This window comes from Fistularia commersonii, chromosome 16, assembly GCF_037954325.1.
Source record: "Fistularia commersonii isolate RoL2024-O1a breed Wild chromosome 16, RoL_Fcom_v1.0, whole genome shotgun sequence".
Classification (NCBI taxonomy): Eukaryota; Metazoa; Chordata; class Actinopteri; order Syngnathiformes; family Fistulariidae; genus Fistularia; species Fistularia commersonii.
In genome coordinates, this window is record NC_141299.1 from 7669297 (window position 1) to 7788442 (window position 119146).

At 38.1% G+C, this 119146-nt stretch overlaps 6 protein-coding genes and 1 long non-coding RNA gene across 8 annotated transcripts; 4 read left to right on the top strand and 3 right to left on the bottom strand.

Moving 5' to 3' along the window:
• Nucleotides 1–2165: 2165 nt before the first annotated feature.
• Nucleotides 2166–48473, bottom strand: polrmt (polymerase (RNA) mitochondrial (DNA directed)). The gene is made up of 21 exons (XM_086162295.1): nucleotides 48299–48473; nucleotides 47576–47674; nucleotides 46182–47023; nucleotides 44744–44877; nucleotides 37024–37210; nucleotides 33691–33840; nucleotides 31415–31582; nucleotides 30916–31086; nucleotides 29120–29359; nucleotides 26616–27401; nucleotides 26207–26329; nucleotides 24219–24341; nucleotides 22473–22652; nucleotides 21932–22018; nucleotides 20287–20400; nucleotides 11885–11937; nucleotides 8952–9050; nucleotides 8070–8142; nucleotides 6198–6289; nucleotides 4797–4870; nucleotides 2166–3001 (listed from the first exon to the last, which is right to left on the bottom strand). The coding sequence occupies exons 1-21, from the start codon at nucleotides 48438–48440 to the stop codon at nucleotides 2952–2954; spliced, it is 3987 nt and encodes a 1328-aa protein (XP_086018421.1). The 5' UTR covers nucleotides 48441–48473; the 3' UTR covers nucleotides 2166–2951.
• A 7840-nt stretch (nucleotides 48474–56313) lies between these two features.
• fgf22 (fibroblast growth factor 22) lies at nucleotides 56314–81931 on the top strand. Its single transcript, XM_086161543.1, has 3 exons — nucleotides 56314–57430; nucleotides 78492–78595; nucleotides 80590–81931. Exons 1-3 carry the CDS (start codon nucleotides 57058–57060, stop codon nucleotides 80782–80784), a joined length of 672 nt encoding a protein of 223 aa, XP_086017669.1. The 5' UTR covers nucleotides 56314–57057; the 3' UTR covers nucleotides 80785–81931.
• A 2901-nt stretch (nucleotides 81932–84832) lies between these two features.
• On the bottom strand, nucleotides 84833–90971 carry LOC147225762 (uncharacterized). The gene is made up of 3 exons (XR_015107267.1): nucleotides 90956–90971; nucleotides 85565–85683; nucleotides 84833–84980 (listed from the first exon to the last, which is right to left on the bottom strand). It is a non-coding gene; the product is annotated as an uncharacterized LOC147225762 (long non-coding RNA).
• A 118-nt stretch (nucleotides 90972–91089) lies between these two features.
• On the top strand, nucleotides 91090–93190 carry LOC147225763 (serine protease 57-like). The gene is made up of 5 exons (XM_086161557.1): nucleotides 91090–91171; nucleotides 91302–91455; nucleotides 92029–92158; nucleotides 92383–92637; nucleotides 92810–93190. The coding sequence occupies exons 1-5, from the start codon at nucleotides 91132–91134 to the stop codon at nucleotides 92960–92962; spliced, it is 732 nt and encodes a 243-aa protein (XP_086017683.1). The 5' UTR covers nucleotides 91090–91131; the 3' UTR covers nucleotides 92963–93190.
• A 1125-nt stretch (nucleotides 93191–94315) lies between these two features.
• Nucleotides 94316–102621, top strand: LOC147225764 (spindlin-1-like). The gene is made up of 5 exons (XM_086161635.1): nucleotides 94316–94433; nucleotides 95113–95154; nucleotides 96131–96378; nucleotides 96495–96728; nucleotides 100067–102621. The coding sequence occupies exons 2-5, from the start codon at nucleotides 95135–95137 to the stop codon at nucleotides 100270–100272; spliced, it is 708 nt and encodes a 235-aa protein (XP_086017761.1). The 5' UTR covers nucleotides 94316–94433; nucleotides 95113–95134; the 3' UTR covers nucleotides 100273–102621.
• Nucleotides 101883–105246, bottom strand: micos13 (mitochondrial contact site and cristae organizing system subunit 13). Its single transcript, XM_086161636.1, has 4 exons — nucleotides 105090–105246; nucleotides 104498–104654; nucleotides 104012–104069; nucleotides 101883–103693 (listed from the first exon to the last, which is right to left on the bottom strand). The coding sequence occupies exons 1-4, from the start codon at nucleotides 105116–105118 to the stop codon at nucleotides 103596–103598; spliced, it is 342 nt and encodes a 113-aa protein (XP_086017762.1). The 5' UTR covers nucleotides 105119–105246; the 3' UTR covers nucleotides 101883–103595.
• Nucleotides 105247–105292: 46 nt separating this feature from the next.
• Nucleotides 105293–110863, top strand: hsd11b1la (hydroxysteroid (11-beta) dehydrogenase 1-like a). Of its 2 annotated transcripts, XM_086161633.1 has the most exons (7): nucleotides 105293–105384; nucleotides 105633–105765; nucleotides 107729–107859; nucleotides 107992–108195; nucleotides 109558–109651; nucleotides 109815–109980; nucleotides 110125–110863. In XM_086161633.1, the coding sequence occupies exons 2-7, from the start codon at nucleotides 105681–105683 to the stop codon at nucleotides 110306–110308; spliced, it is 864 nt and encodes a 287-aa protein (XP_086017759.1). In that variant the 5' UTR covers nucleotides 105293–105384; nucleotides 105633–105680; the 3' UTR covers nucleotides 110309–110863. The 2 variants fall into 2 exon arrangements, with proteins under 2 accessions (XP_086017759.1, XP_086017760.1); XM_086161634.1 differs by lacking the exon at nucleotides 105293–105384 and having other exon boundaries at nucleotides 105413–105765.
• The last annotated feature ends 8283 nt before the right edge of the window (nucleotides 110864–119146 follow it).

Sequence of the window (119146 nt, forward strand, 5' to 3'; positions counted from 1 at the left end):
CTTTTAAAAGGCACGATCTTCTGTCAAGCGGAAAAAAAATCATGAGTGCTTGAAGGGGAAGTGGCCCATTAAAAAACATAAGTCTGCATTCTATTTGCGCTTAAGACGCGCTGGATTGATGACATTGTGAAATGTAAACAATTTCTTTCCTTCCACACTCCTGGCTCCATCACTCTCCCATCAGCTTCCCCTCAAGTTAATCATGAAAAACATGCATGAATCTCTAGAGAGTTCTCATAATGGAAGCTCAGAGTATTTTCTCCTGAAAGTTGCTCCATTACCACCGGGCCGTCCTTAGCAGCTGCCTGATTTGACAGCAGACGTCCTTGGAGTCACCCCAATACAAGCCTGGACAGACCCATCAAACTGCAGGGGGACTTTAATTTGCTGTAAGGACATCTTCAGTATCCTGTATGCTCTCTAGGGCCAAAGTCGCCCCTACTTCACCCCAGCACAAACTAAAAAATTAAAAACACACACTCGGACTTAAAAACAGGAATGGCAAATGATCTTGCCTCATATAGAGCTTCAATCACTTTATAGTATGTGCAAACCAGACCATCATGAGCAACTGGAGCTGGTGGTCGTCATTGTGTTGTCTAGAGTCACTTAGGCACACTGACAGGAGGAGCTGGGGATCTTTCTATCGGACGGATAGGAAGCTCTACCATCAGAGCCACAGCCGCACCCAAGTGCAAACCCTGCCCATCCATCTGAGCACTGGTACATATTATTTTGATACCATATTTAGTGACGGCAGTATTTGAAAGTGAATTTTACTCTCACTGTGACTATTGATTCAATCGGACTCTTCTTGCGGTCCATCCAACAGAGAACTCAGATCTGGTAAAGAGCCATTTTCTCAGTCAGCTGTGAGTATGAAGCTGTGAAATGTGATATGATATGCAAGTATATGAGAACCTGAGGCTACTCCTCAAATGAGAGATACCTCTTGGCAGCCAGTGTTAGATGGGTGATGGCAAGTAAAGGTTAAACCTATCTGGGCATTTACTGATTTGAAATTAAAAACATTTAAAGTTAATGCAAAATATACATAAAAAATAATATATTATTCATAAAAGGCACAATCTGCATGTAAATGTACTAGAACATGTGAACAGAATGGGTGGCTTCAAACTGTATTGTAAATGCTTTAGTGAAGTGACTGTTGACTCTAGCTTAGTCAAGTCATGAAGTACCCATGTGATTTTCTTTAATCAATTTTGGCAAATGTGCCAAAATATTTACCTTCCAAACCTGAAAGATGCAGTAACTGCACACAAATAATTTCACCAATTTATAATAAAATACTGACATGATGCAAATTCTGGGAAAAATGGAACCTTGTGTTTTTTTTTGAGTACTTGCGAAGTCTAAAAATTATTGTTTTCAGAATAATGTTGGGATTTGATCAGACCCCTCTGGGGCTGTCAGGGGCACCCTATGGGAGAGTTGATAAAATGATAAATATCCGTCTTATGTCCATCAGTCATATTCAACCAATTAAATTAGGTCTTTAAAAATATCAAGATACAGTCAAGGAAACCAAAATGACCATCTGAAAACAAAAATACTGGTTATAGGTTTACAGATATTATGCAACTGTGATTTGTGATTTTGAAAGATATTATCTTTGAGGAAGAACGCATTTTCTAAAATATCATGCTATGTCACTTGACACAAAAACCCAAATACAGGTAAAATAATGATTGATGTATGGTGTAATCAGCATAACCACTCAAAATCATGTCAGTTTCACATCATGAAATATAAAAAGCCTCACTAAGTACACATGTCAATGAAAATATCAAAACCTATAGTGAGCAGTGCACCATTCAACCCTGTGTGAAGATTGTTTGCATTTTTTTAGTCTGTCACTCAGCAAGTCTGTTTGGCTAAGCCTATATTTGTCTTTGAACATCAACAACCCCCTTTGTCTAGATCTTCTGTAATGTCTCCACTGAAGATCAGATAGCACAATTGCTATTTTTAATTCTTGATGCAGCACTGGCCCAGAAAGAGAAGGAATCCGAGTCAAGCCTTTGTTGCATATCTATGAGGAGGAGTTAATCTCAAGTTTCACAATAGGATTAAACTAAACTAAATATTAGACATGGGCATCAAGAGTAACACCTATTTTTTGAGACATCAAATGAAAAGCACTGTCCATTAAAAAAAACAAAATATTTATTTCAGTGCAGTTTTTAAATGCTTAGTCATTCAGGGGGATACATGACACAATGATGTTTAAAAACACCATGACTCAATACTACATATGGATCCCCATGGAAATAAAATGCTTCACTTGCTCTCAAATGTCCTTTAACAAGGTTCTTGGGTGAATCTTTTTAAAGCTGGAATGATCAAGCATTGTATCAGAGAGGATCCCACCTCTGGAAATTGATGTGATCATACAATCAATGATTAGAGGGTGTAGAAGCAGGGCAGGTCAGCGTCACAGCAGGAGAAAGCACACCTGACTGCATGCCTGCCCACACACACACACACACACACACACACACACACACACACACACACACACACACACACACACACACACCATCACCACCAATCAGTAGAATCACACTTAACTGGTAGAATGCTTTTACTTTCCAATTGAGCAGCAAAAGTGTTGCTAGCTGATGTTGATTCCAACAGTCATTAGCATACACACACCTCCAAAAATATTGTCCTGTTCGTTACAAGAGGTACTTTCTCCCGATTTCCCCATCTTTGTCTTGTATGAGTGCTCCTCTCCCAAACATGTGGCCTGTGATCAGGTGGCTTCACAATCTGTGGATTCTGCAACTCCAGGCAGCCTGTGGACCAGGAAGCTGATCAATAAGCTCAGGTCTGAGAGAAACAGTCGGATGAGGCGTGGCCCGCAGCTTCCCTGCTGCTCTCTGTCAAGTCCACTCATCTTCCTCCAGTGGCTCGTTTACACCAGCATTTCAACTGAAGAAATAAGTGGAGTCTTTCACCTGCTGGAGATCGAAATCCCCTGGAGATGTAAGAAGCAAAGGGTCAGAGCAGATTTAAACCTCTAAAGAGTAGGTGCATGTACTTCCACTTTAACAGTCCCCTTGAAATAATCATCTCATTCTTACATCATAAAAATAATTTCATCCATGAATAAGAGTCAATTTTCTGAAGCACTGCAGATTTAAACTCAAATTGGAGTAAGGGCTATTTTCATCTGTGGGTTTTAAGTACTATTTATGGATTTAAAAGTATAACCAGGTACAGGATGTTGTGCTAAAAATAGATTATAGTTTCTAAACTTGTCAAATGAGAAGCAGGGCAGTGACTGGCTTCTCAAAATTTTCTGTAAAAGACTAAGCTGACTGATGGAAAGGGCTATGGAAGTGTCTTGAAACATCAACATTACATATAAATAGGCTTAATTATAAATGGGTTTGTTTTTTATGAGGAAAGAGGGAAAAAGAACCGTAAGACAGAAGACATAAGGACAGCCAGTCCAAAATGTGTAGTTCTCATGGATTACATTTGTTTTAGTTTCTACTATCATTTATATCATTATAATTATATTTAAAACAATCTTTCATACCAAAAATCTGACTATCCAAAGTATTTTTGAAAAAAGGCTAGGAAATTGGCCTTCCCAGAAGGGTTGAAGCTGTTATAGCTTCAAAGGGTGGACTGACGTCATATTGAACCCAATGGATAAGGGTTGGGATGTCACTTAATTTCATATGCGCGTCAAGGCAGGTGAGCAAATATTTTTGGACATATAGTATATAACTTCGTTCACCCCTTGTGAATTTGAATACAATTCCACAAAAAAGGACAGGCTGTGTCACGCTGCGCTACAGCTGCTCTTGAAATACTGGAAATGAAAGTTATTCGATGTTCTCTCCAGCCACTTCCCCTGTGCTGCTACGGTCATAGACGAAACTAATTCAGCTGATCCCCCCCAGGATTACACCCGGTAGAGCTCGACCCTTAATAAGTTCAATATCCTTCACAATGAAGATTATAATGGATTTTGGTTCAGATTCTGTGAGTCAGGTATCGAGCAATGAATACAGTGGAAATTCAAACACACACACACACGCGCACACACGCACACGCACGCACGCACACACACTGCACACACACACACACACATACACACACGCCTATCTCAAGGAGCATACCTGACTTGCCACATAAGCTGATTATTGAGGGGAGGGACACAATTAACAGTAATCAATTTATACAACCCATCTGTTTGTGCCAAGCAGATACAGAGTGTACAGATGGAGCAAAGAGTTATGTAACAACAAAGCTTCCATCCACCGACAGAGATTCTGCCTGTGTGCTGTCATTCTGCAAAACAAAATACGACAAAACAAAAAAAACAAAAAAACACTAGCCTCTATTATGAAAACTAGAGAATACAGATCAAGTGGGCAGATAATAATTCAACAGACATGGCTAAAAATGAATCTTTACCCCAAACTCAAGAGGGTTTTCTCTTTGAATCAATGACCAATTGTCTTTTCCTCGCCTAAAAATGTATGACGAGTTGACCAACTGGACAAAACAATAAATGGGGAAACATTGCGTAATTACTGCATCCAAATTGCCCAAGTGATACATGAGGACATCTCAGAAGTACTCCAAGTACAGAATAAAGTTTGAGGAAAATATTGGGGCTAACCCCTAACAAGGCTTTAGGACATTCAAGTCTTCTTCAGTCCAATTAGCAGGAAAGAAACAAAACCCTGTGAGCTTAGTTGCCTCAAACAGTTCATCACAATCAGTGAGATCAGATGTTAGGACACCAAACTCACCTGTATGGGGCACCTTGGCCAGGAGCAGCATCAGCCTCCTGTACTCCTGGTACTTCTTGTTCCTGGCATCGACCCTGCCAAACGATGAAAATAAATTTATGGCTTGAGTGACTCCAGTAATATGGTTTGGGAAAAAAGCTACCTCATCTTTCCATTTGATCCAAAATCCTAGGCTAAGCTATTTAAATGCCTGCAGGGAGACCAAGGGCCAGTCCACAAAGTCCTAAAATTTATAATCAGCACTAAATCAAAAATTAGTGCTTCTAACTGTGAACATTAATATTACATTTTCCTTATTTTACTATATTACAACAGATAAGGCGCCTCTGCCATGTAAAATAGGATCAAGAAGGAGACTTCCATCAGTACACAATTTATGGAGAATTTACCCAAATATCACCCATGACTTGTATAAAATCTGCCAAAAATTACCAGAAAACTACCAAAAATCAGCAAGCAATATCCTTGAAAAAAAGAAGAAATACATGTACCCTTTCCTTTACTCTTCACATTTTTAGACTACAAGCAATTTGTAGACTAATACAGCCATTGAAGTGGAAGCATTTGCATGGAACAAACAGTTAAAAACTGCCCCAGACTCATCTACCCTTTCATAAAATAGTTGGGTTACCCTGCACAGGGTCCATTTTATAACAACTGCCATATTGTTTGGCTGAGAACCACTGAGATTCAGACTTTAAATACATCTGGATTTTCATAGCATTCCTGAAGGTCACTGTGTTCATTTTGAAAGGGCTGTCAAAGGAATGCCCTCTTGGGAAAAAAAAGAAAGTTATACTGTATGAGAAGCCGAGTACACGACAATCAGCAACTTTTACAGTTGCTTACAAGCAATGTCAAATACAGTATAAGGGGCAGCATGTATCTGAGTAGACAGCAAAATCCAATGATTAAAAATATTTTTAATAAAACCAAGTGGTAATAAGGACTATCATTGCACTTTAGTTTTGATTTACCCCAGTGTCCACGAGTGAATTAAGAGAAATCGTCCCTGTTTTCTCCTTCCTAACTTGCAGGTGCAGTTGCAAAATGAGAAGGAGGCAAAGAGGGCAAGTGCTGCTACAAGTCAAAAGCTGTAGCAAAGGTGTCCAATTATTCCCAAGAAAAACAGAGATGGATGATGAGTGAGACCCTGCCTGAGGCCAGATAGGAGCATGTCGGAAGAGAGAAAAAAAAAATTAAAAAAAAAAAAAAAATTATATCTATATCTATCTATATCACTGACACAGGGGCATGGAAAAACTGGCCAAAAATAATCCCCAACATTCTAAAACCTCGTATTCCAGTGTTATGGTACAATGTGTGTTGAGGTGGGAGTCACATGTCCTGTGTGTGGTATCATAAAAGAATAAAAAAGATTATACAGATGGTTTAACTCACGGCAGCCGGTTGCAGTATTTCTGTAGAAGGAAGTTGGACAATTCTTGAAGGATTGGCTGGCTGTGTAGGGCCACAAATTGTTCCCGACAGACCTGGCATGATGAGAGAACAAGCCTTGAGAAATCGAATTGCTCTTTAACCAGACAAAAGGCAGAAGAGAAGGGAAATCTGGCGAAAGGGGCAACAAGAGAAAGATCAGATATCTGCCTTTGCTTAAAATCAGACACATTTGGCCTTTACCAGATCTTAAACCCCACTCACTTAGCTGTTGGAATGGGCAATATATTGACATAAAGTACATTATATTTGGTAATGTCTCAAGGCCATTGTGTGTCTTGTTTTTTTATATCTGAAATTATGAAACATGGTTTATACCCAGCTGATCACAACAGTAAAAATTTCATGAGAATAAATGTAATCAAGAACTTAGCAATTAGTTGCCTTTGCCTTTTCCAACAGGTGATGTTTCATAACCAAGCAGATAATCATGTTAAACACTGAAAACATGTTAAACATGTCGATTTTTTCCAATGCCCCAGTCTTCTGTCGACCCCCCCCACTGAAATATAAATACATGATAGAATATCAGGATTAGATATGAGAGAATAGATAGTCACAGCTCTATTCAAATGTATTGCCCTTTTCAGTTGCAACTTCTGTCCTAAAATGACCTCTTCTCATCTTTTAATCTTTTGTTGATACTAAATGAAACCGAGAGGCTAACAGAATATGAACATCCAAAGGGTCACTCGCCTGTTACCTCAATCAGGTGTTTCTGTCAAAGAATCAGTGATGCATTGATCAAATACATATCACTTTTTCTGAGAAACATGCCTGGAAGTTTTATCAACTTCACTTTTTTCACCCTCCCCAATTTTTGTTTTTAAATAGAATGACTGAAAGTCACTCTTGATCTCAGAAGTTCTCAGATTGCTTTATTTATTGCATGAATGCTCATCTTCTGTCACTTTGGAACATTCTACACCAGCAACCTGTCCATAGAGCCCAGCCTCTCATCCTGTGAATAGCGGGAGATGCTCCATTCCCTTATCACCCTGAAAAGGGCTGACAGTTCAGAAAAATGAATGGATCAAACAAAAGATCAGTTACTATTAAAAGAGGCCAACTTCATATGCTTGGGTGTTGACTAATGTATTAATGTCGTTCCTCGGGTACTATGTTCAATTACCTGTGTAATGAGGAGGATGCACACTCACACATCAGGAGTCGGACAGTAAGCAAGAGGATAATGATAATGATAATGAAATGGAACTGCACCATTAGTTGTGACTCCTATGAGGTTGAGCGAAAACATAAACTCTGACTATGCTCTGACTCCACAGTTACAGAAAATTGGGGCTTTCTGGCAGTTTCAGCCATTTTATTCAACAATGGATCTCAGTTTGGGTCTGTTGACATGATAATACCACCAGACAGTGGCAGACAGTTATTTTTTCACCACACCAGGCCTAATGGTGTTATCTGGAGTAAGACTGCTGGAGAAAGATGGCCATTTCTAAAGCAGTCAGATGGCTTGTACTTGCATCGCAAAGCAGATTTTCCCGCCTTGAAAGACGCATTCACCAGAGATGAGAAATTGTTTTCATTACTAGTGCTAGCAGGAGAAAAACAGAAACAAGCTAATTTCTCAGTACTTGCAAACATGTTTGATAACTGTTTCCAAAGACGTGTGAACGTGAAAAAAAAGCATATCGGCAAGAACAAATGACATGATAGATCTTTTGGATCAATCAAAACTGCAAAAAAGCATTAAATCCCTATTGATAAATGATCAGACGGGATTGACAGGATTGTGAGATTTGCAGAAGAATTTTGAGAGAGAAATAAGGCAGCTGTACGGAATCAGAATACCTTGTTCATAGTATCCACGGTGAGGGCATGGGTCCAGAAACAGTCATGAACTGAGACAAATGTCAGGCCATAACTGGGAGGAAAGAGGAAAGCTCATGTATAGTGATTAAAAGCAAAAGCAAAATTAAAAGAAAAAGAAAGAAAAAAATGAGACATTAACAAGACAAATGGATAGGTTTATATGACAAATATCTTTGACCAGATTCGCTGAAACCATTGCTACACCATCTGTGAAGCTATTATAATCATATATTAATATCCCCACCTGTAACATAAGTTCACATGACAAGGCGTATCCACTGAAACCCATTTGAAGTGACAACTAATTTGAGATTTCAAGGCAGTTTTTAAGATGAGCTAAAACATGTTTATAAAAAGGGATTTTGATCCAGAACTCCTACACATTAGAAATTGGCACATCAAGCAAAATTGGGTTTTATTCTGTCTCACAGAGCCAGACATGGATCCTCATTTCCTCGTTCATTCAGTCCCTATCAAAGCTTACATCGAAGCATATCAATTAGTAACAGTTTACCGCTAGAATATTAAATTGAACTATCCTTTTATTATTCAGACAGTCTAAAGTAAAGCCTTCAAGAATATCAGTCATGACTATGAACAGCAGTGTCTTTCTATCCATTCGAATGTTAAAAGTGTCAGCCACTTACAAGAGAATTTTTACAAGTCCTTCTTTGCAGTGGAACTCCTTTTCTAAATAGTTAACTGACTTCATGGTTGGAGTTAACTCCTCTATTTCTTATTTAATTACGTACACTTACATGCTTTCCCCAAGACTTTTCTCAATTTTGAGATATTTATCTTTCAGAAAGAAAATGAACAGCTGTTAGAAGGCTGAAATATGATTTCAGTTTCCAGTCATACCTATAGCAGTGGAGAGCAGTCAGCATCATGTGCGTGGAGTCCAGGGAGTGAATGAAGTTTGGTGGGAAGGCATTCTTCTGTTTAACTGTGTCTGGCCTCCTATCAGGGAAAAGAGGGAAGTACATAAATAAAACAGATTTCTTTCCACTATCCTTTCATGATTTGTGATATGATAGGATACCTCGGCCACACCTATTTTCCACGTCTTAAGTACCATCATCATGATCTATTCAAGGAGATAGTTTGACATTTCACAAATACTTTCTTTCTTTAACATCTCTTCATTTCAAAAAACATTCAGATGATGTAAATGCCCGATAGATGGTTGGAAAACAATGCAGCGCATATGATAAAATTTATGTGGCTCAGTTTGAAGAGTGAGCGTCCCTGAAATTGAAAGGCTGGCAGTTTGATTGCTGGCTCCTCCTGTCTGCATGCGAAGTGTGCTTGGACACAGAACCTCAAGTTGCTCCTAATGGTCTGGTTAGCGCCTTGCATGGCAGTTCTGGAGCCAACGATGTGTAATTATGTGTGTGTGAATGGATGAACGCAATCGAGTGTGAAGGGCTTTGAAACCACAAGTTGTGAAAGTGCTATGTAAGGTGAGACTATTATTCTGTTGCTATTGGAGCACTTTGACACAGTGTTTGAATTACACAAAGGAGACATACTTCAAGATGCTTATAGCAGGATATTATTACTTTCCAACAGAATCTGGAATTCTGTATTAAATCTGTGTCAATTAAAATTATTATACTTATATTTACTATAAAGATATGGTATATATACCTGCCTTAAAAGTGTACAAGTGACTTGACTGAGAAAATATGCAATGACTGTGCTGGATAACCATTTCTCCCACCTCCCTGTTAATTTTGTTGTACCTGGCTGGATGGCAGACGTTTCATATTAAGAAACTGCTTTGATATGGAGTCTGTTGACACTGCCTTGAAGATACCTTCATTAATTCAAGATATTTAATCAACTATAGCTAATGAAAACAACAACCTTTAACATTGACTGTGGTAAGTCACTGTTTGGATTTGTTTATATATTTAATTCAGTCAAATTAAATTTTATATGAAGATCAATGCTTTGGTGGGGGTGCAGATATGACATTTATATGATTATTAAGTACCAAACCTTCAACTGCGCTTCAACTGCACTTTGTAAATATATTTAAGAGTTATCATAAATATTCAGATGTTGTATTTTGAGTTATCCCTCATCATCTCCTGAGTGTAAATTGCTGATCAGATTCACATTACTTCCAACCATTCTTGAACCAATTTATTGCCCAATGTCAAGTCTGTAGAGTCTGGTAAGAACTGAAGGAGTTCCATATGCAATTCGTTCTTCCATAGCATATTCAACACCAAATTTTCTTGTTGAACTGATTGTTTTGCTATGGGATGTCAATACTCTGTTTTATTTTCACACTAAACTATACACAAGTACTGATTATAACAAAAACAAACACATAACTTTTACTAAATGCACAGTGGTAAAAGCAACATCAAGCTTCTTCCGCTTTTGAAATTTACCCATATCCCCGACAGAGTCTACCCTTCATATACCCTGAGCTGCCAAAGGCATGAATGCTTATCTAAGGGAAATGAAGGCAGAGGGAAGAGGACAGAAGCCACAGCTATAACACGGTTATACAGGCACACTGTCATGATTCCTTTCTGTCAGCCTTTTCTTTATCATGCTTCATATTTTATTTTTGGAAGGGAAGTATTAGACTTTCATTTGACATGTTTTGGGACTTGTAAACACCAAATAACGTTCTGAAAAATATTTGCCAAACACGGCTGTCTGCAGTGGGAGCAGGCAATCTGTCTTTTTTTCCTTCTTCTCGTATGTCAATATACATATTAATTCTGGCCAAGACTTTTCAGGTTGTCTATGGGTCAGAGTAAAATTCTTGTTGGCTGTTAATTGGAACAAAAGGTAGCAGAACATCATTATCATCAGTGATCATGCTAATTGTGTCTCTGAATGTCAGTGTGTGAAGCCCTGCTGGGACCTCTGACAGGGAGTTTCAGGCCAAACGCTTCCCCTATCTCCTCCAACGTCCTCTGCAACCTTCCTTTGGCTCAGGTTTCAGTTTATACAATGCTCTCTGCCGTGTACAGTTAATGTCATACTGGGGGTTGAGGGGTCTTCGCTGTCTCTGCCTCTGATACTTTGACTCCATCTTCTCACAACTAGTTTTTAATGCTGTCTCACATTCAACCTCTTGTCGTCTTTCACTCACATCTATAATTCTTTTTTCTAAGACAGCAACACTCATGAAAAAATTAAGATGATACATACCATTGAAGGATACGATATATCTCAGACATTTTGGTGCTCAAATTATTTATCATTTATATTGCAACTTTATTGGCCAGGCAATGTATAACTTCTTTGGACCATTATCTTTCCTGTTCAAACTCTTACAACTCAGTGCAAAGCTACCATTTTCAAATGAGTTTCCAAATTCATAACCAGCTTTTCTGGCTTTCTGACCAAGTTTCCAAGTTTGAAGTTGGCAACAAAGCAAAGTTTCAGTGGAGACACTGCTTCTGTGGAGTTGACGTTAAAAGAAATGTAAGCTAATTGCTTCATGACAGCTGTGCTTTCTAGTCTCATTCATGCCTGGAAGCCAAAAGAATGTGTTCAAGTGGTGTCAAATTACATTAAAACCAGAAAAGCAAACACAGAACACATTGATTAGCAAAAAAATGTGGTGCAATCAAATTTTCTCTCCTCAATTACTGCCTGTTGACATGGTTTCAAGTCAGTTACAGCATGCAAATTTTAGCGAAAAGCATCAATGAACATTTTGTGAGAATAATGAGGTAACGTGCGCTGCAGTGTAGAACACCAATGAGTGCAGAGAGGGTGACAAAGATTTCATACAGTAATAATAGGTGGCAGAGACTTACTCTTTGGTGTCATGGCTGATCTGGAGGTTGATGTGTTGCATGGTACTCTTCAGCTGGACAGACACAACAAAGAGAGCTGTGTAACTGATCTTATTCTAAGAACACTTTGAACACTTTTATATAGATAGTTACATGAGGCCAAGACAAAACTCTTAGCTAAAGCCTGTCTACTTTCACCGCCCATTCAAGATGTTTTATTCTGAGGCCCCAGTGCCCTTTGACCAGTATGTACTAATAGGGTTATCCTTGAGTCTGAATGGATTTAAAGAAATCCATTGAGAACTTTCCTAAGATTTTAGAGAGCTCCTTGAGAAAAACTCACCAAAAATGTTTAACTGACTTCATTCGTATTCAAACAAGTTGGGTTTTGATGTTTCAGGTTTTCAACAGGCCAAAACAAAGACAGACAAGTAATTAACAACCAAGAGAGCTATAAAGTTCTCAATCCCTCCACCTTTACATTGTTACTTGCAAATCTTGAAAACTACAAAACGATAAGTTTGGCACACAGCAGTTTTATTCATTCTTTCTTGTCTCTCAGGGTTGAAGTTTGAGCGCATAGATGTTCTTTGAAATCAAGGCCTTTCTGAAATCTGTTCCTTAAACCTCTCACTCTTTTTTGTGTTTTCAATGACCTGAAAAACTGGAAACAAGTCGTAAAAGAGAAACAGGTTTTCACTTCTATACTTATATAATATTAGGAGGGAATGAAAAGGTAAAGGCTTAACTCTTTTTTGTGTTTTCAATGACCTGAAAAACTGGAAACAAGTCGTAAAAGAGAAACAGGTTTTCACTTCTATAATTATATAATATTAGGAAGGAATGAAAAGGTAAAGGCTTATTTGAGGGTATCAAGACTCCTAGATGCAACGTCAACATCAGGTGGCACTTTCTGTAATTTATCTGATGAAATATTGACGACTGGACGTCAGGAACTGACGAACAGGAAACAATAACTATGGACTTTAAGACATCAAAGTGACAAGTGTTAATGTGAATTAATGTAGGAGCAAAGGATTTCCGTCTTCATGTTCCTCATTTTGGAGGTCACGGTTGAAATAATAACAAAAACCCTAACTACGAGAAATAAATTAACTGATAGAGACCCAGAGTGCATCATCATGCATCATGGACCTGTGAGGAATTAGTTCAGCATATCCTTCTTTACACACGGTCTCTGCTTCCAAACGGACAACAGGTTTGATGACACGTTTTCTGGTTCATCATTCTTGAATGCTTTAGCCACCCTGTGTAGAACAATGTTGGTTTGAGAAAGAATGCATTCATCCATTAAATATATATTAATTCCTGTGCACACTGAAAGGAGGAAATGGGCCAAGAAGCATAACTGGAGGTGTCAAAATATTTTGAAATCTGATCTCTCCTGATACTAAAAAGCACTGGAAACTGAAAAACTGAAAATAATTGAGACTAATGATTTTCCTTTTTGTTATATCAGAATTATAGCATGTGTTTTATAACAAAATCCATGTGAGACAGCACTGTTTCGATTTTTCTCGGTTGAATAGATTTTTGCTGTAAATATCTTAACTTATTTTAAGCTGAGGCTATGTGTACTACATGCAAAAGAATTCTTTCTTGTTTATTAAGGAAACTGCTGACTTAATCACAAAACTCTAGCATCATTTAAAAAAAGAAAATAAAGAAAAAACACACTATAATGGCATTGGATAAATACCTGCTTTTGATCTGCTGCTTTTCTTATCCAATTATTTTTCTTCTTTCTGGGACCAAAACAACTGCCTTTTTGCATTACAGAAAGGACCAAGCACTCTAATCTCCTGAACCTTGAAGGTCTGTCCAGTTTGCTGTGCCAAGCCATCTGCGGCAGTGCAGTTCTCCCCTGACCCTTGGAACAATGCCACGGTGGGGCCGACAGCTAATATCACAAAGGGGTTATCAGTGGCAGCAAGTAGCCACCTCATTGATGGTGTGAGTTCATTGCACTGGAGTGTTTACCTTCAATTCGGCCTTCATACTGTATCCGAGAGAAGATACATTTTTCTTGACTTTTTGGATGGTTGGACTGTGGGCCAAGAATCATTGAATTAGGTGTTCCTTCTACATGACCTTTCACGGGTCAATGGTCCACTTAAATACAATTTATTCATGTTTATTATTATTGCTAGAAATATACTTCTCTTCTTCAACTTGTACAAAAAACTCAAGAAAACAGTTTCATTTTTTGTTTACTTTTAGCTTGATTATGAGGAATGGTGTCATTAATGGGCTGAATTCACAGACTATTGGTTTACTTTTGGTTGGTGGGAGTCTCTGTGGTTAGAACTGTGGCATTCATTATGGGCATTTGTCTTTATTTCTTATACCTTTAATAGCACTTTGCCTCTGCAGCAGCACAGGTAGAAGTGCTGTTGACATCAGACTGGGTCTCATTGATCAATTTTAAGATTCAAAGATTCAAGATTCAAGGTGTTGACTGTCATATGTATAATTTAATGACAGCGTCACTCAAGGTTACCAATGAATTGATGGGTGAGCAGAATGGAAAACCCAATTTGTTTCTTTCAATGCTGTGAACTCATTGCCCTTGGAGGTCCTGTTGGAATGTGTCCCAAAATTTTTGACCATACAAACATCCTTTGCATCTAAACCAGTGCTTCTCACTTATTTTCGGTAACACCCCCCCGAGGAAGAAGAAAACATTTTGCGCCTTCCCACTGTACTCTGCAATTCTTACTACTATCATATGTCTATATAACTGTAATATGAACACCTCTGCCCAACATTGTATCCTTATTAACATTAAAGAAAATAAAAAGAGTTAAATATATATCAATCGCTGCAATCCAGCAGCAATCGCTGGCTGATATATATTTGGTTGAAGTTTCTTTCACAACGCGGGATGATGGTTGGAAATATTTGGCACGTTCTCTTTAAAAAAAGCTTAAGCGGCTTATCTGCATAATAGGGATGTAACGTCTTTAAGTAATGCCTTAATTTATTTGGCTTCATGCAGTCCGCTGCCAACATTTTTAGAAACTGTAAACACATCCATCTTTCCTCATCCACCACTGTAGTCACAGTGAGGCCGAGCGCTACATATGCTTCGTCATATTTCCTCATCTTAGCTTTCAGGTGACTTTCGTTTGTCTCATTATCTCTGTTCATCATCACCTTTCTTATCATCCCTGTTAAATATTTTTATAGGGTGTCTTGAGGGTTTGTTCACTGCACTTCGTTTATCCTGCTTTGTGTTGTTTGTGTGTGTGTGTGCTCGGTGCAAAAAAAAAACCTACACCATAGAGCTAATACTACAGCATAAGCATGCTCCCCAGGGTCACACGCGCCCCTCCTGCAGGGGAGGGGGGGGGGGGGGGGGGGGAGTACTATTTGAGGAGCAATGATCTCAACGTAACATGATCAGTTACAAAGAAGAAGAACCACATAAAGGTGATGGTGACATAAATGGAGGTTACCTTTGGTGTAATAGACTGCCCCACTGGAAATTAGGTCATGACTGAACCTTCCAATACATTCATTATAATGCAAGAATGGGTGATCTGTGTACAAGACCTGACTTAAACCCTGCAGCTACATAATGGATGTTGTCTGAATAGAATGCTGGAGTCTAAATCATCTGAGAAAGTAGACAAATCCAATGGTCATTGCAAACCATATGTAGGGCAAAATGCCAGGAGGGGAGTCTCCCAATATTCTTCAATATTTCTACTATGATGCATGTCTTTAGTACTGAGGGTCACCTAGTCATTTACCTTCCCTCTCATGCTGAAGATAGATTAATATATGTGTAATCACACGCACACACACGCACACACAAACATACCACATACAAGTGCACATATAGACGAACATGCGTGCAAACATGCAAGGCACCCCTGAGCCATATTCCCACTGACCTTTTCTGTACATTCTTTTGACAAAACTCTACTTTCTATTTCTGAAGGGTGTCCTTGAAACTCAAACTGCATTATTTATTTCATCCTAAAATGCCACAAAATTAAGCAAGATCAACGGGACATTATGTTCCCCTTCTATTCCAATACAGAAGGAGGCAGGGAGGGTATTCCATCAACATTTCGAGATTCATAGCTCTTCAGGATTAAAATGAAAACCAGACTCATTCAACTTTGCTGCAATCCTACTTTCCGTTTACACAGAGCAAACCAGACAAAATAGTTCATCCTTTGAGTAAGGCAGCAACATGGGCTGAAAGTGGGCTAGATAAAGTATGGGGGATTTTTATTAGAAAAATACATATTTAATTCTTTGAACATATTGCTTTTAAATTAGACCATTTAGCAGTATACTTTTTTTAGTTAACTGAAATAAAGAAATGTCAAGAAATTGTAGCTGAACGAGGAAAAAGGAGGTCTCCCAATTCCGGCTTTTAACCTGGCTTCCTAATGAATTTAAATATAAAGGTGAAAAAATGCTATCTCACCGGCTCAGGGGAGTGAAAGCTGCAACCAAAAGCCTGAGGGGGATAGCAACCATGGAATCATATTTGATGTGTGGAATTTACACTTATTATGAATTAAAACCTTGAAAAAGGTCTGTTTACATACTGCTGATCAGTATCCAAAATGGAAACCTAAATCTTTGACAATAAAGAATGACAAGTCTTCTAGGGTCTAAATTTACTTTGCTATAGTTTAGGGTTTTTTTGTAGGAAAAAAAAAGTGAATGTTTCCTGTAACTGTCCCTGGCAATCACAATTTACCATAAAATACCACAAATAACCTTTCCAAATCTCTCAAAATAGAGGACATCAGATCACAGACCAGTTGTCACACTATAAACTCATAAATCCATTCAATCCAGCTGATGACTCCCTTGCGTCGCCATTAGCTCAATGTGAGATTTCACTGTAACCTTGCCTGGGAAGGGGAATGAAAAATAAACAAGGAATCTGAGCCAGAGTGACCTCTGATCCGATTAGTATCTCCAAATCCTGTTAGTCAGCTTCACTGATGTATGTTCATCCTCCATTCAGCTACTCCATCCTAGTCTAATTTCCTCACCTCCCATGGAAAATACTCAATTACGCAAGTTGACATTTGTACTAAACCCTGTGCACACACACTGCAAAGAGTATTACACAAACATAAAAAGGAACAGATATGCACTTACAAACAGACATGACTGTAAAATGCTATTTTTCCAATGCTTATTCATTTTCTTACTAGGCATCATGCCTCAATGTGCAATTCTATCTGGTGTCTAATTACTAATGATCCCCAGAAATACTGCGGCCTTGGATTTAAGAGGTAGAGAGGAGACTCTGAGATTGAATTTAATCTATCCATGTCTGGAAAAGGTGACCTTTCTGCAACTTAGTTTCATTTTTGTCACCAATGATGCAACTGGATTAGAGAATTATTGCAGGTGGGGTGAACAAAATCATCTGTAAAACCTAAGCTAATCCATAAAGTCAACGCTTCATTCCTGCATTTATTGATATTGGGGAACTTGAAATAAAGGGATGTTAATCAGCCTCCTTGTCCCTGTTGGACATACAAAAACACAGATCAAATCAAATCAAGGGAATGCACCCTACTATACTGACAACAAAGGATGCAGCCTCTGGGAAAAAGTATCTGCCAGCCTTATTCTCTGACACATACTTATGAGGTGTCCTTCTCCTATAAACAAACCATTTGATTGTTGTCATAAGAGCAGCCACAGCGTCCACCAGCCTTTGGCTGACTGTGCCATCTGCTTTATGTAAAACCTTGAGAATTTCAAGGAATTGGATGAATTTTATATTATCAAACACAAAAAAAACAACATTGCAATCTTTACCCAAAAAAAATCCCAAATTAATTTTATTTGTGTAACTTTCTCCCACTCTCTAGTAAATTAACTGAATAATTTTCAAAGTCATGGAAAAAAAATAATAAGGAATATTTCGGAATCCACACAAATGAGAAAAAAGGAGGAAATCACGAATAAAACAAAACGGAAATTACATGAACTTTACTGAAAAGTTACATTAAAACTGGCAAAAATTAGGAAAATATATTAAAATGAGCTGAAAAGAATCAGGAAATTTAGAGTGAAACCATATTTAATCCTCCATCATCTATTAGAATATTTAATCAAAGGTAACATCTCATACATTACTGTTAATGGGAATATGAGGTCTGAGGACTGTATATATTGAATATTAGACAATTGGATTAATTGTTTAGCCTGACGTTCTTCTATTACATCATGATGGTATAGATGTAAGTTACATGAAGAATACCTGGTACTTGTAAATACACTCACAGGACTGTTATTCACAGAGGTGCCAGCACACAGACATTTATCTCTCAGAGGCACCACTATTAGGATCTCCATAGTGACAACTATCCAACAACTCTGGTTATGTTGTTAAGCTACATTACAGTGATGGCACTCAGGGCAATCACAATACACTATCAGTGAGGCACTCCTACACTAAACCTATCAAATCTGGAAAGTCTAACTCAGACATGCCATCCATGTGGTACCCAGCGCTTGAAGTTACAAGACAGCATGTGGTAAGAGGACGCGATTATAACCCTTGAATCAAGATGATAAAACAGAAAAAGGTCGGTAACAGGAAGTTGAAATTGTGGAAAAAAATGCAGAATTTGGAAGTGAACTATTATGAAAATATATCAGAGGGTTTCTTGGTGGACAATCCAAACTCCCAATAATCCATGATTATCATTATGCCAACACTTTTTGCATACATCCGACAGCTAGAATATCGATCCATCAATTATCCATGCCCACATATCCCTTTACAAAGTTAATGGGGGCCTTGAGATTATCCTGAGTCATAACCACTTGAAGCAGAATATATTGTACGCTTTACCCTTGGTATCATGGTAACACAGGGTTTTTATGAAAGATGCAGTCGAAACATCTTTGAAAAACCTCAAAGCAAGAAAGTGCATCAAGTCAAGAACAAGACAGGTTCAAATATATATCAAACAGGAAAGATCAAACCCCATGCTAATTAATTTTTGGACTGTAGATGTCAGAAGTTTAATTAAATCAGGCAAATTTTATATGATTATTGCCAAGGAACAATGAGCGAGGCAACATTTATGGTCTGGCTGTGTTAAGACAACAGCCTGCTCATGTTTGATAAAAACACTGCATTCTATAAAGCATTTGGGCATATTAGTAGTTGTTACCATCAGTGCTTACAATGTATGCTTTGTTGTTCATACTTAGAAGACAGTTGGACATCCATGATTTCAACCTACTAAATATTTTGCAGCCAGCTGGCCTCCCACATACATTATCAGCTTCGTCTACTACCGGTTCCGTGAAAGCGAAAATTACATAGTGAAAGCAATGAACTGATTGTCTGGCTAAACAGAATGATTGAATGTAGGAGATTAAGGAGGAACTATATGCTATAAAGCAAGTTGACATGTTGACATCATAAAGTGATATGATCATTACTGGTTTAAGGAAGGCTTGAATTACACTTTTTAATAGCCCACTGAATACATCTGAACACACATTTTCACACATTCATTCTTATAGCAAAGACATATATATAGGGACTTGATGTCTTGGTAATTGAACAGTCAGTTGGGCTAGTCAGACACAATTGATTGGCAGCAGGACAAGAATACATGACATCATTAAATGTTATACCATATCAAATTACATGGTTTAAAAGAGTTTAACAAAAATCTGCAAACAGATAGAACTCAATCTGAGCTCTCTTATTAACAAGTATGGAATCCACTTATAATAGTAGATGTACATTCAAGTATGTTCATAAAAATTGCATCTTTGGGGACAAATAAAGTTTTTTTAATTGAAGTGAATTGTTTGGAATCATACACACTTATATGAGCACATAACTCAGAAAGCAGTTAAATGTGCAAAGGAAAAGATAAATAATAATTATCTTTCAATACAAATGTTATTGAAGTATAGATCTTAAAATAACTGTGGACTAAAAGTATTTTGCTTAGCTCCATTTTAAAATCTGGCCTTCATTTTGATTTGAACTACACATATGTAGAGTTTTGTGAATAACTTTTGTACAGCTGTGAGAATATTGCAGTGAAGGTTTGACATAAACTTGCGACTCAAATTTCAGTGGCTGTCTTACAGGAAAAAAAATGGCATTCCAAAAATCTAAATGGAAAATATGTGTGTAATGCAACAATTAAAAAATGAAAACAAGCTCAACATTGGAAAAATACGGTGCACACCTGAGAGACAAAACTAACGACACAAATTGCGATAAGTGTCATATTTCTAAAAATGATACTGTATAAATGAGTGAAGCTTTGTAAAAGCTTTGCAGTGTAACAAGTGATGACAAGACGAATCACAGCGACTGTGATTATAGGGATCTGACATATATGTTGGAGAGCCATTTGCATTTTTAAGCATCTTACCACTTGGGTACGTGTTCGGTGGTAGGGCTGAATTATGGGTAAACCCAAAGGTGTCACCCACTCCACTGTGTGGCCAGCCTTGGAGATGAGCCTGGCGCTTTCTGTCAGCCAATCCTGCATAAGAAATATGCAAGTTAAGGTGAAGTGAGAGTAAATGCAACACTGAGCAGTTTTGTTAGAAAAATAGTTAAATCACTATTATTACATACATGGGCAGTGTTCCAGCTAAGCTGCGTGTATGCACAACCCTGCTGCACAACAGTGCTCCAGGGTTCTCCGCACACAACAAATATATGCTGCACACAAAATAAAATCCAAGCTAAACTCTAAACAAAATAAATATGTTTATATTACAGTTCAGCTTTGTTGTGTGCGGAAAACGTTGGAGCAGTGCGCGATTGCGCAAATGCGCAGCTTAGAGGGAACAGTGCACATGGGTCTTCGATTGAAAAAAATGCATTTTTCTCCATTTGTCACATTCAGTTGTACATACAGCACATGAGAAATTTGACTGCCACATTTAACCCATCATGGATGAACCATAAGCAGATGGTAGCCTCACAGTGCAAGGGGGGCAGTTAAGGTTTCAGTGTCCTGCTCAACAACCCTTCAACAGGCTAGGAGGCGCGTGGGAATCGAACCGGGAATGTTTGGTTCCAACAACTCCAGGAAGCAGCTTCGCCTAATGTTGCTCCCTTGCTACAATCACTAGTGTTCTTATCTCTGTCTTTTTCCATGAGCCATCAAATTAAGATAGCTTAAAAGCAAATAGACAGGAGTGTGGGATGAACAAGCTTGATAGTTCTACAGATGGACTGAGACAGGCAGGGGGAGAATAAGTAGGAGAAAGATAATGGTTGCATAGATTGACAAGGACAGATGGTATGGTTGTAGAAATATTTGAGAAATGCGTAAAGAGCAAAAGATAGGAATGACAAGCTATCTCACTCACACTTGATGTTGATGCAACAAGCGAGTGGTTTTGACCTATTTCAGTGCAGCAGGTACACGATGTGCACAAATATGCAAAAACAGAATTATTGGGTCGGAACCAAGAATTAATGGGAAATTTCTCGTCCAAGACTGGGCTGTTTTCACATATTCTCCGACGGACAAACATCAGGAGAGGTAGTGGTTCTAGCTTAGCAGACTTCCCTCTGCTTGTGAAGACAAAGTACAATCCCCTGCCAGGTGCAATTCTTAAATCTATTAATAGAGTCTACTTGATGAATGGGTGCTGCCAAAAGAATGATCCTGAAGTCGACTAGTCATCATTACGGATAAAGTATATTCTTCTTAAGGCAATAAGTCATACATCTAGTTTACTCTTTGAATAGCTTATCATATGCAGTATGTAAGTATTTAAATCTGAATTTAAGTAGCTGTCTCAAGTATATTACCAATTTCTTTTTCTGGTTCTCTGATGTTTTAAAACATTTGCCTTTTTATTCAAGTGGATATGAAGCAGTAACCTCTACAGTCAACAACCATAGCTGTCAAAGGTCTAAAAATGCAGAAGTACCATTAATTCAAAGAAACCTTGCTCTAAAGTCTAGTATTTTAACATTGTGGCTATAGTATTTTCATGTAAAGGATATGACCCCTCAGTATACATTTGTACATGTCTTGAGTATAATAACCTCACCTGGATTTCTCTGGTCCCTGTAAACATTTCTTTTAAGCCACTAAACACCAGACGCACCAGGTAATGAGATGCATCCCACACATGCTCCTGAAAATAAAACACATATGCGGGTGTACAAAAGCTGTTAACACAGCAATAACATTTCACATTTCACAACTCCATATCTGTCACTTTGTGACATAAAATTATTAGAGAATACAAATTTAGTGTGCAGATATGTGGAATAATACGACTGTTTTAGTCACAATATTACTCCGATGGAGGTTCCTTTGGCCATTAAACAAATCTGATATACATGTATTAATACATATGCAGAAAACAACAGCAACAAATGAGGCCAACAGCAGAAAAGTCCTTATACATTATACATCTGCATCTGGGCTTTGTGTGTGTGTGTTAAGTGACCCACATAGAAGAGACCCTGTGCTAAAATACCAGTCTGACATATCATGCTGATATGAGGCTAAATATAATATGGTGTGCTGTGTGAGGGATCCCCCCACCGACCTAGCCGTAATAACTCCCTTTCTCTCTACTGTACCTTGGGGAACTCATCAATCTCCTTCAGTCTTTTCTCTATCTGAAGTCGTCCCCCGTAGCGTGTGACCCCATATACCACAGTCATCACAGTCTGCTTGACCACCTTTCTGCTGATGAAGCCCTCCAGGACCTGGGCAATTTTCAGACCCTTCTCTGCATCCTGTGCTCGAAACTGCTCCACCTGAGACACAGGTAACAGATTGACTGCTACGTAAGAGTTCCACTCAGATTTGCATGCAAAGCAATCTGTTTTTTTCAAGAGGCTTTATCTAGCTTGTTATCAATAAAGAGTTGATTGTGTGTACAGACAATTGTTTAAGCAATAATTACCTAAAGGTAATTAGGTAACAGGTCTAAACACAGTGTCTAACGCTGTATTTAAAAAAGGGTTTTGAAGCTATTTATGATTTCAGCTATAGAGCTTCAAGGCTGTAGAACTATGGATGCAAAAAGGAGAGACACTGACATACATATAAGCGACAGCAGACACGTCTGAATAGTACCCTGAGGAAAAAGAAAGCACTACATTTTTGTACAAGGGAAGTCAATGCTGTTAAGAAAAAAAAGAAATTCTAAAATAAATTAAAACCTGTTGAGGATAATAGAAGATAGCAAAATACCAGGTGAAGCCCTGATGAAATATTGCCTTATAACAGAGCATTAGCAAGTTGTAGCGTCTGTGTTCATCTACGTCTCCTTAATGCCATGATGACAGCTGATATACGCACTCACTTTACGTGTACAATTTTACAGACACCAGTGACAACTTTAAGGTTTTGGATGACTGATTCAAATTAATTTATTTGCATTTTCCCCTCAGTAACTGGCCAATCAAGGCATAGACACTCCTTTCTGCATATTTGTTAATGCAAGCATTTCAAATGGACAATGCATTTTATAATGCATATTTTTACACAAAATAGTTTACATTTGTTTGTAGGTAATTAAAATTCTACTTATGTATACTTGCTTTGAGTTTCTTTGGAGACAGGACTCTACTCCTGCTGCATATTTAGACAATAAAAAACGTAGTATCCAAAGAAATGAAGACATTTTCAATGGACTATTTCAAGTTCCCCTATGCTATGCATAAATGCCTATGCTATGCATAAATGCATAGCATAGGGAGAATGTAAGTATCAAGCTACATGCAGCATTTAAGCTTAAATTAATTTAATCTAATTTTAATGATTAACAGTGATTATGGTGATTTTTTTTCCTTCCTCCTCCTCCAAGTTGTGAATGGATTCTTCAGTTAATATAGATTTCCAAAACAGTGGCATGTAGACCCTTTGGATTCCCAAGTCATTCAGTCAGTGCAATATTAGCCATTCAAACAGATGCTTTTTCTGATTGATAGACATAGATAAGATAAATATAATATATCATGTTTATGATATTATAAATGTGATGCAATAAATTACAAATATTTCACAATTGAAGTAATGAACTTTTATGTATTTTAAATTCTGCATTTCTTCTTCTGTGTCTTAGACTTGTCAAAATCAGCTGTTTGACCTTCAAGCATGCCCCTGGCATTGGGCTCATTTGCAAATTCACTGATCTGAATACCCCAGGGGCATGTTTTAGCATTTGTATGGGCAGAGTTAGCTGCTAAACAAAATTAAACACCACTGTTGACTTTACAGTCAACTACAATTCAGTTATGCTGTACAACAACTGACTTTATGTAGTTTAACAACAGTAAATATAACAGCAAGCCGAAAAGCAGCTCACAGTTTCTGACCTGTTGTGCAACTCCACTGTAGACATCCTGGGGCACATCGCAGGGCATGAGGTTGACTGATTTGGCACCAATAACATCTCTGCCTAGAGCAGCATAGTGCTGAAGACCATTACAGGAGCCATCCTGGAGGAGAGCAGGACATGAGGGTAAAGAATGATTAAAGGAGTGATATGGAGAGGGGTAAAGAACGGCGACGGAGGAAATTGAACTACTGAAATCAACACGAATGAAGATGAGAGGGACAAGACAAGGATTAATGGATGCTTTTGAAGAATATAAATGCGAAGCACAAAATTACATAAAGGGTTAAGACAAGAATAAAAATGAGGATGAAGAAAAAGATTAAATGTGAGCAACAACATAAAAGCCCAAAACGCAACGAAAAAAAATTATGCAGTCAAAGTTATTGGTCCTAGTTTATAACATATCCTATATCGCACATGTTCATCTCCCTTTCATTGATATGAGAAGTTCTTTTGAAATATGGATCTGCCAAGGGCGGATGCCCGAAGTCGAGGGGGCAACACCAAACGGACTACCAAACCGTGCAGGGAAGGCTGCGCGCCGTTGGGTACCCGTAACCTGCTTGTGGCCCTCCCCCTCTGGGGGGCAGTGGCCAGCGAGCCCGGTGGTTCAGTGTCTCTCACACGGCTCCGGCCAACAACCCCCTTTTCCGGGGGTCGGGGGCACCCTAGTGGGGTGGAGAGCCCGGAGGACTTAAAATTAGCCCAATTTGCCCATTCCAATATTTTACTATATTATTACTGCTCTGTGAGCTCCCAGTTCTTCCATGCACCTACATTGAAAAAAAACACGATAGAGGGAGCAACAGTAAACACCCGCATTGGGCACAGAAAAAAGGACAATGCGTCACCGAAAACCGAAAAAGACATTGATTAGGTCAGGCACAGAGAGTAGAAGATGGCTGATTGCAAAGCATGTGGATGCAGTGAAAACTGGTTGTGAAGTCAGTCCAAAGCAGTTGAAACTCGGCACTTTGGATGAAAATTGCAGATGGATTGCAAAAACCGAATGATTATATGGAAGTGAATACCTGGGCTGTCCACTTAGATCAGCTGATCTCAGATAATTTAACAAGGTAGAGTGGTTTCAGCATCTGTCTAATAAATGTGTTGAAAGTGACTTTGACTGCCTGTAGAGGGCTACAGTATATGAAATATGATGCCTGTGTAAAATGTCAACATTGTGTATTTTATGATCCATGGTGTCTTATAGAATATGTGCTCTTTAGTTCAATGTATAGCTAACAGCAAAAAAATAGTATACTTGTTCATGAAATAATATTGTTCACTTAAGGACAGAGTTCTTCTATCCATTATTTATTTTATATTCATCGTACCCGATGCATTAAGCGTATCCTTTTATATGTGATAAAATGGGACAATTTTTACCACTTACAAAACAATATAAAACTTACCGAAATCACATTACCAAAAATACTAATTGTTGCACTCTGTCTCTCACTTTATGTTGATTGCCTTGGTGAGTATTAAAATGAAATAATTCATGCTTACTTCAAATTATAGATTTCTAAATTCTCAAAGAATGGCATGTCGGAAGTTCAAGTAAAAGCCACCTTTAAAACATATTCATTACAAAGTGTATATAAAGCCAGTACTTTGAGGCCACCAACTGTTTTTGCTATAGTTTGTTGTAAATTAATTTGCATTGGAGAGTGCACTGGTAAGCTATGGCCTCTTCTTTTAGGCACAGGGTTATGGGACTAAAATGATAATAAGCGTATAGCAATGTCTTAGACTGTTAACCCTGATGTGCCCATTAAACCAAACCACTATAAAAACATGTATAAATGGAAAGCCTACATTTACAAGGCCATAAGATAGAAATGTGATTTTTTTTTCAGATTAGTGAATTCCTTAGCAGAAGATGTTCAAGGACAAGACAAAACAAGTTAACTTCTGACACAAAATCAACAGTATCTCATTGAACGTGACTTTTTTAAGTACCTGATGAACAGGAAAATGTGAAATGAACTTTGTTGGATCAGGAGATCTCACAGCATTGGCTATCTCCATGCAGCAGGCGAGAGCCTGCCACGGCTCATCTGCATTCATCCACCATTTCTTTCCCTGAAACAAACACAGCATATGGTAAATTATCCTGCATGCACAAGAGCCACGGGCTTTGTTTTTGACAGATTTTCAAAAAATAGCTGAATAGTGATCAAATGGAAAGTTCATCTATTTAGACAAAGGGCTTATGCTACAGTCAGCATAAAGAAGCAAATAAAACTGGACTTTGTGACTGTATTTCTGAAATATCTAAATTTGTACAGTATTTGTAAAGTAAATGCAAAATCTGATGCTATGACCACATATTAAATTATTCAAAAATGACAATAAAAGTTAGACTGACATTGAAGGGGTTGTCAGCCGAGTCTATTATGTCTTCCATTAGAGTGTTGGCATACTCCAGCCGTCCCTGCAGGGAGCTCCTCTTCTTCAATCCTGTCAGATTGACCAAGTGTATCTTTAGCCAGTCCAGACCCTTTGGACCAAGGATCTTCCCCTCAGCAAACAAAAGGATTGCTCGAGTCACATCACTTCCCAAGTGATTAAAGTATGGAGGGCAGGGGTATGTACGTCCTCGGAAATCCATGTTGTGAGGGAACCAGAAGATTTCATCCCTAATGTTGTTGGCGATGGAAAGTTTATAAAGTGCATCCATACGCAGGCTGTGCATTTCATTACATTTCTTTTTTGCTTTGATCACCTCCCTTTTCATGTGGGCTTTCTCACTAGCTGTGTAAGACGGATCTTGGGGGTTAAAGTGGGGTATTTTAGGGGCCTCTGACAAGGGGGGAGGTATATCTAGTTTATCACTACCTCGGTCATTGAAGATAGAGATAATAATATCCAGTAATGGTTTGTTGATCCTCCAAGCACAGTTACCTAACTGATTGAGTGAGTCCAAGACTGCATGGAGGTTCACGCTTTGCTCCAACAAAACTTCATGTTGGCCTGCCCCATCCATTGAGCGCATCAGCTTGGTAGGTGTCAGTAGGTAAGCTCCAAATTTCACAGAAGTCCAAGGTAAAGGAGGGCACAGCATCGGCATCACATAGGAGTCAAAGGTTAACTTGGTCTCCATCGCGTCCTGCTGCATCTGGGTCAGGATCGGGTGAGGCTTGATAAAGCCAACCTGAAGCATAAAACACAGTTCAAACCTGTCAGATTGATGACATCCATTGATCTAAGCCAGTGTGTTTTCTATAAATCTAGTCTCTAACAATACTCAAACTTAACCAATGAAAAGGTATAGATGTCTCAAGAGTAGTTCCATATACCAATTTTTGAAAGGTTTTAGACCTGGGAAAAAAGGATTGTGAGTTGTAAATGGTGGGGCCCAAGGTCTTTCATCAATCAACTCCATGTTTTTGGACAAAAGCAAATTGTTCTGTTCCGTCCCTGTTCTCTTTAGACTTGTAAGACCTGTTAAAGCAACTGCAGACCTTAGAGTAACATTGACATAAGTTATATGGCTGGACCACCAACGAATCGGGGTAATTATTTATGTAATGTACTGGACGACAACCAATCAGACCAATTCAATACACACTGGGTTAGAAACATGTGGAAAGACTACCCTCCTGCTTCATTACACAAGAAGTCCAGAAAAGACATTGCTTGGTTAAAGCTTTATATGCTTTTTCGTATTTAGTTTTTATTCTTTCCAGGTAACTTGATCTGTATTAGCCAGTTTTATATTGAAGAAAAATGTTGATCTGACTCTTTACTCAATGTTTTTTGCTCCTTTCTTTTCAGTGAAGATATACTCTCCTGTTCCCTCATCATACTGCAGCTCCAATTTTACATCTCCAGAGGACACAACTGTTGTTCTAGTTACTTGGGTGAACGCTTAAAAAACCTGCAGACTGGTTTAACCATTTCAATTTAGGCAAACAATAATAACATGAATCCATAAAAAAAAAATCTAACCTTATACAAGTAGTTATAATCAAGCTCTTATTTGTCAATTTCTGTCACTTCTGATGTCAAATCTTTCTAGTCAATCATCTTGGCCGCTAGATAAGAGTTTTACATACAATAATTTGCTGGTCTTGGCATTAAACAGTTTAAAAAACATATGCATGCTAATGACAAGACAGGATACATTCAGCACAAAGTCGAGGAAATGAGCACTAGATTGAAAAAGGTCTGAACAGAATGAATTAAAACTGTCTATGAGTGACTTGAGCTGATAATATAATGTAATGTATCTTATCAATATGGATTTTGTGTCCCTAAACCCCCAAGTTTGAACAGTCCATTATTCAACTGTACAAACTTTACCCATATTTCTGAAGGGACATTCGAAAATCTATTCTCCACCACATGTTACTGATCTATCAGTATTACCCTCAGCATAAGGTGTTATGAGTTATGTCAAAGAGTATTTTGCTCTTTTTAAACAGTTTCTCTTGCCAGAGAACACAAGTCCCTTAACACGGTCGCTTGACCCTGCAGGATCCCTTGGCAGTAAATCAGCAGGCCAATTAAAGGGGCACTAAAAGGGATTAGCCTGGAACGTGTTCATCTATCTCAACTGCTCCTCCTGCCAATTCACACAGGGGGGAAAATGGTTTTATAATTCCCACTCTTTGGAGCTTTATACCGGATAGGAGGGTGCTCAGATGTGGAAGGTGACACAGTGTCTTTTCAAACTGAAGGTCAAGTATTTTAAGACATTTTATTATCATATTAATATCACATGTTTTATTTACACTATTCTTATTTTGAAATTAAGGCAAACATCAGCTAAACATCCACTTGGACTGTCGTAGGTAACCTATAAATCTTACTAATTGACTATAAATATATAAAATGACAAGGTTGTAAAGTTGAAAACATCCACTATACCTGCCGGGTGCTACGAAACGTGTACATGTGGTAAAGGATAGGAATGCGTTTCCTATTATGGGCTGGGTTCAAGATATCGCTGTTAATTTTGAGGCTCTTAACCATCAGATCCACCATATAAGTGCCCAGTTCCAGAGTTACTATGTATGGCCAGTTAGCTTCGCAGCCCTGCAGCGTGGGTCCTGAAGAATGCTTGGTCTCCAGCAAACACCACTGCTCCCTGGGCAGGACATCGTAGACCTAGATTTGGAATCGAGAGAGAATTAGAAACTGCCTTCTTGCCATGTCAGAAAGCATACAAAACAACCAGAATTAAAAATAAAGAAAGACAAATAATTCAACAGACAATAATTTTAATTTTGCATGTTCCCCTCGTGTCTGGGTGGGTTTCCTCTGGGTTCTCCTTCCACAGTCCAAAAAGAGACAGGAGGAAAAAATTGGCGAAATGTGTTAGAGAGTGAAAAAAGAAAGAAAAAAAAAAACGCAGCAACAACAACAAAACATTTTTCACAACACAAATGAGGAGATCTTATCCAGCAGGAAATGGTTTTGTTGATATCCTTCATTTATACCTGTCAAACATAATGCTTCTTGCCTATCTATCAATAAAGACATTCGCTAATGTTGCAAACTTGAACTGAAATCCTTAACAATCAAGTGCTGAGCTAATTTTGAGTTTAGAATAACCTTTACCCAAAGTGAGAGGAATAATGTGAGAGTAAAAACTGCCAGGTTATGTTTGATGTAATGAAGAACACTTAAAAACACAGTGTTAGACTTAATTACAGGAACAAGGCTGAATACAAATGATCCAACACAAACACAACACAAACACCTCAATTAACTTGTAGTATAACTAACAACACTGTTGCAGTGAGCTCCAGCTCATTATAGTTTTGATGATATTGGTGTTTTTCTCCCTGGAGTAACTTCTACATGAAAGCACAGGTGAAATACTTGTCAGTGATACTGTTAGCATAAGCCCACTCAGGAAAAAAATCTTTTGATGGAAAATAAACAGCATGTTAATGAGCCAAATGAAAAAAGGCCACAACATAATTTTCATTTGCTTATTAAGGGATTCATTCAAATTCAGCACTAGTTGAATAAAACAGTGATCATTTCATAAGCTTGTCTGTGAATTTCACCATGTTGTACTGATGTTCCAAAATCTGAACATGATGAATTTGTTAAACAGAGTTAAACAAATCATGCATAAACCATTGCAATTTCTATCTGAATGTTCCAAATAAGGAGGCGTTTTTGATTTTGACTGATTTTAACTCAAATTTGAAATAAAATGAATTGTAGAAGAATAAAAAAAGCCCTGCAGATGATTACAGATAATAGTATGGTGCGTAAGTAAAATTTCACTACTATGTAATATCTTAGATCTTGGATTCAAAAGTGTGATGTATTTTGTATTCATTATTGCATATATATTGTCTTCTCACGCAACTGGAGCAGCAGGGCTGAAGTTAAATGTCTATTAGTTACACTTCTGGTGGTATGGTGGTGTCTGCTTGGGAGAGCGTTACACCTTTTACTGTTAAGAGTAACGCAATCAAACACTACTTTCTGATGTATAAAAATAACAGTGTATGTCTATATTTTTTAGAAATCTTGGTTTGTATTCAGACAAACAGATAAAAAAAATAAAAAACACACAACATTTCTATTTTTGCTGTGACAAAGTATCATTTTTTTGAGCCAAATATATATTACCCACATTATTACTCAATAAGAAATATTGCTTATGAAACATAAACCTGTGATAAGCAAGATGAGTTCGCTACCTTGGTATCCATTCCAAGCAGGTCTGTGTAAGCATTAAAGATGTTGCCCAGCTTCTCCACCATCTGATTTTGATGTTTCTGTCGGACGGAGTATTTCGTATAGACCCTGTTACCCAGATCTCTGGCCAAAATCTTCAGTGACTCTCCACTGGGTGGCATATTGGCAATACTCTGGACATAAAAAGGGGCATTGTTAAGAAAGGTCGAGAGATACCAATATTTGTGACAACCATTGTCAGAAAATATGTTTGAGCCTTTTGTAGGATCTGGTTGGATTAATAAATACAGTCAGTAATTGTTTGTTTTTTCTGGTAAACAGAATTCCCTTTCTTAATGTGAGCTTTTTCAAATGTGGTGTTATCGGTCTGTTTGTCTTACACAATAGCAAGGCCAAGAGAGCAAAGAAGGAACAACAGCATTCTTTTAATATTTCATCAACATTAAGCAGTTGTCAAGCAGATAAACTGAGTGGGAGGTAGGTCTTGTGGGATTGTATTACCTGAATCATGATGTCAACATACTCGCTATCCTCTAGCAGACAGAGGTAAGGATAAAGGTTAAGCCTATAGTCCTTGGTGTTTGTGGTAGCCAGGATCATCTTGTTGTCCCTCAAGGCTTGGAGGAGGACCTTCTGCCATTGAGCCCGCTGCTCTGCCAGCAGCTCCCTCTAAAATAAACCAACTAGAAGTCAGCAAGAATCCTCCAGCTGAGGGAGGAATCCAAAGGACTCACTCTGCAGAAGATATGGTTTATCCTATAATGCATGAAAAACTGGAACGGCACTCTAAACTGGGAAGCTGTGAGTGGGGTACCACTGGAGACCACACTGTACAGTATTACCAAGACTGTATAGTCATGTTTTCAGTTCAAACAAAATGGTATTTCATTCTCAGAAAGGAGACTACAAATTGTAGATTATCAAATTAAATATCCATTCATCTGACTAACATCACAAATCTTAACTGTATGAATAAAGATAAAAAAATGGGAATTGGGAAGCCACATGTCTGAAGACGAATCGGGAAGATATGGTCATCTATCTTATCCTTCATTTAAAGAATTGAAGCTAGAAAAACCGCTGACCTTGTTAAAAAGTTTTTAAAGCCTATTATTCTAATATTCTATAAAACCTTGTTAAAAGGTTTTATAGAATATTAAAAGACAAGTTCTTTACAGCCAATATGCTTGGCAAGGATACATAGTGCACTTTTCATTTAGTGATTAGGAAATCTTGCCCCAGACAATTTTGGAAAAAGAAACAGGCATATTTACCATTATAAAAGCAAATTAGGTAGACAATGTAGGACTGATCTTGAGGAAAATAAAGGTAGTATCCACTAAAAGAAGTACATAATAATGGAAGAGATCTGCTCTCTTTCTCTTCTACTCTGATGATAGTTGTTGATGTGGGGTGCAAATGTTACTTTAAGACTGCAGGTTGGTACAATATCAGCTTGACAAAACATTTAAAATAGATTTAATATCATTTCTATTCATACTATCTTAACATACAACAAGAACAAACATACAAATTTGAACATGTCCAATAATTTTTAGGGAACAGGGATAAAGTATTATGGATGTGTGTGCTTAATATTTATTTGTCATTCATTTCTAGGTTAGTGGTTGCTCTGTACTTATAAAGTTTTCAATTGAAGAAAAGATACAATTTGAATTGTGGATTGGGAGGTGACTCTGCATTTCCTCCAGAGTCCTCCATTACAATATATTATTATTCAGCTTTGCCTGCCTGTAAATGCTTCCAGTCCACCAGGGACTCTCAGCCGGCTCATTTCCCACATAGCCCATCTGTAGAGGCAGGCAAGACAGACCAGACTGTAAATGCCAGAGTTAGAAAGGAGGCACGCGACAGGAATATGATGTCTCCTCCTTTTACCTGTCAGCTTTGACGCATATCAATTTAAATATTTCTTATATTGAGAAGAAATCTTGAGTGGAAGGGCACAATGGGTACTCGCAGAATGATGATAATAATAATCAAATGTTATATAGATGAAAAATGTGTGCCACTAAAACTAAAAAGCTAAACTCTTATAAAAAATGTGTTACGCATCTAAACAATCAGTGTATTTTGTTGACTAAGTATTGGAATCTGCAGTTTAAAGGGACAGCTTTGTAGAATGTATAATAGATATTCCTTTTGTCAAAATAGCATATTATGTGTGCCATAACCTTCCAAGACTCAGTGAGGTTTATGGTTATGGTCTTTTTTCTTCAAAAATTATTTAATAATGATCTTAGTCAGTCTCAATTAATTGCATATGTTTACAGGTTAATTTATTTTAATCTATCCTATTGCTTATAATATTGCCACACATACATTCTCTTCCTTATATTTTGCATTTTTTGTTATTCTGTGTCATGAACACTGAGTCTAGCGGTTCTTCTTGTCCAAAGCATTTCATTGCAGTTTTGACCGTCACACATGATAAATAAACAGGTCTGAAATCTAAAATCCGTCGGAGTCTGTGCCCTAGCTTCAGCAGTTCCTTCCAAACATTAGTAAGAGTTAATTTCTCCTGAACTGCGAGGAATAAAATCATTCATCCATCACTAGGTTTCACTTTACTATGCTACAGAAAAAAGCTGGGACATAAATAAAGAATAAATGAACAGAATATCTATCATTCTGAATAAGCCAATACAATTTTGAAAATATTAAGTATTATGTAACAGTTCATCTTCTTTTCTTTCCGTGACGTTTAGGGAAGAAAAATATTCAGATGAAGAAAGAAAACAATTCAGTTTGCTTACCATTTTGGCCATTTGTTCAGTGATGGGTTTAGCAGCCTCCACAGAGTCGATAGTTATCGTACAGGCCTGCTCCATGCTGAGCTGACGTTTGAAACGATCCCGAAGATCCTCCTGAGTAAAGTTCAGCTTCGGATAATGGTGGTCGACCCTCTAAAAGACAAACGCATACAGAGAAACAAACAGGCATTAACAGCCAACCTTAATTTAACCATTTTATTGTTAGAAGTTGTTGTAGAAGAGAAATACATAAACTTTAATCTCACAAATGCATGTGAAACAGAGTCAATTATTTTCAGCCAAATAATTTTGCTAGGCGCTCTATCAAACTAAAATAACCATCTTTGGCAGCCCTCTATTTTGGAGAATTGGACTTTTGTCAAGATTTACCTGCACTTAGAAAGCAATAGCCTAAATGATGAGGTGAGGTGGAATCTATTTAAAAGAAAAAATAGAGGGCTGTAAATATTACAGTATTGAGACATGGTCTGCATTTAGAACAGATGAAAATTTCCTGGAACTTGGCACTGGAAAGCTCCACATTTCAGATCTGCTGAATTATTCACCAATAACATCAAACAGAAAAAAAAAATGTTCAAATAATATGTAGCTATATGCGTGGCCCTGTTTATGTGACTCCCACGGGCATTACTGCAACATGATGACAATTATCAAGATATGCAGGTAATGTAGTCATGGGGGTAAGTATTTACAGCAGAAAATGCTCAAAAATGTACCTCTCATGCCATATTCTGTGGTTGCGCATCCAGCGCATCCAAGGTGCATGTGCCTTCCCCACTTTTAAAAATATCACAATCTCTTTCATGCAAACTCCTGCCTAGCCAAGTCAAATCTTTTGACCTATTCATAATAATGATGATGATGATGATTATGACGATGATAACAATAACAGCAATAGCAGCAACAACAACAGCAGCAGCAGCAACAATAATCTTCATTTGCAGTAGTTGTAATAGTAGTGGTGGTGGTACTAAGCAAGCATTGGAAAATACAATAAAATAAAATAGACACTCATGAAGGTCACTGTTCATGTGGAAAATGCAGTAGTTATTTCTAAAACAAACAGCAGTTTGAACAGGCAACATTAAAATTCCATTTCATACAAACAAACAATATTCTAATTAAAATGTGCTTCTTCTACTAACACAGATTTGAAATACTCCTGGGGCCATCCAGCCAGCTCCACTATGTAGTAGATGAGTTATTTGGACAGCCATTCAATCATTACTCCATAACAATGCCAAAGGAGTCTCTCCTATTCAGATAATCAGTTAATCATCCTCGAGAATGAAACAATCCAGTGTGACCTGCATTTACATTTCAAGAACAGGCACAGTTTCAAAACCTTCATAAAAATACATGAGTTGCTGATTTCTCCTTTCTCAGCCACAGGCCAGCAATAAACCAAAAGACCTGAAATGTGCCACTCAGGCAGAACCAAAGACAATGAAGTGTAAAGATCTGCTAAAAAGGAAAACAATTCCACAAATACTGTAGCTGTTAATGAAATATGTGAGGATGAGGAGAAAAAGTGAGGTGCAAAAAGGAGGTAGAGATGAGGTGAGAGGCAAAGGAAACACGGGAGCCATTTTACAGGAGTTGGTTCACTATAAATAGGCTTGCTCTTGTCTGGCACTGAAAGGGTGACAGTCAAATCCTTCATGGCCAAGAAAGAGCCCCCTGACGGCTTCCCAGGCTCCCTGCTGCTTTGACATGTAAAAGAAAACAACTTTATCAAAATAACTATAAAAAATTATACATGACCAGTTCTGATATAAAGCCCTACTCAAGAGAAGACGTGTCTGTTTTAGGTACAATACCATTACAATGTGCCAAAACGTGTGTTCATTTATTCCCAAATGTAACAAAGAATTGTTTTCGTGAGGGGAGGATGGTAAATAGCGCTTGTCCTAAAAAATGCAAATGTATTCATTTCAGGGCTAAAGCCACCAAACAATTGTGTATTTTAAAACTATAGAGCTGAGCACATACTGAATATGTTTTGTTGTTTAAAAACAAGCAAAGACCCAGCCCCAGGAGGCTTCCACATGAGTGTCATGTGATCTCACAGGTGTCACTCCTTTGTCTGGCTTTACCTTGTCACATTCCAATCCATGCAATCCCCAAATGTTGCTCCTCTGTCCGTAACAAACGACATCTCTATTAGCATAACAACCCCCTTAGACCTAGGTTCTGCCAATCAACTCTTACAAAACAAACCACCATAACCTAGTCTAACCCAAAACCCTGGCAGTTATCTTTGGAAACTCCCCACAGGTCATTAGAACTGAAGAAGCCACTTTGATGAGCGGTGAAACGTCTTCAACTGAAGAAATTCAAGTCCAGTTGCAATGACAAGCAGATTTTGACAAGAATATACAGATGTCAGTGAAATACATATCTACATATACAGTAGAGAGTAGGTGGTTCTCTTTGGGAGTGACAGGGATGGATAGGATCAGGAATGAGTCCATCAGAGGAAAAGTTCATGCTAGAAGTTTGGAGACAAGGTCAGAGAAGCCAGACTGAGATGGTTTGGTCATGTACAGAGGAGGGATATTGAATATATTGGTAGACGAATGCTGGAATTGAAGCAGCCAGGAAGAAGATCTAGAGGAAGACCAAAGAGAAGATTTATGGACACAGTGAAAGAGGATATGAAGGTTGTTGGTGTGAGAGAGGAGGATACAGAGAATAGGGTTAGAGGGGGGAGATTGATTCGCTGCGGTGAACCTTGAAGGGAAAAGCCAAAAGGAGAAGAAGAAGACGGTAGACAGTAGTTGTAAAATCAAAGCTGGGTGAATTTCTGATTGAATCAGAAAAGATGCAGCAACAGAAAAGGAGAGGTTAACCATCACTAAACAAAAGCAAAGAAAAACACTCCGTTTAGAGAGAAAAAAATCTAATTTGTAAAAATAGATTCAATTAAAAGGATGTTTGTACAGCAATGCAAACAATACTAACAAAATAATTAGACTTTGTATCCTATATTTATTCTATTAAGTTTAATTAATTGATTAACTATCAACGCTTTAGTGGATATTATGAAATCAACACAAAAATCAAAGTACAATGAATTCAACTAATCCAATAACTAAGAAGATCCAAAAAATAAAATATAATGCACATGAATAATTACGAAATACTGCCATAAAATATGTTAGAAAATGAAAAGAAAAGGAAATAATTCATTGCACAGGACATTTGAAAATGCAAACAGTTTAATAGGAAGGTGGGCTTACTGTGCTTACATGCAAGTATTCAGTGACAAACGGACGAAATAAAGTATTACTCGGTTAGGTACAGGTAAAATACCTTTGAATAGAAGTCCTGAATCAATGAAGGACAGGAGTCGCTTGTGGTGAGTTTGAGGTCAGGCTGGAAGTCAGGCTGGACAACGTGTATGGCCTTTAGCACCATGTCTCTTTCGTCTTGTCGGAACAAGCACTGACTGAAGAGATCGTCCATAGACAGGCCATCTTCCTCCATCTGGTTCAAGCATCTGGTCATAAAACATCACACAGGGTAAAGTCAAAGTCTATAACAACATTAAATGGTTGCTATTATCAACAGTTTAAAAAAAAAAACATTTACAAATAAAATAAAGGAGCTTGTTAGGAATATGCTGGAGGGGAAAAAAGTGTTCGATAGACTAATACGTCTGAAACTGGAAATTGAAGGTGTGATGATCAATGATGTTTGTGGCTACGCTCCCATAGGCCGGATGTGAGTTAGAGGAGACAGAGAATTTCTGGAGTGAGTAAGATGAAGGGAGGCAGAATATCTCCAGAGGTGAGGAAGTGGTATTTGGTCCAGACTTCAATGGACATGTTGATGCATGCAATAGGGGTGGTGAAAAAGTGATTGGCAGGATAGGAACACAGAGGGACATATGGTGGTAGAAAACTTTTTCCAGAAAAGGGAGGAACATGGGGTAACCCATAAGAGCAGAGGCAGGAGCATGCAGGTAAACAACATCTTGTATAGACAATGTAATCTGAAGGAAATCAGGGACTGCAAAGTGGTGGTGGGTGAGAGTGTAGCCAGACAACAGAGGATGGTGATTTGTAAGATGAATCTGGTGACAAGAAAGATAAAGAGGACAAAGGCAGAGCAGAGGATGAAGTGGTGGATGCTGTGGGTGGAGTGTTGTATAGTTTTCAGAGAGGAGTTGAGTGAGGCTCTGGGTGTCCATGGAAAGCTTCCAGATGACAGGACAACTACAGCGTATGTGATTAGGGAGACAAGTAGGTGAGTACTTGGAGTGTCATCTGGAAGGGGAGTAGATAAGGAGACTTGGTGGTGGAATGAAGAACTGCATGAGTACGGAGAAAGAGGTTACTAAGGAAGAAGTGGTACACTAAGGAGACTGTAGAGAACAGATGAGTGTATGATGACTTGTATGCCAGGTTGGGCAAAAAAGCGGGAGATAATGATTTATATACATTAGCAAAACAGAGCAATAGAGATGGCAAGGATGTACAGCAGGTTGGGGTAATTAGGGATAGGGAGGGAAATGTATTGACAAATGCTGGAAGAGTGATGGGAAGATAGTAAGTGTACTTGGAAGAACTGCATAATGAGGAAAACTGGGGGAGTAGAGGGGAGGGTAGAAGAGATGACTATTATGGACAACAAAGTAGCAGAGATTAGTAAAGGCGGTTATGAGGAGGGTATTCAAGAGTGGAAAGGCAGTTGGTCCTGATGATATACCTGTGGAGGTATGGAAGTGTCTTCGAGAGACAGCAGTAGATTATCTGGTTAGATTATTCAACAGGATCTTTAAGTGAGACAATGACTTAGGAATGAAGAAAAAGCGTATGGTGTCCATTTTTAAGAATTAGGGAGATGTGTATAATTGTGGTAACTATAGAGGGATAAAAAGCGTAATAGTGCCCATTTTTAAGAATAAGGGAGATGTGCAGAACTGAGGTACCTATAGAGGGATAAAATTGATGAGCCATACAGTTAAGTTATGGGAAAGAGCAGTGTAAACTAGACTGAGAAAAGAAGTCAACATTTGTGAGCAACAGAACAGTTTCTGTATGGGGAAGTCTGGAGTGGCAAAGAAGTATGTCAGACTGGCGCAGGACATGTATGCAAGATGTGAGACAGTGGTGAGGTGTGCTGTAGGTGTGACAGAGAAGTTAAAGGTGGAGGTGGGACTACATCAGGGGTGGGCAATTATTTTGGCTGGCGGGCTATATTCCTTATTTCATTTTAATGCACGGGCCAACAAGGTAACATGTAAATTGAACAAAATGAAAATTGCAATTTAAATATTTAATCTTTTTTGGCATTTTATTTCAACTTCAAAATTATTCATGATCATATAAATGCACCTACATTAGTTTATATGTTGTCATCCATACAAAATTAAACAAAAGGAAAAAATAAGGCATTTGTCATTTCAATATTCCACAGTCATCCAGGCCATGGTGATATCTTGTCAAAATCTTCTGGTCATAGCAACTGGACTTGAATTTCTTTACTTGAAGATGTTTCGCACCTCATCAAAGTGGCTTTTTCAGTTCTAATGACTTGTGGGGAGTTTCCGAAGATAACTACCAGTGTTTTGAGTGGGTCTAGGTTAGGGTGGCTTGTTATGTAAAAGTTGTTTGGCAGAATCTAGGTCTATGAGGGTTGTTATGCTAATGGAGGTGTTGTTTGTTGGGGACAAAGGAGCAACTTACCTGGATTGGAATGTGACAAGGTAAAGCCAAACCTCTAAGGGTGTGAAACAAAGGACCGACACCTGGTGGATCACATAGACTGAGGCTCAGATGGAAGTTACCAGGGGCTGGTCCTGGTGGTGGCTCTTTCCTGGTTGTTTGAAGGGTGCAGATGGGCCTGGTCTGTGTGTGCGAATCCATCTTGGTATTGATCCCAGTACGGAATTATACGTTGGTGAAAGGTTGTGTCTGAGGCCCCCTTCTCTGTCCAGAGACAGTTTTTCTGCTTTCACAAAGATGGCTTCTTTGACTACTCTCTTGGACCATCTGTATTCTCTGGCCCAAATATGGACATTGCTGTGTTCAAATGAATCACATTCCAATCCAGGTAATCCCCAAAAGTTAATCTTTTGTCCCCAACAAACTACACCCCCATTAGCATAACAACCCCCCTTCAGCTTTGTTTGTGCCGATCAACCTCTCTATTTACATAACAAGCCACCATATCCTAGACCTGCCCAAAACCCTGGCAGTTGTGTTTAGAAATTCCCCACCGGTCATTAAAACTAAAGAAGCCTCTCGGATGAGGGTTGAAACGACTTCAAGTGAAGAAATTCAAGTCCAGTTGCCACGGTCATTAAAACTGAAGAAGCCTCTCGGATGAGGTCATTAAAACTGAAGAAGCTTCTTGGATGAGGGTTGAAACAACTTCAAGTGAAGAAATTCAGGTTCAGTTGCCTTGGCAAGAAGTGTGAGCATTGACAGTCTTTCAGCTAAGCTGAAAGTATGCTTCTGATCCAAAGGCAGATTGGCACTGACAACATTACTAAAATGTTAATTTAAAAAGGATCTCCTGGAGAGTGCAGTTTCAAGATGGTACTGTGAAATGCTGAAAATGCCATTGTGCCAGTTGTTTCTGGAATACAAATGAGAGGGATAGTAATATAATTGCTTACTTTATAACTCAGTTTAATAGAGAATACCTAGCAGTGCCAAAAAGAACATCATCGGGCGAACAGTTTCTTCTTTGTATGTCTCGGTATCATACAAGTAAGTGTTCAAGTTGGCATCTATTGGGATGTGATTGTGGCAAATATTAATTTATTCATGTATAACAAGTGAAAGAAAAATATAACAATTGCTGGAAATTAATAATGATTCTATACTATCCATCCATCCATTCTATCAGCTGCCATCGGGTGAGAGGTGAGGTACTCCCTAGACTGGTTGCCAGTCAGTTACAGGCCCACATATGCAGACAGACAACCATTCACTCTCCTTTTCACACATCTGGGCTATTATCCAAATTTTTCCAATAAACCTGCTGCATTTTTTTGGACTATGGGGAGGAAACTAGAGAACCCGGAGGAAACCCACATGACACAGGGAGAGTCCCCTGCTGGAATTGGACCGGGGTCCTTCATGCTGTGAGGCCGAAGCGCTGATTATTATGATGAATATGAATTTTTATCAGAGCTCTTATAATCAAAAATAATGCACGCACTTTGTATTCCACAAATGTGTCTGTGCAGTATTATTACAGCATTGTCATTTGTTTCATCGAAAATTGGTCCACTTTCTTGAAAAATATATTGATATATTGATATTGGAGGAGGTTGATTCACTGTCATGATCCCTGAAGGGAAAAGCCGAAAGGAAAGGTATATTTATATGTGTCTGTGTGTGTGTGTTTGTCTGAGAACATATAATGTGAGAGTCATGCACACATTGAGAAAAGATAATACAAGATCTTGTTTCACTGCACTGGCCCTTAAGTATAAACAACACAATAAAAGACTATGTCAAGAGGCAAATGCAAAGAAAACTAATTTGTCACAGACTCATAATATGAAAGAGCTCTGCTTCACCCCATACTTTTTTCTTCAAGACACTACAAACAATATTACACTATTTACAATCTGTCCAGCATCCTGGACAATTTACATCCGCGGACTCCAAGTGCTCTAACAGAAAAACAGAATTCTGCATATACAGAGTACATAAATAAAATGTGTGAGGCTCTGTAATAGTATGCAAGAAATGTATCTAGCATTTCAAACTATGTGGTATGTTTTACTACATTACAATTTTTCGAGTGCAAGTCATGGAGGTCACATTTTTTAGGATTCTTACTCGTGCCTCTGAGTGTATTGTAAATGAGAGAGCCTTGAACAAAGACTGGATTAGTCTGGGTACTGGCAGTGTGGTCCAGAGGAACAAAGAGGACAGAGGGGTTGAAAGATAGAATATAATCAGTCTGGTGACTGCTCTACTGCACCCAAGAGACCAAAGAGCTCTGGAGGACGCAGCACTTACAAAGAGAAAACTTAAAGGGCTAAGTGTGTGTTAGAGTTATGGCATGTGTGTGAACCACAGACAGAAGACAGGGTAACAGACTGGTACATTGAGGGCAAGGTTGCTCCAGGGGAGACTTTGGAGACCCCAGTGATACAAGGAGAGTACACTGGTCAAGTGTTAATAAAAAGACAGCCAAACTTTAAAACAACTGGCAGCCAAAGCCAACTGTGAAAGAAAATGATGATTGTTTAGGAACATAAAATAAACCTAGATTTGGTTCTTGGACCAACTACAGTCCAACCAAAATAAGCATAATAGTTTTGCTACTGGATTTAACTGCAAGTGCCTAGGAAGCAATTGTGTGTCATTTTTCCACATTTGTGCAGTTTATACAAAAGCACTGAATAAGACTGAGGAAACATCCAATTCAGTCTAGAATGGCATGAGGTATTCATGATGGATCCAATCTTTCAAAGCAGAACTTTTAATTCCTTCACTGTCTTCTCCCACAAGAATGAAGTTCTGATACCACTAAACTATTAGAGGGACATATTGAAGCTGCAATTCTGATCAGCTTTTGGATTCAATGCGTTAACTGTATGTTCAGATACAACACAAATTGGTACAATGACTGATAAGCCCTGTTCAGTTCCATGCCATAGCATTCTTGACAGTTACATCCAATTTAGTCTCCAATTACTTGAACAATCTGGTTTTTGGTGCATGGGAAGAGGCAGAACATCCCACAAGTATGGAGGGAACTGGCAACTCCCATCCCTCTATATATTCGCCTTAGTTGAAATTATGGATCAACCTACTGTATGTATCATCTGTTAAGTGGGGATTCTCACTATCATGTACACAAGAGATTTTTTTGGATACAATTCATTTGGGAAAGACTCCCCGTGTGTACAAATATTCATAGGACCAATGTGCATGCAACAAAGATTACACAAAAACAACTGTAGTGTTTTGGCACAGGTAACATGCCTACATATCATGATGTAAATAACCTTTAATTCACCGCTGTGATTTATTGTGCAATGAAATATAATCAATTCAATTCAAATCAATTCAGGCCAGCTGACAGTCTTGACTGTCATCAAAAATAGCAAGCATATTGAGATGGGTAACTTTCTCAGAGGCCATAAACTCTCCCAATAGCTTGCTCTGCACTGAATGGCATTTAATAAATCCAGCTGCTGAGCTAACACAGAGTGATGTAACATCCTTATTAATAATGCCAAACAATCATTTCTCAGAATGAACTACTGACCATCAGGCAGTATAACATCTGGCGATCCAGATTATCCTTGATAAGAAATTATCAAAAAACAATTAATGAAACACACCTTGACAAATGTCAATTTTGGTACAACGTATTATGTTTCACAAGAACTTTTCAAACTCCTAACAATATTTGTGAAACAAGAACAAAGTACTCAGTATGATGGAATACCTAAAAGCTGGGCATCAGATTTCTCTATTGATGCATGCCCTGCAACTCCTCCCTACCCAATCCCACTAAACAGTCTGTACTGTCAAGGGTCAGTCATATTTCAGCCCTTTTCAATCTGACCAGTGCGTCGATTGATTTACTATCTTTACTATTTGGGAAAAAAAAAAAAAAAAAAAAAAAAGAAAATTGCTGGAGGTACATTATATAGTATTTCTGAGTACGCAAAACACAGTTTGACATTCTTTTTCAATTTGAGAGGGAAGCGCAAGGGACCTGCATTCAACCAGGAGTGGGATTTCAAATACAATGAATACTTTGATGAAAGCCAGGTGGGGGGGGGTCCTACTGAATCAAGAGCCCTTATATAATTTGATAGCTATTTTTCACTGAGATGCAGACAAAACTCTACTCTTTACTGTGCTCGTTACGACATACCACCAATAACAAAAAGGAAATTTTACAAGATCACCATGACATTTTGTTCTTACAGAGAAAAAATTATCAAGTTCAAGAAACCAGCCTGAGACCTATTCCTGAGACCTAAAACATTCCTGGCACAGTTATTCTGTGCCACCAGCAGCCTGCCAATGTATTTTCACAAAATGGATCAAAACCAATTGATATATCAATATAGCTACAAATTGTACAATCAGAGTTATCTCAACTGCAGTGAGAGCAACAATAATACAGAGATTCAAGTAACTTGGTAGCAGAGATACTGTGATGTATCATTGTTCATTTGGTCATTAGCCACTATACTACAAGATTTTCCAAAAACATGGTGTTTATATTCTATCTTTCAAAGAAACTACTAAAAAATGTTATGTTCTGACAGCTTTCCATGTTTTCTTACACATCTCCATCATTATTAAGGAACACTGGATTGACCTCAATTTTTCTTGAGTATATGGCAGTGTTACCAAATTCACTTTTTCATATTGACATTCAAGCACATTTATATTTTGATGATAGAGGCAGCCATGTGAATTGCTAGAATGTTCATTCAGTTTAGTGTCATCCTCAAAAACACAGTCTAGTGAGGAATTAAGAACTATGAAAATGAAAAACATAAAATTTAAATGGCGTATTATTTGTAACATTTTTCCCCTGCAAAAATGATAAAACGTGTTATTGATATATTTCTACCACAACCAGTAACAAATGCATACTTTCCTGTGGAGTCATGTGAACTGGGTTTAAATGCCAAGTACAGACAAAAGACAGATGTTAGAAGAAGTGCAATGTTTTTCTCTCATGCATGGGGGAGGGGTCAATTTTGCTGCCAAAGGGTAAATCAGGAGGAAATATACTTTCAAGAAAAGACATGCTAGTTCAGGCACATATATGAATTGTCACAGTAAATATAATAGAGATAAACAGTCTACTGCAAAACTTGAAAGATGATTCGAAAGTCAAAACCACAGGGTTAGCCTGACCCCTGCTGGTAAGTCTCAGCATGCTCATCTAGTAAAACTGTACCCTTGCACTCAGATCTCTCAAGAGAATTATGACATTATGACATGAATTATGACCAAAATAATACTTAATTCTATGATCTTGTGTGATCTTATTTATTTACACCTGTGATGTTTGTGTATGTAAATACCTTGCAATAACCTGTGGAGAGCAGATGGAATTGCGACCCATACACTCAAGGGCAGCACAGTAGGATCCCATATTTGGTTTCAGACCAGCTTCTTCTAACAGTAGAAACATGCGGCCAATCTGTTTCAAGGTTCCCTACAAAAAAAAGATGAGTGGACATGTACTTTCATTTGGACATTAAAATTACTCACACATGGATTTTTACGTGTGAGTGACAAGTTCACGAATGATTATATGGGTTTTCTAACTACTAATAAATAAAATGGATGATAGTTACACATTAGAAAATGTTTTATGAAGTTCTTTGAGGTACACAATTTGATTTGATTTGCCCACGGGGCACGGTCGAATGCCTTCTCCACAAACACTAGTAGACTGGGTAGGCAAACTCCTATTCCCCCTCTAGGACAAAACTTAGGGTATATAGCTGGTCCACTGTTCCACAACAAGGACAAAAACTACACTGCTCCACCTGGATCCGAGGTTCAATGTCTGTCATAATTTCTGGAGATATATTTCAGTTGAGATTTGGGCACTTTGAGTGTCAGAGGAAAAACTTTCTGTTTTTGATATCTCTACAAAAAATGACCATGTCATATCAAAATTATATAGCTGGTTAAGCAAGGGGGGCATATAAATTGTATGTAAATTAGTAGTGACATCACAATGTGAATTTTCTTAAATACATAAAAGGAATCTCCATAGAGCAGTGGTCCCAAAATTACGGCCCAGGGGCCGGATATGGCCCGCCGCCACATTTTGCCCGGCCTCTGAACAATACCGGAGATGCATTATGATTTTTTTTTTCATCCTGGCCATGTAATCGTGACTTATACATACATAGAACGTGACATTCTATTCCACCCTTCTGCAGTCTGTGCGTTATCTGAAACCCCTCCCTCAAAAAAAAAAAAAAAAAAATCCTGGACACATCCCTGTCAAATAACACGAAATGATAGATTCAGAATGCAGGCAATTGAACCTGATAGGTGTATATAACTTTTTCGGTTTCATAGCAGACTTGCTTTCTGGTTTTCACGGTGAATTTGATATGAGAGAGCTGCAGGCAGTTGTGTCTACAAGAAAGTTTATGTTCCTTAGTTTTTATCTGTGAAAAACTTGAAAAGGATTATTTGATTATTATTTATTCCATGAATAGTGTCATTTATTTCATTAATAATGTTATTATCTATTTTCTGATTTCTTTTGCCTGTCAAGATCCCAGAAAGGGTTCATTTTTGGTTATGTGTGGTTTTCTGGCAAAAAATAAATGTTTAAATTTAGACACCTCTGTGATCGTCACACTGTTCGTTACAAACTGGCCCAGCCCGCCGTCAGAGAAGGGAAAAGTTGTTTGGCCCTCGCAGGAAAAAGTTTGGGGACCCCTGCCATAGAGGCAATATTCAAGTAATTCAAACAAAAAAGTCATATCAACTGACCCTCTTGGCCCAGACCCTCATCATGATGTTGTAGACACTTGTGTTGAGATGTTTACGTCGACTCATGACTCTGTGCTGGCTAAGCAGGAAACTCTGCGCTCTGTCGATGTCCCCCACAAACACACATGCCTCCAGGTATGAACAAATGCTTGATCGGATGTCTATGTTTGCAGCTCCTTCTCTGTCTTCCTGATGCTGCGCTGGTTGATTGAGACTCACATGATGACTAAGAGTTTTCTCAAGCTGCTCCGCCTCAGCCAGCTCCTGTGCTCGACCCTGAGTTTCATTGACAGTTTGCTGATGAATTGAATTTTTAGAGTCTTTTCTTTTTCCTTTTGAGGTTTTATGTGTTAAAGCTGCAGTCCCAGCTGCAGCAGAAGAGGTATTAGGAGTTATGGAAACTGCAGCACGGATTTTGTCAGACACTTTAAGGCGACTTTTGCTCTTGTTCTTGATCAAGTCCTTTTTCATTGTCTTTTTAGCTGTGGTAGATATTGTTTTTTGAGTTGTTCCAGGGACAATTCTATCGGCTTTGTACCTTTCAGCTGATTTCTCATTGATATTCTTCTGTATTTCTTGTTGAAGGTGCTGCTGTTTCTTAAGTTTGATTGTCTTCTCTTGCGTTAATTTTTCCATCCACCGGCTGGGCTTGGATTTAGAAGTTTCTCTACCAACAGTCTGCCCTGATTTGGGAATATCAGCCTTTTCCAGAGGTATGTCTTTGAGACTCCTTCCAGATGAATTTCCTCTCCTGGAAGTTGGGTCTTTAACAAATTCAAACTTGGCTTCTTTGACATCTACAACAATGTCAGACTGCAGTTGTTGGATCCTGGCCTCTAGTACTTAAATGGACATATAGATAAAAAAAAAAGATAGACAATGAGTTTTATATAAGTAGTGACTGGCATTTTAAACAAAAAAGCACAAGACACATTTAAATGCAAATGTGAGCGACTGAGGGGGTAAGCAAGAAATTTAAGTATCAAAAGCAATGGTCAAAATGGTTAGTTTGGATAGAGAAAGTCATAAAGAAAAACTCTAAAAAAGCTTTCTGCTTGCATTACCAAAAAGGAACAATCGTATTTTTGTTTTAGTCAGATGGTAATGAAGCATTGCAAATCTTATTCCCTCCACATCTTTCATTAACTGTTTAACCTTCATTGTGCTTACTTATTTATTGTTTTATGTCCTTACTAATGTACTGATGTCTCTTCTATGTAACTAGCAACTTGTCAAACTATCTGGCACCCACTGCAGGCAGCGAAGTAAGACTTTAATTGCACAAGAAAACACCTGACTTTCCATATGACAATAAAAACTTTGAACCACCAAGGCCTGATATAGATTGCACAATGTAATAGGCAGTGAAATACAATACCGACGCATTAACATACCATCTAACAGTTGAGACTGTTCAAGTACCCGTTTCTTTGCATCTTCTGTCCTCGGAATGAAAAAAGACACATTTCTTTTCTGAAGCTGCGATGGCGTCTCTGAAAAATACAAAGGACACAAAGATATCGGACACAGGATAAAGTCAGTTTCCACTTTATTAATAATGAATGTCAGATCTTACCCAAAGGTCAGTGTAAATATTGCTGGAGAAATGAATGAACACTTCTATTAATAAATGTAATTTTGCATAAACTGTTGAAGATAATGCAATTCTGATACACTCCAAAGAGCCTGGTTCCTAACAGAACATGTGGTTCTGAGAGTCCTACATGATAGGCACAAAACATGGCCTTACTAAAGGTAATGCACGTCAACACATGGGTGAACTGCACGTCCTTCTCTGTAAGGATATGCTGGAAAGCTTTGGAAAATTGTAATAATGATTTTACTGGGTTATACTGTTTGCAAAACATCAGGGATAGCGTGTAACATTGTGTTTTAAGGATGGTGTATATGATCTGAAGTCAAGTTCAGGCAACATCACAACTACAAAACATTCAGCCATAAGTGCCAGTCAACTAAAATTTCACAAATTGACAATGGGAGAAGTGTGCCAATGTTTTTATTTTATTTTAATTAGGCAGCGGAGGAACATGCTCAGCATGTAGTGGCTACTGGACATCAAACAGCAGGACAAGTTAGAGGATTGATCCTCGGCTCACCTGACACTCGTCTGACCGCGGTGTTCCGTATTGAGAGGCAAAGGTGACAACAGTCCACGGGAGACACGCGAAAAATACGCTTCCCTAAGAAACGGCGACTGTTCAGACATTTGGCAACGGCGCAAACTCTGTGCAGTGACATGTTGACATGTAATAACCGCGTTACATCTGAGCACTAAGCGGCCATTTTAAGTGAGACCGAGTTAATCGCAGGAAGAGCTCACAGATCCAGACCTGACTAGAGGAGTGCAGATTTAGCACGCTTGGCTTTCTAGCTATTTCTCTCCGGATCGCAGACCTATTTTGATCCGGATTCAAGTCAAAGGTGAATATATTATAGGGGTGTGTTGCAGCTCTCTTATACATTACAACATAATGTGGCATTACTTATCAAACCAATAATCTGATCATATATCATTCAGTGTTTTGGCAAGACTTCACTGAGTTCCCTTTTTTATTTCAGTGACTTTTTTATTTCCTTTTATACCTTCAGTGGTAATACTGAAATGTGTCTACATGTACACAAAAGAATTGACAATGGTATCTGGCCTACAGATGGCAGTCTTACATCAGTGAATTTGGAGGTCATGCTCAACATTGAAAAGGACATCAAAATTGATGTCATCAATAAGCTGCTTTATATCCCAATTTGCCCTCAGTGCATATGCATAACTTACATCTGTTTCACTAAGTCTAGATCACTCTAATAAAACCTGGCAATTTCCAAGCTAAGTTGCCACCACCTGGGAGGTTCCTTTTTTATTACTTTTTTCCTTTCTTTCTTTTTTTTTGCACAGAAAATTATTTTCATATTTTTGTTGGAAAAAAAAGTACCTCACGTGAATAATAATAATAAAAAAATAAAAATAAAATGAATAATATTTCCCATTCACCTTTAACTATTAACTAACTTAGAAATACCTGACTGACTTCTGGTGGTTTCTGTTTCTACGTGTTTAAAAATGTTTTAATAGTTTTTGAATCCAATACAGCAACCGCATATCATTATTTCTTAGTTAAAGTTAAAATTGTACAAGTGAACTCTTGTGTGTCCTATGTTTATCCTGCCTAAAGGGGTTTCAGTCATTCCAATAAAATATCAGGGGTTTCCTCTGGCTCTTTCAAAATGAGTCAAAAAGCTTCTTCAATCTGAAAGTGCTATTGCAGACACACAGTTAATATTTAAACCATAAACCATGTTGTAAAAGCATTTTTTGATGTCAGACGGGATTTTGTTAGTATATGTTCTGATATTCAAAATGACTTCAGTCCCCCCCAACTTTAAATGTGTAGTGCACTTTTCTTTTCAGGATATCGTCCCTGTAGTGCATCTCCTCGTGCACTATTGAGAAGGCAGAATTGTCATGCAAGATGTTATTTTGTTTCTATTGATCCGCCCGCGCTGCTGTTTACTTGACATCCAAAGAATGTGCTACAGCCTTTCGAAAAATGATTGCTTTTTTTCCATCCTTTTTTCCAACAGTTCAAATAAAGTGTGACTCAGCAATTCATGTGAAGTAAAACTGAATTTATTGCAGTCACATCCTGTATACTTTCTGACCCCAAGCAGTGTCACCCTCCCCTTGTCATGCATCCATAAAGCATTCTTAAACACTTTAGCAGCCCTTTGTGTCTCAGCAGGCTGGAGGTTAACACAAGCACTACTTGACAGAGAGAGAAAGAGGGAAGGGGGGGGCGACAGAGAGGGAAATGAGGTCCTGGCAGTACATCTTTTCTCAGTGGAGGCAGTGGCTGAGAGCACAGCGGTGGGTGTCTGCTGCTGAGCTGTAGGTGAGGATCAGGAGGTGTTTGTTGCCACGGTTCACGAGCAGGGCCCCTTGACAGCCTTGTTTGATGTGGTTGGCCCCTGTCGGCGACTGGCTCTTTGCGCTGGTGTGACAGTCATTGCCGGGTGAGTGACTGTCAATGCCTCCACCGACAAAAGACGAGAAGACAAGCATTCATTGGGCCTGATAATGGCCAGGCCAGGACAAGGCTGCCATTCGCATATACTTTGATCATGTGGATTCTTGTGCACACCTTTGTAGGGGTTCCTTATTTATTTAACAGATGGGAAGAGGGTAGTTTTTGGAATAGCTTCACCTGGCCAGGGAAACTTGATGAAGACAATTATTTGTGAAATGCTTGTGTTTGTAAAGTCCTTTGTCACCGGCTGATGCTTGATGAGCAGGATTTTTACATCTGTCTTAGCCCATGTAGGTGTCAGAAAAGTCTATTTTTAAATCCTTTCTCCCCAAGCCTTCAGATATCAAATATCCAGTAAAAAAAAGAGCTATTATTGGCATGTGTTAAATAACTCGATAAAACAATTCAAAAAACTATATCTCATTGCATTTTTCATGTCTTTTATGCCCATTAATGTCCATTATGGTGTGGCAGACATCAGAAATCAGATTCTGGCTTGACAGATTTTTACTGGAGGGATGTGACTCACACAGTTCTTGCTTGGTTCCCAACACACACTGTGTAAGATGGATTTAATTAGCGTGTCATTTGAAATGTCTTCAGATGTGTCATGCTACTATTTAGAAGACTAATGGAATAAGTGGACAGAGTCATGTATCAGTCGAACAAAATGATACCGGGCTGACCTCAGCCACAGAACCAACTGCTGCTGGTTTTCATTTGTGCGACGTGAGTCAAGTAATGCTTAGTCAGTTTTCTAGTGCCTTTAATCCATCTTTGGCGCTGCAAATTCTGTCTTTACATCTAATGTTTTACGACAAGAGTTATTGTCAGATGTGCTCTTATCACTCTTAGCACAATGCTGCCGACATAGAATCGTATATGGATATGCTGAATGAATTTATTGCATTATGATAGATATTAAAAGTATGCTGCCTGAGGACAATGTCGATGAGGTCATTCAATGTCTCAAAAGAATCTGTAGTTAGAAGTGTGTATCAATTTATATGTATCTATAAAAAATGTATAGATACATAGGTTTTAACAAGGAAACCAAATACCACGCCGCTACACCGAGGCACAAACTGGCAGAATGTCAACCCACTTAAAAGCTACAGGTCAAGGGTGAGCAGCTAATACACAACTGCACAAGCAAAGCGAGGGAAGAAGACAAGGACTTAACAGGCAGGCAAAACAATTAATAATAGGGAGCTATTACTGAGGGATTGTCTGTGCTAGGAGGGAGGTCAGATTTCAGACTCTTTTGAAGACTTTGATGGTACAAAACAGGCCTCATTATAGAGATATTATCTCTATTCATACACTTACAGAGCTACTTGGATCCCTGCTGGGAAAGATTAGGTTCCTTCACTTGAGAGCATCCTACTTGGGCGCCTGGCTCACAGAGTGCTGTTCTCAGTTCAGGGAACGCCCACACAGAAAAACTCAACACTTCTCTTAGGAAAGGTCAACAATGCTGTACCATGACCACAGGAAGAGCAACACAAAGAGTCAGTAGCAACAGCAATCAAGCTTCTTGGTTACATTTATTTGGAGCATTACCCAAATGAATCACTTAATCACCAAATCACTTGAACTGCCATTTAATTGGAAGATTAGAGGTTGTACAGTGACTTAATTGCAACATTAAATGAATTGACCAAACTAGTCATTAATGATTCCCTCCGCATTAGATATAACATCAGAAGTAGACTGTCATTTGCAGAGATTAACTGTGTAAAACAGCAAGACTGCATTTTAAGATATTTTCCAATGAGCTCATTGCCTTCATAGACACCATCAAAAAACTTGCTGTCACATCCGATATTCACAAAATGCCAAAACTTTGTTCTTGACTCAAGGAGGCAATTTGGTTTTTGGAGACGTGATACAGTACATAACATTACTGTATGATTATAGATACATGATCACATAAGGAACAGAACATGAAGGGGGACTTACACTCTCCTCTCAACTGAAATCTCTGTATTCATTTTCATTGTTAGTTTATGCTATAAGAGTCCAAAAAATAAAAAAGTCTACCACAACTACCACCATAACTGACCATAAATGATTTGAGAAACCAAGCAACAATTTAAATGTATCCAGTACTAAAATATAATATTTAGAATGTAAAAAACATAAGTATGGATCAGTTATTTCATATCTTGAATTCAAGCAATGCTGTAATTTCTTAATGAAGTGGCCACCACAGCCATGCAGCTCAATGTTTGTAAAATTATATCGTAATTTCATAATCATGAAGTTTAAAGTAATTCAGTCTTAGAAAGCATTTTGGTTATATATTTGTATTTTAAAAGACAAGCTGTCTTTCATAAAAAAAACCCACTATGCCTAGATTCCTTTTTCTCTCTAGATTGCTCTGTTTTTAAACATTTTTGAGTGAAAACGTATTTAATTTTTTTTTTTTTTTTTTTTCAGAAAAGGGCAAAAATTTGATTTTTCAAAATATGATATGAAAACATGTACACATCATATACTTTATCATGGCTTTTACACAATGCCTTGTCCATGGATATTGGTTTCATCAGTCTTTGTATGCATAATTCTCCTGAGTCAGAAAAGGCAGTGGAAGCATAGGATTGAACTATTATGAATATATGGGCAGATTTTTTTCATGATTCTGACCAAGATTAGTAAATAAAAATGAAGTTTAAAATTTAAAACTAAACTAAACTAAACTAAACTAAACCAAACCAAAAACCTCTTTTTTTGAAAATGATATGCGAGCAACAAAGTCTTTATCTGCCAATTTTATGAAGTTTAAATTTGCAGAGTAGAAATGTTATAATTTAGACCAGGGTTCTCAAACCTGCAGCTTGCAGGTTTTTGCTGAGTTGTTGGCCTCTCTCCATCACGGAGCAAAACAATGATGTAATGGATTCATGATATTACATTTATTTATAAGATTTTTGCTTCCCTATGACAATATTGAAGAAAATAGGAAATATATCAAAAACCCAAATATTCCAATATCATATTAATTATTTAAATTACATTTTTTCAGTGTTGGTAACAATGATGTTGAACACACAGCATCCTGTCCTCTTTCTGTCTCTCTGCTGTTATTCTTTTTCACCCTCAGGAAGGATAGCGGTAGGCAAGGGAGTAAAAGAACAGGATTTCTACCTGAAGATGAAACAACGATGACTAATCAAGGATGTAAAATTATGTTTTTTGTTGTTGTACTAAAATAGTTTCGGCATTGAACTTGGCAGCAGTAAATGAATAAATTATATAGGCATACCGTCCTGCTTGGGAAAGTTGTTGTGGTGATCTGAAGAGAGTTTTGTCTTTTTCTTTCCTGTTTTTATGACAGTAAATCTCAAATAGTCTGTGGCGAGTAGTTAACACAAGTGTGACAAGGGGGCCATTCTTTTCTGAGCTCTAAGTTATCCAGGACACTTTGAGCTACTGGGAAGCTTGACCTGGGGGTGGTACTTATAAAGGTGGTAACACCTTAACAAAGAAATTAATTTCCAGTATGAACTAGGCACTCTCAAGTAATCGCTTATGCCATCTGATCAATTTATCGGAAAAAAAAAGAAAAATATTTATTCTAGCAAATTTGAGAGTAGCCAACATGGTGGTGCAGTGGTTAGCGCTTCAGCCTCACAGCATGAAGCATCATCTGACAAAGGTAACTTTCTGTGGGGAGTTTGCATGTTCTCTGGTTTTCCTTCCGCAGTCAAAAACATGCAGCAGGTTAAAATGGGGAAATGTGGTGGGAAAATATGAGTGAGTGATGTATGTGGCCCTGTGGTTGACTCGCGACCAGTCCAGGGGGTACCCCTGTACCCCGCCTCTTGCCCGATGAGAGCTGAGATAGGCTTCAGCATCCTCCACAACTCTTAGTGGAGAAGAAGATGGATGCATGAACTTTAACAGTATATAAATCCTGCTATGATATCTGCAATGATGAAGCCACAGCCACTTAGCTTACAGTACTGCAGGTTAGTAAAGAAGCAGTATTGGTAAAAGTACTTGGACTCCCTCCCCAAGTGCAAGTACAGAAACATGTGAAATGCCTGGAATGTCTATCAAACTTTATGTCTCTTGTTTAAGTAAAATTAACATCAATGACTTGCGATAGTATCATATCATCAAATGATTTTGAATGTAATTTTCAAAAGCACTTTGAAAGAAGCAACAGACTGAGATGGTTGGTCATGTACAGAGGGATAGTGCATATATTAGTAAGTGGATGCTGGAATTGGATGTCTAGAGGAAGACCAAAGAGAAGATTTATGGATGTAGTGAGAGAGGATATTAAGGTAATTGGTGTGAGAGATGAGGATCAAGAGAGTAGGGTTGGATGGAGAAGGTTGATTCACTGTGGCGACCCCTGAAGGGAAAAGCCAGAAGGCAAGGAAGACTTTGAATGAAGCTACACGCATATTTGAAAATATAACAGGTAAAAAGTACAGAACTTGATTCTAACATGTTGTTACTGACACTTCATCAATGAAATGGATGCTCAAAAATTGTATTTTTTGCTTTGATAGTTTTCACCTTTGATAAAAAGTCAAAGCATGAGGCATGACAACCCTGAAATATCAAACTAGTAAATCTTAACTAACCCTAATCTAGAGTTTTCACACATTATTTCATTACCTAGCTGTATAAAAATTGGGTACAGTAAAACCATAAAACAAAAGAAAATGCTTGACATATACATAATACTTATTTTTTTTAAATCTAAGCTTGCACTTGTTGATTTAATATGGCACATGTTGTCTTGATTCCTGTTTTCTGTAGTTCATTGATTTAGTTCATGTTTTACCTATATTTTCCCATATATATTATTATTGCTTGTAAATTTATTCTGTGTCTGCTCTGTAACTTAATATGTTTAAGCCTTCCATGCGCTGCTTGGGCTTGACTTGAAGGCCATTTTCACTTAGTGTAGCCGATTTAACTGTAGTTTTAAGTTAACATATACTAAGTTATTGTTATAATATAATATATTATATTATAATATAATATAATATAATATAATATAATATAATATAATATAATTTATTTATTTATATAGTTTATTGTTCTAGTCTTACCTTCACGTAATAAAATTGAATGAAAAACCAGAGAAAACAATATCAGATCGCTCATGTAATTTGCAGTGTATATATGTTAATCTATTTACTATTTTTGCACAATGTAGTGTCTTATTTCTTCAATTTCCCACATCTACAAAGAACATATCAGAAGATTTTGAAACACCAAACAGTCGGTGGTCGCTGGATTCCTTTGGCTGCACTTAAAGGCATTGCCCTAATCCGTTTCATTACACAGCTTGTAAAAAACAGACGCAAGTGTGGGAAGTCACAAAAAAGGTGTTCTTCATTTCCGCCCCGTTCACTCAAATTAAATAGCAAAGATCAGAGGGGGTGTTGCGCTGAAATATTAACACAGGTGATCAGAATGTCTCTCAGGCTTCATCTGGACTAACTCCACTGACACTCCCGCAACCTGCTCTGTGTTTGCAACTGCTTGATGATTCAAACAGTGGCTGTAAAAAAAAGGATAAAAAGGGAAGTGAAGGGCTTCCTTAATTTGCCCCATGTGGCCAGGGAGAAGAAAAGAGAACAGAGGTGGCAAAAACTATCTCCCGGCTGACTGTGGATGTGATGAATTCACCATCAAACAAAATGGTTCGTTGTTGGCATTAGGAGGGAAGCAGCAAATATGGGTTTAAAGACGGAGAGTTTCTGCTTCTGGCATCTATAACCATGAAAAGAAGTGAAAAAATCCTCTGGTGAAAAGTACATTTTTGGGTCTTATAGACTAAAATTTGAGGAGGGGAGATGTTGCAGGCTTTGTTATGTGTTTCAAAATGGTTATGAATGAGCATGATGGCCCCACCCCTCTCTGTTCAACCCCCCTAGATGTTGCTGGCCCTGCCCAAGATAAAATGCAGGGCAACTCAGCCGGTGCTTCCACAGAGGAAAGGACCGACTGGCTGGCTGATTGCACACAGCAGAGCGTGAGGCCGTTCACTTGCTGCTTCACTGCCCCATGCTAGCTGACACACACTTCCTGACTGCCGCTCACTCTGGCACTCTGAAAAACTCTCACTGCCTCTCTCTCTGTCGTAAGCATACACCAGCTCTCTCCCTCCCATACTCATTCACTCACTTACTCAATCTGTTTCTCTCTGCCTCTCTTTTCCTCTCTGTAACACACACACACATGCACACACACGCACACGTGCACACACGGTCACCAACCCTCATTCAGCTCGCTCTCAGCCACGGGTCAGCAGCTCAGACAAGGCACCTTGTTCCTCTCCAGCTGGAAAGACCAGAACATCGCAAGGTGCACTCTCTCACACATGCATATCTAATCATACACACATATCAATAGACACTCGCTCTATCTCACACTAGAACACAGGCACACATGTGCATCATCATTCATCCCAGGACTATATCTCTGAAACGGGAAAGAAGACTTCAACTCAAGGAGGAAAACAAACTGCAACACAAGGAGTGCAACTAGAGAAGAACTTTTTAAGAATTGGATTCATTAAATGATATGAAAGAAGTGGATAAATAGAACTGAGCAACGAGACAGAAGATGACATCTGGAGAAACTCTGACAAGCCTGTTGTTGTAGGAAAGGCCTTCTGTCATCCCATGCTCCCCAAAAAAAGCTACTCTGTCTTCTGTGACAACCAGAGGGGCTACTGTGTGGGCCACTGACCTCCCTTCTCTCCTCTGGACTCCCACCCTCCTGTCATCCCACTGGGACGTCTCCCAATCATCAGCATGCCTAAAGCTTGCAGAAGGTGCACCTTGGGAGTTTGACCCACCATGTGCAGATGGACGCCATCCGTAGCTCATCTCTATCCTGAACCTGCACTTGGCACCATCACCACTGCAGCCTCTACCGGGCGACTTCTCCCCCTGCCCAGCGCAGCCTCCCTTTGCCTGGCATGCTTCACCTTTATCCTGGCCACCGCTGGCACTGCCACAGGGGCCTGTCCTCCTGGGTTAGGGCATGAACCCCTTCAAATGCTGGCAAGTGGCATCAACTGTTCATGGACATTGGAGAGACACACCCGCAGTTACAATCACCTGGAGGGTGACGTCCGTCTACGGCGACTTTATTCCGCCAACAAGTTCTTCCTCTGCATTGACAAAACAGGCAAAGTGGACGGCACCCGGCGGAAAAACTACGCAGACAGTGAGTAGAAACACTGAGTGCATCTGATTTCTCTATCTCAAATGAGAGTTGAATTTCAGACAGCAGGCTGGGTCTCTTTTCACATTTATATTTAGGGTGCTACTTTCTTATCATTTCTTGTTTTCATTTATTGCACTTCCAAGGAGTAGCCTGTTGTCATAATACCACTGAGCGTTTTGTGCTTTGTTTAGAGCATGACATGTACGTTGCTAGGTAAGAAAGGAATACTCTCGTGTGGATTTACACTCCTCATGGGACAGCTGGCACAAAGTTTACAAGAAAGCTGACTTGAGGAAAGACATTGAACATCAGTTGTTGAGGCACTGGGCTTGGAAAAATGGCTTCGCTGTCACTGAGGATTAACTTGTCATAACTGTGAGAAAAGTGCATCATTTGTAAGTAACAGGTGTACACAGACAAATTCTATGAATACAAAATTGTACGCTTCATGTTTTGATTTGTAACAATTTATGAGTTGTCAAGCGACACGGTTAAGAAAATGAGCTGGTTCTGTGTTTGGGAAGGCAGAGTTGTCCTGCCCAAAACATCTTTCATTCCATTTTTCTAGACATTGTCGGCAAGGAAGCCATTAAAAACATTCCCTGCTCAGACAGAAGAACATTTTCCGGTGTAATTACTGTGTTTGTCGTCCAGCATTGCATGTCCAGTTAAACTTGGATTTGTTATCTGCGGTTAAAGACAACTAATCAGAGTTTGTTCACAGAGCAGTCATGCTGAATTGAGTCCATCACTGAGTGTCTCTCAGATGTTTGACCAGGTCAGATGATGTCCCTCACCATTAGTCACTCACTAACTGATCGGATGGCCCATAGAGACGGCGATGCCTTGTCTGTATTATTTATGTATTGGGTCGTTAATGTCTTTTTATATGAGTGGGTGAGTCAGAGTTTTTCCACACAGCTACCGGGGCAGCAGCTGTCAGGCTAACAGGCAAGTCAGAATTTGTCCACTGTTTTAGTAAGCTCCAAGTTTCATACTGAGTGACATTTGTTAACCTGTCAGGATTAGTCACCTGCAAGAATAATTTAAAAACCACACATTAAAGTACAATTTCGAGTGAGTTATTGTGGTATTAAATGTGGACCTGTGACCTCAGCCCGATTGAATATTTTTTTCATGCATTCACCGACGTGTTAGTTTAAAAGAAAATGCAGCATGATAGAGCATTCTCGCAAAATGCCTTCCCTTTTTTAACTTTCATTGACTCCACTTGTCAAGGTTTTTCTTAGGCGGCAGAAACTCTATAGCACGATTAAATTATTAGACAAAGCTGATATTTTATTACAAGGGGGGTCATTGTGCATTTTTGTAATATACTGCACAGTATACAGTGCATACTTGTACATAGTATGATGATCGTATGTTACCCAATATGATACTACATGTTACGACTGTAAGGAAATTCAAAACATTAATTTGGATAAAGGCAAATGTGACACCCAGCAATAATGCAATTCATGTCTTTTTCTTGCCGTGGTCCTGTCAGTCTTACTTGGGAAGGTTCAATTTTCTTGTGGAGAAAAGTGCAGACCCTCACATCTAATGTCCTCAAATACTTCAGCCATACATTCTGTATTTTTGGTGTAAAGAAAGGCTCTCTCCATGCGTGAACACAGCTAGGGCGTGTAACTGCACTTTGCACAGAACCCAGGGCTATACCAATGGTCACATAAGCTATCCCATAAATTTAATAAAATGGACCTTGTGGTCGATATGTAGTTGCGGCTTACATGGACACGGATCCACTTAAGGGCCATTGTAAAGATTATTTCTGCTAGGCTTCAGTTACGTAAGTGGAGTTTTAATCAGACCTAAAGCCTCTTGACCCAGAGAATTTCTTGATACTGATACTACGGTGGCCACGCTATATCTTAGAATGAGAGGACTATTAGGAAGTAGTACATATTTAATGAGAGCCGTGACACAGATCCTCGCAACATTAACATAATTCCCACTCAGAAAAGAGGACACCGCTCTATCAATGCCTTTACTATCGGTGGTAGAAAAAAAAAGGTTTAAATTATTGCGTAAAACTGAATAGATCTGTATGATACTTAAAAGGTTAAACAGATACAAATTCAAAAAACTCACAGAAACACCCATATTGTTGAGGAACAAGTAATTGCATGATTATGTGGTTTTCAAGATGAAGACAGTCAAACATAGCTTGTCATAGTAGAGCTCTAAAACTCATAGAAGGACTCTCCTTAGCTGAAATACAGCTTCGACAACAGCTGCTCCTCAGTCTGGCCGGCCCCTCCTCTGTCCTCCGTATTGCCCTTACACTTTTGTCGACACGACTACATGGCCTCAGCAGCTCTGCCTGCTACACCCAGCCCTCACCTCCACCCCACTCAGTTTTTCCAGCTCTAACTCCCAACTCTCTCTCAGGTGCAAAAACAGTTGGAATTTAGTCAACAGGCTCCCTACTAATTGAGGTTGGAAAATATTGTATCAATCCCAGTGGAACAGTGGCATGGAGCAGCTGAGGGAAGAGGCCACAGGGAGAAACTGACTTAGAGGGATGGGGGATGGGGGGGTGATGAAAGTCTTTTTCGGGGGAGGGTGCAAAACATTAAGAGAGAATGAATTTTGCTCAGGTGTGACTTCAAATTATGATGAAGTAGTCATTATTGTGAAATTTGTGCGTCTGTCGGCAACTGTGATATTCTGGACCCAAACAGCAACAGACAGAGAAACCTGGAAATATATCAGTTACATCTTCAAAGTGTGCGGTGAAATATTTTGTGCCTACATGCAGAAATGCATACAAACATCCACTCGAGCTCAAAACAACATGGAGGTCTCATGTTTCTGCTCATATCTATTATCACAATGAAGGGAGCTGTTATCAAATTTCACCCTTTGGAGAAGATAAGACCATCTTATGTGGAACCAAGGGCTCGCAATGTACGTCCAATCTTGAATGATAAGCATTTAATCAGTAATATGATTAAAGAAAGATTATTTACAATAAAATATAAAGTCATTTTATGGGACATGAGCCCCCTGTTTTTCTTTTGACCTATGGCGTGGCTGAAATGATTGAGGGGAAAAACACAACCAAGTGTTTACAAAAGCTCCAGTGGCAGGTACACATCATATCCTGTCCTTGGTCATCGGTCATAGTCTACTAAGTAGACAGTACTACAGCATAACATCTAGGTGGAACCGCCCAACAACCATTCCATGATCAACTGCAAAAGCAAATAATAACGCTGAGAACAACAGTAGATATGATGAAGCAACAGAACACAATCTTCATTCATTGTCGATAAAAATAATTGATAGGGTCAGAATGATTTTATAACCTCACTTCAAGCATACACTGTTTTTTTCCCTCATTTCATTCTGCTTCACAATTTTGTATTTCTTTTTGCACGCAAGTCGCGCTGCGTATATTTCAATAAATGCTTAATTTTCAGCACATTTTAAAGGATGAATTGTTAAAGTATGGGTGTCTGTGGCTCAGGAATCAAACGCTTGAGCAGCATCCAGTTTGTGACAGCCCGTTCACCCTTAGGAAATAAGGTCACCTCACCTCATCACTTTAATCGCGCAAGTCACATTGGCCAGACAAGCTTCAAGCCTCTGCACCTGAACAGCTCTTGCAGCCAGAGTGTGTTGTGTTTACCAAATTATTCTGTGTTCAACATCTTGATGTTGGATGTGAGAGTTCTCTGAGTTCATGAGTGTGTTTGACTTGGATGGAGCCCAGAAAAAGAATCTTCCACTTCACTAAAAAGATGTAGAAATTATTCAAACTAGTTTAAGACGGGGGAAACTAACAAATTCCAGTGGGAGACTGCCTTGGTTTTTAAAAATAGATAAAGAAAAGGTGAATGTTTTACACAAATACATGGTTGAAAATGAATCAAGATGCACCAAAGATAATGAGCACTTAGTCTGAAAAAAAAAAAAAGTTTAGAAAAATCCAAGATAATCCAAAATAGTGTTCTTCATATTGAATCAAATAGTGATCAAATGAACCTAACAATGTCATTGATATCTGAATAGATTTCAGCAAGCTGATATGACAGAAAGTAGTGCACAAGGACATTAAGCAATTTATAATTTAGTCTTGTGGAGAAAAATAATAAATCTGATTGCATTTTGATTCTCTCTTTACAGCCTAAAACAGCCCTCACTAAACTCAACTCTTTTAATTGGATTTAATTATACTTGGTATTTTGTATAAATCAAAACTGTAACAACAAGGAATATCTTGTTATTTTCGAATGATGAAATACAAAGATAAAAAAATACTAAAATACTTACCCATTTTGGATATTTTGGGGTGGCATGTTAATGCACTTTCCTTCAGAAAGTTATCTCATATTTGTTTTTTCAATCCATAGCGACCGTCAGTAGTGAATTAGCTTGACTTGGCAAAAGACTGGAAATGTCTAGAGTGACTTGATCCAAGGGTAACTAAATCCCCCAACCCTAAAAGTTCACTAATTAACACATAAATCAACACTTCCAAAAATATTAGATGGCAATGTTTTCAGAAAGAAATAATTTACTGCAGCATTTTATTATTGTTTGTAGAAGGTATGCTCATTAAAACTTGAGAATTTTAAATAGTCCGATTCATTGAAATTCAAATATCAGATAATCTGCTCATATGGTCTTGTAAAGGGTACAATCGTGACATTTATATTCACATGCTGAAGAGGCAAAATGTTTCAAAATGTCTAATCTGGACTGTCTCCCATTATGAAGGTGAAAGAAAGTTAGTACAACTGGTTTTCTGCGTCTTTGTCATGACTCACCATTAATTCGGGTAAAGCTCCAACAGGGCCACCTGACTGTATAAACAACACAGAGCCTGGAAGGGCCACAGAGGGAAGCACCTGGCCGAAGGAAATGCTTTGGTGTTTTGAATCAGAAGAATACACATGTTAATGAGGCTAGGAGAAGGGTCGGGGCATGCTCTGTTCAGTATTGAGGTGGAAATTAAAGGCTAGAGGACAGCTGGAGCGTTTCCAATTGCTCATTAGGCATTATGTACGCTTTTCACCAGGATGTCTCTACTGTGGGTGATTCATGGACATCTTAGATGCCAGTAGTAGAATAAAATCCCACAAATTATTCATTTATCATCAGTCAATAGAGCAAGTGGCCTTTCCCCGGAGGGGACAAATGAAAATCGGCCATTTGACAGCTGTTGCTGATATGAGGAGGTTGAAGGCTAACAAAAACCCACCGTCCAAATCCATGCATGTTAAACCTTTCACAGAAACAAAGAAACTGTCCTGAGAATGTCACAAGACAAGAGTGTCAATGTCACTTTAATTAGCTGAGCATCCCTGGTTTCTGCCACCAGGGCTCGATATCATGAATGGGCTCGAGAAATGTAGCAATTAGTAGCTAACAACCTTTGGCAGTCTGGCTTCGGCTCTAGTGTGGGATTTACTGGGTTCATCAGCAGGTTTATAGAGTCTGACTTTGGCTCCGGCAGCCAATTCCTTTATCATTACATCCTGTGGGTGTGAAGGAAGTACAAAAGAGTAGATTTCACAGTGCCAGTAACCAGAAACTTGGACCTTACAGCAATTGATGAAAAATGTTTGCGCTGATGTCCTGGGAAGCTTTAAAAAAACTGGAAAAAGGAAAAAAATACACAATAACACTGAATAGAATTTGTAATTAAAGCTATGAGCCGCAGTTTTTACCTATTTGAGTTACCAGGGCAGTTTAATGAAGAATAACCTTCATAATAAAGCTTCATTAAAGTCTCAGGGGCTTTTAAAAATAAACAGACTATTGCTACATGCAACATATGAATATGTATGCAATAGCGTATAAACAATATTAATCCTTAATGACATATACATTCTGGGAGGTGCATAATTTTTATAACTTTGCACCATGAGTGTCCATAGTTTATTTTTACCATATTTTACCCACACTGAACTTATTGCCAAGGAGAAGATATGAAGCATTGTTTTTAAAATTTACAAAATTAGGACTATTGAGACAGAATGAGAAAACCATGTAACTTGTACAAAATCTTCTGTTTTTCTACAGCAAGTGAAACACATCAGGTATGACAACCATGTTTTTTTTTACTGTATTAAATAGTTTACTATTTTCCTTTTTTTTCATCTTGCAAAATCTTGTTGAGACTGAACATGTGGCACAGAAGGATTTAGATGAAGAATTCTGCTGTTTTGTTTTGTGGAAAGTAAAGCATCTCAAAAAAAGGTCGAGGTCAGTACATCCAGTATATTTAGTAGGTGTAAGGTTTTGGGATATTTGATGTATGATATGAGATGTGCAGGCCTCAATACCATCATAAAAGCACTTACTATAAGAAAGAGGTCTAACCTCAAATATTCTTTCAGCCATAGAAAACAACCATTACGCTTACTCCTACTTTCCTTCCCTTTCCCATGAGCAAACTATCTATTGGTGTCCAACAGTTACACCCCCCGTATGATACACCCTTGTAACAAGCTGCAATTTGTTACGTTAGTTACTTGCAACATAGGCACTGTCAATCAGTGTGTTTTTAAAATAAGAGTGAAGAGTCCTTGCCTCAAAAAGAAGATATTAGCGCTACTATTAGTGTGTGTGCTTTTGTGAAAGGTGTAGTATTAATTAGATCAGTTGGGAACCGTCTGCCAGCCAGTCTTACTCATGCAGCACCACATGTTTGAAATCACTTGCCAAAGGAAATACTCACCAAGGACCAGCTCACATCACGCACCTCACTCACAGATACAAATGCACGCACACACACAGTCGTGTTTCCATCACTTCAGAGGATATTACATTAATTTCCTGGAGACTTCCCCTTACCATGGTAATAGTTATGATTACCACTGCTAACCCCGTCTAACACCAGTCTTTACCCTAACATTAACTCAAACTGAAACTTAAAAAAAAGCTTTAGAGCCAGGCTGAAAAATATCTAATGTAATTGTGCCAGAGAGACAACAAATTGTGTTTCAACTTTCGACATAATATGACATATTCATTATTTTGTTTTGGCTAATGAAGCCTCTCACCTCTCTGCTTGAACTGCACCAGACATTCTGTCCTGGAAATATTTAACAACATGCCAAGGAGCTCCTACTGAAGACATGTAGAAAAGCCAATTCTTTAATGCAGGTAGGACTGGCAGGCAAAATTAGTTGGTAGGTCCAAAAATTGAAAGAAGGAAAAGGAAGCCATAAAACAAGGAATTTAATTCGGATGGCATTGTGAAAGAAGAAATAGGCCAACATTTTTTTTATCTACTTAATTTTTACAGATAAAATGCACATTGATCTTTTCAACTAAAGATTGACTTATCAGGCCATGAAGCTATAAAACACTTGTTGATTGCTTTATCTGAGTTTGGTTCACTGGAAATTTGTTGGACAATCATACCATGATTATGTGAGCTATATAGTTATATCTGACATTGACATAATATCACATCAATGATATTCATTTTTGTTTCATGCAAGGTTATGTAGCTTGATTGTGTGACCTTGATTACAAGGTCACACATAGGAACCTAAAGCAGTTTTTTAGGCCTGAAATGCACATTTTTAACACATTTATTAGTTTGCCATAAAATGTCATAAATGGCTGCATGGTAAGAAATATAATTTTATCCACTTCCAGGAACATTTTGCTCATTCCTGTAACCTCAATAATAAAGAAGAATACAGGCTAAAGTATTTTTCTGCTTTGCTTATACAAGATTCCATAAAACAGAGGATGAGGGCTGTGACGTTTCTTTCCCCACAAACGAGACAAGAACAGTTTGAATGTGATACAGATTCTTACTTAATTTGAGAATAATACATTTTGCCCTCACTCAACCCTAATGTATGTGTTCTTTTGCGTTGACTAACAACATAGCAAGGAACTTTTCATTTGAGATTTGTGAGAATTCAGGAACTGCAGGTACAGGAAAAATGAAAAGAAGTTCAACATGTTTGCATTTAATTAGCTTGTTGGATGCCAAGAAAAAAAGATCCAGTGACTAAAACAGAAATCACATAAACAATACAAATACACACATTGTGTGACACACTGTTTTTCCCGCAGCCCCCAAATTGGAATCAGTGTTGCTCACACAATGTGCTAACTGTATGATCAGTTAAGCTTTTATTCCACATAAAAGATGTCCAACTGTGCACATGTGAGCATTGTCCATGAGAATCCTGGCATGAGGATTGCTACATAAAAATACTGATCACATGGAGGAAGTGAGGAACACTGATTTCATAATGAATCTATAAGTGTTATTATTGTTATCATTTATTATTATTATTATCGTTATTATTATTCTTATTAGTAGTAGTAGTAGTAGTTTTTTGTTGTTTTTGTTTAGTATTATTACTATTATCTTCATCGTTGTGAAACAATGCTTCCAATGCCCATCTGCAATTGATAAATATTTTGTAAATAGAATTTCCTGACCGTTCTAGATCATTTACGGTAATGCGGAAGACTGAAAAATCAGTAAACTCAGTACAGTCTGTGTATTCCCTCTCATACAACCACACAACTTCTTTTGAGAATTGTTCATCACATATCCACCAATACCTGTTTTTTCAAAAAACAGCATGTGCGTTTTGTGTTAGACCTCTTTGAATGTGTGTACATTTAAAATGCAAGCGCCTGTGTTTATACTTGTGCCATAGCAGGAGCATGAAGTGGAGCCTAAACTAAAAAAGATGTGTGCTTCCATTCCCAAATGGCTAATGTGAAGCAGACCTTACCTTGCACTCAATTCAGATGCATATGTGTGTTTGCATGCATGCTGACACGCGCAAGCTTGTGGGCACATTAGTGTTTTTCTCATTTTGACAAACCTGCTGCTCATTAGAGCACACAAGGTAGTAAGTACTGAGAAAGTACATCAGGGCACTTCTAAGTTCAGAAATAAAACTTAACTCTTTCAGAGGGATTTTTGCAAGTATTACTTTATGTATTTCATAGAACAAAAATATGTTAATCATTCACTCGGCCAATATAAATGAGAATATGAGATAACCTTGCAACTGTATGAATCATTGAGATTCTAGAGGGTGATCTAGAGGGTGATTAAATTCTGCTGTCACGGAATGAGCAAGCAGATATTACATTTAGATGTGTTATCATCTTTTAGCATGTGTTTGCATAATTTCATTCATGTAAACTCTCTGGAACCCAGTGTCTGTACCTAACTCTCAGTATATCTCTGCACAAGCATCTACTTGGTTTTCTGACTTATTTCTGTGTGGATCTTTCTACCTATCAACCCTCGTCACCCTCCCACCCCCTGCAGTGGATAGTATTGAGGTCAGGGTCGTTTGGCCAGTGGAGCAAGTGACAAGTTTGACAGAGCCCTGATTTTTCTCTTGTGCTGTCTGTCACCTCCCTGTATGCCCATCTCATTTTAATAATGTAAATATGGGGCAAGCTCAGGCCACAGAGAATATTCTTTATCCTGGTGTTCACTCACTGGAACACCCACACTACTTCACTACACTCCTGAGTCACAAATTCACGGTTTACTTTTTTACAGTTGGCAGTATTCGTCAAACTAGGTCAGATTTGGAAATCTAAGTGATTGTCGGTGAATATAAAAGTAGGAACAAAACCCAAAAAAGTAAACTTCGAATAAAAAGGATATGACTGACAAAAAAAAGCAACTGAACCAAACTGTGAGACAACTGAACTCAGAGTACCTCAACCAATCATAAGAGAAGGTAAGGCTGATAGAGAGATGGACTGGAGTTAATAAACTGTAATGTTTATCATTTATGAACTCTTCTTGGATCCAACAATATTGTTTTTGTATCAAAATTGACTTTTGTGGTGTTTGAAAAGCCATGTGAAATAGGACTTCATCATCATGGTATAATTTTTCCTCTACTAAATGTTATTGACAATTCAGTTTGTCAACACTCGTAGCTTTTAACCGTAATCATTCAAAGCATTTGTCTGTGTACGTTCACAGTGGTTTAGCTTTGCTGAAAGACATTGTTAGTTTGGTTCAGATGTGGATGCTACCCTTGAGTAGTTGAAGAGTTTTCTGTGGAGAGTCTAGAAAATATCAGCTGGAAACTGTAAACACACTCTTTTGATTAGCGTTCTACTCTGAGTGGCTGAGTCTGGGTCGGATGGTTAACCAAACCAGCCGCAGATGCAACAGACCAGCTTACTGCAATTTAGTGGCACAGGGGAATGACCTCAGACTAATGCAGATTCCACCAGCCACTATTCCCAGGGTACCAAAGTGCAGGAAACTGCAGAAGCTGTGAGTCACAAAGCTCTCAGTGGGCAGATCTGCTTGTAACTATCTGTGAAGCCTTTGATAGCTGGCCGTTGGCTTGTTATGGATGTGATGCATGATTTGGAGGCAGTTTGCTTTCCCTATATTCCCTCCTTGATTAAAGAAACGGCCTCTGAGTTGGTGAGCTTGCGGCCCTCAATACCACACAGGCTCAGACAACAAGGAAGAGTGAATAGTGTGGGCTTCGTTAACCTTTTTCACCTTTGCTATTCGTCAGCCTTATTGAGGCAGTCCTCCTCCAGCAGGTCACCCAAACCCCCACGTCCTTCTCTAGCCCTCTTGGGCATGCCTGTAAATTTGTGGTTTGATCAGCACGAGGGCTTTAACCTCTGATTCAGCATCCTGAAGGTTCAAAATTAACTGATTGAAGTTCCATTACCTACAATCACATTGTCAGAGGTTTGTTTGTAGTACGATAATTCCCCGGACACTAATTACTGTTTGATGAGGAGTGTAAATGTGCATGTCATGGGGGTGCTCCAGTATCACCTGCACCTTTGATTTGTTAGTCACATGAGTCAAACTAAGAGTTTTTTCAGGGATCTTATCATCATTTTTCACTGAAATTCTTCTCACTGTTTTGGGGACTGTAGAAGTAGTGTGCTCGTATTTTTAACACACACACACAAGCGCGAGCACACACACACACACACACACACACATACAAACAGATGTAGACGTCTCCAGATGTGGATTGTGGAGTATTGGGTCAGTCTGTCTGGGGTCTGGGGATAAATCAGACAGAATAATCTGTTCTGTGAGGGGATGCAGGGTAATTGGTCACATTTGACCCCCAGCCTTGTGGACTGTGGGAACGCAGGCTTTATCTACCAGTGGTAATTGACTAATGAAATACTTCCGCAACTCCTCCACAAGATTGTCATCCACCAGTTGGGATACTGAGACATGTGGGTGTGCATTTCTGTGTGGCCTGCACAAGTGGCTCAGAGACTTGTGTGCATGTTTATGTGTGAGTGGTCCACAGAAAATGACAGGATGGGGAACTCCCTGTGGCCATCTTTACAACTTTATCTCAGTCTCATGATGGCTGCAGCAAGCTGATACATTGACAGTGCACACATCAGTGGTAATGTGGTTGCCATTACAAGCCAAAATTAGGTTTTCACAAGGGATTGTTAATGGATGTCAATTGAAATCACATTTGTCCCTTAAGCATGGTAAGTTGTGACATAACTAAGCAGCACTAAAGAAACAGGCACGCACAATATGAATTACTGATGACAGCCATATCTTGAAATGTGTTCCAGAAGGTTTTTTTTCTGTTATGTATTTATTTTTTCAATCATTTATCTGGTCAAAGCCATGCCCATATCAACTGAAACACAAGGGAACCAAGTTGGTGAGAGTGAGATGTGTGTGTGGGCGCGTGTGTTTGTGTGGAGTGAGGGGGCACTAAGAAAAAAAAGGCTAAAGTTACAGTGGTGAGACAATGTCTCTGAGGTCCCATCAAGTGAGCTATTCATGGATGCGGGCCTACCAGTTTGTGAAGCCAGGGAGACACTCCAATAGAGTGGGGCCCAGGGTGGCCCTGTCTTTTTGTCCCAGGCTGACCCCTGCTCTCCTGCCTGGCCTCTGCGCCCCTCACCTGGCCTGTCCCAGTACTCTGGTAACAGGATACCTGTAATTTGCTCTAATGGCCTTTGAAAGACCTGGTTTGGCTAATCCCTGGAGTACTTCTCCAAACACCACTGTATGAAAGGGTGGGGGTAAAAGGGCCTAGCACAAGTTCTGAAAGAGGACCAGCCTCTGGATTGTGTATGAGAGAATGTCACCCCTTGTGGCCGGGGCTGTGGCTGAGAGAGTGTGGGAGTCAGTTTTCAATAGATCCCCACTCAGTTTCTTTTTCACAGGGTCAAAATACTGAGCCCAAGACTGTAGAGAAGTAGACAGTCTCTCTTACACCTCACTCATTGGCTGTGTCTTGCAGTTGACAGGATGGGGAGAAAACCATTCTGTAAACAAGTCATCAATAAATTATGTTTTGTCAGTATGCAATTTAAGTCACTGGCGTACAGTATATTGAGCTGCTAATATACTGTGCACATTACTGATGATTGGCTGGACGTAGAATGAATTTGGTCAGACAGCTTAAAAACAGTAAAACCTCATAATATCAATCACACTCTGTCCTCCCATCGGTTCACAGATGCTAATGCAATATAGGAAAGATAAGTGACATGCAAGTGAGGAAGACCCAGCCTCTGGTAATCTTTTCTCTCTTTTATCTTCCCATCCTTTTATGCATCATCCATCAGGTTGGACAACAAACTCTATAATTGAAAACACGCAAAGAGATGGAAGACACACAGCTGGATGTGTCTTCCTGTGTCTTATGTCCTCAATATATTATATAAAGTCTTTTTCAAATGTCTGCACGCAGCGTGTCGGTGATTTGGGGAATAACAGCATGTTTACATCTGTGAAAGCTCAAGGGCCCAGGGAGAAGAAACACAAAAAAATGGAGCACAAATAATCCTGCTTCTTATTTCCTTTTCTGCAACTTGAATTATGCGCTTTAAGATTTTATTTGATTAAAGCAAGCAGGACTTGAAGGATCCATAACTGTGCTGGATTTCAGAGTTAAATTAAGAAAGAGAAACATTGTTCAGACATCCAGACAGTGTGAGCTCATTTGAGGAACAGATCTCATCAGATCTCAGTGCCAAATTACTCAGCATTTTGGCTGTAGATTTGCCACCCTTACTAACACTGGTGCACATAAAAGGCAGGGTCTGTTGGTTAATTTAATGTTTAGAATATTTTTAATGTCATCCTCATGCACAATATCATAACATTCTTCTTTACCTTAATTCTTGCCTCTCAAACAATGATAAAATACAGAAATAAATAAATGAAATAATGCAGTGTCTGTGATGTCAGCACAGCCATCACGTTCTCCAGTGGTCCAGGTCTATTCGACATTACTCGATGGCCTGGCTTTGAGCCTGCATGTTTCATCACTGCTGTCATAGAATTATTGAATAATCCCAGTCCAGTGAGAGTCAGTGAGTGTGATGCATGTCCAAAGACCTGGTGTAGAAAGATTAGTGGTGAGAGACACAAGGGATGGAAGTTGGTGAGTGACACAGAGACAGAGGAAGTTTATGAAAGAATCATAATGTTGCATGGGACACACAGATGATGAAATCGGGCAGGCTGGCATGTGAGAGGCAGAAAGGTAGTGGGAAGGACACACGCATGCGAGAATTGAGGGAGATGACATGTTTAGACCAACTGCAGCTTTGCAACACAAGGCCAGCAATTTTGTGCAGCCATCCTCATTTGGACTGTGTAACGACTCCTTTTCATTACAGAAGATCTAACATGCTAATAAACTTGAATAATAACCAGTTAAAATCCAGCCCTGGAATTAACCGTAAGCTCATAAAAGACATAAGGTATCTACTGTAGGTACTTGTGAGGATGTGGGCACACACATACACAAAGCTGACAAAATACAAATTGCCAGACTGAACAGTGGAACCTATCAGCTGCATTCACTGCCAATGATGCTGGAGATTTTATATTATTGCTCACTGTTGTTCCACTGAACCATGAAATAACTAGTTAAAGAATTAGCATTGCATCATGCGTCATTGCAGGCATGTAACTTGTTATAAAATATGAAATGTATTTACTTCATGAACATGAAACTATGAGAAAAAGATTCGCTCTCAACTACCTCCATCCAAACAACTGCAGTATGCATGTTAAGTCAAAAAAATAAATAATATGTAAAAAAAACACCATAAAGACATACAGATACACAAAATAGATCCAGAGAAAGGATTAAAATAAAACACTAACAGCGGATATGCAGTTAAAAAATAACAACATACATACATACATACATACATACGCATTTTCCCATGCATATACATATGTATACATGTATAAAATATATACACACATGTTTACATAAATAACTAAAAGTGACAGCAGCTTGCCTAAGGGGTAATCGGCTTCTTTAAGCAGATGAGTTCTGATTTGTGATTTGAAGTGGGAAAATGAACTGGTGTTCCTGACTTTAGGTCGTAGTGAATTCCAGAGACAGGGAGGACAGCGGCTGAATGCTCTGCTCCCCACAGTAAAGATCTGAGATATAAATATGTTTTTTATCAAAGTTAATAAACACACATAGTTTTTTTAGCATTGCTAGTCAATTTTTGTAGCTGAAGTGTTGGCATTAATGTAACAAATGAGCGTATGTGATGAAAGTAATTCATATTCACAAGCAAGTAAAGACTGGCATCTTTACATTTTACATTACATTACATTACATTGCTTTTATCCAAAGCGACTTATAATAGAGGACATAGGGACTGCAAATACACTTGCAAATACACGATGCACAGGAAATATACAGAACAGTAAGCTTGGGTTAGTGAGGTTTTTTTTTTTTTTTTTTTTTTTGACAGAGTCACACAAACGTACACACACACCGCATAGCCTAACTTGCTGCCAACCTGATCTGGGGCATCAGTGCAGTAAAAAGTCCTGAAAGAGAAACGTTTTTACCTGTTTCTTGAAGGTTGAGAGAGATGATGCATTTTAATAAATGTTTGGATGTGTGTGTTTTTCCTTTGTACATCTGGACGCAGACCTTTTCTTGTAATTGTAATTCTTATTGAAGAATGAAATATAATCTGCAGCCATCCGTCCAGTTCGTTCATATGTGTTAAGAATAAATCATACAAGGCATAAAATTATTGTGGCATCTCAATCAGTAGTATTACAGCAGGTATTTTTCCTTCAGACAGCAGATGTAAAACACCTGCTTTGACTCATTGGGGTGTGGCTTAGAGGACCGCATGCCTTTCAGCCAGTTGAGCAGTAACACCTGATATTTCTGCCAAAAGCAATTCTTGGTTGATTTGCAATTTTTGTGGGCTTAAGTATTTTACCTGAAACTTCAACCTTATGCTAATTCATGTCAGACAGACAAATAAGAAATGCAAATCACTCTACAAGCTTCACACCATGGTGGAAAGAAAAAGACAAATCCAATCAGCATTACATTTAAGCAGAAGGCACCGCTGCATGAAACAGCTTACCTTGAATTAGTTAATCCTCTCTAAGAGGAGTCAAGAAATTAGATTTTTCCTCAATGTGAACAGATGTATTTTTAGAATTTCACAATGGAGTGTTGTGTTCATAATTATTATAGAACGCCTTTGCTTATATTGGAATTTCAGACATTCTGAATCTCTTGAGAAAGAAGCAGTGAGAGATGTGACTGTAATTGTTCTCTAATGCTTAATATTTGGACGGATGAAGTGGCAGGAATAACTTTTGGCAAAAAACCCGTCTGGTAATCAGGAGCCTGACGAGCTCACAGACTTAGTCCGTGATCTCAAAAGTTTGCTTGATAGAATAGAACTTTATTAGAAATTATATCCTACTGCCACAGAAATGAGTCGTCAAGGCCATATTATCCCTTGTGTTTCTTTCAGTCAGGTGCATGTTTATCATCAGCCATAGTACGGGTGCTGCACAGTTGTGTTGTGATGAAGAATAAGTTGCAAGCCTCAAGTCCATTTTGCTTCTTTTGAGATAGTTTTATGGTCTGTTTCTTTTATTTTTTTTGATAAATGCGTTTGTAAAACAAGAACTGTGTGTCCAAAATGTAGAAATTGAGCTATGTGCCATGATGCATTTAAAATTAGAAATGCATAATATTTTCACCAAGTTACTCATAGATTAAGTTACTGGAACAGTTTTAGAATAAAACAAAAGCCACTTAGTAACAGGCTACTTAATGTAGAACATTTTTATTGCCCTGATTTTGTGCCAGTTTAATAATTTTGGTGGCTTAACATTTTAATAGCAGGGCATAATCATGGACCAATACCCAAAATTAGTTTGAGATTTTTCTGCGCTATCTTGGATTAAAACTCATCCAAATAGAATTTAGAGATATAAATATTATTAGCGACATTAACCTATAAAGTTTTTAATCATTTCTGTGGTTTTGAAACTACAGCTTGTGCTTCAATTCCCTAATACCCCTTTGCAAGAAAGCATGTTTAGACCACTCGGTGCGCAACAGAGCTGTTTTTTTTTTTTCTCAGCGGTTCTGATCACTTAAAAACATGTGATTAAGTGCCTAGAAATAGATTCTAAAAGAATAACTACAGATTTTAAGGAAAATGTTGACATGTCACTACATGTACACTATAAAAACATTTAAAATAAATGGGTCATAAATTATAATTCACACATTAGAATTTTACTCGGCCTTTCACTGATTGATTTTGATTTTTTGAAAGATAAAGAATAATGTAAATTGAATTTGGTTCAAAAGCAAGTAGTGTGCTCTGGAAATGGACGGACCCGTACTCCTCAGCAAGCCCTTGATAATAACTACAAATTGGACCTTACTGTATGCCGAAGGGTTAATGTGCAAACTTTCAATGTAACACCAGGGCCCCTCTACAGTGCCTGTTTTCATGGTAATCTCTCAAGGTGTTTAAAGCAATATTGAATGATGTAGCCATTGTCTGTGCTGATACACACAGGCGGCTGCTTCGTGCAGTAGGCTACCAGACCCTTCGAGGGGGTCATGGTAGATCAAAGGTGCTGGTCACAGCCATTAGGCCCGGCAGCCCAGACCCGACATGAAAAGCTTGTGTTTTGAAAAGGACGGCAAAAGGAAAAAAACAACAGGGCCCTCTTCGTTTAAAAAGCAAGCAAACTGTGAAATAATTGAAAAGGTGTGTCAATCAAGAGCAGGAACACAGCGGGAACTCCAAGATTCCCAGGCTCTGGTCTGGTCGAGCACTGAGCCATGGAGGGCTGCTCAAGGGGGCAACCCAAGAAATTAAAGACCTGGGAAAGGGACAAAAAGAAGACAGGAGTAAAGAACCCACAAAATCTCATTTTCACCAGTAGCTCTTGCTCAGTCTTTCAGTCTTTTCTGCAAAAATGGTGATAGAATAAAACTTTTTCGGCCATACTTTGTACACTCTATTCACAATCCTCAGCCATTAATAAGATCTTGTGTAGCTTTTCACCTTTCAGGTGAGTGAAAAAAGATGTGTGGGGACCAGCCAATGGAAGCTCCTGCCCCCCACCACTGAATCCCTCATCTTAAAACCAGCACCTTCACCCAGTACTTGCTCCCTCCTCCTGGCCCATACCGTGAGTCTAACAAAAGGGAACCCCATGAGAGTGTCTCTCACTCTCCTTTCTGCCTTTTTTTTAACCAAGGTCAGAAAAGGCTTGAATGATCTGACGATGGGCTTACATCCAAAAAATGGGGGATGGAAAGAAAAGAAAGAGTAAAAAAAGACTGGGTAAAAGACTTTTTCTGTGCTTTTAAAAATCCCATAGAGGAGGAATAAATGGCAAGTCCACAGTTGACTAGACATGTATAGTGCAGGATTTGCTTGTAATGGCAGCTTGAGCTTATTGACAGTCCCAGCCAAAACATGTCAAAGGTTAAGAGATCTTGCCAATTGCCAGTGGGAAGCCAAAAGTACCTTTTTCATGAGCTCAATAGGGCCATCAGTTGATACTTGCTCAGCAGAACGTTGCGAAGAGGTGACCCTCAGCTACCAATACGGCTTGAGAGAAAACAGTTAATTGGACGTCATTGTTTCTGTTTCTTCTGTTGTTCATATTATTCATTGGTCTTGAATGAAAATCATTCGCCATATCCAAATACTAATAGTAATATCAAAATAACAGAAGCAATATACAAGTGATCATAGTAACTACTACTACAAACTAAAAGCACTGCTACTACAACAAATACTATTAATCATATGTCCTTCATCATATGCATGTGTGTATTATTATTATTATTATCACTATTATTCTTGTCATTGTTGTTGTTGTTATTATCCATCCATCCCCCCATCATTTGCCGCTTATCCTACACTTAGGGTTGCAGGGGATGCTGGAGCCTAGCCCAGCTGTCATTGGGTGAGAGGCAGGGTACACCCTAGACTGGTCACCAGTCAATCGCAGGGCCGCATATACAGACTGACAACCATTCACGCACTCATTTGGCCCAATTTTAATTAAAATAACCTTCTGCATGTCCAAAGCCCGAATGATTTGTCCAAACAAAGTGTGTCTTTAGATCTTTTCTATGACTGCAGGATGCTGCTCAAGCATTTGTGATTGTACTGACATTTACCGATGAGACCTGATAATACAAGAGACAACATTCCACAATATGTGGAAAGAGCTTTGCATATAAAAAAACTGTTGCACAATATCGAACACACAATTCAGCTTCTACAGTTTTATAAATCCTAGATTGATTTAAAGAACTTGTGTTTTTGCTGTCTTTGTTTCACATTAAAATTAAATTTGATGACTCAAACCAAACTTCATCAATGCAAGCATGCTTTCAGCACACCTAAGGTGACTGGAACTCAAAGCAACAAATAATGACAATTACTGCTGGCACCACTTTCAGGCACCAGCGGTTTTCATTGGCCTGGACTAATCTCCAATAAATCCTTGAAGCGCTCGAGTCACCAGCTGAGCCTCAGCTAATTACGTATGAGTCCCTTGCACGCTCCAGGTGCCACCATAGCACATGGGGTGTTTGTAAACACAGCTCGTAAAGAGGAATCTGCCATCAAAGTGTTAATGTTTCCTTGGCAGATCAGAGGCAATACAGGAACGATGGGGGCGCAGCTGTGTTCATACCTGGATGGACTGTTAGGCAGTCCCTCCTTCCCTGCAGCTGGAGCAAGCAGAGAGAGGGCTCCATTTACACAGTCCTGTCAGAGAAGAAAGACACTCAACAGGAGTTTTGTGTTTGTTTACCTTGTCATCCTCTTCTCTCCATCTCTTGACTCTTTGTACTTTTTTGTGCCCGTGCCTAAACCGTGATGATGTCATTCAGCTGGTATGACCGGTGACGTTACTGGGCTGAAAAACAATTAGGAATAACTGAATGTTTAGACCAGATGCATTTTTTTCTGGATTGGAAGCCTTCAAATTTACTCTTATAAGTCAAAATCCCTTATCTGATTGTATTTACAGCTGCCCTAGAAAGAAGGGTAATTGATTACTGGTCTCAAATATATAATTTCAGACATTGAATAAATTATTTACATATTTACATTCACATTATTTAAATTATTTATGTCAGATGTGATTTTGTCCTTCAAGAAATAATTTAAAAAAAAATCCAGAAGAGTTAAAGCTTTGAAATCCATGATAAGTGCATTGATTTTCATGGAAATAGAGCTAATAACACAGCTATCTGACCTAATAACACAGCTATCTGACATGACACCATATAGCATCAGAAAAATGTATATCAACTGACAATTTTGTCTGTGGAAACTGTGGAACTGCTTTATGGTTTGGCAGAATTATAGATCAGTCACAGCCCCTGTTCCCAAAGATCCTCAGCTGCAGTAAAAAAGACAGAGACAAAAAGAGACACGTGAGGCCTGGATGAGATGAAGACTTTTTTTTAAAAAGGGGGGGAACTTTCTGTCATTTTTTGGGGGGTTTGGCCATGAGGCATTTGACACTGACTGCATTAGATATGCATAATTGTAAATATTCTTTATTGAGATCTGAAATTCCCTAATTAAAGTGGGCTCCTTTTTCAATGCAGCACAGCCCTTGCATTTATCATCATGACCCCAAAGACAGAAGTGGATGCACGGTTCAGTTATTGAGGTCATATTGATGCAGCCCGGGGCTCATCAGTCAGGTGGCCTGTGGCCCGGTTTCATGATTGTTTCATTTCCTCTTAGCTTTCTCTGACACTGCCTGTCAGCCCCCCTGATCTGCTGATGTGTGTTTACAACCTCACACCAAAGCTAGCAATCCCAGAGGCTTTTTCTTTGCATGACAGAAACAAAAACAGCAGGTTGTTTTGGTTGGCAAATAAAGCTGTGACAGATTAATCTTAAAGGTAACCTCAACATATCCTTATTCAGTAATTAGGTCCTATTCAGAAATTTGTGATAAGCCCTCAGGTGATCTCCAAAAACATCTCCCTGCTGTAGCCTTGACTATGGTTGTGTGTCTTTTATATGTATATAGACAAATGCCAGATCAAGAGTAACCCACATGTGGCCTGTTTGTGGCCACCGCCTGGAGAAAACAATTAACTCAAATGTTTACCAGCTTATTCATGAGGTGAAGCAAGTTAGAGAGGTTGCTTGAGTGGCCATCAGACAGTTGTTTTTTTTTTCCAGTCTGGGAACAAAACAAGCTGTCATCAGAATGGAGTCACATCTGGAGTCAGAGGTCTAAAGGACATAGTATATTCATTCCAATATATTGTGTTAAAATTCTAGAATAATAATAGTATACTAACGGTATTTATGAAAAAAAAAAAAAAAAAAAAAAAAAAAAAAACCTTACACAGGTAGGAAAACTAATGTAAATCAAAATATTCTGAAGACCGAGTGCTCTCGCAAAAAGATTTTTGGCTATTGCTCATTGCTCATTGGGCTGCAGACAAATTTGTGTGTGTGTGTGTGTGTGTGTGTGTGTGTGTGTGTTTGTGTGTGTGTGTGTATGTGTTCGTGTTTCAAGCGTGTGTGTGTGTGTGTGTGTGTGTGTGTGTGTGTGTGTGTGTGTGTGCATGTGTGTGTGTGTACGCTTTAGTTCTCTTGTCTCGGCTCCCTATCCCCAGAGTATAAGGCTGTCTGGTATCCTCATCACTAATGATAGAGTGGCTTTTGATGGAGAAACGTACAAAGCTAGAAGCTTCTAACCCAGACCCTTGTTCCCTCTTTTATTTTCCAGGTCTGATGGAAATCCGATCTGTCAGTGTGGGAGTTGTTGCCATCAAATCTGTCAGCACTGGGCTGTACTTAGCTATGTCCAAGAAAGGCACGCTCTTTGGATCGGTGCGTATACAACCTGGCAACATTATCCCGAACGTCAAGGTACATATACATATAGGGGGTAAATCTAAATCAGTGCCCTTCCAAACATGTTTAAATAAAGTAATCAAGGGACATGTCAGGACTCTCCTATGGGATAGTCCAGGAAAGGTCAGAGTTTCACTCTCAGTCATGTACACCTGGGCCATGGCTGATGATACCTGCTGCTTGATTTGGCTTGTTCCACTGTCAAAATACATAGCAGAGGCACGAAACCCAACCAGCAGTGACAAAGAGCCACCTGGCCTCCTTTGAAAGTATTTGCGTGCCATCCCAGAATTTCTGTTTTGCACAGCAAGCTTTGAAAAGTATTCACCCCTTGTTGTTAAAAGAAGCCACACATTTGACTAGAGGTATGCGGTGTCTAGCTCATGCATCTTAGGAAAGGAGAAATCAGAGGCAAAAAATCAGTCCTTAAGAAGAGATAAGAAGTGCCTTCAACTTGCTACACAGTCAACACAACACACACTAAAAGCCTCAATCCTCCAAAAGACAGACATAACAAAAAGACAGGTGAATGATTTCACGCTTGTGCTGTCCTGACGCTATCACAGGGTGTGCATCATGATGGTACTGTGATAATGATCTCGAAAAGGGAATGCAGTTGAATCTCTTGTCAACAAAGTATCTTTGAAGACTGTTTCACTGATCTGATAAGAGGTTAGATAGCTGCAATTGGCGGAACGTGGCTTGGCCACACTTAAATTACCCCCTCTGGTCAGTTGTATAAAAGTACAAATAATAAATAAATAAATAAATACACAGATAAACAAATAAATAAATAGTGTTATGATTAATATTCTGATTAGTATTCTGATACTTTAATAATATTTTTTTTTATTCTCAAATCTGTACTTTTAATGTGCAATTTATGGCAGTGGATCACATTTTGCTGGTTGGCCACAATATATTCAAAAGTACCACTTACAACTCCAAAATATCTTGCATTTACTGATACAACTGTACCAATTACTGAGGGTATTTCACCAGAAGATATGCAATTACAGGATTTCAGCACAAACCCGTGAGGTTAGCCTAGTAGTACAATGGACTGATGCTACATATTTTTTGTTATGCAACAATTAAAATGGTAAAAAAAATACAAAATAAATGAAAAAGCTATGTATACATCATGTTTATTTGTTTTTATGAACAAAAGTGACATGTTAAAAAAACAGCTTCATTTGAGTCAGAAACCTGAAAAATTCCTGTACAAATTCTTTTATAACCTAATATTTAGCAGTGTATGGTAAATAAGTATAGTAAATATAGTAATTAAAAAAGTATACTTGGATATTGGATATAACTACAATTTGGGGGGGAAATGTGAATGTAAATATATTCCATTTTGCTCTATCACTTTCCTCTAAGAATGACATCATAATAGGTATCCTTCAGTAACTTTCATAACTTTCTTGTGCAGTCAAAGTTTGTATCATTAAATGTGTTGAATGTTTGATGGACTCAAGAATTTCCCTGTCTTTCTGGGTTGATGAGTTAATACAACTTGTTCTGATAAATTATTAAATGAATCAATCTTTTGTATCAGCTTGAAAGTTCATTGTCAAGTTTTTTGCAGATACTCTTAAAAAGGTGACCTTTTTGAAATATGCTACAAACAATCTATGATAATCATGTGGAAGGAAATCACCAGCAGTATTCAATTTCAATTTTTAATTTCAATAATCAATTTCAATGTAATCTAACTTTAGACGTCAATAACAATATAATAAAACACATTGGGCGGTGACATTAAAAGAATTTTCCCTATGGGGATCAATAAAGGTTTTCTTATATCCACCCTTATGTGCCATTTGATACAATAAACACAAAGCACTAAGAATGACCATTTCAGTGCACAATCCAGGTGTTGTTCATGGAACTTATGTACATTTTCAGACAACACAACAGCAACACTGAAACCAAAAATCTTCTGTCATTCCTTCCCTCTGTTGCAGGTCAAGTACAACCCTAGCTGTAAGTTTAAGGAACGCATTGAGGAGAATGGCTATAACACATATGCCTCTCTCCGCTGGAAACATGGCGGCAGGCAGATGTTTGTTTCACTGAATGGTCGGGGGAAGCCCCGGAGAGGTCACAAAGCTCGCAGAAGACATCCATCAACTCATTTTCTGCCCATGCTGCCCTCCTAGTCTGACTGACTGGCACTTGGTAGGCTCGCTTGCCACCTTATTATTCCATCCTGCGGTCACATCAATGTACATTTGATGAGGTTTGTAACATTTGTAGAGGTAGATTAATTATACGTGCTTTAAATTATTTTCTCCATTTCCTAATGAAGCTCAATAATATGGTTTAATACAGTAGAGTTGTGCTATCCTCAGGCATCTGTGAGTGTCTATTTACATGGCACTTCAGAAAACCTTCTGTCAACGGGAGAGACAGCTGTGCAAGGGGAACTTTAAGAGACTGTACAAGATGGAAACAATTTCAATAGCATGTAAGATGTTAAAAAAATCAAGTGAAGTATCTGGGGCAGCTGAGGTTGCACTTGTCAGTCGTACAATGTGGAGATAGTTACCAATTTTACACCTTTTTTGTTGCTTGGGATTTACTGGATGGACACTACTGGTAAAGGGATGCTGACATGAACTGTATAGTTTACATTTGAAACTTCTACAGGCTCATACACATTGATAAATGTATTGTTCTGTCTGTGTGCGACAAGAAAAAAAAACAATCCTACTAGGATGATCTCTATCTATGTTTGTGCATGCATCTCTTAATTGTTTTTCCCATTTAACAACTTACAGGTGATTAATAGGAGTCAAAAAAAAACTTTAACATGTCTCATCTTGTTTCTGATTATTTGTGATCACTTGTGGAAAAAAAGGCAATTTAAATGTTATAGATGTGCACCGAATTTGACATAGCAACTTCATGAATTTTGTCAACAGTTACAAATCGCTGGAGTCTTGCTAACATCTTCTCCTCAACAAGACAGTTGCTAATAAGACATTTAATATATTTAACATAATTTTGGTACTTTTCAGTGAGGTTGATGTTTACTGTTACTGTTTGTCGTGAATTGTAGTTCCAAGGGAAAAGAAGTAATGCTATATTGTATTCAAGATTATATTCATCTAATTTTATATAGCATTTTGACCGGCTATTGGTATATTCGTGGTCCGTTTAACAAACAGCTGTCAGTTTCAGGCCTTTCAAAGGTTGTACATAGGGTCACAGAGCAAACAGCCCTTAGACTAATTTAAGCAAACTAAAACAATCCAAGTGCCTTGGTTCATGTTGAGTTTCATAAACATCAATAAAGTGTGGATAAATCCATCATGGCTCAACCCCTTTTGCCAGCCGGCTGAGTTTTCTTTCATTCTTTTGTGAGATTTTCAAAACACAATAATGCCATTCATCCTTGTCTTGAGCATGGTACTGATTGTCAAGTGTTGGTAACATCTCCATCCAAACTCTCTCTGCCATGATAGTCCCTCCTCATCATGATAATGACAAAAATCACAGTGGGAGAGGTGTTGATGTGAGGGGCCTCCTGTGTCTGATGAAAGGTCTGTGCTTATGAACTATGCAAGAGAGCATCAAGTCCATTTACACACAGACGAGCCCTCCAGTTGTACAGGAGGCCACCCTGTCTTTTCAGCAGGCAGAAAGAAGACTATGGGATGAATTGTGGCTGTTTGGGGTGAATAAAGGCCAACCTTTCAGCCTGTCATAATGTGAGATTACTGTGACAGGGTACATGTCTGGTCAGAAGGGTGTGAAGTCACACTGTAGTGCAAATCCAGAGGTCTGGGAGGAGTGTCGGAGGTACATATGCTTTGCACTTGGTAGACAACATTGGGTTTTAATGATGTTTATATACACCAAATAGATAGAAAGGTAAAATATATAAAGATACACTTGTACATGTTTTTGTATCTGTATATGAGTATATAAATGGTCTCGCAAGGAACATCCTGCATTGGAAAATGAGATTAATATCAGTTTTACAGGGATCCAAATGATTCACATGATTCATTTCACTCCTGCAACTAAAACACACAGTCCACAGAGTTATCCCATATTCTGCCTGTTTCCTTGATTGAGTTGACTATTTGTCAGTGTCTTCCTTCTATTCTCCTCTTCTTCAGTGTTTTCAAATCTCCCTCCCTCTTTGCTTGAGGGGTTTGACTGGCTGTGGCTGTCAGTTTCAGGGCTACAAAATGGATGGATACAATTATCATCGCTCTGACACGAACCTGTCTGTGTCCTCACCATCAGAACTAGAGGAACTCTTTGGAAGTCTTGAGCAATCACTTTGGCAGTTGAGCACAAAGCAACAGGAAAAACATAAAACTTACTTTAAATCAAGCCACAGTGTCTCAAAGAGAGCATTGGAGAATGGAAATGGCAGACGTCCACATTGACACTGCAATGACATTTCAAAAACACAGGTGCTGGGTGGTATTTGGTCAAATGAATGCAAGTATACGAATAAAGGAGTAGGTAATGTTATGATGTTGTTGCTACAGTCGGCAGAAAGGAACAAGCTAGAAACTGATGGAAACTTCTGAATCCCTGCAAAGTGATAATGTAAGTACATTTTTGCACATCTGTGAGAAAAATAAATTACATGAAAGCATACCTTCTAGATACAATGTTTATTGAGAGGGTAACTTCTGCAAAATTTGTTTGCAACCAAGAGATAAAAAGAAATAATAGACATCCATTTCGAGGGTGTTAATCAAAATCTATAGGGGCACAAGTCATGCTGCCTCAGCGACAACAATCCGAAGCCTCTGGAACCTTTGAAACCCTGTGTGGTCATTTTCTCTCACAGCGACTGAAAAGAACTGTGGTGGGTGGGAAAGAAAAAAAACAGCCCCTCACCACTCATAATACCAATCTTATGTATGTAGACGAAAATGGGAGTGATGGGAGGGGTTGCGGGGTGGCAGACGGACTGAGGCACAATTTTAAAGCGCTTATTGAATTGCCATTACAGCTCCTGAGACTAATTGTGGCTGTTGTGTGTCTCTCGGTGGCCTAGGGGGCTCTGGAGTGGCCCTGTATGCTCTTACTCAGTGGGGTTTTCAAACCGAGTGGCCCTGAAAGAAAAAAGGACCACCATAGATCAATGGCAAACCTTTCACTCTTTCACAGGCCCTTGCTAATCCCTCTCATTTGTCTGCCATTTGTTGAGGCACATTCACAACTCCCTGAATTTAGGATTAGGCCTTGTTTTGTTACAAAAACAGCCCAAGTTATAATGCTGAATAGATGAACCAAAGAGTGGATGATAGATGAGGGTGCGTCCGAGGTTGTGTGCATTTATGCATTGTACTGCGTGTACATTATGTTTATAAGCAAATTTATGAGGATATAGATACTGATTTTTTAGATTTAACATTCAGAGATAAGGGATACTAGGGAAGCATTTTCCTTTGTCTTGTGTTTGGAAAGAACTGTAGTAATTTTTGTGCACAGCACATCCTTTGAATTCCTCTGTGAACTGTCCTGAATGATGTGAAACAGTCTTTCAAGATTTTCCATGATCTTTTGCAGTCTGTTAAATTTAGAATCTCAATTTGAAACCCTGTTGGAAACAGGTTGGTAGATGTTTGTAATCTACAATTAAGGTTGATCAAACTTCATTTTGAATTGGCATTTGGTGCAATAAGAGGAAGACACATTGTGAAACAGATAAAGCTGGACCACCATACCTATTAGTAGGTGCTAAAATGAATGATACATTTTAACTTGACATGTTTTGTGAAATAATATATTGATATAAAATTACTGTATTTTTTTGGTGTGAAACCACTGACAAAATGAGAAAATAAATTGAGAAATACTATTCTGATTTTCTGACATGATGGTGAGGCCAGAAGATGCGAGATAGAAATAGTTTTCATTGTCCCTCTTACCTGTTGGAAAGATCTTTAAGACACACTCTGTATCTTCACACATGGCATCTATTTCCTATGTGGATGTGTAAACATATAAAGAACAGAGGCAGAGTTCACTGTAATGTGTTTCCTTTTGAAACTAAACCTTTAATAAAAGGCAAGGAAAACATGAACAAATTGATTCATCACAGTCAAATCCAATTTCATTAAATTTGTAATTATTTTCTTTGAAGCACAAAGTTTGTTCCCATTCAGCCGGTCTGAACATGAGCATTTGCTTGGATAGTCTTGGCAGCCTGATGCATAGCATGGTACTGAGGCCTTCCCATCACTGAGTGGATTAGTGTTGCAGGTATGTGGTACAGACAAGCCAAACCCCATGCCAGGCATTCTCTGGATGCCTGCAGCTATGCCAGACGTCAGGGGGCAAGGTGAAGTGATAGATAGAAATATGGCTGTAGGAATAAAAACTGACAAGAGGAAAAGGAAATAATTGAATAGGTCTGATAATAGACTAAGAATGCAGAACATGCGAGCATTGTTTGCAGATAAAGGATATTATATTAATGAAAACAGAGTAAAAAGTGAATGTAAATAATTCATTTCACATTGTGACTGGCATTGGTTCCTGCTCCCTTATGTTCCTACAGTTACAGGTTGAGCATTGAGGAAATCAATTGCACATTATACATTGTTCTTATATTGGAAATTCATTGGGCGTCAGCTTAAAGCTTGTGTTGAGTACGGAGCCTTGGATGCTATGGTAATGAAATGCAAGTGATAAATGAATAATGGTGCAAAGTAGCAGCATTCCTTGTGTATATTGTTCTGAAATTAGGTAACTACCGTGCCTTTGATCAGTTCATATCATTGTGTGATGCCCTTACCTACATCCCTCCAATTAGCCTAGCTTAGCTTAGCATTAAGGGGGCAAGTTAAGGGAAACTGTCATCTTTTACTTTCCAAAAACAGAAAAAAAAATGTTAAACTTCATCATTTCACGGTTCAACTTTGTGACATGTATTGATTCAGTTATGTGAGGCTACAAACTTACATGGGAGCAGCGATGGTAGGGGGCTGGCAACAGATGACAATGTTGGCCATTATAAGACACTTGAAGTTGTCGCTCCCAAATTGCAAGTCCAAAGGTGCATCTCTCTAGACACGCTTGACCTGAGCCCTCAGATAATAAGAATATAAAATCAATGAGTACAAGGAGATCACTTAGCATAATGGGACACTGACCATTGCCTTCTATAAAGTTTGGCGGGCCGAGGCAGGCCAGACACATGTTGGCCAACAGCCCAGTCAACATCATGAGGTTGTCTTTGGCTGTTAGTGACTGGAAAAGACCAAAGTCAGTACTGCTTCATGCAAAATGTGAGTTATGCCAAAACTTATCCACCCTGCCTCTTAAGCAGCAGAACTGTGTGTGAAGTAATTCTTCATGCCAGTGAAACCAGACAGACTCTGTGTTTTGTCACGGCATCCATGGTGACATTTCTTCACCACTGTTGTTTTTTTTCAGTACAAGAATTAATAAGTTAAAAAGCATTTATTTTACTGGAAAATGTCAAAATAACCATTCTTACTGTGTTGAGCTTTGACACTAACCAGGTGGAGAAGATTTCATTAGGTTTTTTTTGTCATGGGAGCAGGACACATGTCAGCGTCATGTCACGAAATAGAACTAAACAAATGCTATGGCAACACAGACTTTCACTCAAATCATGGAAAAAATATTTAATCACAAAGAAAAAAAAAACAGCTGTATGCTATGCTGATTGTAATACATACAACTGACATAATTACCAACATCAGCATCATAAACTTACGTCCGGACAAGCTTTAAGTGTGAACTGCGGGCCGAAGCTGGGGGCCACAAAGTCTCAAACTGGTTCCTTATTAGTTTATCATTAGATGAGGAAAGCCATTCATGGTTCAGAATACCAATAAATGAATAAAGAAATGCACAACGTTGGCCCTTTAACACCACCTATATGGTTTATTTTTTTTTTCTTTTACTATAAAATCACCAGCAGGCATATTGTATCTTCAGAGATTTTGAGACATATTAATACTTTCCATCATATTCTGATCCTTTGTTGAACTGTGGTTCTGTTATACTAGTGGGAAATATTCCTGTTTACTAAGAATTTAGTCGTCTGGTAGTTGTATAATGGAAGGCAGACTCCAAAATTGTGCCGTCTGTGAGTTTGTTAGATCATTTCTGGGGAATGAGCCCCCTCCCGTGGTGAAACATATATCAAGGTTAAAAAAATTTCATATCAATCTTGTCCCTCTTGGCTGTTTATCAAGCTGTGCTAGATTAAGAAACCAAATCGAACAAATCAAATATGCAAATATTGCAGATAGACTTAATGGTGCTTTTAAAATAGAATAAACAGGGTTTATTTTCTATTTTTGTTTTGTTTTGTTTTGTTTTGTTTTGTTTTGTTTTGTTTTGTTTTGTTTTGTTTTGTTTTGTTTTGTTTTGTTTTGTTTTGTTTTGTTTTGTTTTGTTTTGTTTTGTTTTGTTTTGTTTTGTTTTGTTTTGTTTTGTTCCAGCACAAATGGATGTCCCATATAACAAAGGTCCTTATGTGTGTCACACAGAAGAAGACAGGATTTCTATGGTTTTTCTAATTTGATTATGCCGGATTATGAGCGCTATTTCTAATTTTTCCGTTAAAAAAATAGAAAAAATAACTGCATAAATGTGTAAATAAAGTAATTTACTCAATTTTTACCTTGAACACTCATTTGTCAATCAATCAATTGATCAATCAGTGATAGTCCGCTTCTCTTTAGCATGCATTTAATTGAATTACAACGCCTCCTGAAAGCTGCAAGACAATACTGAACATGTTTTTTTTTTTGTGTTTGACTATGCTGCTTACTAACTGTGCAGTGAATGACAGAAGAAGTGAAAAAGTCAATATATGACTATGTGATAGTAAAATTAAATGTATCAATGATTCTGATTTAGTTCAGTTCATCTAAAAACGGTTCAAATGTACATTTTCTTCAAACGGTGGGTCACATATTATACCTAAAAAATGATGAAATGATACAAACCAAATAGGGTGTCTTTGCCGTGGTAGCCTGACATTTCAGTTTTGGCCAATCCATTAACCACTATCATAGCCTCAGTTTCGAAATCATTTCAGTTAGTGTCAGTTGGTGATGAAATGAATTCCACCACTGAGTTTCATAACTGTGGCTGTGAAAGCGAAAAGATGAAGGAGCAAATACTATTACTCATTCAAAAAATTTGCAAAACATTAATGAATGTAACCGTTATGGAATGCAGTAAAACTGGTCTGTTGAATGGAAATAAACACAGTAAATGAAATGAGATGTCATCTTGCAGAAAACTGCAAAACAAAATATAATTAAAACAATGTTAATTTAAACAGCATTTTAAAAGATCACAATTCAAAATGTAGTGCCACCAACGGTAAAATAATAGATTTAAATACATTGAGACTAAATGACAAACTAACCTTCAAAATCAACAGACAACATCTCTACATCCTGAACCATGCAACACCAGAAATCATTAAAAAAATGTCTTTCATGTCTGCTCCAAGAGGTGTTACATGTGATTTTTTAACTTATGACATACAACTTATATGACAACTATATGATTTATAATCAAAAGGTCATAAAGGCCACATAGACCTCTGACTACTGAAATGTCAATCTTCATCACTTTATGTCTTCTTTTGCTTTTGGCTTTTCCCCTCAGGGGTTGCCATAACAAATCAACCTTCTTCATTTAACTCTATTCTCTGTATCCCCCTCTCTCACACCAACTACCTTCATATCCTCTCTCATTACATCCATAAATAATCTCTTTGGTCTTCCTCTAGACCTCCTGCCTGGCAGCTTCAACTCCATTCGTCTACCAATATTTTCACTATCCCTCCTCTGTACATGACCGAACCATATCAGTCTGGCTTCTCTGACCTTCTCTCCAAAACATCCAACATGTGCTGTCCCTCTGATCGACTCATTCCTGATTCTATCCATCCTCATCACTCCCAAAAAAGAACCTCAACATCTTCATCTCTGCGACCTCAAGCTCCGCTTCCTGTCTTTTCATTAATGTTACTGTTTCTAAACCATACAGCATCACCGGTCTCACCGCTGTCTTGTACACCTTTCCTTTCATTCTGGCTGATATTATTCTATCCCATGGTACCCCTGACACTTTTCTCCACCCATTCCGACCTGATTGGACCCATTTCCTTACCTCTTTTCCACACTCTCCATTGCTCCGGACTGTTTTCCCTATGTACTTGAAATCCTCCTACTTCTTGATCTCCACTCCCTGTAGCCTCACCATTCCACCCAGGTGTTCTCATTCACATTGAGGCGGGATCAACCATCCGCCTTTGACCATTCTGAAGAGACCCTGGTTGAATATTGCCATCGATTTTGTCACTGGAGCCGGTTACCCACTCCTCCTGTATGTCAAAGGGATGGAGGTCAACAGGATAAAGGAATTCAGGTTCCTTAGCACAGACACCTCCCAGGACCTCCCATGGACCTTTAACACCATCCAAAAAGGATGCAACGGCTGTATTTTCCTGAATTCATTAAGGAAAATCAGCCTCTCTCTGGAGCTGCCGCTGTCTTTCTATCACCAACAGTCACTTCCCTGCCCTTGAAGACATCAAGGGCGTTGCAATTGTCCCATCACATCCAAGTGCAATGTGCCAACAATATAACAAAAGACTGATCAAACCCAGGGAATCACCATTTCATCCTTATGCCCTCTGGAAGGCAGTTCACGTGCTTGGACAGCTGCATTTTCAATCTCAGAAACACTGTTAATAGAATAAATAACAATAATGGTATGTTCAATACCTTACTCAAGTGCTAAACTAACTCCACAGTATGTCCCAGACAGATATGTTTACACTTTTTTAGTTTCTCCTTATGGCTTTTGAAAATTTTATATAATTATATGTTTATATCATCATTAACATCCAAGAAGAGACAGTTAAGGAAATCAAAAACATTTTCATACATTATAATAAACATCATTGAAACCATTTTGCAAAGAAAATTCTAACCCATTTGTACTCCTCATGCCTCCCTTTCCCATCTACAAATTCACATTTTGAATCATTGTAGTGTTTTGGACCACAAACACTTCAGAGGCTTCACATAGCAACTGATTTTTTTCTAAATCTTGGGGGATTTTTTTTAACTGACTTCATGAAATAAAGGTGTCCAAACCATGGTTTCTGTTGTTAAACAAATGTTTTAAGTCAGGAGCTGTTTCTGTTGCTATTCAACGGTATGGCCACATTAAGTTCATAAAAAGGCCAGAGAATATTATGTTTTCTTTGTTTAATACAATACATTTATAATGAAGCAATTGAGAAGAGAATGATCATTGATTTTCAGAGTGAAGGATAATCATACTTTTGCTACATTGTCACTGGAAACAGAATGCTCTTCTGAACAGAATCTATCCTGAAACTTCCTACTGCATGACCTTGTGAACTGTTTCTAACAAAAAACGAATCCTCCATTAGTTAATTTAGATGTTTCCCTTTGTCTTTTCAGATACTTTGATGTTGCCGAATTCACCAGTGCATTCATTCATTCTTTAGAGGGTCCCAAGTAGGCTATTCTTTCCATTCTTGTTTGCTATTTTATGGTGTTTTTTTTTAATGACCTTAATTTGCACAACAAATGAACACTGATGGAGTTTGGATACTTCAGCAATACAACTACCGAATCTACCTATGTCTGCTCATATGGCAAATGTACCACAGGCCAGTGCTGCACCAAAACCACGTAATGAACAAAACTGAACTCCAAATGCAAACTGCAAAGAAAGCTTTGAAGATATACATGTTAAAGTTATAAGGTAACACAGGTATCAGTCCTGAATTGTCATTTTCAGTAACGCATTGCAGATGTTTGTTTTTTTTTTTTTAAAAGACAATATACCAGGATATTATTTACATCCGCAGTCCAGCAGGTACTAAATTCGTTTGTTATGGTAAAGAAAGAGTTTGACTAGAAAGTGCAGCTCACATTTTTCTGGTCTATTCATGCTCCAACTCCTATCCTAGAAGAATAAACTATGGTTCATGACAGAAAGCAAATGAACTGAAATGAGAGGCCTCTGTGGTGTGATTGAACTTAGCCTTAGAGAAAGAGAAAGTGGCATAGATATTTGGCGTAAGAGTTAGCGTTTAGGTTGGGTTAGGTCAACCCAGTTCCTACATCCCATCGTTGTTTGAGATGGGAGCCTCGGGTGGCCTAACCTGTATGCTGCCACAGCAATGGGAATATTTTGAAAGGGTCTGAAACTGGCATCTCATGAAATAAAAATAGAAAATGGAAATGGAGAATTGAAATTACATGCGACTGGGGAAATCAGGTTGAATGTGAAAGTAATCTGCTAAATGAAACTCACCGCTACAATTTTCTCCTTAGCAGTCCTATTAACAAATACCAAATCAACCATTAACTTATTAGCAAATAGAATGAAGCAATAGCAACCACATCCTAAGCAACACTGTATTGTTTCCAAATAGGATAAGATTTAAAGTGGAAGGAAGATCTTGTTCATTTGGACACATAACCCTGGCAATGCATTTCATACTACTGCTCCTGCTCTTGGTTTTAAAGAGTAAGCTATGCTGACCTAAAGCGAAGTCAATTAATTGAAAAATCTGACCGTTTCAATTAATGACTCTCGCAAAGCTTTGCTAATGTGAAATAATATAACAAGATTATAAATGTATTGTTTCGCATTTTAGGTGCCAATGGCTCATATATTGTTGGAGGCAGAAATGTTGTCCCCCATTCACGCCCCTATATGGCCTCGCTGCAACTTGGACGTCAGCTTTACTGTGGAGGAATTCTGGTGAGGGAAGACTTTGTGCTCACAGCAGCTCATTGTAGGATACCTGGGTAAGAATCCAATAATGATTTTTGTTTATATTTCTAGAAATAACACAATATAAACAGGATCAGAAAAATACTGATAAGGAAATCTCAGCAATGGGTCAGCAAATTAGAAAATTTGTCCTAGTTGTGTAAAACACTGATTATAAATGTATTGTATGTATTAATTAAAATGTTTGTAAATTTATTCCAGCAAGCAGGAACGTTTTTATCTTTTCATACAGCTTGTTCTTACATTCTTACTATCTCTCTTATAAAAGTGTTGAATTTATCAAACCTGTGTTGAAAAATGAGTCAATGCAATAAACATAAAAAAGTAAAGAATAATCAACTAAAAGAAAAATGAAGGCAACACAACATTTTCTGTGTTGAATTAGCCCAAGGAATGAGTTGTTTTGTATGAAATGGACTTCTGTTCTGAATAGGAAAAATTGTAGTTGAATACATTTATAATTAATTATCTCTGCGTATCATTTTAGATATGCAGATACATGGGACCAGCCATGATATTATTCATCAGTCTTAATATGTGTTTTTGTATTATAAATGATATTATAATTAACTGTCTGTTCTGTCCAGACCATACACAGTTGTCCTCGGATCTGATTCCCTTACAAATTATGAGTCCACAAAGCAGATTTTTAAGTCTGTCAGATATTTTCAGCATCCTGATTATGACCAACATGACAATGACATCATGCTCATCAAGGTAAGAAAAAAGGCATACAATAATAAAGCTACATAAAAAAAAATCACAACATGGTTTCTTCACATTAATTAAGAGGTAATTGGTCCTTATTATTCAGTTATCAGTTTACACAAAACTTATGATAGTAGCATGTATGGAGTATCTGATATTACTCTGTTATGTATTGCAATTAACATTTCTTCATGAACACCTGCTCAAGTTCTCCATCATGATTTGGATTTCAGCTCAACGGCACCGCAAAACTCACTCAAGCGGTACAACTCATAGCCCTGAAAAGCGGCATCCTGAATAGCTACAGTAAATGCATCACAATTGGCTGGGGGGACATCGGTGATAATGGCACACTATCAAGCAGGCTGCAGGAAGTCAATGTGACAATCCTAAAACAACGGACATGTGCGAGAAGATGGAGGGGCGTTTTGATAACCGATACCATGGTTTGTAGCGTTGGAGCCCATTCCTTTCAAGGCTTCTGCTCAGTGAGACTACATTCTTTCTTCTTTGAAAATAATAAAAATTGACCTTAGACCTCAGAGCTCTACAATGTGCAGGAAAAAACAGCCTCCTGTCATCCGGCAACCGATGTTGCTCGCAGATGAAAAAAAATAAACCAACATATCTGTTCTGTGTATTCTATGTATTGTTTTACAGGGTGATTCAGGAGGTCCTTTGGTTTGTGGTGGAGAAGCAGCAGGTGTGGTGTCCTTCTCTGGAAAGCGATGCGGAGATCCTCGGACCCCTGATGTCTACATGCGCATATCATCCTACAATGCGTGGATAATGGATGTACTGAACAACAATTAACAACATTATTTAAAATGGTAGTGGGAAAACAACTTCTTTTACCTGTACAACATGCTCAGTAAAATAAAAGAAGTTCTGAGGTTGTAGGTAAGATTCTACATTGTGCTCTTGTCTCTCCCAAAGGTGAAGGACTGATTCCTTTACCATTTTAACTTTTGTGTTCTCTTTAACACCATTTTGATGTCTAAATTGAGCATAATGTGATAATAAAATAAATGTGAAGACAAATGGGTCTTTTTAACAGCGTCAAAATCTTTGCGGTGAACAACAGGGAGAAAGATCCTATTTCAGGCATGGCACTTCAAGATCAGCAGAGGTCGCCATCATACTGTACCATAATCAAGGCCATATTATGGTCTGTGTGGCAGACTTAAAGGTTTGGGAGTGAACCGAAACTTACTCCAGTGACTTAATTGGCAATGCATTAAAAAAAAAAAAAAAAAACATACTAAACAAATTAGAAATAGAGAATCTGAAATTACTGAAAGTGAAAAAAATGATAATTTGACAACATAAAAATAACATAATGAAGCAAACATTAAAAGGGAAAAAAGAACATAATGAAACAAACATTCAACATTTATGATTGAACAATGGTTGATTGTAAGCCAATTTATAAGTTACCAAATCAGCTGTTAAATTTCTACTGCTCCACTATGTGACTGCACAGTGTTATGTGTTGTATAATGATAAAATGAACATACACCACTATATAGCACATTTACCCAACCAATTATTGGAAGCGGCTGTTAGGAAGAATAGTGGCAGGCATTTACTATTTAACTTTGAAATAAAATGAAATTTTATTTTTGGTGGTTTGAAGAAAGTAGACAAAAAAAAACAAACAAAAAAAAAAAACACAGCACTCAAAGTTGATGATGGACATCTCAAAAAGATAGTTTAAAATAAAAATGAATTAAATTGTACCGCTTTGCAGTACCAAATGTTGTAAGGATTACTAATTTATATTTAAACAATTATTTCAATACATTTCCGGCAATAGTTTATCTGCAGAAGATAGGCAAGGCTGTGGTTGCAGTGGCCTTAAAATTCTCTTAATTGAATTAATATCAATCAACTGAATATTTTGCACTCTGTAATACGTCAGGACTTCAGTTTTTGTCACATAAGATTTTTTTTCTGATTTTTTTTTTCTGTTATTGCCTGTTTTTCCCTCTGTGATATAATTACTTTGTCGTTTTCATGTGCACATAAAATCTTCACATAGTTATGACCATATCTGCTGCATGCAGCAGAAGTATCTACAGCCCTTTTAAGGTAAAATACAATTATAACATTTATTCCCATTTCTCCTCGCTGTCGTTAGACGAAAGGGTTGCTGGGAAACTGAGTCATTTTCCTTATCTACCATTTTCCACAAGCTTCGCGAGATTCACATAGGCGGGTTTGTGTGTGGCAACATTTCTCTGTCAGTCGAACGGAACTAAATTGCTATGAAATCTGTGCACAGGTAAGAAAACATCTGTTCAGATGGAGAATAATGGTTTTAGCATCCAGCTGTCACTTCTCTGTTGGCGTGATTATGAAAAGCGAATGTAGCTAGCCGATTCGGCGTGATTGTAACATCTGCAGTGGGGTAAAGCTAGGGCAAACGGGTGATTTTGATAACCGACAGGCTCAGTTAATGTTTGTTGGTTTTATTCTGGGATTGGTGGTGCGGGGTAATTTGTGGCACTGTCTGCGAGGTTTCATGCTAAATGTTTGTTGCTAACTTAGTCACAGCAATATGGTAGTTGCTAACGTTCTGTGATCTGTTAAATACATTGACACAGTTGACACAACGTCACTCTATCAAAAGTTGTTCACTAGGTGTTTAATGTCGAATTTAATTGACGAGTCCGCCACCAGCTACTACCCGTTGTACACCTGAGAAGACACACTGAAATCTCGGAATGTTTTTATAAACAATGACCTCCAAGGTTGTATACGTGACGCGTATGCCCAGGAAGTTATTCGAACAACCTCGGCTATTGGCTGCCGGAGGTGTCAGTCTTTGCTTGGGCGGCTGTTTCCCCCGGCGGCCGAGCCTTCCATGTAATTGTTGCATGCCCTGTACATTTAAAAAGCGCCATACCCATGCCCATAATGAATAACCGTTGTCCTCTTTTTTTTCTTCTTCTATTAATCAGTAACCTTTGAATTCCTGGAGGCATGTCCAAGAAAAGGGGCAGGTATGTAGCAACACAGCTGCTGTAAATCCCACCTTTTTTACAACCTCTATCCATGACTGTAAATGTTAACTCATCATTTCATAGACACCCATCAGGTATAGATGCACAGACTATATGACATAGTTTTACAGTTTAGCACCTCAGTTGTATAATGGGATGTGGTGTGGTAATAATATATTTTCTTTAATTTCTAACAAATGTACATCACTGTGTAACTAAAACTGAATTTATATCATTCCACCTTTCAGTAATCTTTTACAGTAAGAACTGTAACAATATATTGGATTCTGGGAATAGTTAATTACGGTCAGTGTCTATTTAATTATTAAATTAAACAGTAATGAAAACAAAATAACAAATATATTTGCCAAATTTATTTTCATATGTAAAATAGTTCTGATTTCATCTCCTAGTTCATCTTGTGATTTAATTGCTTATTACAGTTTCTACTTCCTTATGATGTAAATTTGTAAGTTAAATATATATATATATATATATATATATATATATGTAAACTGCCACTTTGCTCTAAGGGAAGCCCAGTTAAGAATAAAAAGTTGTGTTCTTTTTTATTTTTTCAAGAAAGGCATCCAGGATACACACGGTCACTTTTTTAGTGGTACATTGGATAATCAGAAGCTTTATTTACATCAACATGTCAAATGTAACAAATTGTCATTAAATTAAAAATCAAAATGTTCCTGATTAGTGTGTAAAATTAAAAAGTCAATTTTAAGTTTTAACTAAAAAAGTCATAGCTTGTCTTTATGTGGATTTACATTTGTAAGGGTTAACCAGAAAAACCCGCACAAAATGTATATGTAGCTTATTGCAGCCCTTTATCAAAATGACAATCTTGGGAAAATATGAGCTCCTGTTCAGGTGTAAGGTATATACCATCGAACTATTGATGGTTCTTATGCAGGTCAAATGTCTCCACACTAACACTTATTACTTATTCATTCTGTTTTCCAAGAAAAAGGAGTAGCGGGGAACTGAGTGACACAGTAACCCTTGATCCCAACGGCATTCTTGGAGTCCGCATTCAGCATAACTGGCGTGAGAAGGGGAACCAAAGTAAATGGAAGGGCACAGTGCTGGACAGACTTAGTGTAAACCCTTCTCTTTTCATGGTGAAGTATGACGGCTTTGACTGTGTCTATGGCATTGAATTGTTCAAGGATGAAAGGGTGTCAAACTTACAAGTCCTGGCGGAAAAAGTTGGTGAGCCCGATGGATATTTTTAAGCAATATCTACTAATTTTTTTAACATATGATAATAGATTTTTTTTTTTGTCTCATTTCTTTAGCATTTTTATAATTTTCTCATATCTCCATAGTAAATAACAAGATCAAGATACCTCCAGGTGCAGAGGAGCTGGTGGGAAAAGCTGTAGAGCATCTTTTTGAAAAAGAAGATGGGGAGAAGAATGAATGGAGAGGGATGGTTCTCTCTAGAGCACCAATCATGACCAACTGGTATTATATCACTTATGAAAAGGACCCAGTTCTTTATATGTACCAGCTATGGGATGATTATGCTGATGGAGACCTCAGGATTCTGCCTGAAGCAGGTATTGATCCTTTGTGTACAGCAAAGATGGTCTGATCCTTGAAAATGTGTAATGTCTTTTTGGATAAGACATACATGTAAACACTACAAAACACACATCTTTTTTTTAATTTGGGACAACCATATACATTTCTTTTTCATGTGTACCTGGAAGTTTCAACAATATCATGTTAACAGCATTGCTTATCACTGATGAATCTATTCTTTCCTGTGACGATTAATGGAAAACTTTTATGAAAATTCAGAAAATACTTCAAATCGCTTATTTCCAAACACTTAGGGCTGTTAGTGTTAAGTTGCATGTGTCCACCACTGCTCTCCCTGGAGCAATGATAATAATATCATTAAATGCTAAGCCAAGAGAATCATTGTTTTATTATGACAGTCAATATAGATAAAAAATATACAGCTAATACAATAATATTATAATTAGAAATGTCAACAATATATAGAATTAAGTAAAATAACACTTACACACAGAGTTTCTCTCAAACATTTGTTTTTCTGTATTTTGTTATAGTCAGGATAAAAAGAAAAAAAAGAAAAAAAGGAATTTACTCCTAACAAAGATCTGACTGAGAAAAGGGGAAAGTTGGTCAGACTTCAGACCACATTGAGGCAACAAGCTCATAATAACCTCAAGATGCAGGGCATGGTCAATACTTAGATATAGATGCAGTCGTCCCTTCCATCCTTTGATCTCCCAAGGGAATTTCCCACTGTTGTCATCAGCTGTGTTTATATTCTCCCTACAGCAAAGATCAATGCCACAGTTCAGCTTGTCACTTACTGAGCTAATAATATTGAGGAAATATCCCTCAGGCCTGGTGTTGATATTTTTTGACAATCGCAAACCCCACAGAGCTCTGGGTTTTTTTCAGAGCAGCTTGATTTTTCATGAAAAAACGGGACATATTTTGCATTTGCTACTAGTCAATTTCAGATCAGAAATGTTTTCTGCTTCCACGTCCTAGACATCATTTGAATCTAACAGATTGCAGGGCTTCTATTTATCGAAGGACAGCATTGCACATCTGTACGGCTGCTATGTCTGAACAGAGTGGGACATTATTTTGGCAACTAAGATGAGAGGGTCTGCAACTAACATTGAGTTTTATATAGTCTTATAATCGTACCTTTTAAGGCCTACAGGGACTATCCACACACCAGACCTTGAAAAAACTCACCACTTCATAGGCTAAAGGAGAGATAGGAAGCCTTTTAAAAGTAGAAATTGGTTTTACTCAGAATTATTAGTCTATGAGGAATCACTTGTATCCTGAAGGGTAAATCAGAAACAGAGCAATTGGGACAGGAGTTGAACAATTTGAATACAATGGAACCCTTTCAAAAGTGAGAACATTCAGTTGATTCACTAAACTCGAACCAGTTAAAATAGCAAACCCCATCATCTTTGATGAAGAATCCCAAACTACCCCAAAACCATTAATTGCCATGAGGGAAGGACAAGGAAGTTGCAGCAGACCCTTGCCATCCCAGAGACAGTAAACCATCCACCTTTCACATTTGAGGAGCTTCATCTGCAGCCGAGGCAGTGCAAGCCAGACCAGGCCGAAGGGATATGCTAGGGTTCCTGTAATTATGTGTTCTCTCTACGTGAATCCTATTAAGCTGCCGAAGCACCTATCCTGCACAGTTGTCCAATTAACAGTAATGAACTGCTCCCAATGTGCTGCATCTATACCTGATAGTAAACACAGCTTTGTCTGAGCGCACTCTGCTGGACAAAGTTTTTAGTGACATGGTCTTTAATCCTTTGCATATATGTTTCAGCCTTCTTTATTGCTGTTCAAAAAACTAAACTAAACAAAAAAGCAAAAACAAAGGCTGCAACATTTATATGATCTGATGCATTTGTGATCTTGCAGATTTACACATTTTAAGCCATATTCATAATTGATGATAGCTTAGCAGAAACATAAAAAAACCAAGTTAAAAATAAAGTTAAATGTAAGACATGCTGTAAATTCTACCTCACTGAATGAAATTAGATAAAGAACAATTTTGAGGGCTGTGTCTTTGGTTGTGAACACTTACACACAGACACACATACTTCATGTCAAGTCACGTGTAGGCGTGTAGGCATTATATAATGATACACACACATGCACACGTCATAAAACAAGCTAATTTCACTGGAATAAATGCTACTACAGAGAAATATTGTATACAGTTGTGCTCTTAAGGGGTTAAAATCCTTAAAAAAATACTGCTATTTCTGATTGCTATTGAAGTGAGGAAAAAAAAAAACGTAGGTAGTTTAGAGTATAACCATTTATCATTTTTTGAAAAGAAACAACAACGAATAACGATTAGTGTAGCCTGGAGTTTAAATTCTCTAATAAACATGCATCTGCTCCAGCTGACCTAAATACCTAATGTTATATTGAAGTCCCACACTCACTCATTCCTGGAACTCCGACAAAACATGACGTGATAAGTACCACGTATTGTTAGTGCATTTTTTCACAGACACCATTACTGATCATAAATGACAAATGGTCATTCATTGTCAGGATTTTAACCCTTTAAAAGCAATTGACAACACCATTGCCCTGTTCTATTTGGGCAAAGGTGTTGTCATGAATACCTATTCTATTGAATACTTTATTATTGTTATGTAATACCACACCAGCCAGTGTTACACAGACAAACATATACTGGTTCAAGGCTATTAGTAACTATATTTTTCCAATTTCTATTAAACAAATACTTATTTGTATATTTTCAAATTGAAAGAAAAAAAATTTGATGGCATTCGTCTTACAGTTAGAGATACAATCTTATTAAAACAAATTGGTACATTGTATGGGAAAGATTACGGTGAGTCATATTTAACTGAAGCCTGTTTAATCTTAACTAATATATTTATTTGCTGAATTTCCTCTTTGATCAATGAAGTATTTCTGATTCTGATTTAACTGTACAAATCATTTAACTGTTACCCCCACTTTGCATGTTTGTCCAAAATAATTTCTCAAGAATATATATCCTTTCATACAAAACCCCTGGCAAAAGACATAGACCTTTGCAAACTTTCTTTCTGCCTCAGGCTTTTTGATGTTTCGATGTTGCTTTGGTTCCCAATCATTATTTTGATTTCTTGAAACAAAGATTGTAGTGGGATTGAACTGCCCTTCATAAACCATGTTTCCTCAGTAAGTGTAGCATTTACCATTTATGCCCTAAGGAAGTCCTTACACATTTTGTCCAGGAGAAATATATTTGCAATGTTCATGTTTCTTTTTTTCATGACATAATTAAACTGTTGACTGAGTTGACTGCTCAGATTTAACCATCTGCCTCCATTTCCCTCAGAGAACAAGCACCTGTTGCCTGCGGACAGAAAGCCAGGAGAAGAGACGGAGAGTCTGGTGGGCAAACAAGTGGAGTATGTTACTGACAAGGGTGTGAAAAGAACAGGCCTAGTTATCTACCAGGTCCCAGCGAAACCCTCTGTCTACTATATTAAATACGATGATGACTTTCATATCCATGTCTATGATCTAGTAAAAACCACCTAGAGATAGCGGACACTCCCTCTCCTGACTTTCTTCATGTCACTCATTCTGATCTGTTATAGGAAAGCCATGACATGGTTGAATAGTTGATGCTTATTGTTCAATTTAAAGTGCAATCTCGCTTTTCTTTATCCTTTTTTGGATGCACAGCAGAACTGTAGCACTGCTATGCTTGGCTATTGCAAGTAATCTTGTTTTATTGTCGCTGCCCTTCTTTCTACGTTAAGGTTGCCTGTATACACAAAACTTAGAAGCTACTAGTAGCAGTTTGCATGAAAAATATTCATGCAACCTGACAGTTTCACGAAGCAATTCAAAAATTATGAAAGGCCATGCAACACACTTGAGTTAACAGTAAATATCATGAGCATGTGGGCAGTTATTCATCTTTTTTTCTGTATTTACCAAGTAGGAAGTGACATGGTAACTGCTTTAGCTCCCATGTTTATGATGTCAGATTTACATTTGGCCAGCTTCATTCTTACAATGGCTATCTCAGACTATAAAAACAGAGCTTTTGATGCACTAAAGTTGGAGTATAATCAAACAAATAGAGCTACAAAATGAGTATCTTGAAATAGACTTATCAAACTGAAGCATTGCGCAGGTCTTCTGTAATTTCTTGTAAATTATTGTGATCAATTTTAGTGTTATACTCAGTTAAAACTATCCAGCTGATATTGAATTTGACATCATGACCTATTATCATTATTGTTATTCTTAACTGCTGCTCATGATATTAAATTTCAATTGAATAAAATTTTGTGTCGCACAGGGCTTTAAAATTAATGCAACTCAGTTGCAACTTTCTTTCATTTAAGTTTCAAATGGTTGAACTGGCTTAAGGGTCTGACTGTGTAAAATAAGGCTACATTCAGCAGCTGTTCTCTGCAGCTGTTCGTGCATCATGTTTTTGTCCTTGAGACAACAAGTGGGTTGTCTTTAATCTACTTATCATATTTGTCCCTGTGTCACAGAGAAAACTGCACAAAAGCCTTTTTTTCTGTTAGGTTCTAAGTCAATTGTATGCTATTTTTGGGATTCCTCCATCTTTGGAAGTCATGGGGTAATTTTGAGTACTGTATTTGTCTAACGATCATGTTAAATGTCAGGATTTGAATTGTGAAATCCCTTGATACCGAATAATTGGAAATCCTGCTACACATTTCAGTTAGGTGAATTAATGATAACTAAATCTGATGATAATAGGAGGGTATCCCATCGTTTAAGCGCACGGGTGGCTCCTAAGGGTGCTCTTAAATCAGAATTTTAACAGCACTCTCTATATGTGTTTGTGATGAAGAGGCAGTGTGCTTTATTCCCTTTGAAAATTTTCTTCACACAAATAATAAAGTGCCTTCAGGCTTGTCATTTTGCAATATTGTACTTCCAATATCTTTGAATATAATTGTGTAAGAAGGCTGCTATTTGGTTTCATCCAAAAGTTAGATGCTCTTAGGTGACTGGTAACGCTTGACAACTGAGAGAAAATTTTGTGGTCATTGCTTTACATTGTTATTTTGCTCTTAATGCAGTACGAAAATGTTAAATGTAACATGGTTTTATAATCCCAGCTGACTTTGGGGAGAGCACTTTATTGTATCAAGTTTACAGGTTTGGAACGTAGTATGCTACATTTTTTCCCCAAATGCTTGTTTTCTTCATGGATAAATGTGGCCGAATATGCTTTACATCACACGCATGGAGGGAAAGATAAAAAATAAAAAAAAATTTAAAAAAATTTAAAAAAAAATAAACCTGTGGCAATACATTCGGATAACAGTATTTAATCTGTACAACTTGTGTGAAATGCCTTGTAAAGTTACCTGTTGTGATTACTATATTGTATAAATATCACATCAAAACAGAATTTAAGAATTGTAAAAGTATTGATAAACAGAGCTTATAAATGGACTACTTCAATGATAATTAAGGGTTAAGTAGAATAACAAACTGTTGTTTTACAACATGACATTCATGCTTGGAGTGTGGATTCTAGCCCGTTACATCACTACTCCTGAGTTACCGAACTTATCATGACTCTTAATCTTTTCAGAAGTGACTTCAGAAAATCTATGGCCTCCCCACCCAAGTCAATCAGTGGATCTCCTAGTATTTTGGGCTATCAAATCTCTGCATGTGTTGTAATCTAGAGACTTCTTCAAAACTCTTAAATACCCATAATTTTGATAATGAAAAAAAATACCAGTACACATTAAAAAAAAAATTATGAAGTCAACCACCAGTAGAGTCCAAAGTATTTCTAATTGATGTGTAATCAATTCAAAATGACGGGGTGTAGATCATGCTTTCAACCATATAGTTGTCATAGTTAATAAATATTTTTCACATTTGTGTGTTGTTATTTTTCATTTTTTTGCAATGCCCTGACAAAAGCGCAAGTGGAAATTTCAAGTTCTTATATACCAGCAGTACACAAATATTAGATTTGAGACACATTTCATTAAATTTAAGTGATCCAATAAACTGCAGAGTAATTACAAATTGTGGCTCTACTTCATTTAGCTTAACATTACTTTGAACTATTTTCTTATAGAATGTCACATTGAAGTTGGCCAAGTATAATGTCATTTATCACATTAGCAGCAAGAGCTAAGGATAGGCAAAACAACATTCTTTGATCATGTAGAAAAACATAGTTACTATGCCTAAAAATGCCATTAATTAGAATGATCTAAATGTTTTTTTTCCTACAGCAAATCATACAGCTCCATTGTAACCTCATGAATTAAGGACAAACATTTGAGTGAGATCACTGTAAGAAACTATGTCCTGTTACTTAACCCTTCTGTCTGGAATGTTCTTATCAGAAGTAACAATTTCCAAAGGTGATGCTGAGGTTCATATAATTGTAAAGAATATGGCATCTCAAAAATGGCTACTGTGCTCATTTCCTTTTGTCTATCAAAGCTTAGAAATCAAACAGAAAACAGGGCAGTTTCAGACATATAATTAAGTCATAACTAAAATTGCATATATATAAATATATCAAGCATCTTCATAACATGACGTTTGGTGTACATTGGTGCGTTAAATCTTCAAATCTTGGTGAAAAACAGAATGAGACAACACTTTTTAAAAGAAAGGTCAGGGCTTTATGTACAATACGAATCAATCATTGGTGATACCTTAAAGAAACACAATGCACATTTGGGAGGCTTACCTATAGTATCTATAATTCATATATTCTCATTTCAGACTTTCTTTCATTTTCAGCATGTACGGGGCTACAATATTTGAAGACCTTATTTTCTCAAGAAGTGCGCTGTCAAACATGAATATCCAGATGTCCATGGAGCTTCAGTTCATTTGGAGAGATCCTTGAGATACTGCAAACCCTGGTTTGTGTATTCAGTTGCCCTTGTTGGAGCCTCTGAAAGAGTTGAAATCGTCCACCGCACCCCTGTATTAAAAACCAAAATAAAAATCAGTTGATTGATCTTAAGACATGAACAAAGTACAGGCATTAAAAGCCTAAAAATGTCAATTGCAGAAGTGAATCTAATCAGTTACTGCACCAAATAAATGCATTTACTATAAGTGCATGTAACTTGAAGTCACGCAACCACAATTTCAAACCAAAACGCAGTCAAAAACCAAACCCGTGATAGTCACACGTTTATTATGAAATATTTCACGTTTTCAACGAAAGAAATAAGCCTCTGTTTCCAGTTCAGTTCCCACCTACCCACCCGCCGAAATGAGTTTGTCAAATTCTTACCAGAGTTCCAGGACTGCAACGGAGCAAATTCAATTTTGGGCACCTTTGGAAGCTCAGTCTAAGAAAAAGAGAGATTCTTGTTTGTCTAATGAAATGATACAGTATTTTACTGTCATTAGCTATTCACTGCATTGTAGTTGAAGCTTGGAACATTAAAAGTAAAATATTGTAATCGCCTAAACAGAAGTTATAAACTCTGATTTTAGTCAATCAGGGTCCTTTGACGATCCAAACAGTGTCACTACTTAGTGCTCACAGTAGATGAGTTTTAAGTAGAAAATATAAAATTTGCACTCCATGGAGAAATGGAAATACCCTTGAAGATATTTTAATTCACTTGGTATAAGCAAAGTCTGGCCAAGAGAGTTGGACAAACGAGAGAAACGCGTATCAGTAATGCATGCTAAACTATTTACAAAACAAACACAGATTTTGGTGCATGCACAAACCAGTTTAGTGTATATTTATACGAGGAAAGACCTGTACCTCTACTCCAAAATACTTCATCCACTCCTCTATAGCAGGTGGTATTGCTGCTTTAGCCTTCTCTAAGGCCTCCGACCCCTGTCCGCTGCTTCCCAGCAGACCAGAATCATAGACAATGTAGACAGCTCCACCAGCAATTGTCACCTTGGTGGCCAATCTGGTAATGAAAGAATCAAAAGATCAGAGGAACTTTAGCTGTTTACCTGAAAAAAATGTACCATTATACCCTGCCAAAATCCATAAATGTATTATACTCAACACATACAAACTTAAGTAATATCACATCCTATTTTTTCTAAACCATTTAAATACAAGGGTGTATGTTGGTGCGAGAGCATTACAAAGGAAATAAAGGCACACGGGCAAGGTAGGGAATATTTAATGTAACACATATATAAAAATTCAACACAAATTAACTTGTTCACGAAATTTAGGACGATGACAAAAATAATTTTAAACATGCCGAGGCATTCAAAGGCTGCTTGCTGACAGTCGACCTAGCTTAGCGCTACTTAAGTATACTCGCCTTGCGAGCTTTAGCATCGGCTAAAGATGGCCCTAAACCACAAATATCTGTGGGTGAGATACTCACTTTACTATGGGCAAGATCTTTGCCGCCATTATGCACAGCGAAGTGGTTCCCTTGACCTTCACGTATATACAAAACCAAGATAGTTTAGGTTGGTATGTGAAGGACAACTCTGGTGAACGCTGTCAAGAAGGCTTGTATCAATAAAGTTGTCCTTTCAAAAACTAACGCATGCGCTCTTCTTCATTGCCTTTTCTTTCTGTCAAATCAGAGCCGGCCTCAGTGTTGTCGCCCCCCAACTACTGTTGTCAGCATTTCCCCCCTGAATCGCAGGTGTGTAGGTATGGAAAGATGGCAGGTAGGAGACCTGCCTGGGCTTAAATTTCAACATTCCTATGTGATCAAAACGCCAAAGAAAACGCAGATTCACTCGGTCGCTTCAAAGACGTGAATTCAACGCAGACCGAGTAAAGCATAGAACAAAAAGCATTTGCCGCTTCAATAAAACTCTTATCTAAACACGCCCCTTTGTGCACGCCGAGAGAAACTTAAGCCGGGATTGTATAAACAGTCCTCGTTTTCTCCACTTGCCTATATTTCTCGTAGGGTACAACCAGACTTTGCTTCCACAACTGAAAAGCTTTACTTTACACGATGAAAATTTCCACAAAACTTCTGCTGGTCAGTGTTGGTGTTGGTTTCCTGGCTTGTAGGTGGAGCTTTCCCAGCTTCCATGCAGGTAAGGGACATTCAATGATCAGTATGACTGGTGCTATTGAAAATAATCTATCTATCTATCTATCTATCTATCTCTATCTCTATCTATCTATCTATCTATCTATCTATCTATCTATCTATCTATCTATCTATCTATCTATCTATCTATCTATATCTATTTCAAAGTTTTTATTTTTTTTAGCTAGCATTGTTTGGGGATTTATTTATTTATTTCAAAGTTTTTATTTTTTAGCTAGAACTGTTTGTGGATTTATTTATTTATTTCAAAGTTTTTTGTTTTTTATTTTTTAGCTAGAATTGTTTGTGAATTGTTTGTTATTAATCAATTTATATTGGATTATATTGGATGACTGACAGTTTATTTGCAAGCTTTTAAAGGCTAGAGTAAGTAAAATTACTCAGCAGCAGCTAGAACTACTATTATTCACTTTTGAAAACTGAATTATTTTAATTATTATGAGGTTATTATAAGGCTACAGGCTAGCATTGTCATTATTATTATTATTATTATTTAGATGAACAGCCAAGGTGTTGTTGATGCTAAAAGTAACCGCACCAACATTAATCGGAATGAGTAGGTGACTGCACAGATTGGATTTCACCCTCTTCTTTTTTGAAGCAAATTGCTTCCTGATGCATACGTATATGACAGTTTAATGTCTTTGACCTAATGGCATAAAAAAGCAACATTGTCCTGCAAATTAGGTCATAACTTTCTGTGGTGTAATTCGCCATGCCACCCTAAAACCAACTCAAACCAACGTCACCAACAAGGTTAATTTGTTCTTTTTTTTAATTATCTACCCACCCTGAATATAATCACATTCACTTTTGTGCAATCAGTGCAAGTTAATCGGAAAAAAGAAAATGGCACTGTAGTATTGTTAGACTGTTGGAATTATGTAACCAATAAAGATCATGAAATACAAGCAGAAACCAATCCATTTAATTATTGTGACCTAAAGCCATTGTATTATTATAAGTGTTGTGCATATTTTGTACAAAGCTGCCTGAGTTGGATGAAGAGTTTAATCTGTTCTTGCTGAAAAACCTAAAGCAATGCAAGCCATCCCCCAAGATTGCTTGAAATGATCTACATTGAAGTGCATATAACTGAGACCCTCTGGCTTGAGGTGATTTCTACTGTATCATTCCTGTGGGTGCCTGGGGCTCTTGTACTAAATGAAAAATCTGTGTAAAATGAACCAAATTTCCATGTCTTATTGTGATGAAGAAAGTTTAATGTTCCCAGAGGAAATTTGAAAACTTAAGTACAAATCTTGTGCGTTACTGATGAGGTACTACCATTATGAGCACAGAGAATTTATTCATATCCTTTAAGAATGTCGTGTCCAATTGGGTTTCCAAAGATAATGAAATGACATGCTTTGGGTCAGTGGAGAAGTGAAAATGCACTTCTCTTGGTCACAGAAGAACATCAGATGCAAATGTTTGAGATGATTGAGATGAGCATATTTAAGATGATTAAGTGCCACATCTTATTTTTAAAAAGTTTAAAAATATTGCCAAAAAGGCTTCAAACAACAAACAATAAACTGAAACCAATATTTAGTCCCCATAACCCAAACAGGGGCATATATCAGTTGTAATGTTTTGTTAGCTTGAGTGTCTCAAAGGTTATTTCAGGTTAACATGTAGTAAATAAGAAGAAAAAAATATCCTTGAGCTGACTCCCAAAAGCTTATATAACTATCAGATATGCTCACATCATTTCTTCTGTGGTGCAAGTTATTGATACAAAATGAACTGAGATAGATAGTCCAAGATTCAATTGATCAAGTGTCATTTGTTTTCTCTACGTTATGGAAATTGAGGTGTAAGGTGTAATGGTGTAATGAGGTGTAAATTGAATTTGGCTGGTGGCAATCTGAATAGTTTTTACACTGCATGCAGGGATTTATTTTCATACATGAAGTTTTCATTTCACATCTGTTGTGTTTTAGAGTCTCTCAGAGGGGCCAGAGTGTTGGTGACTGGGGCAAGTACAGGTATTGGTGAACAAATGGCTTATCACTATGCTCGCTTTGGGGCCCAGATAGTAATAACAGCAAGGAGAGGCAAGATTTTACAACAGGTCAGTTACTCCATGACATTTAATTTGATTCAAAGTTCAACTATTACCTATTTTTGCTGTCAAGAGCACCCTGTCCACATGTATTGTCCGTGGGACAGGAGCCCTTACCCTAAATCTGATCCTGGCTTATAGGTGGTGGAAAAGTGCCTGAGTTTGGGAGCCAAGAAAGCTTACTTCATAGCAGCGGACATGTCCAGTGACTCAGACCCTGACAAAGTGGTCGAGTTTGCCATAAACAAACTGGGAGGCCTGGATTATGTGGTTCTCAACCACATCGGACCATCCCCCTTCAGCATGTGGGAGGGGGATGTGGATCACACCCAGTGGCTCATGAAGGTATTGAACGTGAGATTTGTTTTTCGGTAGACATCCAGGAACTTCTCAAAACATTTTTTTATTACCGCAGAACATGGCAAGCTAGATATCACATTTGAAATCCCTCTTCAAATTGATGGATACTGTCTCATATGTGCACATGCAGGTTGTACTGATCCTTTAATTACAATACACCTTGTCTGTGACCCACCCAGTAGATGATCAGTATTTTCCAAGTTCAACTGGGCTCTTCCCTCAGTAGCATTCTAGGTTGCCACTGGGCACACCATTCCTCTCCAACACTGCTTACTCTTTATACAGCTAAATATATGGTATTTTTTTACTTTGTTGAAAGGCCACACCTGTAAGGTGAAGTCACAGCCTCTTTGAATGTCTCACAACCTCACCTCATCACTTTCTCAGCGACCACCTCCCGCCCACTGCTCCAGAACTCTCCTTTCTAGGTTCTTGTTGGGTGGTATCTTTTTAACTGGTAATCTTATAGTTAAGCATTGTCCCTCAGATCCTGGACAGATCATATCTTGCAAACTTTGGGCAACTCCAGTTGGTTTCTCTACCAGAGTCAGTTTTTCTACCAGAAATAGAGATCAGGGAATGTTTTCTAAATGGAAACAATCAGGCTCCAGAGAGATTTTGGAGAATATCTCCTGGTTAGTTAAGAGGCAAAAAATAGGATGTGATATAAAGCCTTTTTTTTCATGTTTTTAATTATCTTTATGAATTTATGAATTTATGAGTCTTCTTTCACATAATCAGAAGGCTGATAAACACTTGGACTTGACAGATTTTGTCAATACAAACTCTCTGGACACTATAAAAGGACTGTGTAAAATATTAATCTATGTTATTTGATTAGGGGTGTGGCTCCAAGATCAGTTATGTTAATCTGCTTTTTGTTAATTATGTCAAACATGCAACAGTAGCATAAAAAAGCTTAATTGCATTTTCTGTTACATTAAAGGACATTGACATAAGCGCTATCCTGGGGCATGTTACAGATAAGCAACTGCACTTGGTCTGAAAAAAATGACGATTGTTATCATCAGTTTAGCTGGTATTTTTGTTTGGAGTAGAAAATTGTTTCAAAAAGCCACTAAGGTCCTTTATTGTCCAGTTATGTTGCCTTAGACAGTTTATAACCATGCAGATAGTAGAATATTTTCAGTGTTGAAATGACAGATAGAGCAATTGATTATTACAAGGCTACAGTAATTCATGTTATTTATAGTCATTGGGAGACACTTTGATGACCTGTATGTGTGTGTGTGTGTGTGTGTGTGTGTGTGTGTGTGTGTGCGTGTGTGTGTGTGTGTGTGTGTGTGTGTGTGTGTGTGTGTGTGTGTGTGTGTACACTCCCCAAAGGTCAACTTCTTGAGCTATGTTCAGATGACATGGAAAGCTCTACCCTGCCTTGAGCAAAGTAAAGGATCCCTGGTGGTTGTTTCTTCCCTCTTAGGTATGTTTGTGACATTCGTTTGAAGGATATTTTATTTGCAACATGAATAACCTTTTACATTTTAGAATACATTTCTAATAACCATAGCCTGCTGGTTCCTGCCCATTGTTTCATTTGTGTACATTTAATGACTCTACTTATAACAGTTTTTTTCACCTCACAGGTAAAATGTCCAGTCCCTTTGTAGCACCTTATAGCTCGACAAAATTTGCCGTGAATGGTTTCTTTGGGTCGCTTCAGCATGAGTTGGCGATGAAGAAAAGTAATGTGTCCATCTCTATATGTACACTTGGACTCATTGACACTGACTCAGCAATGGAAAAAGTTGGGTAAGTGAAGAGTATCATGTTTAATGTTGTCATGTACCACAGGCTAATTTATCTATTTTAGTAATACTTAATCAGTATCATGAACATTTTTGTGCAGATATTTGACCATGCTCTATCTAAATGCAATATTTTTCTCTATGCAAGGGGAGTCACCAAGGTACCGGCCTACCCTGCGACAGATGCAGCTTTGAACATCATCATTACAGGAGCAACCAGACAGTTAGAACTGTTCTACCCATGGTTTACTCAAGTTGTGACTTTGAGCAAAGATTTTTTTCCCTCCATTACAAACTATGTTATCCAAAACTCTTACCAGTATAGCCCATGAAAAACAAGAATTTGTCAGCTATTATCTACACCCTAGAGACGTTGAATTATTTATAAGATTAATCTTTGACAAGGTGAGGAATCCTTTGATATACAGAATGAGACTCTGGATTCTGTGTCAAATTTTTATGTCCCAAACTCCTTTTCATCATACAGATGATATTATGTACGCTTTTAGTCCCACTCTCCATATTTTCCTTTCTGAAAGAGTGAATATTTAGCCTTGTCTTCTATTATTTTCTCGCCATTCTTTTGGAAAATGTTTGTGGTAAAGGTTCTACCAGGTATTTATACAAGCCTGTAAGGTTTTCTAGCTCGGGAGAAGAATTGTTAACTATATGTCGTTCAAAGAAACATGGAGTCAAAATCAAAAAACCTACTGCATATGTAAACCTCCATGCATTCTGAAGTCCAAATGTGGACAGTGTTTGACCACCAGATCAAGATGTGAAACCGAGTTGTTCAAGAGCACAGTGAACAAGATTTTGATGGAACAACAATCTTACGATTAGAGTAATTTTATGATATGTATGAAAATAAAATATATAAAACAAAATTTTACTGTGCCACACTCCTATTATCTGGTTTATATTTTTTTAATCGGAAGTTGTGTGTTTTTCTTTTAAGGTCATAGGAAGAGAAAATAAAAAAAACTGATGGAATATCATAATAAACTGTCACACCTCTTCAAATTTAATTGTACCTGAAAATACACATTTGATATACTAACAGTCAACTTGAAGTACAACAAATGTCCACATGGGGGTAGTAGCACCAAAGTAGTGAGGCTGATTTGTCCTGAATCTCAATCTGCATTGATTGGTAAAGATTTAACAATGTAATCAATTATGTGTAATTTTTTGAATGAAAAATGGTCTTATTTGTTCACAGACTGAATCTTTTGCTTCTGTTTAAACCCCACTTTATCAGTCCACATTAACTGGCCACAGTGTTGTCCATCCCATACATTTGGGTCAGTCTTTTCAGAGCTGGCCCCAGTGTGCATCCCAGACTTCCTGCCGTGCAGGAGTTTCTCAGTGGGTTCTTTTGTGTCTTTTCCTCATTCCCAAAGGCACTGCTGGCATCCTGTGAAGCTGTTGGCCCAATCAATCCTGGTGGTCTTCTCTTTATTGTAATACACCCAAGAGGTTGAACCCTGCTGATAGAGTGCTTTGTAGCCAGAGTGAGTTGTCAGTGTAAAAACAGAGGGAGGGTGGGGGACATTGAAAGTTATAGTGACATAAAAATCTGGGAAATAAAAACAGGTTATTCGTCTCTTATTCTGATAAACAGTCCGCCTATTGCGAGAATAAATGGCCTTAAATTTAATATAGATGTATGGCATTGCAATTACTTTCCTTGCATTCCTCTGTTCTCTAATCATTTGATGCGATTGATGGTTAGATGACATTAAATGCATGTTCTCTTTGTAGTTATCTCGATGCTTTTGATGATTTGAGGGGTTTGAGGAGGTGGCATAATCTCTTCAGATGATTCCTTGCATGCTCACTCCTTCAGCCTCTCGCACACAAACATGACGGGGCCGCCTGAGTAGGGGAGCAGTCATGGCCTGGGAGAACAGCCAGAAACACCTGCAACAGATTAGTGTTGCTAATGCAAGGTAATAAATCCTCTCACCCTTCCCTAGCATCTCCATCTCCACCAAGCATTGCTCACATGCTGAGGAGCATACACCCACACTTAGAATGTTGACTAATGCATACATGGACTGATTTAGTATTAATATTTTCATATTTTCCTAATCACATAAATGATTTCAAACACACATTTTAATTGTGACCGAAACAGACAATTCATTGACTATTGGTAGGGTTACATGCCTCACTGGCTACTTCACTTTTAATACGGTGGACTGATTGGCCAATGGAACTCAAAGAGATGTGGAAAAGGGGGCAAATTTGGATTTATTAACATTAATGCAGCATATGAATAACTTCTTTGTTGACAGATAAAAATCAGACATTTGTATATTTTCTTATAATAGTAAAATCAAATTATTTGTAAAAAAAGGTCTATTAGAAAGTCCAAAATAGCAGATGTCACCAGTTTTATTTTTGCCCACAAAGTTTGCTGATGCAGCCACAATGCCATGTTTCAGCCCATAAAGACTCCCCTATTCATGGAAATAGTATGGTGCAGCTCAACCATCATGTAGCAGACTCAATTTATGGTTCTTTCTTGTCCTGGTTCCATGAGTACAAAGAACATTAATAAATATAGTATAACTCTCACTCCAGCCTCACTCATTAGTTACTTTGAGCAGCCCTGGTGTTCCTCTATCATGTCCCTCACATAGCACTTTATCAGAAATACCCATGAAAATTGTGATTTCCATGTTGATGTCTGTTTCTTGAATCAATAAAATGTTACTTATATGCTTTTTTGTTTGGCATCAGCAGAGGCTATATATATATATATATATATATATTTAATCATTTATATATGTTGTGTGCATTTTTATGATTCAAATTTATAATTCAGGCTAACAAGCTAAGTCTGTTAACAATTCAAAAGGTGAGGCGATAGCGCTAAAGTATATTGCTAAATTTTAAAATTCTTTATGCATTTTCCAGTTGGAGATACATTACTGCAGGGTAGAGGAGAAAACCAACACATAATGGTTAATTGAAACAATCTGAAAACAGTGTCACCTCTCTAAAGAAGCTTGGGTAAATGATGCAAATATAGAAAATACTTTGGATACAGCTACTTAATAATGTTGATCATCTTCATAAATGCACTGGAAGAAAACCAATACTCGTTTAACGAGTACTGTAGATCTATTAAGTCATGGACTGACATTCAATTTGAAAAATAAGGCAGTTTTACCAGCTAATGTGTAATTTGTCATGGTTAGAATTAAAAATAAAAAACTTTGAGTCAGCATTCTATGTGCATGTGGTCATAAGCAGTGTATTTATCTTCTGTTAATCATTTTTTTACAGAATTACAGAAACTGCAGCAAAAGATCTAAATCTATGATCCCAGACATTTCAATGAACAAACATTGAATCAATGTAGAACAGTACTGATGACCAAAAAATTATACATTTTTCTGTTGTATAAATCAGTGTTATCACTTTATTAAGTTATGACTGTAAATCAACACAGCACTCCATCAGTATGCTCATGGGGGTGAAGGGTTCAGAACACATGCTTCACGGTTCTATGGTTTTGGTTTGATTTCAGTGGCAATCTTGGGCCTTTCTATATGTCATTTGGATGTTCCCTCTATCCACGATGGTGTAGTGGTCAGCGCTTCGACCTTACAGCGCAAAGGACCCTGGTTCTGTGTGGACTTTCTGTGTGGACTGTGTGTCTGTTCTCCCACAGTCCAGTTCTCAACCAGTCCATGGTGTACCCGACGTCTCCCCCGATGACAGCTGGAATAGGCTCCTGCGACCCTGAGTGCAGGATAAGTGGCAGACGACGGATGGATGTTATCTTAATGCACTCATTGGTTCTTGCCAAGTTCCCTGTTCCCAAGTCTCAGTAAGAGAGCGGATGGTTTTATATCTATATGCATCTGTGATCAACTAGCAACTGGTCCACCGTGTACTCTTGCTGAATGTCATTTCGGATTGGCTCCAGCACCTGGTGTCTCCAGGCAGAATATGTACGCAGAGATTGAATGAATGCACAAGGATTGCTGTGACAGATTTGCTTCATATATATATATATATATATATATATATATATATATATATATATAAAACTAATCAATATATAATCTCGTATATATATTATATAGATGGAGAGAGCGATACATCGACACATAGTCAGGCAGAAAAGTACATAAAGGATAAAAGGGATGAATAGCCTGTGAACAACCTTGGTCAGCAAAATAATAATAATAATAATTAGGATGGATGCCGTTTTGTTTTACAGTAATGCTTTTTTACTGATCGTGAGAGACCACAGAGCATGTGGGTAGAGGGGAGTGCAAATGGGAAGGTTTTCAAATTATTAATGATGTACAGTATATGAAAAGAGAACATTTTCTGGTGACGTACCTTTTGTCAGGATAGAGTCTGCTATTGTTAATACCTAAAGCAGAAGACACACACTTTATTTCAACTTAAAATAATGAAGTTATAAAGATGTTAAATATCTAATAACTAAAATATTTACTATTAATAGTAATCACAGGTAAAAAATGGGAAAAAGCAATAATCTTACAACCTTGATGCAGTTGAGCTTGATTGTGGGTTTTAAAATGAAATAAATTCATGTCTACAATTCTACAATAAACTACAATTCTGTTCTGACTTGGCACACACTATACTTTCTGTGCCAGGGGGAAATGAAGGCTGCATTTTTGTGCATCAACAAATCCTATCATCTTGGGGGCATCATCAAGATCAGGAAACATTTATAACTCCCATGCAACAAAGTTCCATGAGGGCTTGTTTAGGTGGGAAGGTCAACCCTTGTGAAGGGTTAACATGGTTATATCCCCAAAATGACACAAAGCTGCTCTTGACTTTATAATATGACTGTTACTGATAAACAATGCAACCATAGCTGGATCATCAGTGCAAAAGACCCAATAATTCATTTACTTACTTACTTCAATTCATTTCTGGACAATCTGTTTCAAGTAAAGCAAATTATTCAAAGTCAATAGCAATTGTGCACACTTCTGCCATAGTTAAAAGATGTACAGTACCCGATCAATTCAGGCTGTCAAGAGCGATCTTAGAAATGAAATTAATTAGCTTTGAGCTTGACAGTTTCTCAAGGTGGAGCGAGTGTGGGTTTCTGTGCATTACAGGACCAAATGAATTATATTACATGATGAATTAAAATATTTATTGACCACATAAATTTGCAAAAGTTTAAGAAAACCTGATTCTACATTAATTCTGAGGTGGTACATTAATGAACACTTTTTACAATATTCCATTGTATCAATATTTATAAGATATTTCTCCTTCCAACTGTATCAGTTACCTTGTGATTCTGAAAACAAGTTTAAACCACTTCCAAACTGGGCCTAAAAAACTCCAAAAGGTTATTATTTTAAGTTTAGTAGTCGTGCTGTTCTGATTTTCAAATGATGGTGCACCTAAAGAAGAATGACTTACACTTCCATTGCAATATTTATAAGGCGAACATCTCAATATTCATTCCAACAATTATTTTTAAGTTTTTGCTGGACACATATATCCAAGTTGAACCTCAAATGATATGTCCTAGACATTTTCATGACAGATTTTAATGTGTGAGTCATCCAGTGTAATTCTTGGCAAAAAGCAAAGGTATTCCCCACACTGTCTTGTTTTCTGTTTAAATGCTTTCAAAATGTGACAACTGCATTTTTCTCTATTGAATCAAACACCATCACTTAAGCAGCCGTTGATCTGATACTTCTTGGGAGGCGATTAATTTTGAATAAAAATTAATCTTTCTGAATAACACGCCTGTGTATGACCTCCGAAAGGTTGTCACAACACATTGAACTATGATAACAAAAGGAAGGGTGAGTAGGAGAGACAAAGGGGAGGGGTATGTTGAAAACCTGTGAAAGGGAGCGTCAGTATAAATGAAAACTGTGTGTGAGTGGTGGCTGAGGTGGCACTGTGACCCCTGACCTCCTTTCCCCAGGTCTATTCAGAGCAGCACAATGGTTCACACCTGTGTCCTTTCAGTGCCAGCACTATTATTATTTACATCAGTCTGTGGGAGAGAGGGAAAGACAAAAAGAGGCCAGAGGTTCCGTGAAACAGAGGACACCAGCCTCATGCCAACATTGCCCCCTCTCTCTTTCAAACCTGGGTGCCTCTTCATCTCTCTCAGACTGCCTGCCAGTCTCTTCCCTCCTAATTATTTCTGATAACTACAAAAACACAGGCAAACAGATGAACCACAAAGAGGAGAAAAAGAGTGAAATCCTGCACACAATGGTCTTTTGATCTGTCCCTGCTCTTTTGTGTACATTTGGCTTAGGTTGATCTCTGAGTACTACTATTTTAAGAATATATTTAGCAAATGTCATTTTAATTGAAAATGATGGTCCCTAATACATATAGGTACAGTGAACAAAGCAACATTTATTTGAGGTCTGGAGCCAGTTGTAGAAATTTGTATGTTTGTAAGATTTAAATGACATTTGCAATGCAATACCTTTACTATGTACTTGTCATTTTTCTTTCCTAAGAGTAGGAAGGGAGACTCACAGGGACCATGGGTGGCAGACTGGGGGTTACATGAATCCTTCTTTTTCTTTTTTTTTGTTTCATTGGGGGAGAGAAAGCCCAATTAACAAAGGATAAGAAGTGAACCGTAAACACCCTCAACAAGGCCCAACAAACCTACAAGAACAAGAGCTGACGCCCTCTTTCTCCCCCCCTCTCTTTCTCTCTCTCTCTCTCTCTCTCTCTTTTCTCTCCCTCTACCTCTCTCCTTCACTCCGCTCCGATGACCACTCCTCCCCCCTCTCGCTCACTCACTCTCTCTTCCACTTCCCTCACAAAAGGACAGCTCAGAGCTTACAAAGTGCCAATTAACACTGAATGTTTGCCCCTCGCACCTCCCTCTCTGAACTGCTGACAGCTCTGGTGTTTGGGTTAATACCAAAGGCCTGCAAAGAATTATAATTCTCCTTCTTGCCCCATCCCCCTCCTTCTTTCCCTCTTCCATCCTTTTATTTTGTTTCCAATGGGGTGGTTTTACAGTTCAATGCACAGTCAAAGGGTGATATAAAATGACTTTCCAAAGAATTTCATTTGGGGAGAAGAGGGGCTATGTTGCATTGGGCAGCAAGGGGCAGGAATAGGGATAGGGGGACCCTGGTAAGACAGCGCGACAACGACAAAGATAAGTTAACATATATACTTATATGGTAGTTTTGGTTCATTATCTTTTGAACATTGCAAAGTGATTGTCTCTGAGGTTAAAATATTCTAATGAATTATGTTTCTGCCTTTCCGCCTCCATCACCAGCTAATACAAACACATACACAAATATAATGCAGACATTGCTTACGCATAGTGAACACATCTTCACTTAGCGTGTGCCCACACACGCGCGCAAACACACACACACGCACACACACACACACACACACACACACACACACACACACACACACACACACACACACACACACACACACACACACACACACACACACACACACACACACACATACATCGGCCCTTTCAACCATTGGAACTGTGGGTCCCATTCGAGATGAAGATAGCAGCCGGGTTATTTATCACAAGTAAGGCTGATGGCTGTGCTTTGCTTGTTTTTCTCCCTTGTGAACTCCAATAAATCAGCCAATGCAATAAAAGAGCAACCAATGAGAAGAGGTGAGAGGGTTAAACTCTGGGAGAAGCAGAGCCCACTGGACTTTTTAGGGAGCTTCTGCTGGCCCTCAATTCCCATCCCAAACTGGGCCTGTTTCTGCAATTTATGACCTCTTGGGACCAGGTCTAGACCCTCCTCTTTCTTTACTTTGTGATGAGGAGCAACATTAACCTGGGTTATCTTGGGGATTTCACAAAGATTGTGTCAAGACGAAGCATTGCATACACAATAAGAGGGACTTTACTACAATATGACTGGATGGAAACTATTATACTTGCCTTTAAATGAGCATTCTGGCATTGTGGGATGCATATTAGTTTCGAGCCAGCAGCTAGTTTAGCACTGCTTTGAGAAACAACCAGACTAAATGATGCAATTCGCCTTAGTTACGAGGGTTTTATGTGGCTGACTCAGTAAGGTACGGTAATTTCCTGGTGTCTCCTGATTGGTTGGTGAATGTTAAGAATAAAGCTGAAATCCTAAGAGACCTGTTCACAGTTGACTTTCTGATTGACCCAAATAAACATTGTGGTAAGATAAGTGGAAAAATCAAAGGGTACTGATTATATAGACATACATGAGGATATGTACTGTATTTGACAATTATAATGGGGATAGGTAGACAAATTCCAAATGTTAACATTAATTATGCAGTGCTTACAAATGGGCAGTGGGATAGGAGATGATTGGTTTACTCTGGGATGCAGGCACAAAAAAAAATAGCAGTTGTTTTCATGTCTTTGGATCCATGTCAGCAGGACAAATTTCCCCCTAAAACTTGCATACAGTATCATTAGTTTGATACAGTGGTGCTCAGTTAACAGATATCTCCAGAGCACGATAGTTAACTTTTCATTAACAGACAAGCAGAACTCAGAATAGTTTATTTGGCCAAATAACAGACGCACACTTTGTTGTTTGTAATTCAGAGCTAACCCACTATTATTTGAACCACACTATTATCTCCCTTTGGACAATAACTTTAAAAGGAATGTTGTCTCTTCAGGATGGCATCCTTTGAGTTTGACAAAAAAGCTTCTGGTGGTGTGGAACCAAGCCCGTCTGGCTTTATTTACATTTAAGTAAGAGGAGCTGACATGACCTGACACGGTTCATGGTTCCACCAGTAAAGCCTGTCTGGGCCTCCATCTCAACTGTGGGACCCCAAGGTCAAAATAATCTACATTTTTTTCTTGGATGAAGGTGGCTATAGAAGCATGTGACTCTGGTGTTGCTTTAAATCTAAAGTTTTGGTCTTTGCTTGAGGTAAAAAGCAGAAAATGGTAACTTACAACTTCAAGTAATAGATGAATAATTCACCTGAAACTAATGTAAACGTTATCACATTTTCAGACATATGATTGAACTACAATATATCATTTTTATATGAAGATTTATTTTAAAACAGATGGTCTATCTCTGGCGATGTTAGCAGGCATTCTTTTCCCCGTAACATCTGATTCACATGAACTATATTTTTTTTCAATGCAAATGACAGCTCTA

What these genes read in the sequence shown, in the direction of transcription:
- hsd11b1la (XM_086161633.1), top strand. Translation starts at nt 105,681, where the DNA reads ATGAAAATTTCCACAAAACTTCTGCTGGTCAGTGTTGGTGTTGGTTTC. An exon ending in CTTTCCCAGCTTCCATGCAG is followed by an intron (nt 105,766 to 107,728) that starts GTAAGGGACATT and finishes GTTGTGTTTTAG; the next exon opens with AGTCTCTCAGAGGGGCCAGA. An exon ending in ACACCCAGTGGCTCATGAAG is followed by an intron (nt 108,196 to 109,557) that starts GTATTGAACGTG and finishes CACTCCCCAAAG; the next exon opens with GTCAACTTCTTGAGCTATGT.
- fgf22 (XM_086161543.1), top strand. Translation starts at nt 57,058, where the DNA reads ATGTGCAGATGGACGCCATCCGTAGCTCATCTCTATCCTGAACCTGCA. An exon ending in GCGGAAAAACTACGCAGACA is followed by an intron (nt 57,431 to 78,491) that starts GTGAGTAGAAAC and finishes TTTATTTTCCAG; the next exon opens with GTCTGATGGAAATCCGATCT. An exon ending in AAGGCACGCTCTTTGGATCG is followed by an intron (nt 78,596 to 80,589) that starts GTGCGTATACAA and finishes CCTCTGTTGCAG; the next exon opens with GTCAAGTACAACCCTAGCTG.
- micos13 (XM_086161636.1), bottom strand. Translation starts at nt 105,118, where the DNA reads ATGGCGGCAAAGATCTTGCCCATAGTAAA. An exon ending in AAGATCTTGCCCATAGTAAA is followed by an intron (nt 104,655 to 105,089) that starts GTGAGTATCTCA and finishes TTTCATTACCAG; the next exon opens with ATTGGCCACCAAGGTGACAA. An exon ending in GTTGCAGTCCTGGAACTCTG is followed by an intron (nt 103,694 to 104,011) that starts GTAAGAATTTGA and finishes TTTTTAATACAG; the next exon opens with GGGTGCGGTGGACGATTTCA.
- polrmt (XM_086162295.1), bottom strand. Translation starts at nt 48,440, where the DNA reads ATGTCACTGCACAGAGTTTGCGCCGTTGCCAAATGTCTGAACAGTCGC. An exon ending in CACATTTTCCTGTTCATCAG is followed by an intron (nt 24,342 to 26,206) that starts GTACTTAAAAAA and finishes GCTCTCCTCCAG; the next exon opens with GATGGCTCCTGTAATGGTCT. An exon ending in AAATACTGCAACCGGCTGCC is followed by an intron (nt 4,871 to 6,197) that starts GTGAGTTAAACC and finishes ATCGTTTGGCAG; the next exon opens with GGTCGATGCCAGGAACAAGA.
- LOC147225764 (XM_086161635.1), top strand. Translation starts at nt 95,135, where the DNA reads ATGTCCAAGAAAAGGGGCAG. An exon ending in ATGTCCAAGAAAAGGGGCAG is followed by an intron (nt 95,155 to 96,130) that starts GTATGTAGCAAC and finishes CTGTTTTCCAAG; the next exon opens with AAAAAGGAGTAGCGGGGAAC. An exon ending in AGTCCTGGCGGAAAAAGTTG is followed by an intron (nt 96,379 to 96,494) that starts GTGAGCCCGATG and finishes ATATCTCCATAG; the next exon opens with TAAATAACAAGATCAAGATA.
- LOC147225763 (XM_086161557.1), top strand. Translation starts at nt 91,132, where the DNA reads ATGCATTTCATACTACTGCTCCTGCTCTTGGTTTTAAAGA. An exon ending in CCTGCTCTTGGTTTTAAAGA is followed by an intron (nt 91,172 to 91,301) that starts GTAAGCTATGCT and finishes TTCGCATTTTAG; the next exon opens with GTGCCAATGGCTCATATATT. An exon ending in ATGACATCATGCTCATCAAG is followed by an intron (nt 92,159 to 92,382) that starts GTAAGAAAAAAG and finishes TTTGGATTTCAG; the next exon opens with CTCAACGGCACCGCAAAACT.